This window comes from Nilaparvata lugens, chromosome 10, assembly GCF_014356525.2.
Source record: "Nilaparvata lugens isolate BPH chromosome 10, ASM1435652v1, whole genome shotgun sequence".
Taxonomy (NCBI): domain Eukaryota; kingdom Metazoa; phylum Arthropoda; class Insecta; order Hemiptera; family Delphacidae; genus Nilaparvata; species Nilaparvata lugens.
The window spans coordinates 41365490-41509668 of record NC_052513.1 but is presented as its reverse complement, the minus strand read 5'-3'; the positions used below and the strand labels follow the sequence as shown (position 1 = coordinate 41509668).

The 144179-nt window shown below is 34.1% G+C and overlaps 2 protein-coding genes across 2 annotated transcripts; one reads left to right on the top strand and one right to left on the bottom strand.

Moving 5' to 3' along the window:
* Positions 1 to 22761: 22761 nt before the first annotated feature.
* Positions 22762 to 142421, bottom strand: LOC111051410 (transducin beta-like protein 2). Its single transcript, XM_039436026.1, is given in 7 exon segments — positions 22762 to 23234; positions 129841 to 130032; positions 133907 to 134092; positions 138834 to 138981; positions 138983 to 139021; positions 141268 to 141488; positions 142418 to 142421. Coding segments are annotated over 7 exon segments (1014 nt in total). The 3' UTR covers positions 22762 to 23010.
* Positions 44675 to 91075, top strand: LOC120353378. The gene is made up of 3 exons (XM_039436880.1): positions 44675 to 46826; positions 69383 to 69466; positions 89256 to 91075. Exon 3 carries the CDS (start codon positions 89312 to 89314, stop codon positions 89879 to 89881), a length of 570 nt encoding a protein of 189 aa, XP_039292814.1. The 5' UTR covers positions 44675 to 46826; positions 69383 to 69466; positions 89256 to 89311; the 3' UTR covers positions 89882 to 91075.
* Positions 142422 to 144179: the final 1758 nt, after the last annotated feature.

Here is a 144179-nt window from a genome sequence, read left to right as displayed (position 1 = left end):
ATCTTGCCCTACCCACATAGTCTCAGTCTCCTCAAAATTCTCCTTCCAATCTGTTGTGACTTTCCTTTCAGTAGATTCAGACTTTCCTGTAAACTCAGGAGGGTTATACCTGCTAGATGAATAAAACAAGGACTCCTTGAAAAATTGTGACTGAATGTATATAGATCTTTTGTTCCAAACAGGTCATCTATTGCTTTGAAGATGGGATACGTAGATTCATAACGCCATATTTGATTCAATTTTGTGAAATCAAGAGAAACTATTATATCCAGGAAATCTGTCTCTTTTGAAGAAGTTGTGTTTGACAGCTCTAATAAGGTCTTCATCACCTCAGCTTCTGACCAAGTCATTGTTTGTTGAGGGATATACTTGAATAATTGCTCAGCAAGATTTTTCTCTGTCATATTGAAGTATAGTCTCATTTCCAGAACCATCATAGCAAACAACCTTGATTTTATCTTTTCTTCTCGCTCTTTGGAGTGCAGCCCAACCACAAACCAAGATTTAGGTATCTTCTTTGATTGTATAGTCTCTCTGATCCTCTTGCAATCAAGATCTTCAGTTTGTAATACTTGTAACAAAACTCTTCTCAACTCTTTTGCGTCCTTATGCTTATACCGTATTAGGTCAGGATGGTATACATTTATAACATCATTCCTGATTAGGGATAGGGATGACAAATCCTGATAGGGATTTGTCAGATAAGAGAATAGTAAAATCTGGAAAGTTATCAAACAACAATTCTTTTCCGAACACTATGTAACTCCATCCAACCAAATCTCTCCCAATGTCATATTCTGAGACGATAGTAGTCTCCTCTCAATGACCTTTCTCAACTTCGGGAAGCTTGACCTTTTATCTTCTGGAGGATCAAAACTACAGTGTGGCCATCTATTATGCTGTTGTATGAAGTTTAACACAAAGTTCTTGTTAAAAGCACCAGATACTTGTTTTACTATCTCTGAGTCTCTATCTAGGTTCTTCCTTGTTTCATTTTTGAAAGATGAACATCCTCCAATTTCATCGACTGTAGGATGCCCAAAGTGCCTGTAGCATCCGAAAATCTCAAACAAATGAGATGGCTCAACAGATTCATCTGACAGCATTTCTTTTATTTCTCATTCAATGCATCCATTATATTGGATAGAAATTTGCAGCTCATATCCAGAGGTTCATATCGATTCAACATCACTCCTGTGCATAAAGCCTCAAAATTTTCTGAAGGCACCCTTCACATCTTGGGTGCTGATGGAATGCTATGGGCCGGTCTTGGAATGAGTTCTGAGTGTAAAATACTCCTATTGAAATTTTAGTCATGGCAAGTAGTATGACTCCTTGGAAAAAGATATAATAGTTGTCCAACCCTTTTGCATACCTACCTAACAGGTCTGTAGAAAAATAGATACATGTTGATAGATTGGCCTGGATTGATGGTCTTCCTTCCTTTTTTGTCATAATATCTGAGAATCTATGGAACTGACTTCCTCTGTAAGTTGTTCCTGATATCAATGATACCATCTGAGGGCTGAGTTCTGTTCTTGCTTTAATGATGCATGACATCAGGTCTTTCAAGGTTCCTTCATCATCACAAACCCAATCCCTGTATCTTGATAGCTGTTGTACTGCTTTGATTGATCTATCAGTTTTAGGCATCTGTACTAAGGGGGTTGATTTTTTCTCTGAAGTACCAGATCCCCAGTAGGTCTATTCGGTCCTCTTTGCATCACAGCAGAATCTTGAATATTTGATTGACGATCTGGTTTCACAAGGCTGTAGACGATCTTCTCTCTGCTATTATCATCTTGTGAGCAGGTGTTGCCTGTACATCTTGAAAGGTTGAATTGCTCTTCTGGGTGAGGAGTGGTCACTCCGACAACATTCCTTCCCCAAGATTTTGTTCTTATATTATTAGCCAGGCTAGTGGTGCAGGAAAACTCTCTTTTTGCTATATCTAAGGGCTTACTTTCCATATCTCTTAGTTGGAGATATCTGCCATAATAACCAGACTTCAGATTCTTATAGATACTTATCAACTTCTTTATTTTCATGATCTCAGATCCTGCAATGTTTTGATACATATCTCTTGCTTCGTATCCTGATACCATATCCTTCATTGTCCTCATATCTGTAAATGTAGATAAAAAAACTCCATTTCACTCCTTCCGGGGACAATCTAAAGATTTCTCCCAAAACTCTGGGTGAGCATGGCTTAATTTTTTCGAGATACTCTATTAGTTCTTTTAATGTCTTGTCATCATAGGTGTCAAACATTATCCTTATAACTTTGTTTTTTGTGATGGACTGGAGTGAATTCACCAACACTCTCTTCATTGTATTTGATGTTGACCCTTCGATAATCCAATTAATGCTCAAAGGATCTTGGACCAGCATCTGGAAGTCAATTGTCTTCTTTATATCCTTACCAGAACAGACATAGATTTGAATGTCTCCTGCTATATCTATATGCTCTGAACATTTCTTCAACCATAACAACTGACTGGTGAGGGGGTCTGGATGGCCCCCAAATAAGTATTCTAAATAGTTTATTGTCTGGTATCCCCCAAAATCTGTAGGAAGCATCAATAAGAATAGCTTGAATTCTTTAGATAAGGTTGTATTCTGTTCCAGAAAGGCTTTGCTGAAATCTTTTTTTAATATTGTTCCATGATAGTACTCATGATCCAGTAGCTGCAAAGTTTCAACTGAAGCAATATAGTATGGAATTATTGGGTCAAATCCCTTCATAGTTGCAGTCTGACATGCAGAGTAGAGAGAAGAAACTCTATTATCTATTGTAGGGATTGCATCGCTAACCTCTTGATATGTTCTGCTTATCTTTTTGAGGACACTACTTGTAAATGCTCTGTTTATCACTAGCTCTTTTCCATAATTCAAATGATACAGGCTGACTCAGCTCTCCTGAATCTTTATCTCCATTCCCAATCCACGCATGATATCTGACAAGATGGTCATATAATCAGATATTTGATTTTCAATGTGATTGGCATAAGTAGAAATAATATAGTCGGACCTTGACATTTTCTCTTTTTTAGGAAGGCTCAATGATAGCACCTGATTGTCTCCTTGACCTATGATTTTACTTGATATGCTGGTTTTATGCTCTGCAACCTTCAATGCTGCGATGGTAACAGCAGTCCACCCTTTTTGTCTTAGACCTTCACAGCCTCCATCTTGCCCTACCCACATAGTCTCAGTCTCCTCAAAATTCTCCTTCCAATCTGTTGTGACTTTCCTTTCAGTAGATTCAGACTTTCCTGTAAACTCAGGAGGGTTATACCTGCTAGATGAATAAAACAAGGACTCCTTGAAAAATATGTGACTGAATGTATATAGATCTTTTGTTCCAAACAGGTCATCTATTGCTTTGAAGATGGGATACGTAGATTCATTACGCCATATTTGATTCAATTTTGTGAAATCAAGAGAAACTATTATATCCAGGAAATCTGTCTCTTTTGAAGAAGTTGTGTTTGACAGCTCTAATAAGGTCTTCATCACCTCAGCTTCTGACCAAGTCATTGTTTGTTGAGGGATATACTTGAATAATTGCTCAGCAAGATTTTTCTCTGTCATATTGAAGTATAGTCTCATTTCCAGAACCATCATAGCAAACAACCTTGATTTTATCTTTTCTTCTCGCTCTTTGGAGTGCAGCCCAACCACAAACCAAGATTTAGGTATCTTCTTTGATTGTATAGTCTCTCTGATCCTCTTGCAATCAAGATCTTCAGTTTGTAATACTTGTAACAAAACTCTTCTCAACTCTTTTGCATCCTTATGCTTATACCGTATTAGGTCAGGATGGTATACATTTATAACATCATTCCTGATTAGGGATAGGGATGACAAATCCTGATAGGGATTTGTCAGATAAGAGAATAGTAAAATCTGGAAAGTTATCAAACAACAATTCTTTTCCGAACACTATGTAACTCCATCCAACCAAATCTCTCCCAATGTCATATTCTGAGGACGATAGTAGTCTCCTCTCAATGACCTTTCTCAACTTCGGGAAGCTTGACCTTTTATCTTCTGGAGGATCAAAACTACAGTGTGGCCATCTATTATGCTGTTGTATGAAGTTTAACACAAAGTTCTTGTTAAAAGCACCAGATACTTGTTTTACTATCTCTGAGTCTCTATCTAGGTTCTTCCTTGTTTCATTTTTGAAAGATGAACATCCTCCAATTTCATCGACTGTAGGATGCCCAAAGTGCCTGTAGCATCCGAAAATCTCAAACAAATGAGATGGCTCAACAGATTCATCTGACAGCATTTCTTTTATTTCTCATTCAATGCATCCATTATATTGGATAGAAATTTGCAGCTCATATCCAGAGGTTCATATCGATTCAACATCACTCCTGTGCATAAAGCCTCAAAATTTTCTGAAGGCACCCTTCACATCTTGGGTGCTGATGGAATGCTATGGGCCGGTCTTGGAATGAGTTCTGAGTGTAAAATACTCCTATTGAAATTTTAGTCATGGCAAGTAGTATGACTCCTTGGAAAAAGATATAATAGTTGTCCAACCCTTTTGCATACCTACCTAACAGGTCTGTAGAAAAATAGATACATGTTGATAGATTGGCCTGGATTGATGGTCTTCCTTCCTTTTTTGTCATAATATCTGAGAATCTATGGAACTGACTTCCTCTGTAAGTTGTTCCTGATATCAATGATACCATCTGAGGGCTGAGTTCTGTTCTTGCTTTAATGATGCATGACATCAGGTCTTTCAAGGTTCCTTCATCATCACAAACCCAATCCCTGTATCTTGATAGCTGTTGTACTGCTTTGATTGATCTATCAGTTTTAGGCATCTGTACTAAGGGGGTTGATTTTTTCTCTGAAGTACCAGATCCCCAGTAGGGTCTATTCGGTCCTCTTTGCATCACAGCAGAATCTTGAATATTTGATTGACGATCTGGTTTCACAAGGCTGTAGACGATCTTCTCTCTGCTATTATCATCTTGTGAGCAGGTGTTGCCTGTACATCTTGAAAGGTTGAATTGCTCTTCTGGGTGAGGAGTGGTCACTCCGACAACATTCCTTCCCCAAGATTTTGTTCTTATATTATTAGCCAGGCTAGTGCTGCAGGAAAACTCTCTTTTTGCTATATCTAAGGGCTTACTTTCCATATCTCTTAGTTGGAGATATCTGCCATAATAACCAGACTTCAGATTCTTATAGATACTTATCAACTTCTTTATTTTCATGATCTCAGATCATGCAATGTTTTGATACATATCTCTTGCTTCGTATCCTGATACCATATCCTTCATTGTCCTCATATCTGTAAATGTAGATAAAAAAACTCCATTTCACTCCTTCCGGGGACAATCTAAAGATTTCTCCCAAAACTCTGGGTGAGCATGGCTTAATTTTTTCGAGATACTCTATTAGTTCTTTTAACGTCTTGTCATCATAGGTGTCAAACATTATCCTTATAACTTTGTTTTTTGTGATGGACTGGAGTGAATTCACCAACACTCTCTTCATTGTATTTGATGTTGACCCTTCGATAATCCAATTAATGCTCAAAGGATCTTGGACCAGCATCTGGAAGTCAATTGTCTTCTTTATATCCTTACCAGAACAGACATAGATTTGAATGTCTCCTGCTATATCTATATGCTCTGAACATTTCTTCAACCATAACAACTGACTGGTGAGGGGGTCTGGATGGCCCCCAATAAGTATTCTAAGTAGTTTATTGTCTGGTATCCCCCAAAATCTTTAGGAAGCATCAATAAGAATAGCTTGAATTCTTTAGATAAGGTTGTATTCTGTTCCAGAAAGGCTTTGCTGAAATCTTTTTTTAATATTGTTCCATGATAGTACTCATGATCCAGTAGCTGCAAAGTTTCAACTGAAGCAATATAGTATGGAATTATTGGGTCAAATCCCTTCATAGTTGCAGTCTGACATGCAGAGTAGAGAGAAGAAACTCTATTATCTATTGTAGGGATTGCATCGCTAACCTCTTGATATGTTCTGCTTATCTTTTTGAGGACACTACTTGTAAATGCTCTGTTTATCACTAGCTCTTTTCCATAATTCAAATGATACAGGCTGACTCAGCTCTCCTGAATCTTTATCTCCATTCCCAATCCACGCATGATATCTGACAAGATGGTCATATAATCAGATATTTGATTTTCAATGTGATTGGCATAAGTAGAAATAATATAGTCGGACCTTGATTTTTTCTCTGAAGTACCAGATCCCCAGTAGGGTCTATTCGGTCCTCTTTGCATCACAGCAGAATCTTGAATATTTGATTGACGATCTGGTTTCACAAGGCTGTAGACGATCTTCTCTCTGCTATTATCATCTTGTGAGCAGGTGTTGCCTGTACATCTTGAAAGGTTGAATTGCTCTTCTGGGTGAGGAGTGGTCACTCCGACAACATTCCTTCCCCAAGATTTTGTTCTTATATTATTAGCCAGGCTAGTGGTGCAGGAAAACTCTCTTTTTGCTATATCTAAGGGCTTACTTTCCATATCTCTTAGTTGGAGATATCTGCCATAATAACCAGACTTCAGATTCTTATAGATACTTATCAACTTCTTTATTTTCATGATCTCAGATCCTGCAATGTTTTGATACATATCTCTTGCTTCGTATCCTGATACCATATCCTTCATTGTCCTCATATCTGTAAATGTAGATAAAAAAACTCCATTTCACTCCTTCCGGGGACAATCTAAAGATTTCTCCCAAAACTCTGGGTGAGCATGGCTTAATTTTTTCGAGATACTCTATTAGTTCTTTTAACGTCTTGTCATCATAGGTGTCAAACATTATCCTTATAACTTTGTTTTTTGTGATGGACTGGAGTGAATTCACCAACACTCTCTTCATTGTATTTGATGTTGACCCTTCGATAATCCAATTAATGCTCAAAGGATCTTGGACCAGCATCTGGAAGTCAATTGTCTTCTTTATATCCTTACCAGAACAGACATAGATTTGAATGTCTCCTGCTATATCTATATGCTCTGAACATTTCTTCAACCATAACAACTGACTGGTGAGGGGGTCTGGATGGCCCCCAATAAGTATTCTAAGTAGTTTATTGTCTGGTATCCCCCAAAATCTTTAGGAAGCATCAATAAGAATAGCTTGAATTCTTTAGATAAGGTTGTATTCTGTTCCAGAAAGGCTTTGCTGAAATCTTTTTTTAATATTGTTCCATGATAGTACTCATGATCCAGTAGCTGCAAAGTTTCAACTGAAGCAATATAGTATGGAATTATTGGGTCAAATCCCTTCATAGTTGCAGTCTGACATGCAGAGTAGAGAGAAGAAACTCTATTATCTATTGTAGGGATTGCATCGCTAACCTCTTGATATGTTCTGCTTATCTTTTTGAGGACACTACTTGTAAATGCTCTGTTTATCACTAGCTCTTTTCCATAATTCAAATGATACAGGCTGACTCAGCTCTCCTGAATCTTTATCTCCATTCCCAATCCACGCATGATATCTGACAAGATGGTCATATAATCAGATATTTGATTTTCAATGTGATTGGCATAAGTAGAAATAATATAGTCGGACCTTGACATTTTCTCTTTTTTAGGAAGGCTCAATGATAGCACCTGATTGTCTCCTTGACCCATGATTTTACTTGATATGCTGGTTTTATGCTCCGCAACCTTCAATGCTGCGATGGTAACAGCAGTCCACCCTTTTTGTCTTAGACCTTCACAGCCTCCATCTTGCCCTACCCACATAGTCTCAGTCTCCTCAAAATTCTCCTTCCAATCTGTTGTGACTTTCCTTTCAGTAGATTCAGACTTTCCTGTAAACTCAGGAGGGTTATACCTGCTAGATGAATAAAACAAAGACTCCTTGAAAAATTTGTGACTGAATGTAGATCTTTTGTTCCAAACAGGTCATCTATTGCTTTGAAGATAGGATACATAGATTCATAACGCCATATTTGATTCAATTTTCTGAAATCAAGAGAAACTATTATATCCAGGAAATCTGTCTCTTTTGAAGAAGTTGTGTTTGACAGCTCTAATAAGGTCTTCATCACCTCAGCTTCTGACCAAGTCATTGTTTGTTGAGGGATATACTTGAATAATTGCTCAGCAAGATTTTTCTCTGTCATATTGAAGTATAGTCTCATTTCCAGAACCATCATAGCAAACAACCTTGATTTTATCTTTTCTTCTCGCTCTTTGGAGTGCAGCCCAACCACAAACCAAGATTTAGGTATCTTCTTTGATTGTATAGTCTCTCTGATCCTCTTGCAATCAAGATCTTCAGTTTGTAATACTTGTAACAAAACTCTTCTCAACTCTTTTGCGTCCTTATGCTTATACCGTATTAGGTCAGGATGGTATACATTTATAACATCATTCCTGATTAGGGATAGGGATGACAAATCCTGATAGGGATTTGTCAGATAAGAGAATAGTAAAATCTGGAAAGTCATCAAACAACAATTCTTTTCCGAACACTATGTAACTCCATCCAACCAAATCTCTCCCAATGTCATATTCTGAGAACGATAGTAGTCTCCTCTCAATGACCTTTCTCAACTTCGGGAAGCTTGACCTTTTATCTTCTGGAGGATCAAAACTACAGTGTGGCCATCTATTATGCTGTTGTATGAAGTTTAACACAAAGTTCTTGTTAAAAGCACCAGATACTTGTTTTACTATCTCTGAGTCTCTATCTAGGTTCTTCCTTGTTTCATTTTTGAAAGATGAACATCCTCCAATTTCATCGACTGTAGGATGCCCAAAGTGCCTGTAGCATCCGAAAATCTCAAACAAATGAGATGGCTCAACAGATTCATCTGACAGCATTTCTTTTATTTTTTATTTCATTCGTTTTGCTTCATCATCAATGTCAAGTCATCCAAAAGTAGTACTTACTATAGGATCTATTAAATCCTTTGCAACCGAGAAATTTGTCATAGCACATTCCTTCCATCTATTGTCATCACCAATATATCCCTTGTAAAATTCCCTTAAGTCATCGTACTCTACTGAAAGTAATGTGTGGTATATTTTCTCAGATGAGATGCTCACAATAGGATTCGGGTTGTGAACTCTTGTATAATTGATGAATTCTTCACAGCTTAATCTTATCTCTTTCGGGCATGGCACCTTCTTGTCAGTTAAATATTGTACAAACAGATCCCTTACATCGGGTCTTATGGCAGTTTTTAGATGTAAATCTGGGATATATGGTTTTTTAATATCTTTTTATTTTGTATATCTTCTTCAAAATCGAAATTCATCTTTGGTCTTCACATCATTAAGTACGTGGACAGTTGTAGTCTGCAAGAAATACAACTTTTTAGGAAAATACATGATAAATGAATTGATAAACAACTGATGGCAATGGCCTCCTCTGAAAAAAGATTATTTCATGCTGCTGCAGAGCACTGTGAAAAAATACATGATATAAATAATAAAAGCCAATATTCTAATGGTGATTTCAGGTTGAATGGACATTCATAGATTGACCCTCTATTAGTATTCAAGCTCATTGTTAGACTTTATGACTCTTTTGTGCTAATTGACAACTAAGCAATTTATTTATTTATTTATTGATACAATTATTACGAATCATATTAATATAATCAGGAAAGAACAACAAGCATAGCCCAAAACTATACTGTTCCCAGATTTTGATAACATATAATAATATGTCCATGAAAATAGGTTATGTTCTTACTGTGGGAGGTTAAAGTTCAATTTCTGTCCAAAACTATATGAGCTGAAAATTTTAAATTTAGAATGATTAAAACAGAAAGTTATAGTCAAATATTGCACCTAATATCACAGCACATTACATAAATAAAGTTATTTCAAAAAAATTTTGAAGCTAAAAATACAGACAACTCTCAACTAAGCACAGCTGTTACATGTTCTTATCATACTGTCTCTTTCATATTATTTTAGGTCTTTAAAATGCCATTCATTCTCTTAATTTCATCCATTTTATGAATAGTTATAAATATTGATACGAGCCACCAAACGTGTTTATGATGATAAAATAATTCTTTAAAAATGTACCCAAGGCTTACCTCATTTTCTTCTTCGATTGGAAGTAGCTCATCAACACCACTGAGGTGCATTATAACTTCAATGGCATTCCCATCAACATTGGTTAGTGGTAACAAATTATTGGCAGCTTGAGTTTTGTCTTTATTTTCTTCTTCGGTAACTCTGTCTTTTTTATCACTGTTATCTGTCACTTTGAGGTTTTCATTTTCATTCAATGATACCACCATGAAAAGTGGTTCACCCTCCAATACCTCTATAATTGGAGGGCCTTCACTCTTCTGTAAAAAAGTTACTATTAATGATGAAAAACTGGAAGAGTTTGAGTGCAGTTTGCAACAGAGATTATCACTAAATAAGTTGAACAATAATGAATAACTTATCTTATCACATTCATAAAACTCTTCCCAAGGGCTTGAAAACATTAAGTGGATACTCAACCATCAACCAGGACTAGAACAAAGTGATACAAACTTGAAAAATAAAACAATAACATAACATTAGACCAGATATAAACCATTCTATATAATTGAATATCATCTCAAATCCATGGTTTATGTCACTGTAGATCCTACAGTTCTACAGTCAATAGATCCTATTATTATAAATTATATGCAAATGGAGAATAAAAATGACTTACCTGATTATCAGAGATCTCTGTTGTATTATAATTAGTCTCAGCATTTTCAACAGATTCTTCAACAGGAGCAAGTCGCTTTGCCAAGTTGCAAATGATTAATCCTCTTGATAATAATGGAGGCTCTGACATTTCAATGTATTAATTAATTTAAATAAAAGCACTAATTTAAGAGAGTTGATTTTTCAGAGATATCAATCTGGTCTGAGAAGTTTAAGAACATAACAATAAAAATAACCACTCTCAAAATCAGCTGTTTCTAAAGTCTTAAAAATCGAAGATTGATTCACAGCTGATGTACTGATAATAATACAATACATCATATGAATATAAATATATTCATTACTGGTAATTCATATGATATTATATAAACTATAATACAATAATCAATTATTTCAATATATCACAGAATTGGACAGTAATTATTAGTAATCTCTCATTTTTCTTTCAGTGGCCAAGTATCTGCTATTGGTACTAACGAAAACAGAAGCTAGATAACAGTAACTGAAGTAAACTTGGCTAAATAACAGTATCTACAACATAGATACTGTTTTCTTGCTTAAAACCTGCAGTTTCTGTAGTTTAGCTTCAAAGATCAAAGTTTTAGCAATAGTTACTGTGACATATGTCCATAATATCTAGGAAAGTATCACAGATACGTTTTTTTAACTTCGTTTTTTCAATTCCACATGGTCAGAAACATTAAAATCAATCCTAACCTGAAATTCCATATTTTTATCAGTTACTGACTTTATGCTTAGGAAGTCAGTACTGTGCTCTCATCAGTTGAACCACTTTTTTATTGATCTTGCAGTTGTGTATTTATTTGATCAAGTGCAGATTTAAATTGGCGTTAACACAAGCTGAATGATTTTGGAATACACATTTGTTTCATTCAAATCAAATACCTAATTATTATTACTAAAATCAATTTTTTGCATGTTTAGTATGGTACGGTGGTGATTCGTAGACAATAATCAATTATTCATAATATAGGAGTTTAAGATAAGATGAACACATACTATCAGTGGGGATCGATACTTGTTTGCCAATAAGGTGATTGTTGGGGGTTCAGCGCCCTCATGAAGGGCGCCAAGTAGGAGACGCCCACTAATGAGCACCTGCTTTCTCCTCAATTTGCCTCCTCTGGTCATCTGGGCTGGATTTGAAACAGGGACCTATGGATTTCACTTGTGCTGAAAGTCCTGGGTATTTGGCAGGCCTTCAGGTTTTCTTTATTCTTGCGGTTTGTTAGGATGTAATTCTTCAGCATGTCATAGGGTGTTTGTTGGGGGTTCAGCGCCCTCGTGAAGGGCGCCAAGTAGGAGACGCCCACCAATGAGCACCTGCTTTCTCCTCAATTTGCCTCCTCTGGTCATCTGGGCTGGATTTGAAACAGGGACCTATGGATTTCACTTGTGCTGAAAGTCCTGGGTATTTGGCAGGCCTTCAGGTTTTATTCTTGCGGTTTGTTAGGATGTAATTCTTCAGCATGGCGTAAGGTGTTTGTTGGGGGTTCAGCACCCTCGTGAAGGGCGCCAAGTAGGAGACGCTCACCAATGAGCACCTGCTTTCTCCTCAATTTGCCTCCTCTGGTCATCTGGGCTGGATTTGAAACAGGGACCTATGGATTTCATAGGTAAACGATAAACAATTCAAACTTATCTGTGTAGCATATCGCTCACCATATTTTATTTTTCACAAAATGTCACAATATACACAACTTTTTCTAATTTTCTAGGCCAAGAGAAGAAATCTAGTGAGCAGAATTTGCTAAAATTTAGTGGCGAATTCCTTAGTGTCGGTCTGAAATAATATTTTTCTAATATAAATTAATTTACAAATGTACATGATATAATATACACCATATACATTACTATAATATGTATCCTATCTAGGCACTCCTAGGTCACTGTTGCATGATAAAATACCCGCCAATAGTTGAAAATATGTTATATTCTTATAACCAGTTGACTACTGGTATTATTAGTTAGGCTAGGCACACACCAGTCAGTCAAGACAAGATAAGACATGATCAGACACGTTTAGTCACTTCACATAGTTGCTTATGAAGCAGCATACACCGATTAGTTATTGCAATTAGATTCACAAGCAGCTATGTGAAGTATTGTGACTAAACGTGTCTGATCATGTCTTGTCTTGTCTTGTCTTGTCTTGACTAACTGGTATGCGCCTAGCCTTAGTACTTCATCATTCAATGGGCCCCTGGTGTCCAGGTTTTGATTGATTTTCAATGAAAAATTGATGTTAATTTTTTATGATAAATTAATCAGGTTTTGATCCAGGGCTTAGGCTAGTTTCACATTCATTCGGTTCGTTTCGTTTTCGGCAAATTCCGATAAGTGTGAAACGGTAATTCGGTTTGAATTCGGTACCGAATAGAAACCGCATAGAACCGAACGCCCACTTGACACTAATAAATTCCATCAGGTTTCAATTCGTTGCTGGCGAGACTCTACTTTCACACACTTTCGGTTCGTTTCGTTTTCGATTCGTTTTCGGCAAATTCCGATAAGTGTGAAACGATGATTCGCTTTGAATTCGGTACCGAATAGCAACCGCATAGCACCGAACGCCCCCTCGACACGAATAGGTTTCATCATATTCGAATTCGTTGCTAGGGAAACGGGAAAAAACAAAGTCTTTTACACACGCTTGCCTTTTTTGTTTTTATTTTATACTGATATCATGATTATCTGTTTCAAAATTTTCCAAGTCAAAATCATAAGGTCAATTCATTTCTGTTAGTTCACAGGAACATTTCTTTCTCAATAAATAGTTTGCTAAAAAAATATGAAAGATATAAATTGAAACTCAGGGAGAGTTTTTATTCTTTTATTATTTTTTTTTATTTTTCCACGAATATTACATGATTTAATCAATGGAGAGAAGAGATGAAGTTTATATACCATGTATCAAAACAAGAACAAATTTTCAATTCAAAAAAATCATCTCTCTGAACATCAAAAATTAACAAAATTAAAAAGAAACTATTCAAATAATTCACAATTTTTAATTAATTTTAAAATTTTGTTGTTCAAGAAATAACATATCACAATTTAACAGAAGCTGTGAAAATCCAGACACGGCTGTGTTTGAGAAGGAAATACCTAATTGGAACCGTACGAACTAAAACCTGACATGTATGAAAGCCTCATTCGTTTTCGGTAACGAACCGAACCGAAAACGTACCGAACCGAATGAAACCGAAAGCGTGTGAAGCTAGCCTTACAGTTATAGTTTTAAACAGTTTCTTTATGAATAGATGACCTAAAACAGAGATTATCACATTCTGTCACATATTTTATAAAACCTGATGCTTTACACTATCCAAGGATATTTTTTATAATGTTTGATGATGTGTTGATGATGATGATGACCACTAGTTAACGGGATTCGAATCATGTTCTACAAAGGCTGTCATTACACATTCCACACCTAAAAAAAAACATCATTCTAACCAACAAAAATGATCTTTTTCAAAAATAATTTTTTTGATTATAGTAGAATTGGCCTCTGAAATTAAGTACATTGAATGAAAATTGAAATTTCAAGCATTTACTAGATCAAGGTTCATTTACAAAATAATAAGATATTATGGTATCATAAGTTGACGATTTTCTATTCTTGTTCAATAATGTTACAGTTTGCATATTTTGTATTTTGTCTTTTCATTTTATACAAAAACTTCAATTTTGGCTTGTGTTATGTTTTGTGCAAACTGTCAACTTTTTAGACCCGGTTGCACAAAAGCCAGTTAAATTTTAATTGTGATAAAATTTTACGAGAACCAATCAGTGAAGGTCATTTTTTGAAAAGAAGGCTTCTCTGATTGGTTGTCTTGAAATTAATCACGAGTAAAATTCAACTGGCTTTTGTGCAACCGGCACTTATAATTTTAAATTGTTTGTTATTATTATTATAGCATAGCTATTTTATGAAATAAATCTGTGATCAATGATGGTTGTCATCTTTTAGAGCTGTAAGCCAAATCTATTTGTTTCAAGTTTGTATGAATGTATCAAATTGTTTCTTCTTATTATTATATCATCGCTATTCTGTGATATAAATCTGTGATCAATGCTCTGTTGTAAAGCTGTAAGCCAAATCTATTTTTTATGAGTTTGTGTGAATGTAAAGAATGAAATAAAATCAATTTTTAAAATGTATTAATACATGAGATAAAAACATAGTTTTGTACACTACTTTATGTGGATAATATTAATATTTTTATGAATTGAAAGAAAAATATATTTTATTGTAATTAAACTGTTCATTCTTACTTATTGTTGTTGTTAATAAAATTACAGTATATATTTTTGAAATGTGATTTATTTTACTCTCCTGGTGTATATACTTTAGCAGCTTATTCCACCAATGAACCTACAAAAATAAAATACATTATAAATGCAAATAAACTACATTATCTACATCAAATGCTTATAACTCAAGAATACAAGTGAATTTCGCCAATGTGATGACACATAATTTTTCCTCTCGTCAAGTACCTACATGTAATAAAACACTCTCATTCCTGAGAGTTGAGAGATTTTAATTTTTCGTAAAATGAATTTTATTCATGAATTTCGTAAAAATGCAAATATCACAGATTTGGATGATATTCGGGCTATGGATAGAGGTTGACCTAACAAGTGTTGTGCTATAATATGAGACGTTTCGCTACAATACAGAGTGAGTTATTTGCTGAAACATGAAATCTCAGATCAGAAAAATCACTCATCTTCAAATGCTTAAAACTCAAGAATAGGATTGAATTTTTCCAATAAGATGGCATGTAATTGTTCCTCTCGTCAAATACTATCATTCCTGCCAAATTTGGCACCCCCAGCTACTATACAGGATGAGTTATGAAGCTGCAAACATAAAATTTTCAAATGGTCATATCTCCTACAGGAGATACAGGCTACTATACAGAGTGAGTCTCAGTGCAAGTTTTATCTAGGTGCAAATTTCAGCCAAATCTGAAATACTTTTTGTTCAAGTGTGTTTCACAATGGTTAGTCCATGATTTCCATCAATTTTTCAAATCGCTCAAACTTCGTGATCTTGTGGTCTTTGATGCGAGAAACACGAATCTGGAATCAGATTTGCAAAATTCCTCACCGTTCAGGACATATGACCATTTCAATATTCTATGTTTGCAGCTTTTTAACTCACCCTCACCCACTAACTCACCCAAGAGAGTACCTGAGGGTGCCAAAATTAAGCTTTATCTATGGTGCAAATATAAATCATGAGAAATTTGAATTTCCCGCTAATCATGAGAAATTTGAATTTCCCGCTAATCATGAGAAATTTGAATTTCCCGCTAATCATGAGAAATTTGAATTTCCCGCTAATCATGAGAAATTTGAATTTCCCGCTAATCATGAGAAATTTGAATTTCCCGCTCAAATGGTATAAATAATGTGAAATTTGAATTTCCCGCTCAAATAGTATAAATCATGAGAAATTTGAATTTCCCGCTAATCATAAGAAATTTGAATTTCCCGCTAATCATAAGAAATTTGAATTTCCCGCTAATCATAAGAAATTTGAATTTCCCGCTCAAATAGTAGCTCATTTGCATATTAGAAATGACCAGATTTCTACCAGGGCATCAGAAACATGCAAGAGGTACACAAACTAGATTAGTGTTGCGGGTTGCCTATGCTTGCATTGGAAGGCGTTGAAAAAACCCTGCTACCTCTTCAAGTGTTCTGAATCCCTGGTACAGAATTAAAAATCAACTAAAATACTACCAGGGCAACAGAAACATGCAAGAGGTACTGACTGATTTGAGCGGTAAATTCAAATTTCTCAGGATTTTTGTGACTACTGAGCTCATTTGTATTGGATGAGAATTAGAACAGCACAGCAGAAAAAAGCAACATTTTTCATGAATCCAAAAATTAATTAAAATCGCTAAAACTCTCAGCAATGATATAATTAATATTTGACGAGAGAAACAATATAATGTCATCACATTGGCGAAATTCCTTACTGTTCATTAGATATGGCCGTTTGAAAATTACCAAGTTCCAATCATTTTTTTGTGAAAAATGAAAATCGCTCAAACTTTGTGATCTTATGGTATTTGATGTGAGAAACACGAATCTGCAATCATATTTGCAAAATTCCTTACCGTTCAGGAGATATGACCAAATTTCAGCCAAATCTGAGATACTTTTTGTTTCAGTTTGTTTCACGTTGGTTAGTCCATGGCTTCCATCAATTTTTTGTGAAAAATGAAAATCGCTCCAACTTCGTTATCTTATGGTCTTTGATGTGACTTACACGAATCTGGAATCATATTTTGTAAATTCCTCACCATTCAGGAGATAAGAACAAATTTTAGCCAAATCTGTGATTTGTTTCTGTGTGTTTCACAAAAAAATTGTTAAAACCTTTGAACAAATTTTAGCCAAATCTGTGATTTGTTTCAGTGTGTTTCACAAAAAAATTGTTAAAACCTTGGACTAACCATCGTTCGTTTTGAAACAGTTAATGAAAAGTAGCTCAGATATATCTCCTGAACGTTCTCAACCTGTATAGCTGGGGGTGCCAAATTTGGCTACAACATTTCTGACGTCGAGCTTCATCTATGGTGCAAATTTCAGTCAAATATGAGATACTTTTCGTTTCAGTGTGTTTCACGATGGGTCATGGTTCATGGGTCCATGGTTTTTATCAACTTTTTGTGAAAAATAAAAATCGTTCAAACTTTGTGATCTTATGGTCTTTGATGCGAGAAACACGAATCTGGAATCAGATTTGCAAAATTCCTTACCGTTCAGAAGATATGACCATTTGAAAATGTTATGTTTGCAGCTTCATAACTCACCCTGAATAGCTGGGGGTGCCAAATTTGGCTCCGACATTTCTCAGGTCAAGCTTTATCTATGGTGCAAATTTCAGCCAAATCTGAAATTTGTTGTTGGTTATCCATCTTATTAATTTAATAGTAATAAATCTGAGATACTTATTGTTTCAGTGTGTTTCACAATGGTTGAAATTTCTGAGATACTTTTTTTACTGTTTCAAAACGCACGATGGATTCCATGATAAATGTTAATCTCCCAGATTTGCTTGATGTTCGGGCTATGGATGAAGGACCATTGTTGGACTATATTCGGGCTATTGTTGACCCAACACGTGTTGTGCTATAATATGAGACGTTTCACTACAATACAGAGTGAGTAATCACTGAAACATATAATGTTTTCTCCACTCACAGATCAGAGAAATCACTCATCTTCAAATGCAACACCACTATAAAGTTAAGACCTGCTTCTCATATTGTTACAATGTTAAGGCTCCAGGGTTGCGTCACACTGAAAGATTCTGATCATTGATATAAAAAATTAATAAAATAAAAAATCTGGTGTGGCGCACTCACACAACTTTCCTTGCCGTTATGAAAATTGATCACCTGACGCTAGTGTTCCCGCGCATCTCAAATCTACTATTCAAAGATTTGAGCCAGCTGGTGACAGGGCAATAACACATGAGGTCTGCTATCTCTTCATAGTGAATGATTTAATAGAATCAACAATAATTTGCAATTGAATAATCACATTTTCTCGAATTTAAAGCTTATTTTCAATTTTAGGTGAAAATGTTACTGAACATTAATTGTAGAGATTTTCATGCTGAATCTAATCCACTTGATTTTTTTTGTTTCAATTGTATCTGAAGCCTGATAATTGGGAATCTATCTGCATTGATGGGGCGAAGCTCCTGGCTTGTGGCAGTTGATAGAGCTTATCGATGACCTAGTTTAGGTTTTAGGTATGAATTTGATCAAAATCGTTGGAGCCGTTTCCGAGAAAATCACGAAAAACCCTGTTTTTGACAACATTTTCGCCATTTTAGCCGCCATCTTGAATTGCATCAGATCGAAATTGTTCGTGTCGGATACTTATATCGTAAGGACCTTAAGTTCCAAATTTCAAGTCATTCCGCTAATTGGAAGATGAGATATCGTGTACACAGACGCACATACACTCATACACACACACACACACACACACACACACACACACACACACACACACACACACACATACAGACCAATACCCAAAAACCAGTTTTTTGGACTCAGGGGACCTTGAAACGTATAGAAATTTAGAAATTGGGGTGCCTTAATTTTTTTCGGAAAGCAATACTTTCCTTACCTATAGGGCAAGGAAAGTAAAAATTAATAAAATAAAAAATTATTAAATAGTGGATGGAAACAAAAACTTGAAGGTAAAACACATACATTACATTGTTATGAAACGTTTAATCAGTCTTCACATTCAAGTTGACATGAAAGATTACACATAATAATAATAATTAATTTTACATTTCGAATTCACACAGTTTATTGGAAGATTCCAGGAGTTTTGTTGAGTCGTTGTCATGAGAGGAAAATAATTATGAAATTATAGTTCAATCTATTTAATAAAAATCATAGCTGTAGGCCCTTTTCAATGGAATACCCAAATATTATTGAGCGAAAATCCAAATTATGTATGGTTGAACATTTCAAATTAATCAATTGATAAATTCATAGCTGTAGACCCAATTATCAATGCTAACTATTATTAAACGATAATTCAAAGTTCAATGCTGTAAACCAACTCAAAGACTTCCACTATTGCAAATATTGATAATAGCAAATATAAATATAACAGGGTCAACAGCTAGATGGAAGTTTGGGGTGGTTTACATCAATGTACCTAGAATAAATTTTAGGTACCTTGGTTTACATCATTTTCATCAATTAAGGTTATGTATCATGTATCAATTGCATGTACAAGAAATAATGAACTACTAGATTATTGCAGATGAATTTGAATTGATGTATATCAATTGCATTTGAATAATTTCAATTTTCATCAATGGTACCTATTGCACCTTGAGACTTGAACTTGAAGATTTTATAGTTTTATAAAGAACTCTGAAGCATGTTTTAACCCCAAATTTAAAGACCTAAAAAATGTTAAATGAAAACATCGTACATCTTGAAAATTTATCTTTCCATCAACGTTAGTAGACAGTTGACTATATACTACCCGATCAAAAACATCGAACATTTTGAAAATTGTATATTTCCATCAACGTTGTAAACAGTTGCAGCCAGACCTGATAACAGCGCTTGTAGGTGATAGTATTTATTATAACTATTGCCAATTTATAATGACCTGCCATCAACAACTAAGATACACAAATACTACCAGGGCTGCAGAAACATGGGAGAGGTACCGATCTCTTCACTCAGTACCTCCTCCATATTTCTGTTGCCCATGTCAGCAACATTAATAATCTCCAATGCATGAACATTAATATCAAATTAACTCAAAATTTTCAATACCTACTTTAGAACCATCAGTATTCCACATAAATGCTAAGAAATAAAACTTACACACCGTCTTTCACTCAAAACGTAACAACTATTTCAACAATCCAATAATAATTAATCATATGACTATTTTCCCATACCATTAAAAATCAAAAAATTACTAAACAATAAGTCACTAATGCAAAAGTAAAGAATTAAATAAGCAGATAAAACTCAAGACTTTCTAATGCTTACTTTTATGAAATCAATATTCTACACAAAATATGAATGCTGAGAACTAAAATGTACGTACAATTGTATTTTTCTCAAAATACTAACAATCATTTCAACAAGCCTATAATTTAATTATTAAAATCATTAGCATTGAAAATATAAAAAAAAGCTTGGACACCTCCTGAGTAATTGGAATTATATTTATTAATAATTGAATAAAATGAGAACTGTTCTCTTCTAGGACTAAATTAAGGCTTGACGGTGTTATATTGCTCCAGCCAGGACAAACTGCATTGATAATGGTGTAATAACCGAAACCGGTATTTCTACTGTTTATTTATTTATTGATATGTTGATATAATTACAAATCATATGAATATGATCGGGATAGAACAGGCATAGCCCAAAACTATTCTGTTCCCAAATTTTGATAAATAATAAAATGTCCGAAAACTGTTAATAAACTCTGTGGCTTTGACAATTCTTTAGTATTTTTATTTAATAAGAATTATTACCACAATATCAACTTCACAATTATAGTGAGGTCCATGTTATAATGGCAGTGGAGAAAAATAGGGGAACAACGTTGCCAATCCTCTGTCTTTCACTGCCAACTCACAAGGAATCTTATGTTGGCAGTGCACAATAGTATTACAGTGATGTTATTACTGCACTTAAGTAACAATCAATATTATTTATATTGTATTGTGAAAATATGTATTTGTAATTTTTTGCAATAAATTCAATTCAATTCTGTCTTGTTAATGCCTTCTATAGACGGTAACAGATACAGGTTTATTGATGTAATATTTGTTGACATTATTTATATTTTTTTCTTTTAATAGATTAAACTACTATATATTTATTTTTTTTATTTTATCTTGTTTAACTAGGAGAGCTATTAACTGTTCATTCTCGTTCAAAATAATCAATTATATTCTATTGAGCTATAAATTATCTTTTATAATAATTCCATAATGAATTTACATAATTAAGATGGAATATTTTGTTAATTATTTATTATTAATTGTAGATTGTTGAAAGACGATCTGGCAACAGAGCAAAGCGAGAAAGAGATAGTGCTATCCGCTTTGTTGAATGATAGACAAGGATAGCAATTCCGTAGCTATAGTTTGTGTAAAATAAGTTGAGACTTGGCCCTCCATCCCAAGAAATTACAGGGTTGCCAAATCGTGTAAAATTGCAACTTTCTCAAATTTCCAATTCCACGTCAGAATTGGATGTAGAATATTATCATTCCCGATATCCTAGTAGTACTAGAAAAGTTTAAGGATAGAAGGATCAAAAGGAAATTCAACTTTTATGATAAAATTGGAAACATCGCGAAAATTTGTTCTTCTTTTGAATATCACTTCTCTCAGAATCATGGGGCGTCGTAATGCGTAATAATTTTGTATCAAATTAATGGGGAGAAAATGTCTCCTCCTCTCTATTGGTGTCTGGATAATTTTTATCCTACATATAGTTATTTTTTAACTAATGTTTATGTTCGTCAATGTCGAGACATTTCGAGCATAAAACATGATTCTTTGGACATGCTATAAACTTTTTTGTTTCAAAAGATAAGAAGGTGGTGAAAGCGAGAAAGTTTCTCAGAATAATTGAAATTATTTTTCCTATTGTCAATCGTACTAGGAACAACGTATTTTGGCCTCTCAGGAGTTTCAAAGTCAAGGACAGCGGCTGAATGGTGTGCCACCATAGGCTATCAATAGCTGGGATCAACAAAAACAAAATACAGAACGATTGAAAAATTCAGCAACTACAAGCCACATGATTATAAAATAGTGAAAAAGACAACCTCGCCTCGAATAATCCAAGCAGTGTTTCATGACAGCCTTTCTAGAGGCAATCAGCTGCTTACGTTTGAAATAATTCAGTCAAATATCTTGTAAATTTCCAGCTTTCAGCATACAATTTGGTACACAATGCATACCATGCAGCCGCTCTCCGAACTTTAAAATTCCTTGGAGACCAAAATACGATCTTCCGACAACTTTTGACAATTGAAAAAATAATTTCAATTATTTCTGAGAAACTTTCTCGCTTTCACCACCCACTTATCTTTTGAAACTAAAAAGTTTATAGCATGTCGAAAAAATCATGTTTTATGCTCGAAATGTCTCGACATTGACGAACATGAACATTAGTTAAAAAATAACTATATGTAGGATAAAAATTATCCAGACACCAATAGAAAGGACACATTCTCCCCGTTAATTTGATATAAAACTATTACGCATTACGACGCCCCATGGTTCTGAGAGAAGTGATATTCAAAAAAAAAAAAAAAAAAAATTTTCGCAATGTTTCCAATTTTATCATAGAAGTTAAATTTCCTTTTAATCATTCAAACCTGAACCTTTTCTAGCACTACTAGGATATCAGGGATGATATTCTACATCCAATTCTGACGTTGAATTTGAAATTTGAGAAAGTCGCAATTTTACACGAATTGGCAACCATGTAGTTTCTTCGGATGGAGGGCCAAGTCACAACTTATTTTACACAAACTATAATAATCAAACACCGCCATTATAACGTGGACCTCACTATAGGTACACAGAAAGTACATTTAATTTCTTGATATTAATTTCTTTACTTTTCTATCCATTTATTACAATCCATAAACTTATAAATACTCATTTTATTTCTTGATGTATAACAGTGCAGAGTTCTGGCTGGAGCAATGAAAGCATAGAAACGGCACTCAGCCTTCAGGGCTTCTCCCCTAGATTTGCAAGAAACTGTTCAGCCTCCTTGATAATGATTTGCAGTCTTTCTTTAGTGGCTGCGGAATTCGCTGACGACTGCAGTTTCTGCTTGGCAGTTGCAATGGCGGTGCGACGACCTGTTACGTTGTGGAAAACTCTCACGTGTTTTTCGCCCGATGTCAGCAGCAATTCGCTCGCCGCGTCGAACATCACCGAATGGATCGGTCCTGAAACAATAGAAAATAGTTTATTGTTGAAAACATTGAATAAAATGTCAAACAACTCCAAAATAACATCAACTATTACAAAATATCCAGTGGAGGAATAACAATACATTGAGGTACAGTAAAGTGATTTTTTTCAGACGAGGACAGCTCTACGATTGACTGATTGGGTTGGCGTATCGAGAATCAGTCAATCGGAGAACTTCCTGTCATGTCGTGCCGTGCCGAGTCGTCTAGAAAAACGCCTCGTGTGTCCATGGCTTAATATGCCTACATAGAATTGAAAATTTCCCAAATATTAATTATTCAAAGTACAAGATACAAGCAGTCTACAGTACAGTATATTAAGAGGATAATAATTTATATTTAACAACAACAATGGAAGGGTCTCAGTATGTCAAGATTTCAGTTCATCAGAGTACCTATTTAGACCATTTCTTCAGTTCAATTGCCTCGTCAAACATCACCGAATGGATCAAAACTGAAACAACCAGTCATTTCTCTATCTACAACAAACATCTTCACATTTTTCCAAACAACTTCGTATCATTTCAATCATTAAGGCCCGCCGCAAAGTAGACCCACGCTAATCCACGAAAAGCAACCCACGCCGTGGGATGTTTTGTAAACCATTGCTAGGCTTCTCCAGACATCTGTGTAATACATGCAATGAATAATCCACTTGTCAGCTGATTGATTATGAATGATTCTATAGCAATGGTTTACAAGACATCCCATGGCGTGGGTTGCTTTTCGTGGATTAGCGAGGGTCTACTTTGCGGCGGGCCTAACGGTTGGAGAATAACTGTTCAATTAGTTAACTTCCCCGGCTGGAGAACTCACTCGCGAACTATTATTACACTGATTTTGAACCCGAAACTTGTAATTTCAGATCTGTGATCTCCAATGATATCATAAAAAAGGACAAAGGAGTGATAGTCCCTGAACGACATAAAAAAGGAATCAATTTTTCACGAAGAAATTAGTTCTGAACTTCTCTCATGTATCCAAATAACATATTAAAAAATAAGAACTACAATAGAAATTGCAAGCACCAATGTATATAGTGACTGGACTATGAGCCAATTTCATTGGCCAACAAACACGATCTATATAGCTGCGTACAATTCGCGCTTCCAACCCGCACCGAGCACGCTCCTCCCTCGTACCACCCTCGTACCACCATCGAACCACAGTCGCTCCGCCCACGCACCCATCATGAACGTTACGGAAGATGTTAGATCTTCTCGCGTTTCCCGGTCGAACCATTGTTGCTCGCCGGTCGATCATCAATCGCTCTGCTGGAGTGATTTTCGGTTGCGGAGCAGAGCGAAAGTCTGTAGGCACCTTATAATGGTTCAGAGAATATGTGTGTTGAAAGTACGAATTTGAATGATGAAAGCATTTGAAAATTATCGTCGAACAAACAAACGGACATCGACTCGATCCTCTAGTCAATAATAAAATAATTATTAGGAACTCGTTACGTTCATTCAATTAGCCGAAACCAGTGGTTTCTTTTGAAAATAATAAAATGTGGACATGACTTATTTCAATAAGACTTATCCCACGTATTTCATCCTCAACTTGAGGAGTATTATTTTACTTCTTATAAAAATATATAATGAAAGGGTATTCTTACTTATAAGAAGGCTTATTTTCATTTGAGAAGTAGGAGATATATATTGGGATTCATCCACTACAGGCATCTAATCCTAACAAATTTATCATTTAATAATGTCTGACTGCACAAAATGATCTGCACTTTCATAAATTGCGACGATCTCGCCATTCAAATTTATCATTTTTCTGGATCAAGAGCAATATTAATTTAGAACAAGTTCAAGAGTAGAGATCAGAGGGGTCACTAGGTTAACAACAACCGGCCCAACTAAAAAGCACAACTTTGCTGTTTACACTAACTTCGCACCATGACCATAACCGGTTGAATATCTTCTGTCTACCACTGCCATTTACATTATAACAAATGACAAAAACCAGTTCGTTCCTGGCCATCTTAGCACGCATAAGGTCCAAATGAATATTCAATTTGATTGGATCATCATCTCTCTTTGATCAAGATTATCTTCGGTCCAGTGAAATATTTGAAACACTTTTCTATTAGTTGATCTAGTTCAAATATTCAACATTTCTCAGGAGAGAAAATCCTAGAAGGCAATCATTGCATAGAATACAACATAATTACGAGAGCTCCAGAGGTATAGCCTAGGTCGTATTTGCACGAATTGAAATTACTCTAATAGCACTAAAGATTGTTTTCACAAAGTTATAGGTAGATACAAAATGATCTAACTGATAGATAGCCTGATTTATAGCCTCAAAGATAGCGATTTTTCGACACAGAACGTTCGAGAAAGATGTTCCTATAGTCCGAGAGATATTACTTTTTACACGGCTCTTTCTCGAAGACAGAAAGGTTCGATGCTCTTTCCTTCACTAATCACTCTCTCTCTCTACCTAACAGCATTCTCCCTACTTTTGTGTCAGCATCCAATTGTGCGCAGTATGCTTACTCCTCTGTCCATGCTACAAACTGTGCAAGGAGAAATCAGTTTCTCCTCTTCATGTTAAAAGTAATATCTCTCGGACTATAGTCGCAAGTATGATATAGGAAGAAATTCTATGTTGAATTGATCCAATAAGGTATAATTCATTGATTCATGGAATACTACAAATTACTCGAAATGTAAGAGAATATGCTTTAAACACATTAGAATGTCATTCATGGACAAAGACAAATCTGGAAGTTGTCCTGAATCTCAACATCAGAACAGTTGATACTGATTGAGTTACTGTATCTCTTATAAGAGTTGATTCAAAACTTTTCAAAACATAGTGCCGGTTTTACAAAAGCCGATTAAATTTTAACCATGATTAATTTCACGAGAATCAATCAGAGAAGATTATTTCAAAAAATAGGCTTCTCTGATTGGTTCTCATGAAACTAATCACGATCAAAACTTAACCGGGTTTTGTGCAACAGGGCCTTAATGTAGCAAAGAGCTAACAGACAAAATCAAGATGATTCATGGATTAAGACAAAAACTGAGACTGCTCCAGGATTCTAGAACAGTCAATAGGATACTTACTATTTATTATTGACCGAGCGAAGTGAGGTCTAAGATCCAAGTCGACGGTTTCGCATTTCTCTTAATGTTTAAATGTTGATATGTTGCGCATTTACGGCGAAACGCGGTAATAGATTTTCATGAAATTTGACAGGTATGCTCCTTTTTTAATTGCGCGTCGACGTATATACAAGGTTTTTGGAAATTTTGCATTTCAAGGATAATATGAAAGGAAAAAGGAGCCTCCTTCATACGCCAATATTAGAGTAAAAAAATCAGACTATAGAATTATTCATCATAAATCAGCTGACAAGTGATTACACAGATGCGAGGAGAAGCCAGTCTATTGCTGTATTTCCATAAGGTCTATAGTTTCAATCAGGTACTTGTGGACGAGAATACTGCGTGAGGTCTACTGTTCACAGAACTACTAGTAAGACTTGGCGAAAAATTAGAAACCAACAGCAAAGACGAAGACTATAGCCCTATATCGAATAGCTAACAGAGAAAGCCAAGATTTCATGTCGTGTTTATCAGTGTAGAAATATTGACAACGTCAATAACAATTTAACATAATGAATTTATTTAGAAAGCGTTGATATAGTTAGTATTAGATAGAATCTGTAACTGATATGCAATAAAATCAGAACCAAATAATATGAGCTACACATTCAATATAGCATGTCACAACTTATATCAAACTAAATTTAAACTCCTCTACGGCATGGGTTTGACTAAACAAGCATAGAGCTAGAACCCTCTCGTTAATCAAGATTAAAAATCCTAATTTTATTCAAGTATTTTATTGTTCAACATTGTGTTCCTGACCAAGGATCGCAGTTAAAAATCTGAATTACAAATCACGAGAGCGTTGTCTATTTAGTCTAATGTTCCACTCACGTCACGGAAATGAATAATAAATTAGAATGTTCAACAATGTAAGACAAGGTAGCGAGTGAGCTTTCAATGAGCAATCACCACTATATTGATGGACATTGTTCTTCTATTAGATATAATTTGGTCAATGAATTCATTACACCTGCTCTATTTATTGTATAGTTTTACATATTCATAGTAGCAGTAAACACCCTCTATAATCAGTTCTAATTACTCATTATTTATTTATTAACTACCTACAACCATAGAGAAATGCTATCACTTTCTAATAAAAATGGTCTATTTTTGCGATCTAATAATGAAACTAAAACAATTATCTGATAATGCATCTAAGAAATAGAGACCAAGTTGTTCCAGAAAGTCTGGGATAAGATCAAAAGATTAAATCCATGTAGACTACTTAGAATATTCTACAATGTATCCTAGGTATTCTAAAAGAACAAATGAATTCACTATTCTGTAATACAATGTACAATATCTCTACTATTTTAGGTACATTGGAGAGAATGCTTGTTCTGAACAAAGATTAATAAACATCTGAATGAAACCAGTTTAAAAGCTCCAAAGCAACGGCAACTAACATTGGATTCATACACTTTTAAAGACATCTTCTATCTATCTATATAAATAAAAGCGAAAAGGCACTCACTCACTGACTAACTGACTGACTCACTCACTCACTCGCAGAACTAAAAATCTACCTGGCCAAAAACGTTCAAATTTGGTAGGTATGTTCAGTTGGTCCTTTAGAGGCGCACTAAGAAATCTTTTGGCGATATTTTAACTCTAAGGGTGGTTTTTAAGGGTTTAAAGTTTGTCTTTTAGCATGTATATTCTTCTTATTCCAATATCTTGAAATTATAATATTGAAATGTCCATACCATATTATGTTAATATAGAACTATAATCTAGAGAGAGTACCTCTTCGAAACAGTTGTTCTGGTAACTAAATTAATAATTTTGGCATTAAGTTGAGTTGACTTTGTTAGGTTGGCACCAAGTTGAAGATTGAAATGCATTTATCGCGGAAAAATTGATTGGTCACTGCTACTTCAATCAGAGCTATTCCTGGGATATTATATTACTAGCCGTCAGGCTCGCTTCGCTTGCCATATCCGTTTAGCCAGACGTTTAGTATGGACCCCCGACTGGATCGTCCTAGCATTGATAAAAATGCTCAAATGAAAAATGTAGGCGAGCGAAGCGAGATCTCATTCTTGGACGATCCAGTCGGGGTCCAGGGGCGGAGCCCCCTGGCTAGACGGATATGGCGAGCGAAGCAAGCCTGACGGCTAGTAATTTATAATTATTCTTCATATGTTGGGTTGTCTCTATGGGTTTTATGCTCCAGAATTCGTGTTCTGGCTATATGCTTTTCGGCCTAACCTAAGGTAAATGACCTAGAAGCGGGAGACATGATGGTCAGGGTGTAATCTGTAGATTTTTGTCTAAGGTGTTTTTCGAAATCCAAGGGCTGGTATGTTTCCATGTTTGACAAGCTAACGAATGGATTTGATAATATAATGGAATGGATATTGAAATCAATAATCACATTCTGATCCACAGTTGGCTATTCTGTATCCTTTCAACTCATTCATTGAAACAACTTGATATATCACTTCGTTTGTTACACCATTATTAATCTCTCATAAATTCTCAGTTTACTGTAGTGCGATTTACGTTAGAAAGTCAGTGAAAATTAAGATTGAGCACTGAAGGAATGAAGGCTAGACATGACCATATTTGGAGGATTTGGGAGTTTCTAGCCTCGGCCAATGGCAGTAGAGCTCAACGTTCATTGGTCAACAGATATTGACAAATCGTAGGGCTTCAACCACACTATATTCTGCTGCTCATGTTTAAGCTTTCAGTTTAATAGATACTGATAATTGTGCTACAACCGAACCTGGTATCTGGAATTATTTTGATAAATTAGTGGTTTCGATAATATCATGTTGTTTACATTCAATATTGATACATAAATATTGTATAAAGAATATTTAGTATATAATACTCTAGACCGTGTATTCCAAATTAAGGTTTGAAGCAATTTTGGGCGAATCTTCTTCTTAGGGTGCCTGTCCGTTACGAACGTTGGCGATCATTCTGGTTATTATTACTTTGTTGGTTGCGCTCCGGAACAATTGAATAGAGGTCTTTCCGAACCATGCTCTGAGGTTGGCCAACCAGGAACCAACCATTTGGGCGGATGCCTGTTGTTTTTACCTGCATTGTATCTATTGTCTATGTATAAATGAAATGAAATAAATAAAAGAAATACAGTACATGAGTAGAGATGAAAAGAGAGGTAGAAAAATTAAATCGAAACATAGCCTATCATCATCGGTACATGTTAAGATATAATTTATGATTTTTCATCACTTTAAAAAAATCAACTAATACTCTACCATCTTGAAGATTGATTCTATTCCTGATTCTTGATTGTTTCAAGGTGTGTATCTCAGTAGTCATCTGATGTTCAATTTCATTGAAAGAAATTTCTGTTTATATGTTTGTATTTCACCGGAAATGGCTCTAACGATTCTCACGAAATTCAGAACATAGTAGGTTTATGATATAAAGATTCGATTGCACTAGGTCTCATCCCTGGAAAAACTCGCTGAAGGACATTAAAACGATAATTCATCCTTGGAAGAATAGATTTCGTCGTCTGTCGATAACAGAAGATGCTGTGTCTGTGTGGGAGATCAGCTGTGTAATCATTCAAACAGCTCGCGAGAAATATTATCTAGAAATTTTAATAGACTATCGAAATAATCTGATTTGTTGACATAACATGGTTTATCACTCTAAATTGGAATATATCATAATATTCAAAGTTAATCATTATTTTACAGTGATTAGTGAGTGTTATTTTGTTATTCAATTTGGTTTGTAAACAATCTCAATTAGAACTTTTCTGTTTTTAAATATTTTGACTGAAAATTGGACCTGGATTCAAGTGTATGAAACATAACCTACTTTTTGGACCATTTATAGTGTATAAATCAAAATTCGGGGAAGGAACAGTTTTGGGCTGTGCCTGTTTGTCCTTCCCAAATCATTTTGAAAAATTGTGCTCTGTTTATCAATAAATAAATAACGAGCGAAGCTCGGTGCCCCGATATTTTACTTTTCATCAGATAACCTTTTCATTCGTATTGTATCTCATAAACATAATATACAACTATCACTCGAGTTATAAACGTTATAAACACAATTGGTATCATTTTCACCATCTATTATGATTTATCGAATTGTATTTTGGTGTATCATACAGTTCAACGCAATCTTTAACATTTTATTCGTAGGCTGCAAAGCATATCTTCTTGTAATCTGCAATAATAATCTAGGTTGAAAAGTATCACAATTGCAAATGAGTAGGCGATTAAAAATGAAACACTCAACTTTTTATGTTCAGCTCATATCCAAAAGTTTCACAAGTATGTGGGAAGTTGTTTATGCCGGATACTTAGAGATTGAAACATGTTGCTAAGCTGGTCTAATTATCATTGCAAAAAGAATAGCCAGAGCTTCTTCAAGTTACACGGAACTTTCAAAGTATTTTCAGTGGTCTCCCACTCAGTTGAATACAATTTTTAGGCGTTTATGATATTAATTTTTTTTCAGCTACAATATTGAACTGTTATTTCAAATTCAGTAAACAAGACATTCACTTCTGTATACACGAACATCGGTTTTTGTTTGTACGATATTTTGCCGTCCTTATAAATTCTATTAGATTAAACAGATGATTTCAAACAGATGATGTTTGTCAAGCCCCGTTTAATCTGATAGAATTCCTAAGGACAGTAAAATAGCGTACGAACAAAAATCGATGTGTATATAACAGGCTTAAAGCCAATAAATTTCAGTAATTTGTAAAACTGTTGTAATCTTTCTACATGATCATCTATATATATAAAAGCGAAATGGCACTCACTCACTCACTGACTGACTGACTGACTCACTCACTCACTCGCAAAACTAAAAATCTACCGGACCAAAAACGTTCAAATTTGGTAGGTATGTTCAGTTGGCCCTTTAGAGGCGCACTAAGAAATCTTTTGGCAATATTTCAACTCTAAGGGTGGTTATTAAGGGTTTAAAGTTCGTCTTTTAGCATGTTTATTCTTCTTCTCCCAATCTCTTAATTATAATTGAAATTTCCATATCATATATCATATGTTACTATAGAACTATAATCTAGATAGAGTACCTCTTCGAAACAGTTGTTAACTGGCAACTAAATTAATAATTTTGTCAGGTTGGCATTAAGTTGAATTGACTTTGTTAGGTTGGCACCAAGTTGAAGATTTCAATGCATTTATCGCTGAAAAATTGATTGGGCACTGCTACTTCAATCCTGGGAATATTATATTACTAGCCGTCAGGCTCGCTTCGCTCGCCATATCCGTTTAGCCAGACGTTTAGTCTGGACCCCCGACTGGATTGTCCTAACATATGATAAAAATGCTCAAATGAAAAATGCAGGCGAGCGAAGCGAGCCTGCTGATCTCATTCTTGGACGATCCAGTCGGGGTCCAGGGGGCGGAGCCCCCTTGCTAGACGGATATGGCGAGCGAAGCGAGCCTGACGGCTAGTAATCAATAAGCTTGTATCATAAATGAAGCAAGTACACCAATTTCTCGTTATGCTTTATTTAAAAAAATATCACGACATTCATTTTCATACTATAATATTTATGGTTAATATTCAACCTATAAATTTTATACTATATCATCTCGTATTTGTCTTTGATATTCCAATGATGAATGAATTATAATCAACAATTAGAATCCTATAAATATTGATCCTGTTTTAGAGCCTTCTCTTATCCAAATTTCAATATCATAGATGTAAATGTTATACTGTGATGTCTCCTATTTGTCTTTAATATTCCATAATGATAGAATGAATTATAACGAGAATTTAGAATTCCATACATTTTAAAATCCTGTTTTAGAGTCTTATTTTATCATAACTCCATTATCATAGATTATTGTTTCGTGATACATTCGGAACTGCGATGTATTATCACACTATCTTGATGTTTTAGAGACTTATGCTAACACTACGTTTAACGCTGAACCACGTTTACTTGTAGATATGGTTGCATTCATCATAATATTATGTGTTTCATACAAGGTTTAAACGAACAGCTGACATTTCTCCGTTTAATCTGCATACGGGCCTTAAACAACAAAATGCAGTCAACTATGAGTTAATGGATTATGAATCGAATTTTGTCTATGAAAAATGTTATTTGTTAATGAATCAATTACGAATTATGTAGTTGTTTAAAAAATGTAAATAGTGTGTCCATAATATTATATAAATTGTGTTTGATTGACAAATCCTTCGTTATTGAAAACTCATGTGGGAATCAGTTCAATAAGGCGAGAACTCCTGAAATTCAATGTTCCCAAGCAAAGGTACCGACTCTCAGTGAAATATCCGGTGAGAAATACACGAAATTCCTTTTTCGTGCATCCTGTCGTTACCTCCTCCGATCCTTCCAACTTTCTTTCTCATCCTGACCTTTCTCTACGAATTTCCTAAACTTGGAAACTTTTGTAACCAAAAAACGAGTCCTATAGTGAGGTCCACGTTATAATGGCAGTGGTGAAAGATAGGAGAACAACTTTGTCCAATCCTCTGTCTTGTCAATGCCTTCTACATGCGGTAGAAATATAGGAGAACAATGTTTCTAATGCCTTCTGTAGGCGGTAGCTGAAACAGGTTCATTGATGTAATATCAACTGTTCATTCTCGTTTAAAATAATCATTATATTTTATTGAGCAAGAAATTATATTTTTCAATAATTTCATAATTAAGATGATATATTTTATTAATTATAATAGGTTGATCGTTATAGTAACAGAACAGAGTCCTTACTGTTCAGCCTAAAATCTGCTAGAGACAACAAGAATGTTAAATTTTTAGGCTTAATACACCTGAATTCTAAGCTGAGCTGGGATACTCATACAATGGACCTCTGTAAACGTTTATCTAGAGTGACATATTTACTTGGCAAGTTGAAATATTGTACCAGCTTTGATTTGGTCATCAATGCCTATTATGCATTTTTTCATGTTCATTTGTTGTATGGAATTCTGATCTGGGGTAATGCTCCTGGTGCTAAAGATGTATTACTATGGCAAAAGAAGGCTCTGAGAAGAATGATTGGCATCCCATCCACTGAGTCTTGTAGGGATCATTTTGTAAGACTAGGAATACTCACTGTACCGTGTCTATTCATTCTTAATTGTTTGCTTTTTGCGAAAGGTAATCTCGATAAATTAATGCAAAGAAGCGATATTCATAGTCACATCACAAGAAATAGGTATCAGCTGCAGGTAACGCAGGCTAGATTGACTAAGACTCAAATTAACTTTGATTATATGAGTATAAAATTATTTAATAAGTTACCATTAGATGCTAGAAAATAATGTTAGTTTTGGAAAATTTAAAACTATAATGTACAAGTTCCTGAAATTCAAACCACTATATTCACTCCAAGAATGGCATGATTTGAGTATGGAGAGCCTTTCTTTTTTATGATTTATTCCAATGTTTAAATATATTCATAGGCTATATCTATTTATGTATAGAACTCATTTTTTATTGTGATGTGTGACTTAAGTTTATTGTGATGTGTGTTCCGACTTCTGTGAAACGCTTTATTTTGTATTTGTCTGTGAGACTGTTGTATGTTTTATGTTTCCTGATGACTATGTCTATTGCACTATGTATTTAATGACAATAAAGAATTCTATTCTGATTGATTATTAATTCTACATTGTTGAAAAAGGATCTGGCAACAGAGCAAATACAATTGCTAATCAAACACTGCCATTATAACGTGGAGCTCACTATAGAATGTGGCTACTTTTTTAATGGCTATTCTAGTTTTAAGCAATAACTCTTAGCTTAATTTATAACTCAAATTCATTTCGAACGTTTCAGAACTTGATGGAAATGTAAAGCTGCGTTTACACCATAGTTATTAACAAAATGTGTAATTTCTCCATCCTTATAGATTCTATTAAATTGAACATAACTTATCATACACATGATGAGCATATGTGTTTGTCAAGTTCCTTTCAATCTAATAGAATCTATAAGGACGAAAAAATAAACATTTTGTTAATAACTTTGGTGTAAACGCAGCTTTAGATGATGGTGAGGTGTATATTGATGGAGAATTAACTCGCAAACAAATTAAACTTCATAATCCATTGTAACAATACTTGAACATTGGCACTTGAAACTGAGAAGCGATTTTACGATTTAAAGTGTCTTATCTGAAAAATCGAACGGTAAATTATTTGAATATTCTACAAACTACCGTATTAGACCACCAAGAATAGAGCAAAAAACCGTGAAAGAATAAGTGTTTTTTTATGACTATACATTAACTTTCACCTAAACTTATTTGTGGACTTCCTGTGTTGTATTGGATAGTCTGACAATAGATTGTATGTAGGTTTCTCGAAAATAATCATTAATGGAAGACTGGGTGGTATCTGGTATATAGCCTACCATTATCAATATGGTGCATAGTATACTATAGTATATCCTTGACGGTATACTATACTAAAATGAAAGTTACACCTTCCACCATTCAACTTTTGTTTAGGCCCACCGCAAATCTAAAATCAAAGTTAAATTTCTTACTATTCAAGTTTGGTTGAGGCCGACTGCAAATTCTGAATCACATTCTCACGGATATAATAATTTATTGTTGACCGAATCTAAATAGAATCCAGAAAGAATGGTTCGATTAATTCCTCCATCTTCAATTCGGCGTGGTCCATTCAGAGTCCGATTGATTTCTCATATCCTACCTCACCTTCCTCTTTTCCTACTTCTTCTTGTTATCTTCATCTTCTTCATATTCCTCTTCTCCTCAGTTTCTCCTTCTTATTCCCATACTTCACCTTCTCTCCTCTTCTTCATATTCTTGTTCTTCTTCTCTTTATCTCTTGTTCTTTTACTTCCTCTTCATCTCCTCCTTCTTTTCCTCCTGTCGTATTTTTCTTCTTCATCTTCTTGTTTTTCTTCTTCTTCTTCTTCTTCTTCTTCTTCTTCTTCTTCTCCTTCTTATTCTTCTCCTTCCTCCTCCTCTTCTTCATCTTCTTCTTCTTCTTCTCCAACCTGTCATCTTTTTTTTTCTTCTTTTCCTCCTGTTATCTTCTTTTTTCTTCTTCTCCTCCTGTCATCTTCTTCGTCTTCTTTGTCTTCTTCTTCTTCTTCTTCTTCTTCTCCTTCTTCTTCTTCTTCTCCTTCTTCTTCTCCTTCTTCTTCTCCTTCCTCCTCCTCTTCTTCATCTTCTTCTTCTTCTTCTTCTCCAACCTGTCATCTTCTTTTTTCTTCTTTTCCTCTTGTTATCTTCTTTTTTCTTCTTCTCCTGTCATCTTCTTCGTCTTCTTTGTCTTCTTCTTCTTCTTCTTCTTCTTCTTCTTCTTCTCTTCTTCTCCTCTTCTTCTTCTCCTTCCTCCTCCTCTTCTTCATCATCTTCTTCTTCTTCTTCTCCAACCTGTCATCTTTTTTTTCTTCTTTTCCTCCTGTTATCTTCTTTTTTTCTTCTTCTCCTCCTGTCATCTTCTTCGTCTTCTTTGTCTTCTTCTTCTTCTTTTTCTCTTCTTCTTCCACTACTCCTATCGTCTTCTTCAGGCTATTTTTCCTCCGCAGTTTTCTTGTTATAAACTTCTTTCTCTCTCCCATCCACTGCGCTTCTATCTTTTTTCTACCCTCTTCCTATCATACATTCTTCTTTGTTTCATCTCTTTCTATCTCTGTTACATCTTATTCCAATCATACATTCTTATTTTTATCATTCATTCTTCTTCGTTTATTTTCTGTGCAGTGAATTTCGTCTTCTCCAACTCATCATCCTATCATACATTCTTCTTTGTTTCATCTCTTTTTATCTCTGTTACATCTTATTCCAATCATACATTCTTATTTTTATCATTCATTCTTCTTCGTTTATTTACTGTCCAATGAATTTCGTCTACTCCAACTTATCACATCATTCTGTACTCTTTCTCATCCCATTCTCACCTATTGCATTGCAATACACTGTTTTGAAACAGGTTTGATTTTCTAATCTACCCGCAGACAATCTATAAGATGCCCAAGTTCATTACTTCCATTTCATGAGCCTACCTATATTTCCGGTTCTTGAACCATCCGTTCACCACCGGTGTATTATCGGAATAAATCACAGGACCACTAACTTTCTTCCAAGGTGTTACCCTTGTCACTTCATTCTAATGGCCAGAATTTGACCCACAAATAAACTCTCCACTTCATCTTCGGCTGGCAAAAATATCGATTAATAAATCCAGTATCTCTAAAACACAGCTCTAGTTCAACACGATAAATCTTGGAAGCAAAAAACCAATTCAACAATATAATATAAGCGAAAAACCAATACCAATTCAGTCTTGTTAAGTGTTAACGGTCACAAACTTGTAGACACTTATTTCGGTTGAAATGATTTGTGGGAGCACCTTTTTTATCTGGAATAGGAACCTCTTTCTCTGGCCGGTAGTCCACATTTCTCAAAGAAATGACAGGTTGCATTCGTTCCAATTGATTAACTCATTAAAATTTCTTGAAGTTGATTAAAACATTAACCAGTTTTATCACCTATTTGAAATTGTCTTTCTTGTACAGTGAGGTCCACGTTATAATGACAGTATTTGATCAACTTTGGCTTTGCTATCCTTGTCTATCATTCAACAAAAACGGTGGTACTATACTTTTCTAGGTCCACAACGATGACAATTATGTTTTTGACAGTGTAGAAATATTATTAGTTTATGCAGAGAATCGGCATCGCTATTCTTCTATCTTTATTCACTGCCATTATAACGTGGAACACACTATAGTATATTTTACTCTATAGAGAGGTCCACGTTATAATTGTTAGAATTTGATTTGCATTGGTTTTGCTATCCTTGTCCACTATCTGCTTTGTCGAGTGATATAGAGAAGGATAGCAACTCAAATGTTTATCAAATATTATCATTATAACCCTCACTATAGGCGAATTTGATAAAAGGATGATACGAAGATGATACAAAGATGATATGAAGATGATACGGAGATTATACAAAGATTATACAAAGATGATACGAAGATGATGCAAAGATATACGAAGATTATACAAAGATGATACGAAGATGATGCAAAGATATACGAAGATTATACAAAGATGATACGAAGATGATGCAAGGATAATAGACAAGGAAAACAACACCGATGTTAATCAAATACCGCTATTATAACGTGGACTTCACGACAAATTTTTCTTTAAAATAAACCTATTGGTATATTTTCTCTACGTTTCTATCTTGGATCTGCCAACTGTTAATTGTATATTCCGGAGGAAGCTATTAGCAATGAGAAAATGGAGGTGTAGTCAATATGCTTCCTATCTGTGTGTGAAATGCTTGATTACAAGACGCAAAGCAATAAAATTGAACAGTAGATCTAATTAAAACAGCCGGTACGATTCATTACATTTCACTTTCATTCAGACTCCAATGAAAGAGAAGACTTCTCCTTATAAGTGAATAGTGCAGTGACTCCAGTAGAATGGGTACTGAGCCGCAAGTAGTCTATACGTCTGTAGTGAGGTCCACGTTATAAAGGCAGTATTTGATCAACATTGGTGTTGCTATCCTAGTCTATCATTCGACAAAGCAGATAGCGCTTTTCTTTTCTATCTCAGCAACGTTGCCAGGTCGTTTTTCAACAATGTAGAACCCATGAATCTATATACGATTCAATCGTACAGTTTCATATATAAGATTGAATATTTTGATAGTTCATCATATTCCAACATAGTCCACAAACGATTTGACAACGTTGCGGAGTTGGAAAAGGATCGATCAATCCGCTTTTTCTCATGACAAAGCAAACTAATGTTAATCAGATGCTGTCTTTGAAACTCTCAAACCCGGCTGCTCAAAGGCCTATTAAATTTTAATCGTGATTAAATGCCACCTGAATCGATAGAAGCACTATTTCAGAAACAGCCTTCTCTGATTGGTTCTCGTGACATTTAATCATGATTAAAATTCAACAGGCTCTAGTGCAACCGGGCTGAAGTATCCTAATTGACCGAGCGAAGTGAGGTCTAAGATTCAAGTCGACGGTTTGGCATTTCTATTAATGTTTAAATGTTTGAATGTTTAAATGTTTATATGTTGCGCATTTACGAAGAAACGCGGTAATAGATTTCCATGAATGTTCCTTTTTTAATTGCGCGTCGACGTATATACAAGGTTTTTGGAAATTTTGCATTTCAAGATAATATAAAAGGAAAAAGGAGCCTTCTTCATACGCAAATATTAGAGTAAAAATCAGACTATAGAATTATTCATAATAAATCAGCTGACAAGTGATTACACAGATGTGTGGAGAAGCCAGTCTATTTCTGTATTTCCGTAAGGTCTATAGTTTCAATCAGGTACTTGTGGATGTGAATACTGCGTGAGGTCTACTGTTCACAGAACTACTAGTATTCAAGGCTCCCCTCTTGTGTCTCCTATGATTAACTTGAGAATCTCACTTCGATCTGAACCTTAACTTTGAAATAGTCAATTGAAAACCGATTCTAACCATTTGAAATGGAAGAATTATTTGAGAGAAAGAGAGAGAGAGAGAAGTAAGTTTTGATAGTACTTGGATAAAAAAGAGTGCTGACCCCAAACTTTGAAAGTTCCCTATTTAAATCTCCTCTGATTAACTTCGTATCTCAACTCTGAAATACAGTAGTAAATTGAAACCAATTCGAAACCATTCACAATATTTCAGAACCATTTGAGAGACAAAGAATCGCATTTCAAGTAGTACATGGTTAATGAAGAGAGAAATAAGATGAAGAATTCCAGATTAAGAAAGTAAAACCAGAAGTGGGAGAGAGGTCGTGAAGTCAAGAGCTCCAAGATCAAGAAACAAGATTACGGCAAGCTGGTTTCAACATTTCAGACCGCAAGAAATTCCGATAAAGGATGTAGAGTAAGAACGGGCAAGAAATAGAAATAGCGGAACAGAGGTGGTCATCACGATACAAGTTATCATGTCATGACCCTAGGATGGTATATAGTATAAAGGATAGTTTAGTATAGATAGTATGGATATAGTATATACTATAACTATTTACTAGCCTTGGTCATGAACCAACCGAATTGACCTTTCAACTCCTCTTACCACTCTTCCATCTCTCTCACTTTCTCACACACTCTATCTATCTTTCCCTTTCTCTCAATCTCTCTCTCTCACACTCTATCTATCTCTCCCTTTCTCTCTCTCACACACTCTATGCATCTCTCCCTTTCTCTCACTCTCTCTCTTAACTCTTCTATCTCACCTCACAATGAATCGAAATCCATCTCATATATAAATTACCATTCGAATAAGATTTATTAGACGATTACATCGCCTGGAGACACATAATTTCAATTTGAATATAGGATTACAGTACTGATAAATTCGAAAGTGATACAACTATCACAAATAAAATATAGCATGAGAAGATATCACATGGTAGGCTATAGGTTGTTTATGTTCCAAATTTCAAGCCGATTCTTTGTTAAATCAAGTCAATTATTGTCGACTACTATCTATTTTTACTGTTTTGTTGGGGTGAGAGTGTAAGAACGGCACAGTATGAGAAACTACCAGCGTCACATAGCTTCACGAAAAACAACAACTAGGACTATCGGCTTGAGTTAACAGTGGAAATTGGAACTAGGGATGTCAATCCCGGGACTGATTTCCAATCCCGATATTTCGGGATTATCCAATATCAATCCCGGGATCCCGGGACTGATCCCGGGATTGGAAAAAATCAGTTTCATGCATTTTAAACCAATTGTTCCTCCTCAATTACATGTTCAGTAACAGTGTGTGTAGATAAAAAAGGGCTCATTATAGAGGGAGAGGATATTATTTAAATGAAACATCACTTAGGAAACATATTAAAATTAAACATTCTATTCCTATAAATGTTTTCAAATTAGGAGTAACTTTTTTCAAAAGCTGCACCACTACTAAATGAAATCTTGTCGAGCCAATTGTATCACTTCAACTAGCTATTCTACTTATGATAGAGAAAGAGAAGATAATTATATGATGAATCATTAGACAGATAAGAGAGTTGATAGATGGCGACCTCACCATTCTAAACAAATGCCCTCGACTAGAGTCGAGTCTCTTCTTGACCTGAGTCACATGTGAGTTGAGCCTTAGAACAATAAATTAGTCATACAAAACTCATATTCACCACTGTAGATGAATCTATATTGAATTGTTTTTGGAAAAATACTATTCACAATTTCAGGTTTTCTAATCCCGGAAATCCCGGGATTGACGCTGAGAAATCCCGGGATTGTTAGGTAACAAAAATGGACCGGGATCCCGGGATTCGGGATCCCGGGATCCCAGGATTGACATCCATAATTGGAACATAAACGTCCTATACCATGGGTTATCTACTTATGCTATCTTTTCTCTAAGCCACTTGTTCAAGTTTCTTTCGCTTCACATAGTTGAGGATTTAGGTGGATCCATCAAGAAATAGAATCTATGAAAACTATTGAAACTTGTGTCTTCTTTGATAAAACCATGCACCTGTTCAAAAGATTCGCAAATATTATTGGATCATTGAAAAAAATATTTCTTGGCGAATGAAATTGGATTGATTATTCTGAACAAGAATGATCAATTAATATTACGAGTTAACAATTAATATAACTTGTACATCAGATATAACGGAGTCAGCTATCCTCTGTAGAAGGCAGTGGCGAGGCAGAGAATCGGCAACGTTTTTCTCTCCATAAGGTGAACCTCACTATCTATCCAGACTCACAATAATATTATAATTCACTTGAAAGCAATTCCTCAATACACCAATTAAATACATTCCTAACCATCCTTCAAACCATTAACGTTCTAAATCCTTTCCAGATTCTAATCACCTTACTAAAGAATTACTTTAATTACTGTAGAATTGGGCCGGCCACTCAGCACACTACAATATATCACTAGACTGCACACTATTTAGCAATTAAAAAACTACTATTTTTTCGACTACTATTTACTCAGTAGACTACTACATTCAGCACACTACATAATCGTTTGAGTTGAAAGATAACGCCGATAGAAAAAGGGAACATCAAACCAAGAACCGCGGTTAAGAAGTAATGAAACCGTGAATCATCAAAAACGATTTTAAATGCTTTCATCGCTGATATGAAATGCACGCCACGTGATAACAACTTTGCCTCTTTCTTCTTCTTCTTCTTCCTCTTCTTCTTCATCAGCATCTTTTTCTTCTTCTTCTTCTTATCCTTTTACTCCTGTCGTCTTCTTCTTCTTCTTCTTCTTCTTCTTCTTCTTCTTCTTCTTCTTCTTCTTCTTCTTCTTCTTATTCTGCTCTCTTTCTCTTTCTCCATTGCTATCAGCTAGTCCCATTTTCTTCCTTCTGCATTCTGTTTCTTTTTTTTCACCGCTTGCGTTTTATCGATTAGTAGGAGGCGGAGCGCGTGTTGATGTAAAATAAATTAGCAATGATAAGGAAGTAGAAAGAGAGAGAGGAGTTGAATGGAGAAACAAAGAGGGAAATAAAGAGAGAACGAGGAGACGTATGGATGAAAGAAGTGGAAGCTTTCGATTATCACAGCTGGAGTCCAAGTACCGGAAACGGAACTAGAAGGAAACAAGTGAATGGATTGAAAATTGCTTTACAGGTAGAACTGCTCTGTATCTTGCAATACAAATTCAGAAGGATATGAGTTGATACGGAAGATAAGAGAAAAAAGAGGTTGATAATTTGATTTGAGGTGATACCTAGATTGAGATGAGTACTTTTCAAATTATATGATACGCAATTTTTTTATATTTTCTATCAACCAGGGAGTGAGCTTCCAAGATGAAACCATAGAGAAGCAATAGCATAAGTAGATATCCCATGGTATAGGACATTTATGTCGCAACTTTTACTGTTATCTCAAGCGAATAGTCCACGTAGTTCTTTCATGTAAAGCTTTATGACGCTGGTAGTTTCTCATATTGTGCCGTTCATACACTCTTACCCGGTCAAAACGGTAAAAATCGACAGTAATCGGCTTGAGAAAATAGTAAAAGTTGTGACATAAACGCCCTATACCATGGGATATCTATTTATGCTGTTGTTTCTCTATGATTCAGGGGACACTCAAGGGGGTTTATTCTACTCACGCTATTGTTTCTCTATGCCTGAATTTAATTTTTAGTTCTATGATGCACTCTCATCAGTATAGACGGTTAGTTATGGGATCACAAATCGATGAATCAATCAAAACTCAGAGGAATGGATCCCAAATCAATGAATTAGGGGGGGGGGGGAGCGAGCATCAAACAGTACCGCTACTTGCAATGCAAACCCAGAAGAATATGGGTTAATCAGAAAGATAAGAGAAAAGATAAAGGTTAATAAATTGATTTGATAACTAGATTGGGATGAGTAGTCTACTTTTCGAAGATTGTCTCCTATAATATTAAACATTTTCTTTGATTCTCAATCAACCATAGCTTCCAAGATAGAACTAGACTCTTTAGATTATATGCGATGAAAAATAAGCCGAAGAGAATGTCTCAGTTTAGAGGGAAAATATTAAATAAATTTATAAAATCTGTCGACTTTGGCCAAATTCAAAGGAGTACTGTATATTCAATTTGAAGCATTTCAAAAAGCTTAAGCTGAACCTGTGGATGGAATTATTAATACGTTTCTAGTTCAGTTTACATCTTTGTAAATAATGCATTTATAATTTTTATTAATGTTTGTAGTTAAAATTATTTTTATTTAAAAATTTGTGATATTCACAAGTTCTATTAATTATTTGTTAATAATGCATTTAGTCGTCTTTAAATGTATCCTTATCATTGAATACAATTCTGAAGACAATAACATGAATATGAAATCGATGCAGCAGAGGCTGATTAAGTCCATGTCTCAAAAACCAAGGAGCTCTCTGATTGGTCAATGCGTTAACTAGTCACCATTTTACCTTCACAGCTCTCCACCAATAGGAAGCAAGCAGCTTGAGAATGTCACATGCAAGTCATTGTCCAATGAGACAGCCTGTTGAATTTGGGGCGTGGCTTACATTATCATAGTTCACTCCCATATATTGAGTTATATCCCATGTTTCTTGGGTTAGTTCTGCCTTTCTCCACTAGAATAATTTTTCTCTAGAATTCTTGTGGACAGAAATCCTAAAGTTAACACAGTATATTATTCTTTTAAATGATCAAAATAATTATGAAGTTACATCGTAATATGGTGTTGAAGCAATCATGAACTATTGCTCTAATCTTGAAATATGTAATTTTCAAGTTGTGAGTCACTTTCGTTGGCCAACGGACTACATCTGTATATAACGGTTCAGAGAATATGTTGTGCTGCAAATTTGTAGTTGATTGATGAAACCATTCAAAAGATATCGTCGAATAAGGAGAAGAAGAAGAAGAAATTTTTTTTATTTCACTTGCTCATAACAACAAAAAAAGTTTTACATATCAACTTAAAAAAAATGTAGTAGTTTAAATAAATTTACACTGCATAATATCAGAAAATACATAGAATTATAACCACGTACAGTAAAATAAAATTTTGATCTTTTTGCAATCAGCCTAACTAAGTAAAATATTAGAAACAAATGATGATTAAACAAACAAACAAACCCACAAACGGTCAACGATTCGAGCCTCAAGTCATCAATAAGTACTCGCTACTCTATTTATTTATTTATTTCATGTTACAAACCAAATACATTTCAAATAAAAACAATAAACATTTTTCTCCATGCATGGGCAAAATGCCTGTGTGCAGGAAAGAGTAGCAATATGAATAGTACATAAGTTCACATAATGACAGACATGAAATATAGTGAAATCAAGTATTGAACTGTTAAGGTGCGTACAGATATACGCTCCGCGAACATAAGCAATTCACTTTTAATCAGCTGATGCCAAGCTTTTTATATCTGTATCTTACCGTTTTTGTAAAAATACAGATATAGTCAGCTGATTAAAAGTGTATTGCTCATGTTCGCGGCGCGTATATCTGTACGCACCTTTATACTCTCGTTCTATTATCTGAGAACCAATACTATTCGATGCATTGAAACAGGATAAATGAAATTAAGTACGTTATCCTGAACTAAATCACAAAAACAATTATCCTATTAATTGAGAAAGGTACTTGATCATTTTTAGAGTATTTCAATAATTTCAGTAGCCCTAAAGAGAGAAAAGTAAGTAGTCACATTTATAAATTGATTGAACTACTGTAAATAGATTGCAACACGAGCTTCCTGTCTACATCGCCCGCCAGTGTATCACATACTCAGCTGTAGGTTTTGAATGCGCCCCAGGTGAGCTGAGTAGGAAGGAGATTAGAAGGAGGATACTCAGTGGAAACTGCCTAGAAGCCGGCGTTTAGCCTCCGAATAGTTGGGAGAGCGCGAGGAAGGAGACAGGAAGAAAGCTAGAGGAAGGTGAGAAGGAGAAGGATGAAGGAGAGGACGGGAAGGAGTGGAAGGAGAAGAGAGATGGGAAAGAAAAAGTTGTGGAAGGACAGTGGAATCACCACGCGACTGAAAGACCGTCAGTGTTAAGAGTGGCTCAGAACGTGTTCGTTGGCCTCAGTTTTTAGTCAGTCAAGTTCCTAGACTCGCGCCGGTAACCAGGTCACCTTAATAGTGTACTTTACAACTGTCTCCACTAAGTTTCGGACTTAGCCTAGATGTTGGTGCTTCACTTGTCGTAAGTTTCGGACTTCACCTTGGTGCTTCACTTGACATAAGTTTCGGACTTAGCCTGGATGTAGGTGCTTCATTTGTCGTAAATTTCGGACTTGGAAATTGGTGTTTCATTCGAGATTGGTGTGAAAATTAACCAGGACTTGGTACTTCACTTGATAACGCGCAACAAATTCCCAGGACTTTGTGCTTCATTTAGAGCTTAGTACATCACAAGGTCCTGAAGACTTAATCTACAAATTTGTGCTTCGTTTACAACACTTCAACTAACGGACTTGATATTCTACTACAAATTTCTCAGGACTTGGTGCTTCACTAAGAGCTTAATACACACAATGTTCTCAATATTCAGCGTAAAAATTTGTGCTTCATTCACAACTTGAACAAGCGGATTTGATAATCTACAACACATTTATCAGAAAATCACTTGAAGCTTAGTACTTCACGAGATTCTCAAGACTTAATCTACAAATTTGTACTCCATTTACAACACTTTAACTAGCGGACTTGATAATCTACAACAAATTCCTCAAGATTTGGTGCTTCACTTGGAGCTTAGTACATCAAGAAGACTTACCCTAGAAATCGGTGCTTTATTTACAGCTTCGTCCACCACGGAACAACCAGGACTTAGCTGAGAAATCGGTGCTTAACCACGACTTTCATAACCAAATTTATTACTTCCATTCAAAAGTAGTGCACTTACTATCACAGTCTTGAACAGGAAATCTCGGTGATTCATTTACGAGGTTTACAAAGTGAGAGGTGAAGCGAATTGAAGTAAGTCGGAGTGAGTGACTATAGTGATCTTTGACTATAGTGATTCAGAACTTGACAGTTACAGTCTCAAACCTTGTAGACATCTTAAAGGTTGAGAAGAATATTGCAATTTTATCTAACATCCCTACAAAAACTGAGTGCTTCGACAAGATTTCTGGATACTCGTGAACGATACTCGAAGATGTGTAGATCGCTCTCGTTGATCTGAGGATCAGATTTGAAGGTTTTTACTGTATTCAACATCAGAACTTGGGACGCCAATCTTGTTTTAGATATTAGTGTTTATAGAACAACAATTCTATAATAAATTCAATCTATATAATTGGATTGGAGGACGTCAATTATTATTTTTTGGATATTGGTGTATATAGAAGGATACTTGATCTTATTAAGAATTGAACAATTCTTCAGGAACTCCATTTTTGTTATTTCTAATACTGTGAGAGCCTCCAAGAAGCTCATTCATGGTGGAATCTGGAACAGTATCGGTTGGTGACTGATAAGAGCTTGTCGAGAAGGAGCTATAACTACAAGGAACTATATAGTTATAATCATGACTTGATTGACAATTCTTGAAACCTACTCACCAATTTTACAACCCTGAATCATTGATAGTAACTGACGTGAATTCTACACTAAAAACCACGTTTTGAATAATTGGAAAATAGACTAAACAAAAATTATTTTGAAGACAATTATTTAGACTTTTCTAATTATTTGAGATAAATTCTTATGGATCCGAGGATAATTAAAGCCCCCATTCCTCACACCATGCTAAACAAGGAAAACTGTGGATTACTCATCAACATAATCGAAAATTTCCAAATAAAATTGTATGAGTGACATCCGAACCATTCTGGTTGACAATATGTGTACAGATAAGTGTTACAGTGTGGGAGTGCAATAATTATAAACAATTTTGAAGCTGACAAGGATTGATACCACGATGATACTGCGTTATTTAGGCCTATTCTGCTGCTTGTGTTTTTCTACAAAACAAGTGAGTCAAATTTTATTTTTTTATTAGGTATAAGATTATCATCTATAGTATTTACGAAATGATTCATACATCTTGAAACAAGTGATCCAAATGTAATATTCTTATTAGATAAAAATATTTATTTATTTGTTTATTTATTTATTATTGATCATTTATTTATTCATTATTTATTTATTATTTTTATTTATTTATTTATTTTTTATTTATTTATTTATTTATTCACAATGCAAATGACACTAATGTAATAACATTGAAAGATGAAATAATAAGGTAGTTCTTGTGCTATTTTTCTTCCAAATTTATAAGTGACAAAGTCCAAAATGAGGTTAGGTTTAACGTGTACAATTTTTGAAGGTGAGGTGTACAATTTTTATAAAATTTTAATCCAAAATAAACATTAAAACTATAAATTTTGAATTTAGATGGCTTGAATTAATAAATAATTAGAAATATTCCACTCAATTGCCACTAAAAACAATATAAAAACTTTAAAATATTTAAAGCGAAGTGATTTTATTGTTATTAGATATACGATTATTATCTATTCTTAGATGATTCATCTATAATCTTAACCTTCATTAATATTCATATTCTCTTAGATGTCTCGAAATGCCTGGCAGCGTCTATGAAAAATTTCTGCTAGTATAATTCTGAAACGATAATTGTATTTAACTGTTGTTAAATTACTCAAAGGCATAATAAAGTTCATTTGCATATTTTCATTTTCATTTCCATGCATGTGCTATAAAATTTATAGTCCTATTTCGAGCTATGTGTAACCTTATCTAAATTTGGGTGAGGAATAGCACAAGGTTACCTTATTTTTTCTCTCCTTATCATTTTGATGATGTACAATGTATGAAAAAATAAAGAATCAGTTTCATACTCATCTATTTCACTATCCATGACGAACTTGACGATACTTCGTCAAAAATAGTTCAAAACGGATAATCAATTTCAGTTTCACGAAAGCAGGAATCTGACAAAAACCTAATTTTCTCATTATCTGAAGTCTTCTGGAGTATTCAAGATATAATAATATTGTAGTAATGACAGATCTGTATGTGTTTTAGATCTGAACCTACGAATGTTTTTGCTAAGGATGATGACAATAATAAATAATGATTCGAATACTTCATAGAAGTTTATCAGGAAGCGAAAAAGTACAGGTTGATAGATAAAATAGATTAAATTTGTAGCGTGAATATTGATGTCGTGGAACTTTTCCATAATTGAAGAGACTAGAAATGTTGTCAAAAATCCACTTTATTCAAATAAAAATTAATATTTTATAGAAGCATGCTTTCGTGTAAGCTCACACATCATCAGCTGTAAGTTACAGTGTAACTTTAAAGGTGCGTACAGATTTACGCGCCGCGAACATGAGCAATTCACTTTTAATTAGCTGATGCCAGCAAGCTTTTTATAACTGTATCTTACCGTTCCTGTAAAAATACAGATATAGTCAGCTGATTAAAAGTGAATTGCTCATGTTCGCGGCGCGTAAATCTGTACGCACCTTGAGTGATGTGTGAGCACATTTGAAATATTAATTTTTATTTAAATAGAGTGGTTTTTTGACAACATTTCTAGTCTCTTCAATTAGCCCCACAGAACATGTAAGTGTCACTAAAACGGAGTTTAATTTCACAATATGGAATGAATATTCAAGAAGAATCAGAGAGAAATCATAGAAGTTTGAAAGTCTCTAAAATTAAAATCTCAAGTGTTGAACCTTGCTAAGTGTTCTTCACCAAGTATTCTAGATTTATTGAACTGTGAGTTACCTAGAGGAAAGTATATAACCAATCTAGATTCGAGAACAAAACAATACAGAGTGTCATCTGTGGAATGACTAATGAAGAGTGAAAAAGAAGTTTCACCTTCGCCCAAGGCAACTGAATAAATTGGCGGTTTTATCATCGTGGTTGTTCATGTCAATATGATATTGGTTATTAATGTTATCAGGGCGATTCATAAGAACAGTTGCTACATCAAATGTATTAAATTTAACCTTGTATTAAATTTAAAATTAACTACATTAATATTAAATTTTAATATTGAAGACTAGCAAGTAGTCCACAAAACTTGGTTTGATTGTAATCGTTTTAAAAGAATATCTGAAATCATGAGTCTTTGTTCATTGTAAACTTTTAGAAGACTTTCCAATATAAGTTCAACTCAACAATTCTTATCCATCTCATCTCATCATCTTCAATACATGGATTAGGTTTATTAATTAACCTGTTCCGGTACTCATCTCTTTCTTAGCCTCACTACATCTCTTATCACCTCATCTACACACAATTCTTATTCAGTGATTGGCATTCTCTGCATACGATCTCAACTAAGCTGTTCAATGATAGTTGCAATCCGACAATAATTGAAATACCAATTAGCAACAATTTGAAATTTGTAGTTGGAAAAAGATGTCCTTTAGACTTTCAAACCATTCTATATGTCCCTGCAGGGGCGCCATTTAGGGGGGGCAGGGGGGCCTAGGCCCCCCCCATTGATCAGATGAATAATGAAAATGCAGGTCTATCTACACGAATTCTTAGAATCTCATACTGATTTAATACTTTTTTCTAACAGCAGTAGTATAATTCCTTCTACAGTATCAACAATGTAGCAAAATTGCCTCGAAAGTATGGGTATGGAGTAATAAAGAATATATTTTTCTCTGTGGTATACTTGAAGCTTAAATATAGAATGGGTACAATTATTGATGAGGGCACAATAAGTGAGTTATTGTATTAATTTCAACGTGAGAATTAACAAGTTGCAAGATGTCACAGTGAAAGCAAAAGAAAGGGCACAATCAGACAATCAAAAATGTAGGTACAGAGTTGGTCAGAATTATGGAAACAGCTTAATGTTTCCTTAGCTTTCCAACTGAAAGTTATTTTCCAATTAGAATATGATCCTCAATGAAATTCTTGAAATTGTCATTGTAAAAGTAAAATTTATCCTTTTCCATGATTTTTAAGAAATCTGTTTCAGTGTATTCCTACTTTAGGGCCTCTCTGTAGGCCTATATTTCTAATAATTACTTCATGATTCATACTAATAATGTAGGCCTATATGCTTCTATTGATACTTCAACCACATTTGTATAAAACTGGAGAAAATGAAGCATATAATAACATCTTCGAATGTAACATTTATGGGGAAACCCAGGACCCTCCATCCTTTGGGCGTATTCCTTCCCCCCCCTCATACCTCTTGGTTTTTGCCCCCCCCCCTAGTGGTTTGGTGAAATGGCGCCAATGTGTCATTGAGATAATGATCTTTATTATGCGGTCTCTAGTCATTATCACTGAGAGGAATCACTTGAAAATTGTAGATGGAAAAAGATATCCTTCAGTCTTTTAAACTATTTTATATAGGCCCTTGCGGTAATGAGCCTTTATTGTGCGGTCACTAGCCATTATTTTTGAGAGGACATTGGAATAACCTCACTATTTGATCAATCTGTTATAGGTAGTGAGTGAATATGAGGAGGCTTCAGAATGGGATAGAGAAAAGGCTTTAACCACAAGTATAGTAATAGAACAGACAAGAGTACCTACTTCTTACACGTAGTATGAAATAACCTTACTATTTGATCAATCTGTTAATAGTGAATGAATATAAGGAGGCTTCAGAATGGGATAGAGAATAGGCTTTAACCACAAGTAGAGTAAAAGCACAGACAAGAGTACCTACTTTTTGTGTAGTTGAGAAGTTGATATTGTGGTAATTATTCATATTGAATGAAAAAGACTAAGAAATTGTCAAAAAACCACTGATTTATTGATAATTAGAAAGACCGGTTTCGGTTATTACACCATTGTCAATCTCTGATAAACTGTTTCTAGTACCTACTTCTTACACGTAGTTCCACTAGTGTATAGTTGTAATATAGAATTGCCTGTGGTAATCTGATGTGTTTCTTATAATGTTTCTAATGATGTCCCTCCAGTCAGCCATGAATCAAACCTTGAGATACCCTTGGTGTCCCTCTCATTAAAATTTATTCTATTCTATTCTAAAGGTAGAGAGGATCGCGCTATCTGCTTTCTCAATTGATAGACAGCTAAAAAATGTGACCGGTGTGGTCACGAAACCAAGGTCCAGTACCAAATAAAAATGTGTAGAATTTGACAACATATGAGTGTTTTTATTTCATGATAGACAAGACTTTGTCGAATGATAGGCTGTACAGCAAGCAGTCCCATTTCAATGAGAAATAAAGGTTATTGAATGGGGTTTAGATTGAATTTATTTTTTTATGTAAATTACAAAGCATGCCGACTGGCTAATGCACAAGTTCACAATAAATGACAATATAACTAATTATAAAATCAGAGCTACTTGAGAGTTTCGTTCAAGAGCTAACTAATTAATTACCTTAACAATCTTTTATTTGAATTATATATTATATTGCCAAAAAACACAATTTTCAAAATGTTGCTAATTGGTATTTAAGTTATTGTCGAATTGCTGCCCTTATTAAAAAAGTTTAGTTGAGATCGTAAACAGAAAATGTCAATCACTGAATAAGAATTGTGTGTAGATGAGGTGATAAGAGATGTAGGGAGGCCAAGAAAGAGATGAGTACCGGAACAGGTTAATTGATAAACCTAATCCATGTAGTGAAGATTATGATGAGATGAATAAGAATTGTTGAGTTGAACTTATATTGGAAAGATTCTAATGAAAATGAGCAAAGTCTCATGATTTCAGATGTTTTTTTAAAATGATTATAATCAAACCAAGTTTTGTGGACTACCTGCTAGTCTTCAATACTAGTAGTTCTGTGAACAGTGGACCTCGCGCTCAGTAAATTACATTGAACTGTTGTTTTCTCAAAAATTAATAAATAATTTATCAATTTAAAATGTCTAGAAAAAATCCTAAATAAATATAGAGCTTTCTGTCCTATAGTACCGTAACGTGTCGTCCCGGAATGTGAGTGTGAGCGCTGTTATCAGGTCTGGCTGCAACTGTCTACAACGTTGATGGAAAGATACAATAATTTTCAAGATGTTCGATGTTTTTGAACGAGTAGTATTATAGTCAACTGTCTAATAACGTTGATGGAAAGATAAATTTTCAAGATGTTCGATGTTTTTGAACTGGTAGTATTATAGTTCACTAGACAGCTGATTTATGATGAATAATAGTCTGATTTTTACGGTAATATTGGCGTATGAAGGAGGCTCCTTTTTCCTTTTATATTATCCTTGAAATGCAAAATTTCCAAAAACCTTGTATATACGTCGACACGCAATTTAAAAAGGAACATACCTGTCAAATTTCATGAAAATCTATCACCGCGTTTCGCCGTAAATGCGCAACTTGAAAATATATAAACATTTATAAACATTTGAACATTCAAACATTAAGAGAAATGCCAAACCGTCGACTTGAATCTTAGACCTCACTTCGCTCGGTCAATTATTTCACAAATTCACAATAAATGACATTATAACTAATTATAAACTTCAGAGCTACTTGAGAGTTTCGTCAATTAACTAATCAATTAACTTCAAAATCGATTATTTGAATTTGAACTGAGTTTATTGCCAAAAAACACATACAAATACTTCTACAATACAATCACTATAGTATGCAATATACAATTACCTACAATTAGACATTTATTGTAAATTCCACAACAATAATTATCAATCTGTTGTTGGTTATCCATCTTGTTTCCACTATAATTATCACTATTAAATTTTATAAAACTTTTAAGTGAAAAAGCACTCACATTATTTGATGTGGCGACGTCCGTTTCGTCTTGAAAATGTGCAATACCAGCACGAAACGGACGTCGCCACATCAAATAATGTGAGTGCTTTTTCACTTAAAAGTTTTATAAAATTTAATAGTGATAATAATTATCAATGTAATATTCGGCACTGCCAACATAAGTATTTGGTATTTTAATCATTCTGAATTCAAAATTTCCAGCTCATATATATTTTTGGACAGTACTTTGAACTTCAACTTTCCTCATAGCATAAATTTGTGTTTTATTGGACGAGGTGAACATAACCTTAATTTTGACATTATTTTTCAACAAAATTTGGAATAAGAGACGTTTCGGACGTTGGTCTGTGTTTCTATCCAATTAAGTGAATTGTAATATCTAGAATAAATAAATAAATAATAAGATTCCTTGTGTATTGACAAAAAACTATGAATTATTAATGGGAGGGAATAAATACGGAACGCAATTTGAATTCCGATGATACAATATTATAATGCAACTACATAAATCGGTTGTGTTTCAACAAATATTAGACTGAGTCATTTTGTCAATATTGTAGAACCGTTCCATAATTAAATAAAAACACACATATATTGTCAAATTCTACACAGTTTTATTCGGTACACGACTATGGTTTCGTGACCACACAGCTCACATCTTCAAAGTTGACTGTCAACTTGAAAAAGTGACCTGTAATACGGTCACGAAACTATGGTCATGTACCGAATAACATTTTGACAACATATGTGTAGAATTTGACAACATTTTTGTCAAATTTGACAACATATGTGTGTTTTTGTTTAATTATGGTACGGTTCTACAATATTTATTTATTTATACGTGGATACAATAACAAATCATATAAATATGATTGGGAAGGAACAACAGGCTTGGCCCAAAACTATTCCATTCCCAAATTTTGATTACATGTCCAAAAAATAGGTTATGTTTCTTCTGTAAGAAGTTCAAGCTCAACTTTCGTCCAAAAATAAATATTAGATGCAAATTTTAAATTTAGAAAAATTAAAACACCAAATTATAGTTAAATATTACACTTAATTATCACTGCACATTGTATTAATTATATCACTGCATATTGACAATGACTCAGTCGAATACTTGTTGAAACACCACCGATTTATGTAGTTGCATTACAATGTTGTATCATCGGAATATATATGTGTTTTTATTCAATTTCAACAAATAATTGTTGATGATTTACTTGTTTTCACGTGGTTTAGTTAAAAATGATTCTGAACTCAAAACCAGGCACAATATAACTTCAACAAAGACCTCACTCTAGAGAGATACATAGAAATCGCTGAGAAATTGTTCATTAATTCATGAATTAATGAAGTCATTGCAATGGGAAGCAATGTTGATTAACTAGATTTTACATTAAGTTGAGTGGAAAATTCCTCCTGCTGAACCAAGGACGAAGAAAAGGATAATGAAGAATTCAAAGAAGATCCCATTCTAGGTACGGACATAGAAATCGCTGAGAAATTGTTCATTAATTCATGAATTAATGAAGTCATTGCAATTGGAAACAATGTTGATTAACCAGATTTTACATAAAGTTGAGTGGAAAATTCCTCCTGCTGAACAAGGACGAAGAAAATGATAAAGAAGAATTTAAAGAAGATTTCATTCTAGGTACAGACATAGAAACCGTTGTCCCTACCCTGTAATTAGTTAGAAACCGATTCTCTAACAGTCTAACTGTAGCATCTCCCGGCAATATCTCCAGCCGCACTGAGAGACAAGAAAAAATACTTCATTACTCTCCCAACCCAACTCAATACTCTCCAAAGTTTTCTACGACCACAGAGTTGTAGGAAGTAGAGGAGAGGCGTTATATTTCAGTTCACTTTCCAAACACTTTTCCCTATCAAATATCTCACCAGCAACCGCTCGCTACAACTAATTACTCAAATTACACTGTTTGCATTTCGGAGCTCTTCCTGACTTCGGTCTGTTATAATTGTTCTGTAATACTAGGTTTTCCTTGTCAGGTATTACAAAATTGCAAATGTATACTGTATTAGTTTAGTTATTACCAATATCGAACTTGACTGACAAGTGTTACAAGATTGGTAGTGTAACAGAGTATTTTGCAAAAATGCTGTCAACAAATAAATATTATTTTGTAGATGATGGTTTCTTGATCCATTCCGAGCTGCGATGTATTAACACACTTGTTTCTATGTATTTCACACGACATGCAGTCAAATATTTAAGTAAATAATCAAAATCTTTTATTTACTGACTGTAGTACTTTCGATCGTCTCGCGACTGTCAATATTGACTGTCGAAAATGATCGCAAGACGATCGAAAATACTACAGTCAGTAAGTAAAAGATTTTGATTATTTACTTTAATATTTGACTGCATGTCGTGTGAAATACATAGAAAAAATGTGTTATTATTTTGTAGAATTTTGTAATTGTTTCTCAAATCCTGACCTCAGCTTTAAATCCTCAATTACTAGTATTGTTAATTATTTAGACATGATATTAGTCATGATTTAGTTAACACATAGGTAACATCTATATGGCAGTGGTTCCTAACCGTCCATGCATAATGTCCCACCAAATATTTATTTTTCGCGCAATTAATCATATTCACAAGATATTATACCCGATATAAACAAGCCCGATGTATACTCTAGCCCGACATATACAAACCTAGAGACTCGCTTTAGTGGTTTAGTGGTATTGTATTCACTTAAAATATTTCGCAGCTATATTTTAGTTCTCGAGAGCTCCAGAAACTATATGGTACCTTAAAGCCAGTTACACACACATAGATTTTTGTTCGTACGATATTTTGCCGTCCTTATGAAATGAAATGAAATGAAAAAATTCTTTATTAGGCGGAGTTAGGACTTTTAAGTCCTCTCTACCACTCAACCTCAAATTAATGAACGTTAATGAATATTAACGTTCCTGAATATTCCTTATGAATATTCTATTAGATTAAAAAGAACTTGACAAACATCATCAGTTTGAAATCATCTGTTTAATCTAATAGAATTTATGAGGACACGGCAAAAAATCGGCAATACTTCCAACTTCCATGTATCATGAGTTATATGCATTCATTCCATTCATGAGTTATATGCCTCCAACTTCCATATATTTTTGTTCATTAACACCTCACATCAACTAAATATTTCTCGTGTCATTAAATTAAATATCTAATTTGTTTCAATTAAATAGATTCCATCCTCCACATCATTGATATTCCAATGGGGCTTGCATGCTGTGAATTTTCTACATGCCATTCCTCCTTCACACCTGGTCTACTAGCCAACGAAGCTTCGTGCTGATGCTTACGGCCTTTTATTACATATGTTTGGCGTGATCGTAGCAATAATATGCAGTGCAATAAACATTTATGTTGTGGAAGAGAAGTTCTACACAGTAATGGCTCTATAATTCTTTCTCACTTTGTTCAACAACCGAAAAACAGGATATTTCTGTTACTGTATAATCAGTTTGTTTGTAAATATTTTTATCCTGAATCCGGCTCTTCATTGTAATTTCATTGGTCATTCTTTGTGGTCAAATTAATATCACTGTAGTCAGAGATATTGTAGGTAGTTTTTTTTTCATTGCGGATGATACCCACACGAGCTTTCTGCTTGTGCATGAGTAATGGAAAATGCTAGGGCCATTTGATAAGATGATCAAACGTCCATGCCTATCGGCGGGATGCGAACCCATAACCACGTAGCGCTAGCAGACTTGCAACGCCGTCGTCTTGGATGTTCTGGCCGATAGATTAAGTTCAAACTTTAACTGAGGTTGCTGCCTTGAACATTGAAACCTGGGTTTTGTGAAAATAGATCATTTATTGGAAGACTCTGAGAAATATCATTCCATTTTATCTCACCAAAGTATTGATTTAAATCTATCCTTTCTTATGGGATGAGGAAAATAAAAAATCTGGTGTGGCGCACTCACACAACTTTCCTTGCCGTTATGAAAATTGATCACCTGACGCTAGTGTTCACGGGCATCACAAGTCAAAGATCTGAGCCTGCTGGTGACAGGACAATACCGCTGGAGACACAAGAAGTCTGCTATCTCTTCATAGTGAATGATTCAATAGAATCAACAGTTTGCAATTGGATAATCACATTTTCTCGAATTTCGAGCTTATTTTCAATTTTAGGTGAAAATGTTACAGAACATTAATTGTAGAGATTTTCATGCTCAATCTTTTCCTTTTAATTTTATTAGTTCAAAATGTATCTGAAGCCTGATAATTGAGAATCTAAATTAAAACTTTGCATAGATGGGGCGGAACTCCTGAAATTTCTACGGATATAGGACTTGTAGCAGTTGATTTTTTTTGATCCGCAAGTACACTATCAGCATGTTAATTTCTCAATCAGAGGGAAATCAGACACCTAATTTCTAAAAAAAATATTTGCTGTGGAGACGTTTACTTATCCTGGCGTCTATTAAAACTTGCCAGTTTTATTCAAGTTTCATTCTACTGATCTTTGATGTTGATTTCTCTACTACAAGATGGACTGAGTTACTTTGATTAATTTTGAACTGAACTGCAATAGAGCTTATCAATGACTATTTTATGTATACATTTGATCAAAATCGTTGGAGCCGTTTTCGAGAAAATCGCGAAAACCCCTGTTTTTGACAACATTTTCGCCATTTTAGCTGCCATCTTGAATTGCATTTGATCGAAATTATTCGTGTCGAATCCTTATATCCTGAGGACCTTAAATTCCAAATTTCAAGTCATTCCATTAATTAGGAGATGAGATATCGTGTACACAGACACACATACACTCATACACACACACACACACACACACACACACAACACACACACACACACACAACACAACACACACACACACCACACACACACACACACACCAACACACACACACACACACACACACACACACACACACACACACACACACACACACACACACCACACACACCACACACACACCACACACACACCACACACACACCACACACACACACACACACACACACACACACACACACACACACACCACACACACACACACACACACACACACACACACACCACACACACACACACACACACACACACACCACACACACACACACACACACACACACACACACACACACACACACACAACACACACACACACACACACGCACGCATACAGACCAATACCCAAAAACCACTTTTTTGGACTCAGGGGACCTTGAAACGTATAGAAATTCAGAGATTGGGGTACCTTAATTTTTTCGGAAAGCAATACTTTCCTTACCTATGGTAATAGGGCAAGGAAAGTAATAATGGATAAAAAAATTAAGTTTCGCACACGAGAACACATCAGGGATCTCGTGATTACTCAATAGTCAATATGTTGACATCTAGACATCAGGAGAATCAGTTTCATAATTAGTAGAATGTAATAAGCTTCTTCTTCTTCTAATATGAAATGGATAGTTGAGAACATATTCGATTATTTTAGGTCTCTTCACACCTAGCGTAGCGTAGCTAAAAATAAGTCTTCGGAAGACGCAGCCAACGTATTTCCCAATTTTAGCCAATCTGTCTATTTCACACATCCTAGCTTTGATTTAACGATGGGTGACAGGGAGGCCAGGACTTCAGAAGACATATTCCAGCTACGCTACGCTAAATGTGAAGAGGTCTTCAGAGTATGACATCTCAAATATCCAGTTGAGAATTGAACACTGATCAATGTCCGGTTGACAGATTTAAACATTGAAAATTGACAAAAAACCTTGTAGACCAGTCTGTCAACGTTTTCACGTAGTTTGTACTCAACGAAATTGGACATTGACGATCAACTTCAACGAAAAAAGTTGTAGAATTTGGGAAGGTGCTCCAGTGAATCCATGAATCAACTAGTTTACTGTGTCAGTCGATAGTCGATAATAAAAACCCACAACCTTCCAAGTCGATCGCGGTACGAAAAAGACGTGTGAGCTTATATGCATCGATGTTGAAGTGAAAGAAAGGTAGAAAGACCTCAGTTTCCTAATTAGTTCCGGTACACAACACACCTGGAGACGACTCTGAACAGAAATTTGACAATCGGAAAAATTTGTCCCGCATTCTGACTTTTATATCAAGGTCAATATTTGAATTCTTTCGAGCTTCAACTCGTAAAAGGACTTCTTTTTCGATACAGCATCCACTTCGACTTTTCAAGAGCCGGTTCCTCCGTCAAGTTGATTCCAATTGTGGCACACTGAATGTAGGAGGAAAAGAGATGGAAAAATTGTCGAATACAGTTGAAAGGAGAGAGAGGGAGGATGAAATCGCATTCTAAGAGCCATCAGACAGGATCTTCTTTCAGTTGTTTTTTGAAAATACACGCAGAGGTCAAGTAGGCACACGCGCGCTATGGGGGAAATTGCCGTCATATGCCCACATATTAATGTGAAATCTCAATGAAAGTGGACGATAAATTCTGCAGTTACATGAACATTGACGGTAAAATTTTGAAGACTGGAGAGATGAGATGTTTTAGCACCCGAATCGTGTTGTTGTTGAAATTTTCACCGAAACGAAGTAACAACCTTTTTTGTTCTAGATTTATTGTATGTAATTTAATTCATTATTGTTTTGGCTTGATAGAACTAGGGCCTGTTCCATAAAAGTTACAAGTCCTGTAATACAGGAGAATCACCATTCCAATTACATGCTCAATATAGCCGATAAAATCAGCTGTTCCTGTATTACAGGACTTCTAAATTTTTATGGAACAGGCCCCAGATTTATTGTTTCTTCTTTATACTCTATTTATTCATGCAACAAGTATTATTTATTTATTTATTTTTACATTCAATAAAAATACACACATCAAATACATAATAAGAAAAGGATCAACAGGCCTTCAGAACATCATCAAAAATGATAGGGAGAGAAAAAATAAGATCAATATAGTCCAAAATGGGGTTAAGTCTTGTAGTTGTTCTCTTCACAAACTTTTCAGTTCTCAATTATTTCCAAAGAGTCGATTTTTAAATTTGGATGCTTCAAAACCAAACATTGGAGAAAAATTTCACATTATTGATTTGATATGAAGTAAAGTTAAGAAACGATTAATAAGAACCGAACTGAATGTAGAGTCTTTATTGCAAATATTGAAGAAAAGTAGGGAAGACTGGTCCAGACATCTACTTCGTATGCCAGCAAATAGACTTCCAATTCAAGCTTGGCACTACAAACCCGATGGGAGAAGAGGCGTCGGACGACCGATGAAGAAATGGATGCCGGAGCAGGCCAACAGAGCCTAATCCTTGAATGACGATGATGATGATGATGATGATGATGATGATGATGATGATGATGATGATAATGAAGTAAAATGTTACTATTGATTTCAGTGTTGAACTTTTTTCAATGTGAAGAGCAAAATTATGGAAACTCAAGACAAGTTGAAGATAAGAGAAGAATGATTGAAATCAGAAGTGAATCAATTCTTGCAAGTTGAATTGAAGTTAGTGGAATATTATAAATAGAAGTGATTGCTACAGAAGTTTTTAAGAAGTCTCCAAATCGTTGGGAAATCTGACTGTTTTCTGTTCAATCAGGATCGATACTTTTAACTTGGCTATAGCACAGTATTCTGTGGCCATAGTGATGATATGAATCCATATATTGATGGAGAAAAGAGTTTCAAAAGCCGACTGAATTAGCGATATAATAAACACTCGCATTGTATGCAAATCATATTTGTGGAAGACTATCAAGTATCTCATTTATCATTCCAATCTTGGTACCAGTACTGATTCAAATTCAATAGAATAACAATGGATGCTTACACTTTCATGAAGATGTGCTATCATTATCTATCTGCTAATCAATAATTCAAAAAAAAGGATCAGACCAGTATTGAAAGAGCGTTCTGAATTGATTCGTACGTAGTATACTTATAATTGAACAATTTCGATACTTTCTCCGTCAAATTGTTGGGTACACATTGTGAATTTTATTCTGCATATCCTAGCTCGCACCTACTCGATAATCTTCTTATATAAATAATTGAACCTTCTCATATTCTCATATTTAATAATACCAAATTACTAACATACGTTTCTTTGCCAAGTTTCTTCAGGAATAAGTTCAATCAACTGTATCACTAGCTTTCTTTTCAGATAACACAATTATCTCGAAACAATATTTGGTTTAAAGTGTAGCTTTTAATTATTGAATAATTGAACCTTCTCATATTTAATAATACCAAATTACTAACATACGTTTCTTTGCCAAGTTTCTTCAGGAATAAGTTCAATCAACTGTATCACTAGCTTTCTTTTCAGATAACACAATAATCTCAAAACAATATTTGGTTTAAAGTGTAGCTTTTGTGTATTAACTAAACTAGTTGTTCTGTGAACAGTAGACCTCGCGCTCAGTAAGTTACATTGACCTGTTGTTATGTTTTCTCAAAAATTGATAAATAATTTATCAATTTAAAATCTCTAAAAAAATCCTAAATAAACATAGAGCTTTCTGTCCTATCGTACCGTGACGTGTCGTCCCGGAATGTGAGTGTGAGCGCTGTTATCAGGCTGCAACTGTCTACAACGTTGATGGAAAGATACATTTTCAAGATGTTCGATGTTTTTGAACGGGTAGTATTAAGGTGCGTACAGATTTACATCATGTGCGAACATGATCAATTCACTTTTTATCAGATGATGCCAAGTTTTTATATCTATATCTTATACCGTTTCTGTGAAAATACAGATATAGTCAGCTGATTAAAAGTGAATTGCTCATGTTCGCGGCGCGTATATCTGTACGCACCTTTATAGTCGACTGTCTACTATTGTTGATGGAAGGATACATTTTCAAGATGTTCGATGTTTTTGAACGGGTAGTATTATAGTCCACTAGACACCTGTTTCATGATGAATAATAATTCTAAAGTCTGATTTTTACGGTAATATTGGCGTTCAAAGGAGACTCCTTTTCCTTTTGTATTATCCTTAAAATGCAAAATTTCAAAAAACCGAATGTATACGTCGACGCGAAATTCAAAAAGGAACATACCTGACAAATTTCCTGAAAATCTATTGCTGCGTTTCGCTGTAAATGCGGAACAAAAATATAAACATAAAGAGAAATGCAAAACCGTCGACTTGAATCTTAGACCTCACTTCGCTCGGTCAATCATATTTCATAGATATTCCAAAATCTTCGATGCTAATGATTAGCGGATTACCTATGGAATGAAATGAAATGAAATGAAAAAATTCTTTATTAGGCGGAGTTAGGAATCAGTCAAATGAATCTTCTTTTTGAATGGGGGGAAAATGTGCGAAGAGTATAGACTAAGTAAGTTTATGTGCATCTCAAGTTTATCTAAATATGTTGTGTTGATTAAGCGATTCTTCAGAATTTGCGACCTTTGTTATGAATCGTAAGTGATAGAGTATTTTACTTTCATATAGGTCCTACATACCTTCAGAGTTGAATGGAATGAAGATATCTCCAATTGAACATAAGTTGACCAAAAGACATGGAAGTCTGTACATAAAAATCATACAGAATTTGAATGAATCGACTTGCTACTTGACAAGCCGCCAAAAATGTTTTCATCTCGAGATTATCTAAATATGTGTTAATCAAGAGATTCTTCTAAATTTGCCGACATTTGTTCTGATTCGTAAGTGATGGAGTCCAAAAAATCCTACACAATCAAGTTTGAATGAATCGACTTGGTACTTCGCTCACCGCTAAAACACTTGACATTTGAAGATTCTCCAATTAAGTATGTGACAGAAAGTATGTCGAAAGCAATTAAGTCTCTTCCGTTAGTGCCTAGTCTAGCAATGTCAGGTGTGTGACTATATATAAGTATGTGACAAGTGCATACATATACAGATAACGCGTTGGACGCGTGTCTGAGATGCGTATTAACAAAAATATATATCATATTCGTATAAATAGGTATATACAGGAAAAACAGTGAACGATTACGTGTCAATCAGGGGAAATAGAAAGCTTCCCATTCATAGAATGGATCTTAACGTCGTCAGTTCAACGAAAGTGAACGCGTCGGAGAAAAAAGATCCTTACCAATAGAAACACTCTCTGTTTCTTTGGGACTACCCAGTAAATCGAGTGTATTCTCACTTTCATCATATTGTGTTATAGTACAGAGTTTTGGAGACAATTACTGTACAAAGTATCAGAGTTGATATATAGCATATATTAGCTATAATATATAGCATATATATATATTATAGCATATTATAGCAGAGTTGATATAGCATATAGTATATGATATTATAGCCTACTGATATTGAGATAAATAACTGAGTTTTTAATGTACGGTAATTTTATAAAACAGATTATTTGAGGTATTTAATGTACAGGGAATCAGAGATGTATACAATATAATACAGATACATTAATGAGCTTTTAAGATGCGGCAGTTCTATAATACAATACAGAGTTTTTGAGATAATTAATGATTCGACTTAGTGACTGTTGATGTTGTAGAACCGTTCTATAATGAAATAAAATGTCACATATATTGTCAAATTATATTGTAGAATTAGACAATATATTGTCAAATAATATTGTAGAATCTGACAATATATGTGAGTTTTTATTTCAGTAAAAACTGTAGGATTTGACAATATATGTAAGTTTTTATTTCATTATGGAACGTTTCTACAACATCGACAGTGACTCGGTCACTGTAAAAACTGTAGAATTTGACAATATATGTGAGTTTTTATTTCATTTCAAATAATTATGAACAGAGAATTTAAGATATACGATACTAGTAGTTCTGTGAACAGTAGACCTCACGCAGTATTCTCATCCACAAGTACCAGATTGAAACTATAGACCTTATGGAAACACAGCAATAGACTGGCTTCTCCACACATCTGTATAATCACTTGACAGCTGACTTATGATGAATAATTTATTCTATAGTCTGATTTTTACTCTAATATTGGCGTATGAAGGAGGCTCCTTTTCCTTTTATATTATCCTTGAAATGCAAAATTTCCAAAAACCTTGTATATACGTCGACGCGCAATTAAAAAAGGAACATACCTGTCAAATTTCATGAAATTCTATTACCGCGTTTCGCCATAAACATATAAACATTTAAACATTCAAACATTAAGAGAAATGCCAAACCGTCGACTTGAATCTTAGACCTCACTTCGCTCGGTCAATAATAAATATATTGTGATATAAAACAGAGTTTTTTTGACAGAATAGTACAATTACTTTAGAGAGAATTAGATATGTACGATATATTTAATATTCTGTATAATACGGAAGGTTTTGAAGAAGATAACTGTACATAAAAACAGAGTTCTAAGAGAATGTAGTTCATAGATTTAGCTATTATATGTAGAAGATATAGTTTCATAATCAATTTACATAATAAAGATGACAAATTTATCAATATTAATTCAACATAGTAAAAAGACGAACTGTCAACAGAGCAAAGCGAGAAAGAGATAGCGCTATCCGCTTTGTTGAATGAAAGACAAGGATAGCAATACCATTGCTAATCAAACAAGATGGACCTCACTATAGAGTTTACCTGAGTTAACAAGTGGTTTCGTAAATATAAAGTCATTCCCATCTATAATTTATTTATTTATTTATTTATATTTTTCACAAAGAAGCACTGATTGGGAGAGAAAAAACTAAGGATACTCCTTGTACTATTTCTCTCCCAAATTTAGATAACATGTCCAAAATAATGAAGCAAGATTGTTTAAAAATCCAAAAACCATCCTAGAAGACATTAAACTCCTCCGCTTCGAACTCTGTCGATTCCAAAGTAACACAGCAGTGTGTCATACAAGGTGAAATAGTTAATTTCGTCGCAGAGTTTCCAGAGAATGATATAACATTATCGTAAGCCCGGATTTTCCATAGTAGACGTTCGATTATGTCCGCTTTGGAGATGAAGGTGTGGTTTGAAACGAGGCTGCCTTGCCTGCCTGCTAGGAGCGGAGGAGTTTCCCTAGACCAGCTTTCACTATGTATTGCCAATATAATTTGCAAATGATAGTGAGTGCGTGGCTTACATCATTACAATGAGTCATTGAACTATACAATAATAGGAATAACCGAATGATTTGATCCAATACTCTGCAATACCTGTAAAAACCAACGGGAGTGGGTCGAATTGTAATCTTCTTGTACGAGTAAGTGGACTTTTGTGTTTGCATGGATTATTCTTCTTCGATTGAAATATGTATCTGAAAACTTATCTTACTATTTTTTTGTATATCTGACTATTTTTCTTAATGCACTACATGGGTTATTCATATCTATATATAAAAGCGATATGGCAAACACTCACTGACTGACTGACTCACTCACTCACTCGCAGAACTAAAAATCTACCGGACCAAAAACGTTCAAATTTGGTAGGTATGTTCAGTTGGCCCTTTAGAGGCGCACTAAGAAATCTTTTGGCAATATTTTAACTCTAAGGGTGGTTTTTCAGGGTTTAAAGTTTGTCTTTTAGCATGTATATTCTTCTTCTCCCAATCTCTTAATTATAATTGAAATTTCCATATCATATGTTACTATAGAACTATAATCTAGATAGAGTACCTCTTCGAAATAGTTGTTAACTGGTAACTAAATTAATAATTTTGTCAGGTTGGCATTAAGTTGAGTTGGCTTTGTTAGGTTGGCACCAAGTTGAAGATTGAAATGCATTTATCGCGGAAAAATTGATTGGGCACTGCTACTCCAATCAGAGCTATTCCTGGTGTAACCGAACTGGCGGGTAGATCTGGTAGCGGGCCCAACCAGTTCGGACATAAACTTAAACCTAGTTGGGAGGTCGGCCCAGTCCTGCCTATACGACCCTGGAAGAGGCCCTCTGAGTTCAAGTGTGTTGAAATCTCAACCCCAATGGGAAAGAGGCACAAACTCCTCCAGGAGACGCAGACCACAGCAGAACTGTTCGACTCTCCCTCTTATCTATTTAACATGCCTTAACTAAGTGAGAACAAGGCGACTGGAGAAACAACGACTGTTGAAATGAAATAGATTTAATTTACGAAATAAATTGAATAGATCAATATTATGTATCCCTCACTAGTTCGCAAGAATGTCCAATTAGTTGTTAACGTTGAAACATAAAATTCTTCTCAACTCACATTAAATTCGAATTTTAATACTACACCAAATTAATACCTTAGACATCGGCTTAAAAAGTAACATAGGTACACACATTTAAATACTCTCTACATCATAAAATATGCAACTGTCGTCAGGATAATTGTTAACAAAATTATAACTGTCTTCTCGTTAATGGTACAATTGAATAAAATGGACAAATTTATTATAAGTGTTCCTCAATAGTAGGCGAGAGTATCCAATTAGCTGTTAACGTTGGAATATAAAAACCCTTCGCCACTCTCGTCCAAATCAAATTCTAATAAAACACTAACATTTCAATTAAATAACATTCAGAGTAATTATCAACTTGGTCAATTAAATAATATTAAATAATAATAGCACAGTACAACCTATCTCTTACTCCAGCCGCCAAATAGACTAAGATAAAAGTGATTCTCGACAATTTCAAAGGGAAGGTTCGGTCAAATATTAATCAATTATAGTGGCTAGAATAGATTCACTCACCCGTGATAATAATTCCGAGGGTCACTTTCATTAGGATCCAAAACCGCATCTTGGCTTCTGGATTCAGGTTAGAGTCACACGAATAAGTTCCACAAAATATATCAGAAAACTACAGGCGAACTTTATCGTTCATACTTCAGGAATAAGTTCAACAAATTAGCCTATAACGAAAAACTGTAACCAATCCTTATTGTCCGTATCGCTCGAATAATTTCAACAATATTATAACGAAACACAAAGAAAGATTCTATCGTTCATATCTCACGAATTGTTCAACATAACACAACGAGTACAACGAATTAATTCGACATCAACTAAACACTAAAGACACATTTTATCGCTCGTAGCACGCGAATAATTACAACAAATATAACGAATCAATTGAACTTGATTTTTATCGTTCGAATCACAAAATAAATTATATATAAAAATAAATATATAATATTTATTTATTAATATAACAAAATAAATATATAACAATTAAAACTTATTTCACCGCAGTGCGTCTCGCGTTCGAGAGTAACCGTTCGCTCAGGAGTCCATCGCTGACTGACTCGAGGGCTGTCCATGGACATTACCCTAGCCTAAAACGCTTGGGAAACTCACCTTTTTCTCACGGCAGAGAAAGAGTGAGAGCTCAAAATTGGATGGAGAAAGAGATAGTTCCTCGTGGAAAACTGTCACCAGATTGCAGTTTTTTCTCCACGAGGCAGAAGAATACGCTGTACTGTGCACAATTTTTATATTCTAAAACGCAATAATCTATTTCTCACACTAGAGAAAATTGAAATACCCTTACGTCTAGAAAAAAATGAACATTAGAAAATTCAGTCCGATCACGCCATCGAGTCCAAAGTTCAATGATTTTAGATTGGCGTATCATGAGAAATAAAAAAAATTAAATTAATTCACCTCCTCTCAATAATTCTACCCATTTACACTGGGAATATTATATCACTAGCCGTCAGGCTCGCTTCGCTCGCCATATCCGTTTAGCCAGACGTTTAGTCTGGACCCCCGACTGGATCGTCCTAACATATGATAAAAACGCTCAAATGAAAAATGCAGGCGAACGAAGCGAGCCTGCTGATCTCATTTTTGGACGATCCAGTCGGGGGTCCAGGGGCGGAGCCCCCTGGCTAGAAGAATATGGCGAGCGAAGCGAGCCTGACGGCTAGTATTCTAATGTTCATCACACTGATGAATAACTAACATGAATAACTCTTACATGATAATGTTCTGAAAGTTGGATATCCTCCAATCACTGTTTCGGTATTTCAACCAGGCCTACTATACTTGAGGTTCATTTGATACTGAACTCAAGACCGAACACTAGATTAAGCTTGATGAGTACTTGATACGGTAAATTATGATGAGTCAATGACTTAATGAAACATTTCAATACATTAAAGTTTCAAGACAAAAGATTCAGGTCGTTCAAAATTCGAGTCGTAATTACGAAGATGTGTATCAATTTCAGCTTAAATGATAATCAACTTTAGAGGATTTAGAAGATTAGAAGGAAATAAATTATCATTCTATTATTGTTAATGAAGGAAAGGAAGATTAACCTCAATAAATGAGATTCAGGTACAATGTTCTCCTTAATTTGGAAAGAAGGATTCCCTTGAAAATTCTCAACAACCACCCTATATAGGAAAAAGAGATATAGGAAGACCTAGGAAAAGATGGCTATAAAATATAAAAGATGAATAACTGATTTAATGATTATTGTAATTTTAGATTACCGTACTGTAATAGATGGATATACAATATTATACTGTTGTGAGTCGGAACAGGCAATAGCCTAAACCTTGAATGAAGGAAGAAGAAGAAGAAGAAGAAGAAGAAGAAGAAGAAGAAGAAGAATTTGGAAAGATGACAAGATAAATATCAAATATGATTCTGTGACATCAAATGTAAACAAACTCCATTGTATTATTGATATTTTGTATTATTTATTTTTAATACATTTTACATTGGGAAAAGGATAGATGAATTTCTAAAAGAATTCTGAATGACGGAGCGAAAATTATCTTCAAAGGACTCAAAGTACAAGATTTCAAAATGATGATCTTGAACATCGCGAAAAATGTGATTGGTAATATCCTGTCCAGGATTCAAACTTTAATAGCGCACTCCATGAAAAACCTCTCAAAGATTGGAACCTTTCTATTTTATTTGCATTGGTTGATGAGTTCCTTTCCAATTGTGCTCTGAATCAGTTGGTCACCCTGACGACAATACAGTGAGTAATTACTATTTAGGAGCAGGACAATAATTATAGGAATCATAAGTTTCTCAGACAAGTTTCCCCGCAATAAAAACTGAGTTTGTTCTGACACGCAAGTGGGCTGTCTTCTCTTACTCATTCTCTCATCACTCTCTCTTCTCTCTCTATCTATCACCCACTCACTCCTTTTCTTTCATTCACAGTATGTCAATCTCACTCTCTATCTCTCTCTCGTACTTCGTTTTTTCCTTTTGAAAGTGAAATTACAACCATAGGCTTCTGTAGGAGAGGAGAGAAATAGCTAGCAATACACGGAGTAAACCAACAATCAAAAAATATTGTATGGCACATTCGAAAAGCGTTGTTTAGTAGTTAGTAGACTGAGAAGCAAACTTTCATAAAGCTCACAGAACATAATGATTAGTTAGAACCTTGTATGATACTCAAGGTTACAACTTTTCACTTCGTGACACCCCCCAATTTTGAAATGGAGAGTAGCGTATAAAGGATTTTGGTTTTTCCGATGATCTATAATGTAATAAAGGGGAGAATTGGCTTAAGTACGGGATAGGAGATACACGAATGACGCATCACCACGTCTGAACTACTGGACTGATTAACTTGAAATTTTTCATATAGATTCTTAATTTAACGAGTATGGTTATAGACCTATTTTAAATTCTTCAAGATTTCATTTTTCAGTTCTCTTGGGACTACGGTTATAATCACGGTTAAAATTCAACAGGCTTCTGTACAACCGGCACCAACAAGACTGATACTTAGGCGTGACATGAATTGAGTCATTAACCATTTCAAGTGTTATTTTGATCCTCAACTAGAGCAGTCAGCTCCTTGTTTTAAAATGTCAATTAAATATTTTTATTTCTTTTTCAGGAGTTGGAGAGGCACTTTTCGTACCGGAAGAGGTACCATCTCTAGTCTCGTTCATTTATAATAACATACCACCTATAGCCAAAGGTAAGCTCAAATTTGCTCAAGTTCATAAGATTATTATTTGTTGACAATATTCAGAAGTATGGCCATATACCTATTAATTTATATTCTTCTTCACAATGTTTAAAAAGGAGTGTACTACCTAGTTTTTATAACTACTATCGTAGAGAAAAGATACCACTATGCTACCTTTTCTCGATAATGAAGTCCACGTTATAAAGCAATGTAAATCTCGTAAATGAATTTCAGCTGAAGATAAAACCATAGAGAAACAATAGCGTAAGTAGATCTCCCATGGTATAGGGCGTTTATGTCGCAACTTATACTGTTTTGTAATCTCAAGCCCATTACTGTTGATTATTGTCGAATTTTACTGTTTTGTTGGGGTGAGAGTGTATGAACGGCACAATATGAGAGACTACCAGTGTCACACAGCTTCACGGTAAAGAATTACTTGAACTATCGGCTTGAGATAACAGTAAAAGTTGCGACATAAACGCCCTATTCCATGGGATATCTACTTAAGCTATTGTTTCTCTATGATAAAACCAAGCTAGAGTCATAAACTGTAAGGGAGAATATTTTTTATTATTCATTCTGCCACTTTTGTGGAAACGTATTGAAGTTTTGGAGGCATGAAACGATTGTGAAGCATGCTATCTAAAAAGAAAATCTACGTTTAAAAGATCATGTAAAAATGGATATTTAAAGGAATATTAAGATAGACCTCCAAACCAGATTAGTAGCCGTGATCATCTGAGTATCTTGGAAATAGTTAGGAAACTCACACAAATTAGGAGTCAGGAATACATTGAGTGTATTCCAACATATGATTCTGAAACTTTCATGTATGTCCGACGGATTACACATTAGGAGTCAGGAATACATTGAGTGTTGGAAGGAATACATTGAGTGTATTCCAACATAGGATTCTGAAACTTTCATGTATGTCCGACGGATTACACATTAGTAGTCAGGAATACATTGAGTGTTGGAAGGAATACATTGACATTGAGCGTTGGAAGGAATACATTGAGTGTATTCCAACATAGGATTCTGAAACTTCCATATATGTCCGATGGATTTATTTTTTCTAGGCCCTACAACGGTACAGCCGAAAACTAAGCAACCTAGACTCACCACTCCAATTGTCAAAAGATTTGGAGGGGGAAGCTCCAAGAGAAAAATACCCCATGCTGCCGGTAAAGATGGGGTTTTGGAAATTAAACCCAACCCTCATTTTATTAGCACACGTCAAAAATATTTCACTTTGAATAAGAGGGTGTGAACTGACAGGTGATGCAGATGTACTGAACATTCGCAAAGAATGCACTGAACATATTTTTATTACCTCTTGTGAAGCACTTCTTCGACAAAAATTTTAAATGAATTTCCACTATTCCTAAAGAAATCACATTATTCCACAAAATATTCTACACAAAACGTCTCCCTTCCATTGAGATTGACCCACTAAGCACAAAATGCACTACAAATATTTGGTGCCTGTATTTTGTAAAATAGTATTCCTTACTATTGGGAAAATACTCAATTGGCGTACGTGACTCCTTCGTAACTACTCATCAAGGAATTCATTTTGTTGAAACATTCTTATGATCTAAATAACATGGTCATTTTCTGTATGATATGAAACTATTTCTGCAGTCAACATACAATATAAGGAGTGTAAAAATCCAGTAAGTTCATATTGAATGAAAAAGACTAAGAAATTGTCAATAAACCACTGATTTATTGATAATTAGAAAGACCGGTTTCGGTTATTACACCATTGTCAATCTCTGATAAACTAAAACTAAATACAAGAGCAGCAGAATTTATACTAGTAGGCGAGTACTGCTATTGGTCGAGGGCATGAACGCCTGCCATTGGCCTAGCTAGACAGTCTCCTCCCCCTCAACGGTGTGACAAAATGGCGGCTTAAGCAACAGAATCGCCATGATAATAAAATTTATTTTTAGTACAAAATAAGAACCAAGAAAACAAGTGTGAAAGATAATAAAACAAATATGTAAATGGAAAAACTATTGACTAATGTATGCTTACAATTTTATGATAAAACTAAATTCGTAGTGTTGTACTGGTTGAAATGAATCTGGTCATTTAAACTATACTGGGAATTTTCCTTAATTACTCTTGTTATTTCTAAAGCATCTAGAATATTCAAAGATTTGCCTTTGTTATTTTATAGGCACAGTACTCGCCTACTAGTATAAATTCTGCTGCTCTTGTATTTAGTTTTAGTTTATCAGAGATTGACAATGGTGTAATAACCGAAACCGGTCTTTCTAATTATCAATAAATCAGTGGTTTTTTGACAATTTCTTAGTCTTTTTCATTCAATATGAATAATTACCACAATAACAACTTCTCAACTACACAAAAAGCCAGTAAGTTCATCTTTCTATGTTGTTGTGGAATGGCATTCAAATAGTATATTCTTCCATTCTTCTTCATAATATTATCCATTTGATTTTTCCATTTACAACGCATCTCTTCATTGGTTGTTGTCTAAAGGTTCTCATATTTGGAATACTGGGTGGTGTCTTGTCTCGGCCAATGGCAGTAGAGCTCAACCTCTATTGGTCAACAGCTAATGGCCAATCGTAAAGCTTTACCCACACTATATATTCTTCTGCTCAATGTTCAAGCTTTCAGTTCACTGGAGATTGATAATGGTGTAACAAAAGAAACTTGTATCTCAAATTGTTTTCATAAATAAATTAGTGGCTTAAACAATATCAAGTCGTATTGATTCAAGATTGTTTATCGGGTCCAGCTATTGAGCAATAACAGAAATTGAATATTTTGAAGAGGATAAAAAACATGGATAACATTTCATGAGTAGCTTCCAAACAAATTTTAATTTTTCTGCTCAAAATTTTCAAGTTTATTTCAATATTATTGAAACTTTCGGATTGTTTAGTGTTATTTCCGGCTCTTATCAACCCTTCGAAATTCAAAATTCATCAGTCATATCTCGAATACGTATTCTCTGAGTGTTAATCTTTGGTGAAAACAGAAATTTTAAACTTAACCTCACTTTGGACTATTTATGTGCCAAAATCAAGGAATTGAGGAAGTTTTGGGCAATTGCCTGTTTCTCTTTCCAAATATCGTGTTTGTGACTGTTCTAATAAATAAATAAATAAATAAATTAAAAAGAAATTCATGATTGGCATGAATATTCCACGATATACTCACAAAGTTTATCGTATTTTTTCTTAATTACCATTTAACGAAAATACATTTTAAATGCTGTAAATCACCCCAAAGACTTCTGCTACTGCAAATATTGGCAACAGCGTGAACAGCTAGTTTTAAATTCGATGAGCGCTACTATTCAATAAACAGTAATTTCCATCTGTATTTTTTTCTTCATATGAGATGAAAATAGAATTAAGGATGCTCGAGAAAGCGTCAGAATGGGCCAAAAATCTAACTATTCTAATGATGTGAAATAGAATAGTTGTGACAGGTTTGAAGTACAACACTGTATTATCCAGAGAGAAAATTCTGAAGATTACTTTGAGAAGAAATCAAGAGGTATTGCTCAATCCCATCTAGCCCACTGTATATTTTGTTACAGTACGGAAAAATAGTCCAGAGTTAATTTAAAAGTTTACTTTGTGAAGAAATCGATAGGTATGACTATCATTTCCCCTACTGTATATTGTTACAGTAGTAAGCAATCGAGTTTAATCTACTTATATTAAATATCATTAGCAGAGCTGATTAAGCTTCTATAAGTAAACTGATCCACAGAGCTTTTTCCAGACTCTGTTTATCCAAATAAGTTCCTGAACAAGAAGTTGTTACATGATAGCTATTGATACTATAGTTACTATATTCACTTGATATAGTAACAACTGTAATTGATTCGATCCAATTTAGAAAAGACTTTCCCTATAATTTATAACTCAATCAACTGACTTAACGGAGGCAAGCATTCTCCCAAACCGGTTTTCAAGATTATGTTATTCAATTAAAATACTATATATAATAATTAGAAACCAATAATAAGCTGACCGAGAGAAAATACAAATTTTGTTGAAGATTTTCAAACATGTACTCAACGAATTCAATACATCAGATAGAGATTTCCAGCGGTATTATTAACTCAGACGAAAGTTTTTTATTTAAATTGAATCAGATGAGGAAATCAGATCAAATATAATAAATAATATTATCATTATTTGTATCACGTTCTACAAGCTATTTGAAAGAAATAAATGCATTCTAGGGAGATTGAAATAATAAGAAGAGATTTCACCTTTAGGAGGAAACCAAAAGATGTCCCAAATAATATTTGAGAGCTTGATGAGGAGGAATTATTGGAATATATCAATAAATTGAATATTGATTGATTTGAGAATTGAAATGAAAGTTGAATGAAAGCCGAATCAGTCCAAAATTATATTGAATTAATATTGATTTACATTCACGCTCAAGATGCTCTCTCGATAGGCGATATCATATTCCAGAAATAATTTGTTTCAATAAATAATATGCTACAATATTACTTTTACTTTAATCCGTATTGCCTTCTCTTTTATTATTGGAATAAATAATTATTGAAGTTTGCATGTTATCATTATTTTCAATATATCTACATTTACTTTATTTTAATCCGAATTAGGTACAAAATAATAGAAGTTCTATTTGATACATCAGGGTGGATACTTTCTCTTTCATGTGAAACTTCAGTAGAGTAGATGATTGAATTTTTGTTAATCAATACCAATCGGCATATAAATAATCAAGACATGTCAAAACTTATATTTATCTGATTCAGAGAAAGTTGGAAAAATATCATTCAGAGAAATCGGAAAGCTATTGAATTTCAGTTAACAAGAGATCTACGTTTCAAAATTATCAACTCCGTTTCAATATAAAACGGACACACTAGAAAGCGAAAATTCATTCCCTTTCAAGTTTTAATGAGATGTACCTGATAAAATGAATTAAAATACTAATCATATTGAATAATGTCACAAATACTAATTTATTAAAACAATAGGCTTTTCCCATGTGAGGAACCTTCTTCAAGTTTTGTATATGTATATTATTGTTTGTACTTTCTAAGAAGAAGAATAAAGATAATTTCAATTTCAATAATTTGAAATTCTATTTGTGGTTCCTACACCATTATCAATCTCTAGTAAACTGAAAGCTTCAACACTGAGCAGTAGAATATAATATAGTCTGGATGAAGCCCTACGATTGGCCGTTAGCTGTTGACCAATGAACGTTGAACTCGACTCTCATTGGCCGAGGCTGGACACACCAAGATATTTCAAATGGTCATGGTAACCGATAAACATCACAAATGAATAGAAACTCAGTAACTAAGGAAACCAAATGGATAATAAATGAGAGAGAATTTGAGAATATACAAGTACTAGCCGTCAGGCTCGCTTCGCTCGCCATATCCGTCTAGCCCCCTGGCACAGTATACATACAGTACGGAAACTTGGCTTTACCCTGACGCCAAAATCCGCCATCTTGTTAGGAAGCGCCGCATTGTAATAGTATTGATGGTAGGTTCGGATCACTTCAATGATCCGGATCAATTGATCTTGTTCACTGCCACGAGCCAATCAGAAGACCAAGATTGGAACTTCCCAAGGTCACGTGACGTGTTTAGTATTGGGGTCATGTAAAAAGCATTGGTTAGATAGGCGATTTATTACAAGTTTCCATTCTGTATATTCTGTGCCCCTGGACCCCCGACTGGATCGTCCAAGAATGAGATCAGCAGGCTCGCTTCGCTCGCCTGCATTTTTCATTTGGGCATTTTTATCATATGTTAGAGCAATCCAGTCGGGGGTCCAGACTAAACGTCTGGCTAAACGAATATGGCGAGCGAAGCGAGCCTGACGGCTAGTAATATAATATTCCCAGGATTGAAGTAGCAGTGCCCAATCAATTTTTCCGCGATAAAATGCATTTAAATCTTCAACTTGGTGTCAACCTAATATAGTCAACTCAACTTAATGCCAACCTGACAAAATTATTAATTTAGTTGCCACTTAACAACTGTTTCGAAGAGGTACTCTATCTAGATTATAGTTCTATAGTAACATATGATATGGAAATTTCAATTATAATTAAGAGATTGGGAGAAGAAGAATATACATGCTAAAAGACGAACTTTAAACCCTTAAAAACAACCCTTAGAGTTAAAATATTGCCAAAAGATTTCTTAGTGCGCCTCTAAAGGGCCAACTGAACATACCTACCAAATTTGAACGTTTTTGGTCCGGTAGATTTTTAGTTATGCGAGTGAGTGAGTGAGTGAGTGAGTGAGTGAGTCAGTCAGTCAGTCAGTGAGTGAGTGCCATTTCGCTTTTATATATATAGATGAAACCAATAAACACGGAAATAAAATACTACAACAAAAACAAACATAGAAAACTGATATTGATTTGTTTCTTGTAGTTCTTGAATCTCTGTGTTCACAAGTCTCGTGTTACAAGTCTAAATTTCAACCGTGGTTGATTTTATTATAACCAATCACAGAAGGCCTTTTTGATAAGACGGATTCTGTGATTGGTTCTTGCGGAATTAATCACGATTAAAATTTAACCGGCACATATTCTTTCATTCTTACTCATATATCATCCATTTAGTATTGTTAGTTAGATAGGCTATAAGTTTTACTTCCTTTGTTGTTCAACGGTTCTCATGACCATATTTGGAATACTGGGGCATGTCTAGTCTCTCTAGACCAATGACAGTCGAGCTCCACCCCCATTAATAATTTCTCTGGATGTTGGACGACACATCCAGAGGAGTTTATTCATAAATTCATACATTACATATTTTTTTCATATATTTTCAATAATATAACAATATTCAGTGTTTACAAAAATGATACCTTACTATATAATATATGTGTCGAGGTTATCATCAAATTAATACTAATTTATGCTACAACAGATAATACAAAAATTCCAAAAAAAGTCGACAACTAACGGCCAATCGCAGAGCTTCACTCACACTACATATTCTACTGCTAAGTGTTCAAGCTTCCAGTTTACTAGGGATTGATAATGCTGTAAAAACTGAAACTAGTATCTCAGATTGCTTTGATAAAACAGTAATTTCGACAATATCCAGTCAATACGGATATCTACCTTAACAACAATACAGAAAGACAGTATTTACTTAATCAAGTTTCAACTTATTTAAATTTCTAGTACCAACAGTGAGGTCCACGTTATAATGGCAGGGGTGAAAGATAGGAGAACAACGTTGCCGATCCTCTGTCTTGTCGATGCCTTCCATATACGGTAGCTGATACAGGTTTATTGATGTAATATCAACTGTTCATTCTCGTTTAAAATAATCAATTATATTTTATCAAGCCATAAATAATATTTTTCATAATGAATTATCATAATAAGATAAAATATGTTGTTAATTATATTTTCTACATTGTTAAAAGACGATCAGGCAACAGAGCAAAGCGAGAAAGAGATAGCATTATCCGCTTTGTTGGATGATAGACAAGGATAGCAATACCATTGCTAATCAAACACTGCCATTATAACGTGGACCTCACTGTTGTGAGATACAGGCTACCTGATACTCTTATTGATTCCATATTCATAAATTTGGGCCCTCAATCTCTTTCTAATACGACCTCTCTAAGGAATAAAAATTGCCGACTTGAAATCCTTTCCTAACAATATTGCAATATTTTGAACGAGTTTTAGAGACTGGTGGTTTTAAAATCATCCAGGAAAACCGTTAATAAGTGAGAAAGTTGATTACGAATAAATTACTTGCAGCTATAATTAGTGGACAGCCAGTTTCCATAATCAAGGAAGATTGCCACGAAAGTGTGAATTTGTTTAATTTATCTTGATAAAATTAGCGGTTGCAAGCAGTAAACTCTATTTCCTCACTGAGTTGCAAGTCGTCCAATAGAATTTTACTACATTACACCTCAATTTTTATGAATCCGGAAATTAATTTTACAAATTGACTCATTGAGTTCTTGCAATAGAATTATCAATATTTAGATACTGTGATACAGATTTAGTATAATATGATACTGTATCTTTCACAATGTATCTAATGTATCTTTTTACAATGATACTGTATCTTTTAACATTACAATTGTGTTGTGTGTGATGTGATACTTTTCCATATTTATTTATTCAATTTAGCGTATGGCAGATACACAACAAATATATAGCTCATGAGTCTCAAATGCTTAGATATACACTGTATATTTTCAAATTCTTTGAGATGTTGTGTAGTTTTTGGTCAGAAGAACATAAGTTTGTCTGACCGCCATTATTTGCAAGTCCATTTAGCGTTACCCAATGTGCACCATGGAGGCGAACTAGCGTTACACACATTAAAGTCAAAAATCTGATTGCTGGAACATTTTTGAGGTTGAAGGAGGTTAAAACTCAATTTTAAATTTTCACAAAAAAAATCATTTTCAAATCATCTTCACCATTACAAATGTTCAAAATTGCTTCAAATTGTAATTTATCACATAAAAACAATCCAAATATAGAATATATGTTTGAAAATTGCACCAAAAAAACGTTTTCCATAATGAAAACATTATGATACTGTATCTTTTCACGTGATACTGTATGTTTCCACAATGATACTATATCTTTTCACAATGATACTGTATCTTTTCACTGTCATACGGTATATTTCCACTGTGATACTGTATCTTTCTAACCCTCATGATACTCAAACTTTCATGATACTTCATCTCTTCACGTGATACTGTATCTCTTCACATGGTACTGTATCTTTCCACAATGATACTGTATCTTTTCACTGTCATACGGTATATTTCCACTGTGATACTGTATCTTTCTAACTCTCATGATACTCAAACTTTCAAGATACTTCATCTCTTCACGTGATACTGTATCTCTTCACATGGTACTGTATCTTTTCACAATGATACTGTATCTTTTCACGGTGATACTGTAACTCCACTGTGACACTTGCTACAAGTTTAAAAGAGTCTAATTATGAACGAAAACATTATGATACTGTATCTTTTCACGTGATACTGTACCTTTTCACGTGATACTGTATCTTTTCACAATGATACTGTTTCTTTTCACGGTGATATAATCACTCCACTTTGACACTTGCTACAAAAGTGTAAAAGAGTCTAATTATGAACGAAAATAATGTAGGATGAATTTATCACCAAAAGTGGGTCAATTGTAATGAGATGTCATTTTTAATCCGGATTTAAAATTCAGCTTTAATCAAAGGATTTATTGTTCTTGAGACCTCGAGAGCAGAGATACAAATTACTATCCGGTCTGAATATTATTCGCAACTCAGACAAGAGAAAACTTGATTATCAAGGAAATTGAGTTGAACCTGGACGTTATCAAGCTTGACTTAATTTATTCCTTTACTGGATCATCAAGAGATTTCCAACAACTTGAATAAAAGAAGATCAATAGTTGATCCTGGTGATTATCAGGCTTGATTTTATTTATTCCTTCACTGAATCATCATTATTTGGACTGAAGAAATTTCCAATACAAAGACAAAAACGTGTTAATAACGATCTGGAAACGTTGCGGAGCTAGAAAAGAATAGTGCTATCTGCTTTATCAAATGATAGACAAGGATAGTCAAATGTGAATCAAATGCTGCCATTAAAACGTGGACCTCATTATAGATTCTAGTCCACATGTAGTTAAAGTATAAATAATACGATTGTAAATAAATTCATACAATTTGATAAATCAATACAAGAGTACATTGGTTCATCGAAATAACTAAATATTAATTAAATGCTGTCATTAAAACGTGAACCTCATTATAGATTCAAGTCCACATGTAGTTTAAGTACAAAAGATTGTAAATTAATTCATACAATTCAATAAATTAATACAAGAGTACATTGGTTCATCGAAACACCTAAACAAATTCTAGAAAACCTTCAGAACTTCAGAAGATTTTATTCTCAGTCACTGTTAATAAGCCGAAACTTCTTCCTAGTTCTAGCCAGATTCAACTTTCCTTAAAAAACGTTTCCACCTGTTATAAAACTTTCGGACACATATCGATAAACAATAATCGCAAAAGGCTAAAGAGTAGGCTGCCTATCGAAGAGAAGACAATAATTATCTTATTAAAGCTTATCGAAAAAAGCCGTGGGCCATAGTGAAAGCATGAGCCGGCACTCTTCCGCATCATCAGTAAGCGAGTAGACGCCAAACAAACTTATAATTAAATGTCGAAATTGGACAGAAAATCTGTAGTGGCGTAAGAAAATTGCCTCGTGTTTTCTAGGATATATAAGTGGGATTAACGTTGAACTGTCAGCAATCATTCACATTCAGCTAATGAGAATCACAATATAATATAGAATGCCAACCTGATGATCAAAGTCTTTTGAAGACGGTTGCCTAGCAACTATGTTCTTCTGCTTCTTAAATGAATATTCAAGCGGGAAGCATCACACCAGTATAAATTGGAGATTCACGTGATTGTATTTCATTAATTTTTCCGAAAAAAATTAAGGTACCCAAATTTCTAAATTTCTATACGTTTCAAGTTCCCCTGAGTCTAAAAAAGTGGTTTTGTGTTGGGTACTGTATGTGTTAGGTCTGTATGTGAGTGTGTGTGTGTGTGTGTGTGTGTGTGTGTGTGTGTGTGTGTGTGTGTATGAGTGTATGTGCGTCTGTGTACACGATATCTCATCTCCCAATCAACGGAATGACTTGAAATTTGGAACTTAAGGTCCTTCCCCTATAAGGATCCGACACGAACAATTTCGAACAAATCCAATTCAAGATGGCGGCTAAAATGGCGAAAATGTTGTCAAAAACAGGGTTTTTCGCGATTTTCTCGAAAACGGCTCCTCCAACGATTTTGATCAAATTTATACCTAAAATAGTCATTGATAAGCTCTATCAACTGCCACAACTCCCATATCTGTAAAACTTCCAGGAGCTCCACCCCATCTATGCAAAGTTTGATTTTAGATTCTCAATTATCAGGCTTCAGATACAATTTAAACAATAAAGATGGAGCATGAGAATCTCTACAATTAATGTTCAGTAAAATTTTCACATGAAATTTAAAATAAGCTCGAAATTGGAGAAAATGTGATTATCCAATTATTGCAAACTGTTGGCAACTGTTGATTCTATTAAATGATTCACTATGAAGAGATAGCAGACCTCGTGTGTCTCCAGCGTTATTGCCCTGTCACCAGCTGGCTCAAATCTTTGAATAGTAGACTTAAGATGCGCGGGAACACTAGCGTCAGGTGATCAATTTTCATAATGGCAAGGAAGTTGTGTGAGTGTACCACACCAGATTTTTTTGGTTTGCTATCTTTGTCTATCATCACACAAAGCAAAACGCTCTAACCTCCTTAAAAATGTTTGTAGACTATTGATAAATATAGTGAACTACCAAGATTTCAATATCAATAATATAGTGACGTGTTGTCATAGACTGATGCTCAAGTTGAAATGGACTGATAGAATTACTAATGAGGAAGTATTTCAGAGGGTTGAGGAAAAGCGATCGCTTTTGCGTATTTTAAAGGACAGACGGCAATCTTGACTTCGCCATCTAATTAGATACAATGAATTCACGCTAAGAATGGGGAGTATAATAATTGGACAAAGGGCTCGTGGAAGGCCCCGGCTACAATATCTGAAGCAAGATACCATAAGATCTTAGGGATCCAGAGCTACATCCAACTGAAAAGTACAGCTCTGAATAGAAAACGATGGGAAGCTGCCTACCAATCGAATGATTGAAGCTAGAGAAGAAGAATATATTGATAGTTTGGAATTCAAATTGAGAAGAATTTCACAAACGTGATAAGAAAATAATGAGTCAGATTGGATTTTACCACTATTTTTGACGGAAACCGTGACCAGTCAAGGTTAACGCCTGTCATTGGTCGAGACAAGCCCCTCCCCAATTAGCGGTTCATACAAATGTTGCATTAGTCAAATCATGACTAATTATGTTTAGAAAAAGTAAATATGAGGAGTCCAGTTACAAAGTTTAAATAAGGTAAGGTTAATGTAATCAGGTAACTAGTAGTTCTGTGGAAAGTAGACCTCACGCAGTATTCTCATCCAAAAGTACCTAATTGAAACTATAGACCTTATGGAAATACAGCAATAGACTGGCTTCTCCACACAGCTGTGTAATCACTTGTCAGCTGATTTATGATGAATAATTCTATAGTCTAATATTGGCGTATGAAGGAGGCTCCTTTTTTCCTTTTATATTATCCTTGAAATGCAAAATTTCCAAAAAACCTAGTATATACGTCGAAGCGCAATTGAAAACATACCTGTCAAATTTCATGGAAATCTATTACAGCGTTTCGCCGTAAATGCGCAACATATAAACATAGAGAAATGCCAAACCGTCGACTTCGCTCGGTCAACAATTTGAAATTGAGACAGACTTAGTTTCAAATTCCAAAAAAGGAGCTGAACTTTCATCATTCTAAAATCAAAATTATTCTTTTTCACTCAGCCATTGGATTATCCCATATTTAATTGTAGCCTGTCAGATCAAACCTGTCAGATCAAGAACACTGAATCTCGAAATTAAGAAATCTTTCTATCAGGAGAGACATTTCCAGCCTCAGGCCACAGAAACGAAAGACGTTTTCATACTTTGTGCTTAGGCCCTAGCTAGTTTACGATAGTTTCTTCATAGGCTCCTAACGATGCAAAAACTCATTTCCACTCCTAATTCAAATCTCACCTCTAGATCTCATCTCAAACAATCCTTCAAAATACATCCAACACTTCTCTCTACACTTCAAAATAGTTTATTTCAATTTGATTACACCATAAGCTTTCTCTATGATGAGAGCTGGTGGAAATTACTTAGCTGTCAAGCTGTCAAAAAACTTGATGGACAAACAGTGATTTGAGAAAGAGTATTTCATGAATTTTGTCAATGAAATGATCGAGTAATTGTAGGTCCTAAAGTCTTGGATTTTTATCAGTGAAATAATCGAGTAGTATTTGTGAAATCTTCAATTTTTGTCAATTAAATAATCTAGTAATTACTATGATGTCTCGAATTTTTGTTGATGGAATAATCGATCAATCATTCTGAAGTCTTCAATTTTTGTCAATGGAATAATAATCGAGTTATCATTTTCAAGTCTTGAATTTTTGTCAGTGAAATGGTCAAGTAATATTTGTGAAGTCTTCAATTTTTGCAATTGAATAATCTAGTAATTATTTTGATGTCTTGAATGTTTGTTGATTGAATAATCAATTATTATTAGTTTGTAGATCAATAATTGATCTATGATCAATAATTATTATTATTAACTATTTCATATACTAGATTATTTCATGGAAAATGTTATGTCCTCTGTAAGATCACCGTTTGTTGATTTATGAAATCTTTAAATCAAAATAATTTTAACACTAAATCGTCGGCTTGTAGACTGATATAATTGTGAAAAATCTGGAATATTTACTAACTGACTGAAGCATGTTTTCTGAATCACAGAGGATTCATTGTCAACAGGCAAGAATTCAAATTAAATACTGCACTACTCCATTGACAAAAAATTCTGTAATTAATAATAATAATAATTATTCTGTAGTCTTAAATTTTTGTCAATGGAATAAACCAGTAATCGTTTTCAAGTCTTCATTTTTTGTCAATGGAGTAGTGCAGTAGTTAATTTGAATTTTTGACATTCTTGACTGTTGACAATGAATCCTCTATGATTCGAAAACATGCTCCAGTCAGTTAGTAAATATTACCGAAAACATGCTCCAGTCAGTTAGTAAATATTACAGATTCTTCACAATTATATCAGTCTGCAAGTCGAAATTTAGTGTTACTACTATTTTGATTTGAAGATTTCATAAATCAAGCTGCCATGCACTGAATCAACAAACGGTGATTTTACAGAGAAGATAGCATTTTCCATGTATTAATCTAGTATATGCAATTGAATTGAATTGAAATCTCTTTATTCATATAACATACATTGTATTGCCTTTTTTTCTTTAGGGCTACTTTTAATATAAATAAAAATATAAATCTTAGTACACTTTAAAATTATTTTGTCACATGTTTCGGACATTAATACCATTTTCAAGTCTTCAATATAATTACTAGTAGTTCTATGAACAGTAGACCTCACGCAGTATTCTCATCCACAAGTACCTGATTGAAACTATAGACCTTATGGAAATACATCAATAGACTGGCTTCTCCACACATCTGTGTAATCACTTGTCAGCTGATTTATGATGAATAATTCTATATTCTGATTTCTACTCTGATATTGGCGTATGAAGGAGGCTCCTTTTTCCTTTTATATTATTCTTGAAATGCAAAATTTCCAAAAACCTTGTATATTCGTCGACGCGCAATTTAAAAAGGAACATACCTGTCAAATTTCATGAAAATCTATTACCGCGTTTCGCCGTAAATGCGCAACTTATGAACATTTAAACATTAAAAGAAATGCCAAACCGTCGACTTGAATCTTAGACCTCATTTCGCTCGGTCAATTATTTCCTACTGCTCAATGTTTAAGCTTTCAACCTACTAGAGATTGATTATGGTGTAGGAACCACAAATAGCCTCCCAAATTATTGTCTCAATAAATTAGTGCGCAGCATATAAACATATAAACATTAAGAGAAATGCGAAACCGTCGACTTGAATCTTAGATCTCACTTCGCTCGGTCAAAAAGGTACTGAGATTTATATTTTTATTTATAACATACATTGTACATAGATTAGTACCAACTGTGATAACAGTATCACTCCGATATGCCTCTCACAACATCTGCCTCTCTTATAAGGAATCACATAAAATTGTCATGCATCAATCTCTCCCAAAAACTTATGACACGGACAGTAATTTGATGTGAAACCTTGAAATATCCCAAAGAACTGAATCATAAAACTGAACTGAGGCGAAGAGAAAGCTCTCAGGATTTCAGTTCTATGAAAATGAGCTGGAAGTGAAGGTATTTTGTTCCATATTACACTGGTGAAAGGTTTTTGATGAACGAATGAGTTAAGCCCTCTACCATATGTCATCCTTGGATCGATAGATACAGGTTCAATCATTTTGAACCGATGAGAGGTACTTAGGTACCATATGCACATAAAAGTTCAATCTTATTAGACCGAGATACTTGGGTACAATATGCATCGTCTACAGTTAATCCGAGATTGATCAGCTATTCGTGAGAACTTGGAATGAATCACATTATAATAAATGCGACCTTATCTTCTTATTTAAACCTAGATTAGTGTCAAATGTGTTCAATCATTTTGTGAGATATTAAAGGCACATATGTCTCATCTAATTTTAAACGGAGATTGACCAACTGTTGGTTTAAACCCGGAATGAAACCCATTATAATAAATGCAAACTTATCTTCATGTAAACGAAGATTAGCGTCAAACAAGCTCAATCATTCTATGAAGTACTAAAGGCACCATATGCTCCATCCACGTTTAAACGGAGATGGTGCAAAAGTGCAAAGCCAAGCTGATAGAGTAAGATAACAGCAACCTATATTTTTTTTATTACTGACCCCGGGGTGTAAAAGTGAATAATTGGAGCATACTATATAGTAGTGAGGTCCACGTTATAATGGCAGTATTGTTGCTATCCTTGTTTATAATCTTTTTGTATTATTTTCGTACATCTTTGTATCATCTTTATATCATCCTTGTATCATCTTCCTATAGTAAGGTCCACGTAATAATGGCAGTATTTGATTAACATTGGTGTTGCTATCCTTGTCTATAATTCGACAAAGCAGATAGCACTCTCCCTTTCTAGCTCTGCAACGTTCCCAGATAGTTTCTCAACAATGTAGAAATATAATAAATTAACAAGTTAATAAAATTTTAATTAACAAGATATCCAATCTCAATTATCTCTATCATCTTCGTATCAAAGCAGATATTATCATTCGACAAAGCAGATAGCACTATCTCTTTCTAGCTCTGCAACGTTCCTAGATCGTTTCTCAACAATGTAGAAATATAATTAATTAACAAGATATCCAGTATCGTCGTCGTCGTCTTCCTACAAGGATTAGGCAAATTGCCTGTTCCGACTTCAAACTCACCATCACATCCATCTTTTACGGGGTCTGCCCACACTTCTCCTCCCAACCGGGTTATACAACATGACTGCCCTGGGAATCCTGTCGCTCTCCATCCTTTCAACATGCTCTTTCCAGTTTTGCCGATTTTCTTCAATCTTCTGCCATATGGAGATTATGTTGAGCTCGCTTCTTATATCAACATTATGAAGCCTATCTTCCCTTGTGCACCCTTTTACTGCTCTTAAAAACCTCATTTCGGCAGCCTGTAACCTACTCCATTCTTTCTTCCTAGGTATCCAAGATTCAGAGCCATATAAGAGCGTTGGAATAGCCATAACCTTATGGAATTTAAGTTTTGTTTCTCTCTTGGCTCTGTTTCTCAAAGTCCTATTTAGTATCAATTATAATAATTCATTATTTACTCATTCATTGGAACATATATTTCCTTGACGAATAAAATATAGTTTATTATTTCAAACAAGAACGAACAGTTAATATTACATCAGATATACCGGTATCAGCTATCCTCTATAGAAGGTAGTGGCTAGACAGAGAATCGGCAACACTGTTCTCCCATCTTTCTTCTCCTCTGCCATTATATCGTGGACCTCACTATTATACGAAGATGATACAAAGATGTACGAAAATGATACAAAAAGATTATAGACAAGGATAGCAACACCAACGTTTATCAAATACTGCCATTATAACGTGAACCTCACTATATTATTTTCATCACTGACCTAGGATTGAAAAAGTAAATGATTGTAGGCAGAAAATCGGCAACGCTGTCTCCTATCTTTCTCCACTGCCATTATAACGTGTGCCTCTATATATTATTTCCATCACTGACCTCGGGGTGAAAAAGTAAATAATTGGAGCATCAGAGAGGAGGAAGTACGGTAATTGCATATTGAAGGAGGTTAGGAAAGGATAGCGCTATCTGCTTTGTCGAATGATAGACAAGGATAGCAGCACGGCTTATCAATCTACTATCCCTTTTGGAATACATGAGAAGCAAAGGCTTGAGATGCATGGATGGACGACTTTCTTGGCTCTAATCTACCTGAGCAGCTTCATTATACAATAAGATGGAGGTTAGGCCAGTGACAGGCAAAGTACCCCGAGGTAATGAACTCGTTAGTGATGATAAAACGCTCCGTAACAGATCACCGGAGAGACTTTCATCTCTGGACAATTATTGAGGATGGAAAATTGTGATATGAGAGTTTCAATGAGAGAGAAGAATGATTCTTCTAAGTTGTATACATTACTGAGCTACAAACATTTTAGCTTAAATCCTCTTAATTTTATTGAACCTTAAATCTGGAAGTTTTCATGGAGGAAACAGGAAAGTGGAGAAGCCATCGTCTCTATTGCGTGCACCGCAAGGGTTTAATCAACAACTAGACAAACTTAAAACTTGACCTACTGGATTCTTGAAGAATTAAAAATAGGCCCATATAACTGTCCTCGGTGAATTAAGAATCAATATGTAAAGTTAATCAGTTCAGTAGTTCAGACGTGATGATGCGTCATTCGTGTAAGCAAATTCTTTCCTTCATTATACAGCGATAGTAGGCTAGGTTCGATAAAATTTGCTCATTAGTCTCATGACTAGATAGCAATAGTAAATGAAAAAAATAAAAAAAATTATACAGCGGACTCCGGTTACGTCTCCGGTTAGAGCGCGAATCCGGTTATAGTGCTCTTGCAAGACAGGACCGGCCAATATCCCGGATAATTATGTGTATTTTGGCTACTTTTATAACGTGGTGTATCTCCGGATATAGCGCTGTTTCCACATAATGTCCCATAGCTTTATTGTTGCTCTCAGTGAGTGAAATTCTACAAAATAGACTATTATTAAACAATTCATCAGTGACTGGACAGAAGTGCTATTTATGGAATAGTTAAGAGCCTCTCCCACCTCTCGGAATTCCCTATTATAACCAGCTTGTATGGTGTCAATCACCCCTACTCTTTCCCTCTCTGTTACTGTAAGGTACTGAAAAGACTTTTTGAACTGGACATTGTCAGTAGACTGACAGTGGTGTTCATGATTTTGAAGCATATTATGAGGTGGAAGAGGTATTTTTGAAGCCTCACTCTTTCACAGGCTTTCAAACAAGTGAAACGAATGATTTATTTTCATGAGTGTAGGAGAGAATGAGAGTGATGACATGATACTGTCAAATTTGTATGAGATTTCAAGTAGCATAGACAGAAAATTCCTAATTATAGAAAAGTTCAAAAACTATCAATGAATATCTTAGGAATTAAGATCATAAAATATTTATCAAAAATGCCTTCAAAGTGTTCAGTATATAGAATAAGAATGGCATAGTAATTTGAATAGTTGTTTAGTGCTTAATTGTCTTATAACCCATTTCCACTGTTGATAAAATGACAACACTGGTTATAGCGCTGCTCCGGCTATAGCGCTCAGAACCGGATGGCCACCTCAACCGCGTTGTAACCGGAGTCTACTGTATTATAGACAATGTTGCAATTGCATATTTGTACAATAAATTCATATTTGTCGATCAAAATTCTAAATATTCATCAATCTAAAATAAGAATCTCGGTGAGAAATTTGTTTTCCTCAAGCTCAAAAACCGGTAGAGATGATACCTAATTATTGAAGGAATTTAAGAGTCAAGTCTTGAATTGAATCCACGGCTTTGTACATCACTTAATTCGCCAAATGAAGCGATTTTTTGACAAATGTGCTTTATCATCGACTAAACTGTGTTTAAGATATTTATTCCAATAATTTAGGGGAATACACCTGTGCCCCACCCCCTCCAACACAGGCTAATGATAAGTTTGCAATTACGAATCAATTGAATTGATACAAATTCAACTCTAAACTCATTTAAACAAAGCACAAAGTATTATAATTTGCATGAATTTGATGAATATATTCTTTCCTAAGAGCTCTTCAATGAGGTAGATGTGTAATGAAGAATCGCTTGATTGATATAAAACAATATCAATAATTTATTTCATATGTACTGCATAGATTTCAATTATTCATATCATCTGAATGTACAGCAACTCCACAGCAATATTACATATTCACAATATTTATAATCACTATTGGTGTTATGTGATGTCCACTTCTTGTTTTTATTGTAATGTACAAATTTCTTTCACATTTCTTTCTATTAATGACTACAGTACTCTCGAAATACAGCGTTAACGATATTCTATTAATTCATTTCAAATTGTACAATGATTCTGTTTCAATTTACTTTCAATATATGATGATTTATCAATGAGTGTTACCTCTCTCTATGAGATCTATACTGTTAACTCTACATAATTTATCAATATGTTCTTCATGTTCAGCAGAAGTTTTAGAGCATCTATCAATGTAAGCTACATTGGTAAATGTAGGCAATCCCTCATAATTCATAGGTTGAGAAACCCCTCGGAATAGTATACTACTATGATGAATGAATGAAATATATTCAAGATAAAGTTCGTGAATAATTTACTAGTTCTTCCACTCATTCATTCATCCATTTACTACAGCAACAAAACAGTACGACAGTACTTCAGTAACAAACTAATTTATGCATTCCAAACTACGTGATTAATTCACTTGTTCATTCATTCATTTACTACAGTCCTATAACATAACATAACACTACAGATTTCTACTACAATTTCATTCATAAATTTTACAGGTCACGACTCCAGGATAGGCTTGGGCTTCCGGGTAGGACCCAACGCCGATTTCCAAATGGTCTTCGAGCTGGGACCACAAAAGGAGACCCAACCGCTAGTCAAGGTCACCGGATTCACGGACGACTCGGAGGAGACTCGCAAGCGACACATCCCCAAATCCCTGCAGTACTACGCTCCGGCTCCACACGCTGCTCAAGTCTCGGACGACGAGCCGATGCAAGTACAACACTCGGGCACACCGAAGGGGTGGCTGTCCGCTTGGAAGAACGCCTTCAGCGGGGGCGGGAAGAGTGTTTTCAGTGGGGGCGGGAACTTCTTCAACGGGGGCGGGAAGAGTGTGTTGAGTGGAGGGAAAAGTTCCTTCAACGGGGGCGGAACCGCCTTCGGGAAGAATGGAGGCGGAAAGAGTCTCAACTCCCTCAGGAGATCTGAGAAGAAATGGGAGTTGGAAACCAACGAACTAAGGTACCCAGGTTATCTACCTGGTGGTTATTTCTCTAAGAGCTACCATAGACATCAACCTCTAGCAGAATCCTTGCAGAGGTTCAATGGATACCCGGGTAAAATGAACCATGCCACTGTCAACCATTTGCGGCAGCTCTATAAGGAACAACCCATGAAGTAGTATTGTGGTCACAGATGATGAAGGGAAATTTTTTGAAATAATTACAGAGGAAAAAGGGAAATTATGTGAGGCTAGTGGTGGTCACAGAGGGAAAAGGGAAATTGTGTAAGACTAGTGGTAGTCTTACAGAGACGATAGAAAACTGGGGATAGAAAGAGCATGATTAGTTTGAGGGAGGTCAGTCATATGTTATAATGGTTGCCTAAACAGAGGGAAAAGGGAAATTGTATGAGACTAGTAATGGTCACAGAGGAAAAAGGGAAATTATATGAGGCTAGTGGTGGTCACAGAGGGGAAAATGGAAATTGTGTGAGGCTAGTGGTGGTCACAGAGGAAAAGGGAAATTTTATGAGACTAGTGGTGGTCACAGAGGGAAAAGGGAAATTGTATGAGACTAGTGGTGGTCACAGAGGGAAAAGGGAAATTGTATGAGACTGACTTGTGGTGGTCACAGAGGAAGAAGGGAAATTGTATGAGACTGACTAGTGGTGGTCACAGAGGAAGAAGGGAAATTATTTGAGGCTAGTGGTGGTCACAGACGAAAAGGGAAATTTTGTGGAACTAGTGGTGATTACAGACAAAAAAGGGAAACTTCATGAAGGGAAAGGAAGACAAAAATGGAAGAGGTGAGGTGAAACTCCAAAAAAGAGGAAAGGTGAACAAATACATAAGTATTTAAGATCAACTTTCAAAAAGGGAAATGGGTGAAAAGAAGCTTTAAAAAGTGAAAAGGGAGAGATAAAAAGGGAAGTACAGTAGCTGTAAGCGATAGACTTCATTCTAAGAAAGTTAAAAGGGGTATCTTTGGAAGCAGAAGTGAGGATGTAAGGATAGGTACTTTTTAAGGTATTTTTGTAAGGAGATATTCTTTTGAGAAAGGGACATTTGTAAGGGAAGATATCCTTCAAGAATGTGTGATGGGGAAACTTATGTTGAGACATTTTTGTGAGTAGATATCCTTTTCAAGAGAGTGTGAGGAGGTATTTTTGTTATGAGGAGGTATTTTTGAGAGAGAGTGTGAAGATGAATCATTGTGAGGTTCTCAATAATTGAACCAGCAGAGATTCATGCTTCTATTAAATGTTGCCTTCAAAGTCAGAATTTGATCTAGAATTTAATGTAGTTTACATTGATCTTGTGAGTTACAAGAGATCAGAGATCAAACTATAATAGACCTTTGTACAATCGTTCAGAGACTGTTGCACATTTGCTGAAAGAAATAACTGAAATACATAACTCTGAGAAAGACTGTGTCAAGTATTGTATTGTATTGGTTGGAAAAGCTGTATTTTATCAGTTATTATTGAAATATTAATGAGGTGAAAATGATTTTTTTTCAGTGTAATTGAACAGAAAGGCACAAAAACAAACTTTCATGATCACTTGTAAACTATACACAGATTTAATAATCACTAATTATTTTGTGCAATGTTTTAGTTTAGGATTAGGACTATGACATTCTGCTTACTAGAGATAAATAACAATAGTCTGACAATCTTTAACTCATATTCCATTCTTACAGAGCCAAAGATTTATAAGAATAATCGATCATTGCAATATTGAAAACTATATTCATAGTCAAAGAAGTTTTGAAAATCTTTATTTTTGAGGAATTTTTACTTGTTCACACATCGAAAGACTAAGGAACCCATAGTTGAAGCAAATTCAAGGAGTTTCAAGTTTCAGAGAAGTTATTTCAATAGAGATGTTAATGAAACGTTGCACGCAATATTATATTATTTTCAATAACCTTTTTCAAAATAGTGTTGGAATTAAAGATAATTTGTTCCATATATTTTCTACTAAAATATTCACAGGGTATCCTACGTGGACAAAGTAATGAAATTATCAGTGAATAGTAAATGATAATAATCTCTCATGTAGAAACTATTGAAATTTTCAATTAATTTATTATCAGCTCAAATGTTTTGATGCTCAACTAATTTCGTATAAAAAATCAAAATAGAATATTTATGAATGAATGATAGAGTCTGATTATTGATTTTGGCTCTAGAACTGATGTATTATACATAATATGAATATTGTAATCGATATAATATAAAAATACAATCAGTAAATATTAAGATTCACAAAGTGCCGGTTGCACAAAAGCCGTTTAACCGTGATTATCTCCACGAGAACCAATCAGAGAAGTCGTCTTATCAAAAAGGCCTTCTCTGATTGGTTCTCGTGAAATTAACCACGGTAAAATTTAACCGACTTTTGTGCAACCGGGCCCAAGTATTTTGTACATTTGAAAAATTATTTAATGTGTATATAACGCACGAATAAATGAAAACATAGATGAATATTCTTGTGCACTTTTTATTAAAACCTCTTCTGACTCAATTACTTACTAAATTATGAAAGAGAATTACTTATTTCAAATCTAGATAGTTCACTATTTCAATGTAGCCTATTAATGCATGGAAGTACGGAATAGATCAAACCATCGTCTCAATAATTGAAGAGATATTACAACAATAGAGATTATAATCTCTAATTTATAATTATATAATTATAAACCATAATTTATAATTATATGATTATAATTTATGAACCCGAAATTAATATGAAGCAGAATTAATAGCCTACATTCTTCTTACTGCAGTGGAATATTCGATGAACTCAAAACTGGAGGTAAAAATCATGTTTTTGGACTCAGGGGACCTTGAAACGTATAGAAAACTTGAAATTAGGGTACTTTTATTTTTTGGGAAGAAATACTCTTCTTACCTATGGAAATAGGGCGAGGAAAGTAAAAAGGTATAATTTATTGAGTTGTTTCAACAGTTGAAAGAAAATAATAATAATAATAATAATAATAATAATAATAATAATATAATAATAATAATAATAATAATAATAATTTATTTCTCGTAAAAAGAAAAATCACAATTACAATTTCAAATGAAAACATATAACATAACAGTATGAAGAAACATTTCAATTTTCAATGAAATTATATAACAAAATAATCATACAATTGCTTCCTTATCAGAGAAATTAGGTACTCCCGAGGATTCCTTTATGGGAGTTACCAGCAAATAGTTTTGGTCATTTAGAAAATGAAATGTCAACTCAAAAATTGTGGAAAGGAAGATAGATTTAATTCAAACACCAATAAAATGATCAACCTCTGAAAGGGAATAAAGAGAAGGAGCGTACACTGTAATATTCACTTAGGGCCAGACCACATTAGGAATTTTTTCAGTCGGCACAAGTGGATAGGAAATTCTCTCGAGACGTCAACCCAATCAGACAATCGGAAATATTCATGTCCTGCTGTGCCGACTGGAAAAATTCCTCATGTGGTCTCACCCTTATGCTCTAATAATTCTAGATAACTTGTGAAATACATAATCTTGTATGGTGATTCGTAGGCAATGGCCTGGTTGCATAAAAGCCGGTTAAATTTAAACCGTGATTAATTCCACGATAACCAATCAGAGAAGGTTCTTTTGAAAAGACGGCTTCTGTGATTGGTTCTTGTGGAATTAATCACTGTAAGTCTATCTTGTATGTAGAATCTATTATCTAGTATGGCATTACTTATCTCTTTTCTGTATAGGGCTACTTGTAATATAGAAATAAAGAAAATAAAAATCTCAGTACCCTTTTTTTATAAGATCAAAATAAGAATCTTCCAGTAGTATTTATTTATTTACTTCATATCACTTGAAAATGGCATAAATGTCCGAAACATGTTGTGATAAAATTTTTTTAAAAAGGGTACTGAGATTTTTATTTTCTTTATATCTATGGCATTACTTATATGGTGAATTGAATATCACTTGGGAGATTTTTCAGATATTCTTTCCAGTCGAGGATAACGTGCAGCCTTCAAGAAAAAGGTTAACGGTTAATTATACATCACTTGACAGATTAAGATATTTGTTTCTTTCAAGGATAACATTTATCCTGGGAGGAAAAACCAATGATGAATTGTATATCACTTGTATATTTTTGGATTTCAGTTTCGTTTAAGGATACAAACAAGGCTCATCCTCAAAGAAAAAACCTATGGTAAATTGTATATCACTTGTGAGATCTTTTGAAGAGTTTAGTTTCGATTGAAAATACAACCAAGGTTAACGTTAATCCTCGAAGAAAAAACCTATGGTGGATTGTATATCACTTGACATATTCGGATTTCAGTTTTGTTCAAGGATACAAACAGGGCTAACTTTTTTCATTGACTAAAAAACCTATAGAGGATTGTGTATCACTTGGCATATTTGGATTTCAGTTTTGTCCAGGGATACAAACGAGGCTAACGTTTATTCTAGAAGAAAAAACTAATGATGAATAGTAAATCACTTATCATATTTTTAAATTTTCTTTTCGTTCGAGGATACAAACAATGCTAACGTTTATCATCCTCGACGAAAAAAGCCTATGGTGGATTGTATATCACTTGGCATATTCGGATTTCAGTTTTGTTCAAGGATACAAACAAGGATAACGTTCATCCTGGGAGGAAAGAATCTCTGAAACGGAATTAACTCAAGTGAATAACACTTGGCTAAAGAGGTGCCCATAATGAAAGTGAAGAAAGTGGAAAAGGAACCGATAACTGTGTCTTCAAAACTTGAATTTGACTCGATTTATAAATACCCAAGAAATTCGCCGAAGAAGATACTGGTTCAGCAGCATCACCCTGACACCATTCTGTCTTTCTCTCCTTCCTCTCTCTCTCTCTCTCTCTCTCTTACTCTCTCATTCACCCATATTCACATATATTTTTCTCTCACCCACATTCGCTCTCACATCCTCTTTGTCTATTCGTTTCCCTGTCTTCCTCTCATTCGCTCTCTATCTTCCTCTATCACTCTCTCATCCACCCATATTAGCTTCTCGTATTTCTCTCTCACTCTTTCATTCCTCACCCATATTCACTCTCACATCCTCTTTGTCTATTCGTTCCCTACTTAGAGTTATCTTTGAGTTTAGCACAGTGCAGAGTTGAAGCAGACCGGTTGGTGAAGGATAAAGAAAGCTTTTTGATAAAAGACGCCATGATTAGATAGAGCACTTGCGGTAGCATGGAAGCTATTAGTAAGCGAGGCAAAGTGTTCACATGAACATCTCTCACTGCTCTCTCTCTTTCTTTCCCGCTCTCTGAAGAATTGAATTGGAGAGAATTGAATTGTGTGATTTTCTGCCTCTGTTGGGTTTTGAGTTGTGTGGCAGAGAGAATCTCAATCAATCTCTTTCCCTTTATATCTCTATCTCTCTGTCTTTCTAGCTCTCCCTCACACACAAGGGTTACGACAGGAAGAGAGAGAATAGAATAGAATGACTTTTTATGTATGTTGACGTGGCGAAGTTTTGACAATATTGTCTACTCTGCCACTTAACCACGTCGTTAGCAATCAATATAATACGAAATATGCAGAGATAACAAAAAAATTGAAGCAAGAAATGACAATAAAATGTAATAAATATGAGAGATCAATATTGAATGATAAAAGTCTTTTAAAAAATAAGTGTTTTTCAATAAACTCAATCACTTCTCTGCTGAAAGTAGAAGCAAAAAATAAATTGAAACGAAATAATAGACAAGCTACTGAAGAGAATTAATACAGTAAGAATTGGAATCAACGATGAAATTTGTTTATTTATGAATAGTGGATATGGATATGAGGAAAAAGAACCTGTGTAGGCCTAACAGTATTCAATACCTGGGAAAGAGAATAAAGAACAGTGGGGAAAATCCGATAGCAAAGAGAGATTGATTGATTGATTGAGTACTTTATTTATGTAGATTACAATATAAACTGGCTTATACACTTATATACAATAGCTTACAATACAGTAAAATTATAGATGAATTTACATAATATAGACTAAGAAAATAATTATTGAACTGTATATGATATGAAAAAGTAATTTGTAATATAATAACTATAGATAATTATATTGTTATGCATCTACATAAATTGCCGGAGCTTTGGACATATCAATGTCCATTCTTCGGAAAGAATATTAAAAATATCCTCCCCACTAACTCTCTACCAAAAGAGAGAGAGAGAGAGAACTTTAGAGTCCTAACTCAAACTTTGATTAAAGCAATCAATCCAAAATTAAAATCAATCATCATCTCTTTCTGTCTTCCAATCACCTTTTGATTGAGTATTCATATTATTCAGATTTTTTCAGTTTGCAGTTTTCAGCTTCTTCTGTTTCAACTTTAGAGGTGGAGAAGTATCATGCACAGAAGAAGGGAACTGCCAGAGCAATCAATAAAGAACTTATATTGAAATATTTGGGAAAATAAATGCTAATGTCAAAAATTATATCATATAATATATGTTCAATCAGCGGAGAATAATTCATGAAAACAATAGGATCATAATTATGAATCATACAAGTTTCACTCTAAACTAGGTTTACATGTAGCTCAGGTTGCATTGGGCTCAACTCAGACTTACGCGACACAGGTTGAGAAGAGACTCGACGTGTTTTCAAATGGTGACAGTCGTGGAGACTAGAATCGACTGGTCTGAGTGTCACCATTTGGAAACACATGCTCTCGACTAGAGTCGAGTCTCTTCTCGACCTGAGTCGCGTAAGTGTGAGTCGAGCCTTTGGAAACACATGCTCTCGACTAGAGTCGAGTCTCTTCTCGACCTGAGTCGCGTAAGTGTAAGTTAAAACGGAGATAGATCATATCTAAAACGGAGATAGATAAACCCGGAACACATAGGAATGAATGCGACCATATCTACAAGTAATCGTGGTTTAGCATTCAACGTAGATTGTGCATATGACACAGTTAGTGCCGGTTACACAACAGACGGTTAAATTTTAACCAAGATTCCACGAGAACCAATCAGAGAAGCCGTCTCTTCAAAGACTCATCTCTGATTGGTTCTCGTGAAATTAATCACGATTAAAATTTAACCGGTTAAAGCCGTCTCTTCAAAGACTCATCTCTGATTGGTTCTTGTGAGATTAATCACGGTTAAAATTTAACCGGTTGTTGTGCAACCGGGCCTTGATGTGTTAAACAAGGTTTAAACCAACAACTGATTACTCATCGTTTTAACTGAGATGATGGGACGGTGAGCCAGAACTCCCTAGGAGGTCCGAAATATTATTTTCCTACAGTTACGTTGAAAAGTGGCCATTGCTGCACTGATTACAGAACGCGAAGAATCACTTTTCCGCTCTAGTGCGGGAAAAATTTTTCTGCACTCCAGATTTGCAACATGGCAACGCAAAATACTTAGTAGGTTATATGGAGCAACAGTGCAGCAAAATCAAAATGAAGTTGGTAACAGTGACTGCTGTGGCTGCTATAGTGAGCAGAGGTGCAACCAAGCACAACGCGCTAATTATTACTAATATATATTATAACCAAGGACAACATTTTTATTCAATTTGACAATAAATTAAGGTTTTTATCAATAATAAAATTACACAGAAAAACATTTGATGCATTTCAGGCAATTTTACCCATAATAACCCACTTTTCATATTCAATGGTAACTGTAGGAAAAACATAATGTGAAATACGTGCGCAAAGTTCCTCTGCTGCACTCAAGAAACCATTCCGCCCTCGCCTACGGCTCGGGCGTAAACGTTTCTTTCGATGCAGCAAACTGTCACTTTGCGCACTAGTTGCACAAATAACTATTTTTGAAGCTCTATCATGTACGATCATTTCGATGTACTTTAGTAAAACAGTAAAATACCTCCCACATAGTTTACATCCCTTCTATTTTTCTTCTATAGTGAGGTCTACGTTATAATGACAGTGGATAAAGATAGAAGAATAGCGATGCCGATTCTCTGCATTAATTCATCATATTTCTACACTGTCAAAAACATAATTGGCAGCGTTGTGAACCTAGAAAAGGATAGTACCACCGGCCTTGTTGAATGATAGACAAGGATAGCAAAACCAAAGTTGATCAAATACTGTCATTATAACGTGGACCTCACTATAGTGTTAAATTCTTGACACTTTGTTTAAACAACATTTTTCCACCACATATTTCACCACCTATTTAGCACACTCATATGAAGTTTAATAGCTTTCACTCATCTCTCTCCGATTATAATCATTTTGATAAAGAGAAAGTGAGTGCTTATACACTGGTTGACATTCTCATTGGGCAGGTATTGCACTAGTAATAGAGAATTCGTTTTTAAACCTATACCGGAAGACAACAATATCAATACAGAGAGGTCCACGTTGAAATGGCAGTTAAGAAAGATAGGATAACAGCGCTGCCGATTCTCTGCCTTGCCACTCACTGCCAATGGAGGATATAGCTGAGATCCATGTTATAATGACAGTGGACAAAGATAGGTAATGATAAAGATAGAAAATAGGTCATAGATAGCTGTGTTGCCGATTCTCTGCCTTGCCAGATAGATGCGTTGCCAATTCTCTGCCTTGCCACTGCCTTCCATAGAGGATAGCTGATACCGGTATATCTGATGTAATATTAACTGTTCATTCTTGTTTCAAATAATCAATCATATTTTATTCGTTACGAAAACATATTTTTCAATGATTTAATAATTGAAAATGAATATTTTGTTAATTAATTATGTTTGTACGTTGTTGAAAACGATCTGGCAACGTTGAGGAGCTAGAAAAGGATAACGTAATATTAACTGTTCATTCTCGTTTGAAATAATCAATTATATTTTATTAAGCAAGAAATTATATTTTTCAATAATTTCATAATGAATTTTCATAATTATGTCAATTAGTTATTAATTCTGCCTTGTTAAAAGACGATCTGGCAACAGAGCAAAGCGAGAAAGAGATAGCGCTATCTGCTTTGTTGAATGATAGACAAGGATAGCAACACCAATGTTAATCAAATACTGCCATTATAACGTGGACCTCTCTATAGCAGATAATATCTCGAGGCATTCGATTCTCGAAGGACCATGAGAAAATACTATTCATTCGATAAAGGATAAAGGTCGATAAGGTCCGACAATATATTATTGCTAATTGGATAATGAGCAGCTATCAAGACATGTGATGTCAAATTCTTCGGCCAAAACGAATTAAGAGAAATGAAAGGACTAGCAGAATTTCTTGGATGTGAATGTGGTTGATTATTTATTGTCAGATATTCTAGCTGGAACGACAATCAATTGTAGTTAATATTTATAGTAGTCAGTTGTAGGCTTGTAGTTAACAGTTGTAGTTGACATTTAGTATTCAGTTGTAGTTACCAGGTGTAGTTGACAGTTGTATTTATCAGTTGAAGTTAACAGTTGGTAGTTAGCATTTAGAAGTCAGTTATAGTTAATAGATGTGGTTGACAGTTGTATTTATCAGTTGTAGTCTTAGACCAGTTATAAAATAGACACGCTGGGAAGTCTAGACTCTGAAGCTAACATCTACTGCCATATCACCATATCGTGACGTCAGCATCGGATAGAAAACTTTTCTGCAGAGTTTGTTTACATTATTTTCTATCCGATGCTGACGTCACGATATGGTGATATGGCAGTAGATGTTGGCATCATCGACTTTCAGTATGAATGGGCCGTGTCTATTCTATAACTGGTCTAAGGTTGTAGTTAACAGATGTAGTTGACAGTCGTATTTATCAGTTGAAGTTAACAGATGTAGTTGACAGTTGTATTTATCAGTTGTAGTTAACAGTTGAACAGTTAACAGTCAGTTATATAGTTATCCATCTAAGGCTGCTAGGAGAGCCTTGAAAGTTAAAAGAACTGTTGCATAGAGAAAAATCTGATTCACTTGATATAGCCTAATAAGTTTGAAGATTTAATTAAGGTACGTACAGACTTATGCGCCACGAACACTCGTATCCCACTTACCATCAGCTGATGCTATGCTTATTATATCTGTTTCTAAACAAAAACAGTAAGATACAGATATAATAAGCATAACACATAAGCTGATGACAAGTGAAATTCGCGTGTTCGTGACACATAAGTTTGTACGCACTTTGATAATCTGAGGGTGATGCGTGATGCCCATATAAGCTCTTAGGCTTGTGCGTGGGTAATGAGTGAGAGGGATTATGATGATGAGAGATGAACGACTACTTAGTCGGGACCGACGGCTTATCGTCTCCTCCGAAAGACGGAGACAATCACATCATAAAACTAGGTTACCCAGTTTATTTTTCAGTTACAGATTCTGAATAGTCTCAGGTCTCAGCAATAGTCACAATGAGATTACAGACAAATATATATGTTGTTAAATCTTGGTGAATTTATGCTGTAAATGGTATTAAATCATGACATCAAGATCATGAAAATATCTCCAATGTTGTAAATGGTAAATCAAGATCATGAGAATCAAGATCATCAAGAGAATCAAGATCATGTTGTAAATCAAGATCATGAGAAGATCTCCACTGGATCTATTTCAAGAACTAAAACTGAACAGATTGTTTATACCACGGAGTAGAGGACACAAGTATTCTTCTTTTTCCTGTGCTTATACTTTGTAGCACCGACATTACATGGATTGAGAAATTGTCATTACTTCCTACAATTTAAACCAGACAAATAATCCTGGAGAGGCCCTCTTCATGCAATTATCCCACAGTTGATTATTACCAGTATGGAGCAATCAGTCAACTCTACACTACGAGAATTCAGTAAGCTCCATAAAACTCTATGCATAGCCTAGAATCCAGTGGGAGCCACAAGATAAAAAAAGCTTGAACAAATTCTACGCTTGCGAATTGAAAAGAACAAAGCAATGTGAGAAAGTGAGGTAGCAATATTCCACGTTTTACTGTTTGAAATGAGTTAGAAGCAACAATAATAACCCAGTATAATGATAATGAAGGGAATGAGGATTTTAGAGCTTAGCAAAAGAAAAGAACAGAAAATAATCCTTGGATTACGCTTCAGAATTGGACCAGAGATGAAAAGGTAGAGGAATACTGCCGTGAGAAAGTATCCCAAGATAATTACCTACTATCGTATATCTATATCAACAGTAAGTGTACGAGAATACGATCACAAACATATATACATAATGCTATCGTATATAATATGACAAACATACACATATATACAATGCTTTGTTCACGTTTTTTCACCAGCTTTCAGCACGATATCGGAATTGGCAGGTTATTTCGAATAGCCCAGAGCTTTTTTATTGCTGAAGATGAGGATGTAACCTTCACGATCAGCAAAGATTATACTCTTTTTTCTCTTCCTATTATCTGAATTTGAGGTGAATATTAGAAGATAAGGTACAGATTCTTGTACAATTACTACCGAGCCTCACAGTGAACTTACAGAGATTTGTTTCGCATGACTCTGGATTTGTGAATTATTAAATTTGAAATACTGGTCAGGCCTACAAATTCATGAATGGTCACTTCTATACCTTGAGCTCGAAGCAGTTTGTTTTGCATGACTCTAGAATTTGTGAATTATTGAATTTGAAATACCAGTTAGGCCTACAGATTCATGGATGGTTACTAATGAATCTCTTACAGTGATTTGTTTTGCATGACTCCAGAATTTGTGAATTATTGAATTTGAAATACTGGGTAGGCCTACAGATTCATGAATGGTTACTATACTATATGCCTCGAACTTGAAGTAATTTGTTTCGCATGACTCTAGAATTTGAGAGGGATTTTGCGTTTCTTCAAGAAGCTTAATTGGCTAAATTATTGTAACGAATCATAGACAGTGATTCAAGTGAATTAATTCATTCATTATAAATTGCATTTCATCTTCCTATCGTTCAAAAACTATTATCTAGTTCATAACTTGTGGCATTGATTGATTAGTACCTAGTTATGATGTGATAGAGATCTAGAAAGAACGGGTATCAGGGCAATATCTACTATTACTTCGTAATAGTAGGTATTGATTAGGGCCCTGTTTCATAAAACTTATGTCACATAATACAGGAGGATCACCATTCCAATTACATGCTCAATATAGCCGATAAAAACAGCTGTTCGTGTATCACAGGATTTCTAAGTTTTTATGAAACAGGGGCCAGGTCGTATTCCGCAGATTTGTGTTAATTGAAGTCAATATCATACAATTCAAGATAATTCAAGTTGCATTCGACCTTCATATCGTTCAATTATTATTCTTCATACACTATCATGATTAATAAAATATATAGCATTGAGACAATATTAGATGAAACACGAAGAGAAAGAAAGAAATATACTTTATTTCGCCAAAATACAACATCATTAGCAAATATTTCCAATTAATAATACTGAAAAGAGCAGTCATACCATGGAGAAACAATAGCATAAACGCAATAGATAAATAATAGCATAAACAATAACACTTTCGCTATTGTTTCTCTATGGTAATACTGAATGTGGAGAACGCCTCTCCTTGGAATACTCTTGGATTGACAAATACATTCGACCAATCACAAGCGAGCAGTCACTCCAATCCTATTTTCGTGTCGACCAATGAGATGTCAGATTGGAGTTCACAGCTACAAAATGGTGAAAACTTTGCTGTGATTGGTAGAAGAGTTGTGATGCAGTCTAACTGATTACTAAAAGTTGTGACGTTTAATATGATTTCTTGAGAACCATTTAATATTATAAATCCCGGTTGCTCGTACGTCTATCAAATTTGATCGTGATTAAAATCCAAGAGGAGCGGAAGGCATTTTCAATCAGCGATAAACAGACGTTCTGAATCAAGATCTGAATCCAATTTCTCAGTTTTTTTCATACCCAGATTTTTGAAAGAATTCTAGTTCGTAAAGAAAATTGCAATCAAGGATTCACAACAAAACAGAACCAATCAATATACAGTCATCAATAGTTCATCGAATGGAGAGCCTTCAATAACTTAAAGTTTGTAGATACTAAAGAAAATGGTGGAAAAGAATTTCACAAGACTGTATTATTCATTAGTTCAACATATTTTAGACTGTACTAATGATTAGATCAAAACATTTATTTCACAAGACTGTATTAAGGATTTCACAAGACTTTATGTATCAATCATTAGTTCAACATATTTTAGACTGTGCTAATAATTAGATCAAAACTTTTATTAAACATTTTCAATATGATTTATGAATGAAATAGATATAATTATTACTATCAGCCATAAGCAAAGAAAATTCACATACAACAGTAGCTAGTCACTTCATCAAAATTTTTTTAAACATTTCCAATACCATCTGAACGAGTTCAATCACTACCTCCGTAAACAAAGCCGTAGTGCATTCGTGTGACGTCAGCACAGGTAGGGCTCCTACACCAATAGAAACTCTAGCTGATATAGACCAGCTGAAATCAACGATTTTTTATTGGTGTACGAACCCTTCCTGTACTGACGTCACACGAATGCACAACGGCTTTGTTTACGGAGTTAGTGGTTCAATATCATTACAATCAGACATGACCAATGCAAAGCCTCATAAAACAGTAACTATTCACAACATCAAAAACATTTTTCAAACATTTCCAATAACATCTGAACGAATTCAAAATCCTATACTATTAAACGAGCAATTTCTGTTTATATTTCACTGGATCTCGAAAACGGTTCTAACGATTCTCACGAAATTCAGAACATAGTAGGTTTATAATATTATAAAAATTCGATTGCACTAGGTCTCATCCCTAAAAACTGAATGAAGGACAATTGTCTCATCCCTGGGAAAACTCGCTGAAGGACATAAAAAGGATTTATTAATCCTTGGAAAAACAGCTGATAGTTTCGTCGTCTGTTGATGATGGAAGTGATTGCATGTGTGTGGGACCGAGACAAAATTATGACTCAGCTGTTGAATTTCTGTAATCATTCAATCAGGTACTTGGTGCCAGTTGTACAAAAGCCGGTTAAATTTTAATCCTGAATAATTTCAGTAGAGCCAATCAGATAAGCTATCTTTTCAAAATTGTTAATCATTCTCTGATTTGGTTCACGTGAAATTAATCAGGATTAAAATTTAACATGCTTTTGTGAGAGAAATTTTTGCATTTCTCTGGGAATTAATCTCAATCCACTGTGATTAGATAGAAACTTACTGTATGAACTATAAATATATTATAATTTCTTCTTTCGTAATAAATTTTATATGCTTTTGTACTCCAGAGCGGAGCTCGTTGCCCCAATACTCATTACTATCAGCCATGTGCAATACAAAGCCTCATGAGACAGTATCTAACCAGTACATCAAAACATTTTTCAAACATTTCCAATAACGTCTAAAGAAGTTCAAAATCATTACTACAAGCCATAATCAATCCAAAGCCTCATAATACAGAAGCTAATCATCAATTCAAAACATATTTCAAACATTTCCAATAACCTCTAAAGAAGTTCAAAATCATTACTACAAGCCATAATCAATCCAAAGCCTCATACTACAGTAGCTAACCAGTACATCAAAACATATTTTAAACATTTCCAATAACGTCTGAATGAGTCCAAGTATAATAATTACTATCAGCCAAGAATGGAAGGACAAGAGCATAATGATTCAAGTTCAGCTCGACGCTCCGGTATGGTAATTGAATTGATGACCGATCCAAATCCATATGACAGCTAATCAGCCGCACCGATGGAGGCTGAGCAAGTTCAACTTTTTTCCTGTTCAACTTTCTTCTCAACTTTTCGAAGTGACTTTGTGACACTGGTAGTCATCTCTCATATTGTGCCATTCATACACTCTCGCCCCAACAAAACAGTCAAATTCGACAATAATCAACAGAAATCGGCTTGAGATAACAGTAAAAGTTGCAACATAAACACCCTTTACCATGGGATATCTACTTACGCTATTGTTTCTCTATGGTATTGTTCTCTGATGCACATTTATAGCTGGTTATTCAATGTTTCTCATGCTTTATGCAGTTTGTGATACTAGTTTGAAGCACAGAATAAACAAACTTGAGTATCCGTTATCTGTGGGTGAAGTCAACATCACAAACGCTTCTCCGAAACAAAGAAAATGAAGAATATAAAAGTCTCTATAATTTGTGTCTCAAGGTAGATAAAATACATTGCATTCTATTGTATTGTATTCAATCTACCTTCTCACATACGACTTTCTTTCAACCCAGATCCTCCAATCCCATAAACCACAACATTGTCAGGATTTCCTCACAAAATTACAACGGAATTCATGTCAGCCTATGAACTTTCAACAGAAGGTTAACAAAAATGGGAAACTGAAATCCGTTTTACTGTTACCGGCTTCAGAATAGCTAGTGAACATGCAAAAGTGCATAATAATGAACGGTATAGTGAACAAGGTTTCTGAAACTGCATGCGTATTTAATTACAGGGATAAGACACAGTTTTATGGGTGAATTATCGTTCAGCAGAGATTCAAGATGGCGATCGTATCACGATATCACGCGAACTCAATTTGCTTTCTACTGAAAAGCGGTAGCTGGCTATCCTAGTTTAGAGCTCTACTGAAGGTAGATCAACGTTGTAATGGCAGTATAATAACAAATAGTGAGTAGGTTTTTGATTTTGTATTAATTTTTTTTTAAATGAGTGTAATATTTCTAAAGTTTTTAATTCATTGTGATACATTCTGTGATTCATTTAGAGTTTAAAATCAACCTTCAAAATTTTAAATCATCATTCCTGAACCGAAAATCAAGTAACGAAGCAGTGTGTGATTACATAACCTTATCTTTTGGCCAACATTAACATTTTATCAAAATTTTTGGAGAGAAATAGTACAGGCTCAGCCTAGTTTTTTCTCCAATGTCATAATTATATTATGATTATAGTATTTTATACAATTAATGAATAAATAAATTAATGAATAAATAAATAAGTATTTGAACAACATTGGGGTTTCTATCCTTGACTATCATCTTCATATCATCCTTATATCATCTTCGAATCATCTTTCTATAGTGAGGTCCACGTTATAATGACAGTATTTGATCAACATTGGTGTTGCTATCCCTGTCTATCATACTTGTATCATCTTCGTATCATCCTTGATCATCTTTGTATCATCTTCGTACATCTTTGTATCATCTTTGAATCATATTCGTATCATCGTTGTATCATCTTCGAATCATCTTTCTATAGTGAGGTCCACATTATAATGGCAGTATTTGATCAACATTGGTGTTGCTATCCTTGTCTATCATACTTGTATCAGACAAACGCTTCTATAGTTGTTAATATCTGAATGATTTCAATACATTAGGTGTTTACAAGTTTGTGTTTCTTGAATAGTTCCAAATTTCTTAAATAACTCAATATTATTCGTTAAAAGTGGTAATTGAGAGGAATATTTCTAATTAATTTATCAATTTAAGCCATCTAAATTCAAAATTTATAAAATTAGTAGAATTGATGGTGATGTTGTGAAATCTCTCCATAATAAGAAAACAAAGATATTGTCAAATTTCACTAAAAATTTATTAAAAACTTTAAAACAGAACCATGGTTTCACGTAGTTAACCAACGCAGTACAGCTGATGATGCATTATACTGGCAGTATTTGATCAACATTGGTGTTGCTATCCTTGTCTATCATACTTGTATCAGACAAACGCTTCTATAGTTGTTAATATCTGAATGATTTCAATACATTAGGTGTTTACGAGTTTGTGTTTCTTGAATAGTTCCAAATTTCTTAAATAACTCAATATTATTCGTTAAAAGTGGTAATTGAGAGGAATATTTCTAATTAATTTATCAATTTAAGCCATCTAAATTCAAAATTTATAGTTTTAATGTTTATTTTGGACCAAAATTTTATAAAAATTGTACACGTGAAATTCTAACCTTATCTTGGACTTTGTCACCTTAAAATTTGGAAGAAAAATAGCACAGGGACTACCTTATTATTTTATCTTTCAGTGTTATTTGCATTGTAAATAAATAAATAAATAATAATAAATGAGCTAAGAAAAAAAATGTATCATCTTTGTATGATCCTTTATCAACTTTGAATCATATTTGTATCATCCTTGTATCATCTTCAGTGACGTCAACTTATAATCGCAGTATTTGGTCAACATTGGTGATGCTATCCTTGTCCATCATTCGACAAAGCAGTCATCGCTATCCTTTGCTAGCTCCACAATCGTTTTTCAACAATGTAGAAATACAATTAATTAACAAAATATTTCATCTCAATGATGAAAATTTATTATTTTATAATTGAAAAATGTATGCTCTTTACGAATAAAATATAACTGATTATTTTAAACAAGAATGAATAGTTGTTAATATTACATCGAATGTACTTTTATCAGCTATCATCTTTGGAAGGCATTGGCAAGGCAGAGAATAGGCAACGCTGTTCTCCTATCTTTCTCCACTGCCATTATAACGTGGACCTCACTATAACAAGCGGTAGCTGGCTATCCGATCGAGAGTTTCTCTTGTTTTGCGTTAATATGAATCGTCATTGTAAGTGCTGTCACCAATCGACTAATGTGTCAAACAGCTTTGACCATTCCCAAGCGAGAACGATGCAAGCAGTAGGCCTACACACCCCATTCTCGATTCTGATTGGTCGACGTACAATGTAGAAGCCATTTTGCGGGTCCTACTCCACAATATTTCAAATAATCTTCTTGCATTATTATGAAGAAGAAGAGGAAGGAGAGGAAGTTGTAGTGGAAGAAGAAGGGGAAGAGGAAGAGGAGAAGAAGAAGAGGAGGAAGAAGAAGGAAAACAAGAAGAAGAAAAAAGAAGAAGAAGAAAAAGAAGAAGTTCCTTCTTCTTCACCCATCCATCATATTTATTCATCTTTATTTTATGTTCGTATTATTATTATTAGTGTTGACATTATTCATTGTAATTTATTTTCTAGATCATTATTATTATAATTATTGGAGTTTTTGATACACATTCAATAATACACAAAACACAAATCATTTAAATGACCAACAGGCGACCCCCAAAACCGTTTCTTCCATGATGTTCTAAGACATTACTCAGCTTCATTTTATGTTAAAATTAGTGTTAACCTTATCTAAAGTTTGAAGACATCATTCATCTTCGGTTCATGTTTACGTCGGTGTTGGAATTATCTATTCTTGTATAATTTTTCAATAATCATTCTAGTTTACGTCAGTGTTGGAATTATCTATTATTGTATATATTTCAATAATCATTCTAGTTTACGTCAGTGTTGGAATTATCTATTGTCATATATTTCTCAATAATCATTCTAGTTTACGTCAGTGTTGGAATTATCTATTGTCATATATTTCTCAATAATCATTCTAGTTAACGTCATTGTTGGAATTATCAATTCGTGTATATTTTTTAATAATCATTCTAGTTAGGTCAGTGTTGAAATGATCTATTCTTGTATATTTTTTCAATAAGTCATTGTTGTTCATCATTCGACAACATTTATCATCGACCACAATGCAGCAATTTTTATCTATTCTTGTATGTTTTTTAATAAACATTCTAGTTAACGTCATTGTTGGAATTATCTATTCTTGCATATTTTTCAATAATCATTCTAGTTTACGTCAGTGTTGGAATTATCTATTCTTGTATATTTTTTCAATAAGTCATTGTTGTTCATCATTCGACAACATATCATCGACCACATTGCAGCAATTTATGCAATAACTACGCATTCTGCCATCTTTTATGGGGGGAAAAAGTACAGTAATTTCCTTCAGAAGAAAGTCAACAGAAATGATGCAGGCAACAAAATATGCAAATTTCAGACGTTACTCTTCCGAAGGACACTCTCTCTCAAAAGCTGCGCGGGGACCTTCAGCCGACAAGTCCTACATACATCGACTTGTTGACACAAACACACACACACATTCACACAAACAACAAACACACACACACAAACAACAAACACACACACACAAACATACACGAACACATATACAAATACAAGAGTGTTAGTATGCAGAATGTAAGTAAACGTATTCAAGACCGCTGCCAAGAAATCTTGAAGAAGTTGCTCAGGAAGATAAGGACAGGAAAATAATGAAAAAAGCGAACCAGCTGTTCTGCCCTAGTTATAGTGAGGTCCACGTTATAATGGCAGTATTTGATAAACATTGGTGTTGCTATCCTCGTCTGATCTTCTTATCATCTTCCTATACTGAGGTCCACGTTATAATGGCAGCATTTGATTAACAGTGGTGTTGCTATCCTTGTCTGATCCTTGTATCATTTTCGTATCATCTCTGTATCATGTTCGTATCATATTCATATCATCTTTGTATCATCTTCCTGTAGTGAGGTCCACGTTATAATGGCAGTATTTGATTAACACTGGTGTTGCTATCCTTGTCTGATCCTTGTATCATTTTCGTATCATCTTCGTATCATATTCATATCATCTGTCTATAGTGGGGTCCACATTATAATATTGCAGTATTTAATTAACATTGGTGTTGCTATCCTTGTCTATCATCTTTGTATCATCTTTCGCGATTTTCTCGAGAACGACTCCAACGATTTTGATAAAATGCATACCTAATATAGTCGTTGATAAGCTGTATCAACTGCCACAAGTCCCATATCTGTAAAAATTTCAGGAGCTCCGCCTCATCTATGCAAAGTTCGATTTTAGATTCTCAATTATCAGGCTTCAGATACGATTTGAATGGAAAATTACAAGTGAAAAAGATTGAGTATGAAAATCTCTACAATTAATTTCCAGTAACATTTTCACCTAAAATTGAAAATAAGCTCGAAATTCGAGAAAATGTGATTATTATTAAATTGCAAACTTTTGGCAACTGTTGATTCTATTAAATCATTCACTTTGAAGAGATAGCAGACCTCGTGTGTCTCCAGCGTTATTGTCCTGTAACCAGCTGGCTTGGATCTTAGAATAGTAGACTTGAGATGCGCGTGAACACTAGCGTCAGATGATCAATTTTCATAACGGCAAGGGAAGTTGTTAAGTGCGCCACACCAGATTTTCTTTTATGGAACCATAGAAAACTATAAACTGATGGACAGTTGTATTATCTTTTATATAATGTAACCATAGAAAACAATAAACTAATGGACAGTTGTATTATCTTTCATAGATCCATAGAAAACTATAAAACTTCTTTATAAACTTCTTTTATAGAATGTACCGGTAACTAGTAAGTGGTTCAGGAGTAGAATCAAATCAGATAATCAGCTCATTTCTATTCAATCTGGTGTTTGGAAAATATAATTCAATATTCAATTCAACAACCTAATTATTATTGAGGCATTAAGATGATGGATTCGTAAAAAAAAGCTATTAGTCCATTCACTGGAGTATTTAGTAGTGATTAATTTTGAATATGTAGGTAAGTACGTTCAATTATATACAAAATTAGCATACTAATTGCCCACTCAGTTCCTGCAATCACCCACTTTTTATAGTAATTATTCTCCCCATTAAGATTCAAAAATGAAGCACCTATTGGTTCCGCTTAGAAACAACATATATAAAACTGAAACAATTTTGAACATATTAAAATAGATCTTCAATGCTCTGAAGCGTTTTACTTATATGATAAGATCACATAAACTATTATTAGAATAATTTTCAGACATAATAAAATCAGACAGAACTATAACAAGTTATTTTGAATATATTGGAATAGATCTTCTATGATTTACGATAAGATCATAGATGGATTTTCACGCTACTTGAATTTCAAAATGATTTTTTTTTCAGTGGAAACTTTCCTTCATGGCTAGTTAATCATTTGGTGAATAGTTTTTCTAATCGCGAAATAATTTCAAGGTTTAATTGTCAGAGCTTTTCATGTATCATGAAGTTCAATAATTTGAGGTATAATTTTTTCTAGTAGACTTGGTTTTGATTGCTAGTTAGATTACAATGGAAAAGTGTACCTTACCTTATGATATTTATTTTATTTATTTATTTATTCGTGGATACAATATCACAAATCATATAAAATAATATGATTGGGTAGGAACAACAGGCTTGGCCCAAAACTATTCCATTCCCAAATTTTGATAATGTCAATAAAAATAGGTTATGTTTCTACTGTAAATAGTTCAAGCTCAATTTTCGTCCAAAAATAAATATGAGATGCAAATTTTAAATTTAGAATAATTAAAACACCAAACGAAAGTAAGATATTATACTTAATTATCACTGCACATTGAATTGATTATGTTATTTTATAAAATTTTGAAGCCATAAATACACACAAATTCATATCCGTGATACTAGTCAATATAGTTCATTAATTTTTACAGGGTTAGTTGATAGTCATATATATCTGGTCACTAGATAATGGGTTTAATCTATACCCATATACCGAAATATACATTATTGTACGGTATAATGGACTGTATCTCAAATGTTTACTAGATTTTAAATCAATGAATAACGACTCTAATAAAATTACGAATAAGATCTCAATCAGAATCCGTACACAGAACATAGGAAATAGCTGAATATATAGGGTATAAATAACCTAACCTAACCCCATAAACTAGAGTATACCATATACCCTATATTATACCCAAATCCAGTTGTGAATGGAGACTTCTCTTCTATAATGATTTTGGCACTCATGATTTGTGTTGGATTTAATTCGATAGAAAAATTAAATTTCTTGTTGAAGATATCAACTTCAAACGATACTGAAATCTCTATAATCCGGAAGAGGTGAGGGAGAGAATTTGAAAGTTTATAAAAAAGCGATTGGCAGTAGAAAAATTAAAAAGTTTTCTTTGAAAATGTTACTTGACAATGAATTTCTAATTTGAATTTTCACCAAAATTTCCTCTACTTTATTTCAATTATCTTCGAGTTCCAACTTAGGTTAGGATGCTACTCATTTTAACCAGAGACAATAATATAAGTATTTAACGGTATCTTTACATCTTATGAAAAAATATATAAATCTCAGTACCCTTTTAAATTATTTTGTCACAGCATGTTTCAGACATTAATGCCATTTTCAAGTGGCATTAAAATGACATTAATGTCTGAACCATTTTTCGAAAAAATAATTTAAAAGGGTACTGGGATTTATATTTTTATTTATAGACAATTAAAAGTAGCCCTAAAGAAAAAAAAATAAAATGGCGTATCTTTGCATCATGTTTCAACTTACATAAATAGATCATAGAATAGAATAGATCAGATATCTAGCATGAATAGATCTCATGAATGATCAATTACTAACAACTCATCTACTGATTTACCAAGCTACAAGTCTCTTTCATCTATGGCATAATAAATCTATTATAATATAATATAATATCTATCATATTAAGATAAAGGAAAGGATTGGCTTATACACGTACGGGATAGGGAATTCACGAATGACGCATCATCACGTCTAAACTACTCAACTGATTAACTTGAAATGTTGCATATAGATTCTTAATTTACCGAGGATGGTTATAGGCCTATTTTAAATTCTTCAAGATTTCAGTAGGTCAAGTTTCAAATTAGACCCTTGCGGAGCACGGGTTACCTGCTAGTTTGACAATAAATTTCAAATTTGAATTGAATTCCAAACAATTTCCTCTATTTTATTCCTATTATTGACGGAGCGAAGTGAGGTCTAAGATTCAAGACGACGGTTTGGCATTTACCTCAATGTTTAAATGTTTATATGTTGCGCATTTACGGTGAAACGCGGTAATAGATTTTCATGAAATTTGACAGGTATGTTCCTTTTTAAATTGCGCGTCGACGTATATACAAGGTTTTTGGAAATTTTGCATTTCTAGGATAATATAAAAGGAAAAAGGAGACTCCTTCATACGCCAATATCGGAGTAAAAATCAGACTCTAGAATTATTCATCATAAATCAGCTGTCTAGTGGACTATGATACTAGCCGTTCAAAAACATCGAACATCTTGAAAATTTATCTTCCCATAAACGTTAGTAGACAGTTGACTATAATACTACCCGTTCAAAAACATGGAACATCTTGAAAATGTATCTTTCCATCAACATTCAGATTCAGATTCCTTTATTCATGTGTTTAACAAAACATAATTCAACTTACGTTCCAGCGTTAAAAATAAATACCAGTAGCGGTAAAATGACATGGTGAATCATATTAAACTAATGAGTTCTACAATAATATTGAGCAAGAAAAGTGATGAAAAATGCAAAAGTTAAGGTACTACTGTAATGTTTTCACATGAAACGGTGAAGTTTGGACCTTAAGAAGACCATTCTCAACGTTAGTAGACAGTTGCAGCCAGACCTGATAACAGCGCTCACACTCACATTCCGGGACGACACGTCACGGTACGATAGGACAGAAAGCTCTATGTTTATTTAGGATTTTTCCCTGAAGCATAACAACAGGTCAATGTAGCTTACTGAGCGCGAGGTCCACTGTTCACAGAACTACTAGTCTTCTAGTTTCAACTTATAAGGCTACTCATTTTAACCATAGAGACAAATAATACAAGTATTCAACGGTATCTTAACTCTTTGTTTTTACTCACATAAATAGATCAAAAAATAAAATAGATGAAATAAATGACGAATCAGCACGTCTAAAGTACTCAACTGATCAACTTGAAATTTTAAAGGCCTATTTTAAATTCTTCAAGATTCTAGTAGGTCAAGTTTTCAGTTAGTCAAGTTTTTAATAAGACACTTGCGGAGGACGGGTTACCTGCTAGTAACATAATAAAATAGATCAAATAAAACTCACATAAAAGAATCATGAGTATTTGATTGATTGAGTACTTTATTTATGTAGATTACAATATATACTGGCTTATACACTTATATACAATAGCTTACAATACAGCAAAATTATAGATGAATTTACATAATATAGACTAAGAAAATAATTATTGAACTGTATATGATATGAAATAGCAATTTGTAATATAATAACTATAGATAATAATTATATTGTTATGCATCTACATAAATTGGCGGAGCTTTGGACATATCAATGTCCATTCTTCGGAAAGAATATTAAAAATATTCTCCCCACTAACTCTACCAAAAAAGTAATGAGCTATTACTAAAAACTACTGCACTGATTTACCAAGCTACAAGCCGTCTCTTTGAGATGTAATAAAACACATTATTCAAGTAGAAATTAAGAAAAGAATTATTTTTACTTCATTATTTTAAAGAATTATTAAATACTGGAAAGAACCAAACTTTCCAAGCAGTGTTTAGCTTACATAAATCTTTGGCAACTTTCATGGCGCATGCGTGTACTTTCACAAGATGGATGTGACATTGATTTAAGACAACACACCTGTTCAAACAATAACCACTAACTGCTAAAATGCATCACTTAAATTGCCACTAAGAAACAACCAAACAACCAAAAGCCTGATCAAACAATGAAGAAAATACTTAATCAAACAAGACAACATCACTCAGTAATAAACAGCTTTCCTTTTCTAAATAAACTTATTCCGTTACCAAATGTTCCTAAGTGCATCTTCCTCAATAATTGCTTCTTCTCCAAATATTGCATTGTAGAAGGCTATATTGTTGAAATTTGAACGAACACGAAATATATTCTTCTAACCTACCAAGCGGCGTTTATGAAATACATTTTATTTTATTTTATTATTTATTTACAATGAAAATAACACTAATGTAATAACATTGAAAGATAAAATAATAAGGTAGTCCTTGTGCTATTTTTCTTTCAAATTTATAGGTGACAAAGTCCAAGATAAGGTTAGAATTTTACGTGTACAATTTTTATAAAATGTTGGTCCAAATATTTAAAACTATAAATTGTGAATTTAGATGGCTTAAATTTATTTACATCCTATTTTGAGGCTATTTGAATAATTATTATTGAAGCTGCGTTCATCTACACAAATTACTCTAAAAGAGGAAGAATTATGTAGAAGAATTCGGGGGAGGATCAGTTTTGGGATGTCTCTGTTGATCCTCCACCAAATTATTTTGAAAAATAATTGTGTGTCAATGAATCAATAAAAGAATGAAGAATAAAGAATAAAGAAGAAGGGATTGCCTAATACAACTTAGATTAACACTCTCGTTACCTTATGTTTAAATTAAGAGAATAACGTTGACCTTAATGTATCACAGTTTTTGACATAAATGTCCTTTCCGTTGTACTGACAACCACTGTAGTTTTATTATTAATTAATTCAACAAACAACACACACTTTAAATCATACATATATTATAACAATATCAGTTTTTGTGATTTACTTTATGCAGCAAAACGGCTTTTTTATGGCATATATGTAGGCCTATATATGCTGAACACGTCAGTGACTGTGAGAATATTCACAACTGTATTGTCTTTTTCATTTACGGCTACTTTTGAATATAAATAAAAATAGAAATTTGAGTACCCTTTTAAAAATAGTTTACTCACAACATGTTTCGGCTATATGATGCCATTATCAAGTCAAACAATTTTAAAAAGTGTACTTGGATTTCTATTCTTAATTCTAAATTTATGTATGTTCATAACATATTCTTTATTGTGAATATTCAGGATAATTGGATTTTACAATTTATGAAAAAAAGGAAATTTTATTGTTGAATATTCATAATATTCAGAATAGTATATTTCGCACCTAGGGCCGAAAATGAGACTTTTCTGGCTCGAAATCGGTTTTCAAGTCCGAGGCCGTAGGCCGAGGACTAGAAAAGATTGAGAGCCGGAAAAACATTTTTGCCCATGGTGAGAACGTTATTTTTCGCCACACAGAAAAATAAACAATATATATATGAGAATAATTGTCTATTATAAGCACTTCCGAAAGCAAAAGTGGAAGGTCATAGCTCTAGCAAATCTGAGGTAATCTGAATATCAAGAAATTGTCCAAGTATTTTTATTTTTTATTCTGATTTGTCTAAATAACCTAAAAGAAAATGTTCAATTATGTAAGAGGTTGAGTTTATACTTTTTATTCTTCCAAATGACAATAAGATGATATTATTATAAATGTTTTAATTATTGAATGATAAACACAAATAATGAAAAGTTTTTGATCAGCTGTTTTAGTACACTTGAAATTTGGCCAATCTGAATGTCAACGGAAGTTTAGGTTAGAAGTTCTATCCTACTCTGAAAATCGAATTATTGAATAGTTTATAATATATATCTTATCTGTATTTTATTCATCCAAATAAAATGATAGTATATTATTACAGAATACTTTATTGAATTCTAGATGCATAAAATGATTCCGTTTATCCACCATGTTCCGTGATAAACGCTGTACTAGGAGGTTTGAGGTTAGATTCTATTATACTCTGAAAATTGAATTTGAATAGTTTATAATATCTCATTTGTATTTCATTCATCCAAATAAAATTATAGTATCTTATTGCAAAAACTTTATTCAATTCTAGAAGCATAAACTGATTCCGTTTCATAAACTATTTTGTAAACACGTACACATCAAATCAGAATCAGCTGACTTCAAGGTTATTTTACAGCCCTAGGGCCGTAAAAAATTTACCGGCCTGGTCAGAAAACAATCACTTTCGGCCTCCATATGACGCACGTAAACCAGCTCATTACATCCAAGTGGGGCGAAAAAATAGTTTACTCACAACATGTTTCGGCTATATGATGCCATTATCAAGTCAATTTTACAATTGACAATTTAACAATTTTAACAATTTTAAAAAGTGTACTTGGATTTCTATTTTTAATTATAAATTTATGTATGTTCATAAACATATTCTTTATTCAATATTCACAATAATTAAATTTTACAATTTATGAGAAAAAAGGAAATTTTATTGTTGAATATTCACAATATTCAGATAATAATTTTCTTGAGACACTCTCAATTTTACAATCTATGGAAAATAGGAAGGCAATTACAATAGAAGTTTTTTTAGAACGCCCTCACTAAAAATACAATATTTCAATTTATGTTCAATAAGAAGGTATTCATTCACTTTTCAACCTCAAAGTGTCAGAATGAAAGAGTGCAAAAACTGATTATCCTTAATTATATTATGAACTAGCCGTCAGGCTCGCTTCGCTCGCCATATCCGTCTAGCCAGGGGGCTCCGCCCCCTGGACCCCCGACTGGATCGTCCAAGAATGAGATCAGCAGGCTCGCTTCGCTCGCCTGCATTTTTTCATTTTTATCATATTATATTAGGACAATCCAGTCGGGGGTCCAGACTAAACGTCTGGCTAAACAGATATGGCGAGCGAAGCGAGCCTGACGGCTAGTAATATAATATAATATTCCCAGGATTGAAGTAGCAGTGCCCAATCAATTTTTCCGCGATAAATGCATTTAAATCTTCAACTTGGTGCCAACCTAACAAAATCAACTCAACTTAATGCCAACCTGACAAAATTATTAATTTAGTTGCCAGTTAACAACTGTTTCGAAGAGGTACTCTATCTAGATTATAGTTCTATAGTAACATATGATATGGAAATTTCAATTCTAATTAAGAGATTGGGAGAAGAAGAATATACATGCTAAAAGACGAACTTTAAACTCTTAAAAACAACCCTTAGAGTTGAAATATTGCCAAAAGATTTCTTAGTGCGCCTCTAAAGGGCCAACTGAACATACCTACCAAATTTGAACATTTTTGGTCCGGTAGATTTTTAGTTATGCGAGTGAGTGAGTGAGTGAGTGAGTGAGTCAGTCAGTCAGTGAGTGCCATTTCGCTTTTATATATATAGATGTGTTGAATAATAATTTCAATCTAATTTCATCGACCAATTTAGAAGCTAAATCAATGAGTCATACCTTCATAAACATTATCCTCATCAATTCTAATCAAAATAGAATAAGGTTGTCTAATTTTTTCTCCTTATCATTTTTGATGATGAACTTATTGTATGAATCAATAACGAAAAAAATAGCTTATTAGTCTCTAACAAGGAGCTATAATAACAATGAAAAACAATTCCCTACATTTTTTTTATATAATTAATCCTAAAAATATATTGAATATAATCTATTTTTATTTCATTTACCGTATGTATCTTATACTTATAGCCCAATATTTTTTATTGTAACACAACTAATCTTAAGAACTGCTCCCACACACGGACGTAATAGTCTATGTGGGTTCTAATATTCATTTTATAATTGTATTTGTGTTGTTAAAATTGTATGATACGTGAATAAAAAATAAATTGAATTGAAAAAAATGAATTAAATTGAATTGAATCATCCTTCCCATTCATAATGCACATTGCACAAGTCTAGGACACATAAGTGCATCACCCTCATCAGAACAGCCTGACCTTTAATAGAGACTGGAGTAGTTGTAACTGGGGGTGATTGATGAGAATTACAGTACTCAATAATCAACTAACAAAACACCAACATTACAACTTGTTAGAGAAATGTTCAGAAATAATTTGACTAACGTTGATGTATGGCTCCACTAACGACTATACTATATAGTGAGGTCCACGTTATAATGGCGGTGTTTGATTAGCGATGGTATTGCTATCCTTGTCTATCATTCAACAAAGCAGATAGCGCTATCTCTTTCTCGCTTTGCTCTGTTGCCAGATCATCTTTTAACAATATAGAATTGATAATTAATTAAGAAAATATGTCATCTTAATCATAAAAATTCATTAAAAAATTATTGAGAAATATAATTTCTTGCTTGATGAAATATAATTGATAAGGCTATTTTAAACAAGAATAAACAGTTATAATTACTTCAATAAACCTGTAACATCTACTATCATTGAAGGCATTGACAAGACAGAGGATCGGCAACGTTGTTCTCCTATCTTTCTCCACTGCCATTATAAGGTGACCCTCACATTAGACCTTAATACTCAATTCCATCACATGCTATAGTGAGGTCCACGTTATAATGGCAGTGGAGAAAGATAGGAGAGCAGCGTTGCCGATTATATGTCTTGACACTGCCTTCTATAGAGGATAGCCGATACCGGTACATAATGAAAATTTGATGTCATAATATCAACTGTTCTTTCTTGTTTAAAGTGATCAATAATTATATTTTATTACTCATCTATTTTACTATCCATGAAAATTTGTTTTTGAACTATTTTTGATGTCACAACAGTTTACAGATGGAAATAAATTGGAAGTTGCATATGTTCAAATGCTAATTAATGAATAATTATTATTAAACGAAATACCTAATTAAATGCTGTTAATCACCCCGAAGACTTCTGCAACTGCAAATATTGACAACAGGGTAAAAAGCTGGATGGAAATTCGATGAGCGCTACTATACAAAAATTATTTGTCAGCCCAGCAATCAGGAGGTATACTGTGTTCGATTCCCGGGCTGACAGATAGTTAAATGAAAAAGACTATGAAATTGTCAAAAAAATATGAAATTTCATTTAATATGAATAATTACCACAATATCAACTTCTCAACTACACAAAAAATGACTAATAATTTTTGTATAGTAGCGCTCATCGAATTTCCATCTAGCTGTTTACCCTGTTGTCAATATTTGCAGTTGCAGAAGTCTTCGGGGAGATTTACAGCATTTAATTGGGATTTTCGTTTAATAATAACTACAGTTTAATTTTTGAATAATATTTATTAAAAACTGGTTCTCACGTGTGGAGCGCTTTCGAATAATCAAATCCATTTTCAACACTCTATTTTCAATGATAAATAATAAATAAATAAATAAATAAATTGGCCTTTATTCAATTCACAATAATTACATTACAAATAAATCAGTTATAACATTTTATCGTAGGCATTTTTCTCCATGGCAAAGTGCCGTCTGGAGGATCAATAATCCATTTTCAACTCTATGTTGTCTGAAAATCCGAAAGCGCTTCACACTTGAGTACTAGTTTTTAATAGATAGGCTATTATTAAAAAATTAGACAGTAGTGTAGTCAAAAATAATTCAAATTATATGAAAAAATCATTTTTCAATGAATTAGTAATACATTTACATGATGGAGATCGAATAATCTGTTAATTGATTATATTCCTACATTGATATAAAACGAACTAGCAATGTTGCAGAGCTAGAAAACGACAGCGCTATCTGCTTTGTCGGATGATAGACAAGGATAGCAACACCAATGTTAATCATTAACTGCCATTATAACGTGGACCTCACTAGAGTACATTAGTATAAACACGGATGCGAGAAACAAATGTCAACGGTTTACGCATCAAAGTCAATGACTGCAGTTAACCAGTTAACGTCAACCTGTTCTAATAGTCGAGCAATTTGAAAAAAAACTGGTTGTGGAGAACGGATAATTGCGAACCACGTATCTATAAAATGGCGATATACCTATATCTAGATTCTAGATAATTGCGAACCACCTATCTATAAAATGGCGATATACCTATATCTAGAGATCCACTGCCTTCTCAATGAGTATTGATGGTAAGTAGGTGTCAGAAAACTACTAATGCAGGAAGAAGATTGAAAACCGCTTTTATTAACTAGGTTGAGAGTGCATAGTATTACATATGTGTAATAATTCCGACAGTATAATTGAGAATAAATTCAGATTTTCAGGGATACGAAGATTAGTTATCTTCATCATTGCAGAAGCTTACTAAACGGTGAATATACCGCATTCTATTTCAATCATTCAGGGAACGGTGAGGAATTTATCAAAAATTATTATAGCGGCATACTATCAATGCATTGAAATTGTTCATTTGAGTTTTGGACCATAGATTGCAAGTGTTATTTAAAGTTGTTTCAACTTAGGTAAGGAATCACCGTTCAAATCAGAATAAACCAGACATATTCGCTCGAATCCATCATGACTGCACAACCAGGAGCTCAGTGAACGTTGGTATTGTTATTCCTAGAGAATCCAAATTAATCAATACAGCAGATTACTTCTAAAACTCAAATATACTATACTCAAAACTCCCCCAAGACATTGAAGCACGGTCCATAGGTGTCTACAAACGCCACATTAAGGCTGTGCTAAGGCTACAAATAAACTTTTTACTCGTGATATTTTTCAAAGTTTTTTTATTTGTATATTTATTCATTTATTTATTTATTTACAATGCAAATGACACTAATGTAATAACATTGAAAGATAAAATAATAAGGTAGTGCTTGTGGTATTTTTCTTCCAATTTATAGATGACAAAACCAAGATAAGGTTAGAATTTCACGTGTACAATTTTTATAAAATTTTGGTCCAAAATAAACATTAAAACTATAAATTTTGAATTTAGATGGCTCAAGTTGATAATGATAAATTAATATCATCAAGCTATCAAAATGAAAAAGTTTTCTTAGGAAAACATTTTTTTCTGATCATTACTTTTTGTGATGTGAGCCCTAAAGTTTACATTTTTGGGACAGAACATTTCAAATTCGGTACGATATAAATCCATGAGATTTAGAGGATAAATTCTCCATGGTATTGTTGATCTAGTAAAATAAAAATTTTCTGAAAATATCAATTTTTGTAAAAGTTATTTAACTTACCAAAAATAGCTCAACTATTTTTTGGTTATTTTCAGTAAATTGAATAACTATCTTAAAAATTGATATTTTCAGAAAAAAATGTTTTACTGGATAAAAAATACCATGAGGAATCTATATTCTAAATCTCATGGATTTATCTCTTACCGAATTTGAAATGTTCTGTCCCAAAAATTTAAACTTTAGGCGCTCATATCTCAAAAAGTAATGATCAGAAAAAAATGTTTACCTGAGAAAACTTTCTCATTTTGATAGCTTGATGATATACAAAACAAAAACTTTGAAAAATATCACGAGTAGAAAGTTTATTTTTAGCCTTTGCACAGCCTTAATAGATGGTTATTGGAGGTTGGTAGGATAAGAGTTTTAGATCTTCTTAAATCAAACTATAGTCTACTTTTTGATAAGACTAGCCTCACAGCATGCAGAGACAGTTGGTCATTGTTCTGATCCGTTTCTCTTGTTCTTGACTTGACAGTGAGTTTTCTGCCTCTCATTCATTTTTCTCTCTCTTCTTCTTCTCAACATCATACTTCATTTTTCCATCTCTCATTTCAATCTTTTCCATAATTCAATATTCGCTTTCACATAATATATTGTCATGTTTGTCATTATGTTAATTTATGAACTATTCAGATTGCCACTCTTTCCTGCACACAGGCATTTTGCCCATGCATGGAAAAAAATGTTTATTATTTTAATTTGAAATGTATTAGGTTTGTAGCATGAAATAAATAAATAAATAAATAATAGATTACAGCAGTAAACAAATAAGAATGTTATTACATTAGTGTCATTTGCATTTTAAATAAATAAATAAATAAGACAAACTCAATATGTTCAAAATACAGATTAAATTATCAATACCATTCCACATAACATTTATTTCATAATATACACAAAAAATAAATAATTATAAACTATTCCAGCTTGGCAAAAAGTAAAAATCAAAATAATATTTTTAAAAACCCAGTATTTATAGTTAAATGTTAAAGTTTAAATATGAGAGAAGTGCCAAGCATTTTAGGAGATAGATTTAAAAAACAGACTAACTAATTGTCAAAAACTACAGATTTTTGGAAATCATTTGACAATTTCTTAGTCTTTTTATTTAATATTAATAATTACCACAATATCATCTTCTCAACAACACAAAAAATGGAGATAGATTTGCTGTTTACCAACTGAAAATCGTGATAATATAAGTTAAATGATTTCAGTGACTAAAGAAAAATTACTTGTTTCAAGTTCAAAAAATATTCTAATTTTGTCCATATTGAGGTGCGTACAGATATACGCTCCGCGAACATGAGCAATTCACTTTTAATCAGCTACCTATATCTGTATTTTTACGGAAGCGGTATAATATATAGATATAAAAGCTTGTCATCACTGATTAAAAGTGAATTGCTCATGTTCGCGGCGCGTAAATCTGTACGCACCTTCAGGGAGAACGTGAACCACAGAACCCGAAACGCTTTCTGTGTGTAGACGCCCTAAACATCAGGAAATACACGAATATCTGCTTAGTAAAACTATTGTTTTTAGAGAAGGATTCCAAACGTTTAAAACGAGCCCACACATCTCATAAATGAATACAGCTTTCACTACAGAAAATTATCGAATACTGTATCCGACACCAACATGTATCCCCAAAATAAGATTTGATGGAATGATTGATCTGTCCAGATTTAACGTTTTTATTCCCAAAAACCGAGGGCATGGAATGATTGATCTGGTCCAGACTTTCGGACATTTAATGGCATGAAACAGATAAGAACTCAAACTCAAGCAATAAAAACTTATTTGAATGTTGTACTCTCTGTTTTTACTCTTATTGACTATATTATTGACTATATCATCTCCATGATGCTGGAGAAGATGCGTGTCAGTGGCTCCAGAACGTTCTAAATTCTATTGGTATTTGAAATATTAAGTTTAAAATTATGTTTTTTTTCTAATTTTGGCCTATGTATGCATATGCATATATATATATTGACTATATTATATATTGGCAGACTGTTGAGATCTATTTATTTACCGTACGGTACTGAAGAATCTATCCTCTAAATCTCATGGATTTATCTCTTACCGAACTTGAAATGTTCTGTCCCAAAAATTTAAACTTTAGGCGCTCATATCTCAAAAAGTAATGATCAAAAAAATGTTTACCTGAGAAAACTTTCTCAGTTTGATAGCTTGATGATATACAAATCGAAAAACTTTGAAAAATATCACGAGTAGAAAGTTATTTCTAGCCTTTGCACAGCCTTAATAGATGGTTATTGGAGGTTGGTAGGACAAAAATGTTAGATTTTCTTAAATCAAACTATAATTTTTGATAACACTAGCCTCAATGCATGCAGAGACGGTTGGTCATTATTCTGATCCGTTTCTCTTGTTCTTGACTTGACAGTGAGTTTTCTGCCTCTCATTCATTTTTCTCTCTCTTTTTCTTCACATCAAACTTCATTTTTCCATCTCTCATTTCAATCTTTTCCATAATTCAATATTCGCTTTCACATAATATATTGTCATGTTTGTCATTATGTGAACTTATGAACTATTCAGATTGCCACTCTTTCCTGCACACAGGCATTTTGCCCATACATGGAAAAAAAATGTTTATTATTTTAATTTGAAATGTATTAGGTTTGTAGCATGAAATAAATAATAAATAAATAATAGATTACAGCAGTAAACAAATAAGAATGTTATTACATTAGTGTCATTTGCATTTTAAATATATAAATAAATAAGACAAACTCAATATGTTCAAAATACAGATTAAATTATCAATACCATTCCACATAACATTTATTTCATAATATACACAAAAAATAAATAATTATAAACTATTCCAGCTTGGCAAAAAGTAAAAATCAAAATAATATTTTTAAAAACCAGTATTTATAGTTGAATGTTCAAGTTTAAATATGAGAGAAGTGCCAAGCATTTTAGGAGATAGATTTAAAAAAACAGACTAACTAATTGTCAAAAACTACAGATTTTTGGAAATCATTTGACAATTTCTTAGTCTTTTTATTTAATATTAATAATTACCACAATATCATCTTCTCAACAACACAAAAAGTGGAGATAGATTTGCTGTTTACCAACTAAAAATCGTGATAATATAAGTTAAATGCTTTCAGTGACTGAAGGAGAATTACTTGTTATAAGTTTAAAAAATATTATAATTTTGTCCATATTAAGGTACGTACAGATATACGCTCCGCGAACATGAGCAATTCACTTTTAATCAGCTAACTATATCTGTATTTTTACGGAAACGGTATAATATAAAAAAAACGGTATATATAAAAAGCTTGTCATCAACTGATTAAAAGTGAATTGCTCATGTTCGCGGCGCGTAAATCTATACGCACCTTTAGGGAGAACGTGAACCGCAGAACCCGAAACGCTCTCTGTGTGTACACACCTTAAAAATCAGAATATAAACGAATATCTGCTTAGTGGAACTATTGTTTTTTAAGAGAAGAATTCCAAACGTTTAAAACGAGCCACACATCTCGTAAACGAATACAGCTTTCACTGTAGAAAATTATCGAAAACTGTATCCGACACCAACATGTATTCCCAGAATAAGATTTGATGGAATGATTGATCAGGTTCAGATTTAACGCTTTTATTCCCAAAAACCGAGGGCATGGAATGATTGATCTGGTCCAGACTTTAGGACATTTAATGGCATGAAACAGATAAGAATTCAATCTCAAGCAATAAAAACTTATTTGAATTTTGTACTCTCTGTTTTTACTCTTATTGACTATATTATATATTGTAGACTGTTGAGATCTCTTTATTTACCGTACGGTACTGTTGAATCTCATCTCTCAATAACCTTCCTATTACCCACGCACAAGCCTTGTAAATATGTGAACATCACCCTCAGCAATTTCGGCAAACCTTGATAGTGATGAAAATTTCTCTCAATAGCCTTCCTTTTACCCACGCACAAGCCTTGTAAATATGTGAACATCACCCTCAGCAATTTCGGCAAAACCTTGATAGTGGTGAAAATTTGTTTGACAATCAGTTATTCGAATAATTTGCGGGAAATTTGACAGATTTCTCCAAACTCCTACAGGTAAAGGATCGTAAAATGTGAAATGAATCATTTGAAGACAGAAGAATTATTCATCCAGTACAGTGAAGAAGAAGAAGAAGAAGAAGAAGAAGAAGAAGAAGAAGAAGAAGAAGAAGAAGAAGAAGAAGAAGAAGAAGAAGAAGAAGAAGAAGAAGAAGAAGAAGAAGAAGAAGAAGAAGAAGAAGAAGAAGAAGAAGAACTAGTGATACACATGAGACTATGTAATGGGACCTTTCACACTGAGCACGGTCGAACGAGTATGAATAGTCCCATTTGAACTTATGGGAATAATATTATCACTGAGCCGCACACGTTTACTGATACTGATATGTGCCATCCGTCAATCCGGGCGAGCGTAGCGTGCCTGCCTGCTATAGTGAGATTCACGTTAAAGAGTTAGCACCTGATTAACATTGGTTTGCTATCCTTGTCTGTCATTAGACAAAGCAGATAGCTCTATCATAGAGAAACAATAGCGTAAGTAGATATCCCATGGTATAGGGCGTTTATGTCGCAACTTTTACTGTTATCTCAAGCCGATTACTATCGATTATTGTCGATTTTTACTTTTTTTGACCGGGTAAGAGTGTATGAACGGCACAATATGAGAGACTACCAGCGTCATAAAGCTTCACGGGAAAGAACTAGGTGGACTATCGGCTTGAGATAACAGTAAAAGTTGCGACATAAACGCCCTATACCATGGGATATCTACTTATGCTATTGTTTCTCTATGGCTGTATCCATTTCTACATCTATCATTCTACATTCTATCCATTTCTACATTTCTACAGAATAAAACTAAACTAAACTGAACTAAACTAAACTAAACTAAACATCAGCACTGTTGCCAAATCGTTTGTTGACTATGAAGAAACATAATGAACTACAAGAGTAATTCATCTCAATACACGTATTTAAGTATTAAGTATTACAGTATTTAAGTATTACAGTATTTAAGTATTAAATATTAAGTATTACACGTATATAAGTATTTTAGTGATAGTAATGTGAAATATTTCTTCTATGTTTGGTTTTGAAGCATCTAAATTCAAAAACCTACTTTGTGAAAATAATTAAGGACTGGAAATTTGGTGAAGTGAACAACTACAAGACTTAACCTATTTCGGACTATGTGTAACCTTATCTAAATTTGGGAGAGGAATAGCACAAGTTTACCTCATTTTTTCTCTCCCTATCATTTTGCTGATGTACTTATTGTACGAATCAATGAAGAATAAAGTACTAGTTATTGATAACCATTATTTAAAATGTGTTGTTGGTTATCCATCTTGTTTCCACTATTATTATCACTATTAAATTTTATAAAACTTTAAAGTGAAAAAGCACTCACATTATTTGTTTAAGGTTATTAATAACCTTAAACACTTCAGTTCCTGTTTGGCTTGAAAATGTGCAATACCAGCACGAAACGGACGTCGCCACATCAAATAATGTGAGTGCTTTTTCACTTTAAAGTTTTATAAAATTTAATAGTGATTATTTAAAAAATTAGACTGTAGTGTCGTCAAAAATAGTCCAAAAACAATAAATCATTAAAAATCATGACAAAATATATTTTCTTGGTGAATAAAATTTTACTTGACAATGTCGATATTACAGTGTAATTTTTTTCCAATAATAGCTAATTATTTATTAATCAACATGTGAATCGTTTATTGTCAGAGCTCACACTCAATTGAAAATAAACGCCAAGTCCGAAAGCGCTCCTAATGGTGATTGATAGTTATTAGCTACTTTTTACAAATACCGGGTGACCCAGAATAACGGGAACTTTTAAAAACGCCATAAAACAATAGTGGGAAGGGCAAAAATAATTTTATTTAAACTAATGTGAAGTTCAAGACTTGCCATTTCAGAATTATTAATAGCATCTATCACTTTTTGACAATTATTACTTCCTTTGAATGGCTTCCTCCTGAACGAATCTGTGTTGACGATTCCTCATTGATCGCTGCAATATCTCATCTGGGATATTGTGGATTTCATTTTCAATTTGTTTTAATTTTTAATTAATTCAAAATAATTGATCAAATTGTGAGCGGAATCCCCACTGCACGGCAGTTAATGGCAACTGTGCCAGTGACTATTGTTTGGTAACCGTGTAATCTCACGATTAGGTTGCGTTTCAAGATTCAAGATTCAAGATTCAAGATTTTTATTCGCCATTAAGTACAGTACAAGTTTATCTTATACTAGCGTACAATAGGTCGTAGTCACTAATCTCATTAAGACTTATATTACAGTCGAGTCAAAAAGAATCAATTAAATGAGCATATTATTCAATAAGCTGTCAAATAGTCATAAACATTAAGTATGCAAGAAACATAATTAACATGTATGCATGTTGAAACATAAATTACAAACATAAAACATTTCCTGGTCCAATGGATCTGACCACCTGCGATTTTCTGTTTGTGGAGCTATCTCAAATCTAACGTTTTCACAACTTGACCAATAACTTTGGTTTAATCATAACAGACAATTCAAAATGAAATTAACAATATCCCAGCTAAAATGTTGCAACAATCGTTCAGGAATCTCAACACAGATTTAAAGAGTGTATTCGTGCAGGGGGAAGCCATCTTAATGAGGTAATATTGTCAAAAAGTGATAGATGTTATTAATAATACTGAAATAATCTTGAACTTTACATTAGTTTAAACAAATCATTTTTCCCTTCCCACTTTTGTTTTATGGCGTTTTTAAAAGTTCCCGTTATTCTGGGTCACCCGATATAAATAATAATGTCGAGTGACCTAGATGGCTCAGGTCTGGTGTCAGAGTTTTCAGGTCGCAATTGATCAATTTCAGGGCCTCTGACATGACCTAACAACTGCTTTTTAGGCAAAAATATTTACAAAAATTGAGACTGCTTTGGTGTCTCAAAAGTCCACTTGGTTTTCCTCAGTGGCGTCTAAACCATAAACTTGTCATTGCATTGGGTGAGAATTCGCGCCGAAGTATAGCAACACCAATGTTAATCAAATACTGCCATTATAACGTGGACCTCACTATAGTAGAGAAGTATATTTATTTATACATTGATAGATACAATATAATTCTCAACTATGGATGATTGGGAAAGGAACAACAGGCTCAAAGCCCAAAACTATTCCTTTCCCAAATTTAGATAGAAATTGTCCAAGAATAGGTTATGCAGTATCTATATATATGAAAGCGAAATGACACTCACTCACTCACTGTTTTGGTAGAGAGTTAGTGGGGAGGATATTTTTAATACTCTTTCCGAAGAATGGACATTGATATGTCCAAAGCTCCGCCAATTTATGTAGATGCATAACAATATGATTACTATCTATAGTTATTATATTACAAATTGCTTTTTCATATCATATACAGTTCAATATTTATTTTCTTAGTCTATATTATGTAAATTCATCTATAATTTTGCTGTATTGTAAGCTATTTTATATAAGTGTATAAGCCAGTATATATTGTAATCTACATAAATAAAGTACTGAATCAATCAATCAATCAATCGCAGAACTAGAAATCTACCGGACCAAAAACGTTCAAATTTGGTAGGTTTGTTCAGTTGGCCCTTTAGTGGCGCACTAAGAACGGATTTGGAAGAATTTCCAAAGATACGCCAAAAATCTGCGTTTTTTAGCTTTTTCTCAGCTTCATCGAGAACAAATGAACAGAAAATGTTCAATTTTAGTACAGAAGCTCAGCTAGGGTGTAATAATGTTGTGTTAGAAGGAATTTGCAATAACGTCAAAGATACGTCCAAAATCTGCGTCTTTCCACCGTTGTTTTTTTGCGCTTTCTAAGCTTTATCGAGAACAAATCAACAGAAAATGTTCAAATTTACTACAGAAGCTCAGCTGGGGTGTGATAATGTTGTGTTAGAAGGAATTTGAAATAATACCAAAGATACGCGCAAAATTAGCGGTTTTTTGCGTTTTGTCAGTTCTTTCATCAAGTAATAGGCAGAAAATGTTCAAATTTGGTACAGAGGTTCAGCTGGGGTCTAAAAATTTTGTGATGAGGTGACTTTAATATTTCATCAAAGATACGCCCAAAATCAGCGTTTTTCCCAACGTTTTTCTTCAGCTTTTCTGTGTTTTCTCAGTACTTTGACTTTCTGATGGAATGAAGCATGCTCAAATAAAAAAAACAGGCGAGCGAAGCGAGCCCGCTGATCTCATTTTTCAAATTCAAATTTTCAAATTCAAAATTTATTTATTCAAGTAAGTCACAACACATTCTGGTCTATACACGAATCTACAATAAATTACAGTACAACAGCTGATTATGCAACAAATTTCACATATTATGAAAACTTATTAATTACAATGAAGATTGAATGGAACATTACAATATTGATAATATAGTATTGTAATGTAACTAACTTTTGGACGATCCAGTCGGGGGGTTCAGGGGCGGAGCCCCCTGGCTAGACGGATATGGCGAGCGAAGCGAGCCTGACGGCTAGTACTATGATAAAACTATTAAAAATTACGATTTTTCAAGTTCCTACCTTGATAGATGTCTTCGATGACGGCGTCACATTCTCCAGTCAGCGCTGAGTACAGAGCGAGGGCATTCTTACATGCAATGGCCACCACTTCTCCGTTGGGGGAAAATGCTAGCTTTGCCTTTGAGTCGCCTTTGAACGCCTTACAGCTGCCTGTCAGGATCAGATGAGGGTCTTCCCCTTTCTCGAACTCAACTGCAAGATAAACCATAATAATATTAATTAATTGAGAATCAATCAATCAAAAATTCTTTATTAGTTCTTCAAAACAAAAAGTATACAAAAAAATCTGGTGTGGCGCACTCACACAACTTTCCTTGCCGTTATGAAAATTGATCACCTGACGCTAGTGTTCCCGCGCATCTCAAGTCTACTATTCAAAGATTTGAGCCAGCTGGTGACAAGGCAATAACGCTGGAGACACATGAGGTCTGCTATCTCTTCATAGTGAATCATTTAATAGAATCAACAGTTGCCAACAGTTTGAAATTGGATAATCACATTATCTCGAATTTCGAGCTTATTTTTAATTTTAGGTGAAAATGTTACTGAATATTAATTGTAGAGATTCTCATGCTCAATCTATTCCACTCGAAATTTTTTGTTTAGATTGTATCTGAAGCCTTGTAATTGAGAATCTGAAATCAAACTTTGCATAGATGGGGCGGAGCTTCTGAAATTTTTACAGATATGGTACTTGTGACAGTTGATAGAGCTTATCAATGACTACCTACTTTAGGTATAATTTGATCAAAATCGTTGGAGCCGTTTCCGAGAAAATCAAAAAACCTGTTTTTGACAACATTTTCGCCATTTTAGCCGCCATCTTGAATTGCATCAGATCGAAATTGTTCGTGTCAGATCCTTATAGTGATAGGACCTTAAGTTCCAAATTTCAAGTCATTCCGTTAATTGGGAGATGAGATATCGTGTACACAGACGCACATACACTCATACACACACACACACACACACACACACACACACACACACACACACACACACATACAGACCAATACCCAAAAACCAGTTTTTTGGACTCAGGGGACCTTGAAACGTATAGAAATTTATAAATTGGAGTACCTTAATTTTTTTCGGAAAGCAATACTTTCCTTACCTATGGTAATAGGGCAAGGAAAGTAAAAATTATTACTAAAGAAGAAATTATAATAACATTCATACAGAAATATGTTCTATCTAATCACAGTAAATTGAGATTAATTCCCAGAGGGAAGCAAAAATTTCCCTCACAAAGGCCCGGTTTCACAAAAGCCGGTAAAATTTCAATCCTGATTAACTTCACGTGAACCAAATCAGAGAAGACAATTTCAAAAAGATGGATCTACTGGAATTAATGAAGATTCAAAATAACCCGGCTTTTTTGCAACCGGCATTAAGTACCTGATTGAATGATTACAAAAGTTCAACAGCTGAGCCATAATTTTGACACAGTCCCACACACATGAACTCGCTCACTCACTTCCATCACCAACAGACGACGAAATAATTATTATCAGCAGTTTTTCCAAGGATGAATAATAATAATTATTATTCTTTTAATGTCCTTCAGCGAGTTTTCCCAGGGATGACACCTAGTGCAATCGAATCTTTATATTATAAACCTACTATGTTCTGAATGTCTCTATTTATTGATAAACAGAACACAATTCTCTAAAATTAACGTGTTTATATTTTACAGCTGGCTATACGTCAGCTTAGGAATTCCGGGGATGCGATATTTTGATTTTCCACAGAATCACTCGCTCACTTTTTACTATCCACAGACGACGAGAGTCTCAGCTGTTTCAGCCAAGGATGAATTATCTTTTTAATGTCGTTCAGTGAGTTTTCCCAAGGATGAGATCTAGTGCAATCGAGTCTTTATATTATAAACCTACTATGTTCTGAATTTCGTGAGAATCGTTAGAGCCGTTTTCGAGATACGGTGAAATACAAACATATAAACATCTCAACATCTAAACATATAAACAGAAGTTGCTCGTTTAATAGTATAGGATATAATATTATGCAGATATTGCAATTGCTAAGATGTTGATTAATACATTGTAATAATTGAACGAGCGTTAGCGAGTTATCACTTTTGACCTATTGAAGGCCAAAGTCGTTATCCGTCTGTTTCTATGTTCTACAATAACTTAAGAAAGAATTGATCAATCAGCTTCAAATTTTGAACACGTATTCTTCGAACTTTTTTACAGGTAAAATTCGTTGGACAACGAAATTGACTCATCCTTCAGGATATAAAAATAACATTAAATGTGCATAAGAAAAAATTGTTGTGATTCATCATTTAGGCCGGTTGCAGACGAACCACTATCCCATGTGGGATGTGGGACCGACATACCACAGACCAATACAACTAAAGGTGAGCGCACACATATCGAAGGACGCACACAGTCATCGAACGGACGGCACGCATCGGACGGATCGGACGATTAGATTTGATGCATTGTTTGCCGTCCGTCCGATGACGATCTGTGTGCGTCTACCTTAACACAGAGAGACTTTCACACTACATTCGAGAAAATGCTTATTAGTGCAACAGTTTTCAGATGTTTGTATTATACTCGGGTGATTTTATCAGATGTTTTTATCAAATTCGAGATACACTATCACAGCGACTGCGATTGTGGTACAGAAGCTAGGGGAAGCGTAGTGCTCAAACCAGTGGTACCACAATCGCAAGGAAAATAATCGCTACCACAGCGCGCAACGCCATTTGGAAGTATCAGTGCCACTGCCATGCCTGAAAATGCATTCCATATGCGCTGCGTTTGTGGTACCACACAAGGAAAATAGTAGCTCCCACATCCCACATTCGATAGTGGTTCGTCTGCAACCGGCCTTAGTCAGCTGAAGAGTTCATTTCTTGCAATTACAACAGTTTCCCCATTTCATTCATAACATTAGCTGAGGCTATTTGGAAGCTATCACACATACAGACCCCTTCATGCACTGAAACATGATTCCAGCTGGTTAATATACAACATAATTTGAAACTTTTACACCAACAAACTGATACGGGTTGATATAGTAAAGTGCGGTTTTCGCCGTTCATTTTCTCCTGGAACTCTGTATCGAAATCATGTATCATGAATCTGGATTCATATGAGGGACAAAGATTTTGAAGCGACAGAGTAATTTTTGATTTCAAATAGGAACCCAAATGAAACCTACTGTCAATATTATTCTTGTAGAAGAAATATTTACCTGTTTCCATAACTTTCACCAACTCTGTATAGGTTGCAGGTTTCAAAGATAACAATACAACAGTTTTCGAGTTCTCAAACCCAGGAGGTCACTAGTTAACCGAGAATTCAAACTGATGAGCGTTTAAATCTCCTGAAGTCTTTCTTAAGCCAAGTTTGAAAGTTTGATGTAGTTATAAATTGTTGAAAAGATTTCAATAGAGCAATTTGCAATATTCAATTCACACAATTTATAGGGTGGTCCACGTTATATTGACAGTGGAGAAAGATAGGATAACAGGCCGATTCTCTGCCTTGCCACTGCCTTCTTTAGAAGAAACCAGTGTAACTGATGTAACATCAACTGTTCATTCACCTTATTTAGTTTGACACATGTTAAATACGTTTTTGTATCCAAGACAAATAAAGTTCAGTTTTGGCTCTCATGTAGAGGACACATTATAAGAAAGTTTTATTGTAACCAACTATTCTATTTGGTAATTGTAATTTATCAAATATTCTCTGTATTTGATGTGGTAGTTTTAGCTTTTTGTGAAATAAAAATTTATTTATTTATTTGGGAGAGGAATAGCACAAGGTTACCTTATTTTTTTATCCCCATCATTTTGATAATGCAGCCTACTGGTTGTATGAATCAGGCTTTCAATCAGGCTTATTTTGGCATAAAGCTGTAAGCCACTATAATCTGTAATTTTTCTATTGATGTGAATGAATAATTAAACAAATATTGTATCAATTAGCATAGAAACCTCTTAATATTTTTACTGTTTCAGATTGGTTGCAAGATGCAAGAAGTCTTGCAAGATGCAAGAAGTCTTGCAAGATGCAAGAAGTCTTACTTTTGGTGTTGAAAACCTTCCACGTGCCATCTTTGGACACGGTGGCCATTTTGGATGAGTCACAGTTGAATCCAAAGTCATGAACCCCAGCGCTGTGGCCTTTCAACTCGAATGCTCGCGACACCTTGCTGAATTCCCCGGTCTTCTTGAAGATCACCTCCCACACTTTCACATCGGGAGCGAAACCTGTAAAATTCAAAAATTATAACGTTAATGTTGATTTTTAGCGAAAAATAAAATCATTTTCAAGAGTGAATTATCTGGATTGCTATTGAAAAAATCTGGAGTGGCGCACTCACACAACTGTCCTTGCCATTAAGAAAATTGATCACTGACGCTAGTGTTCCCGCGCATCTCAAGTCTACTATTCAAATATTTGAGCCAGCTGGTGACAGGGCAATAACGCTGGAGACACACATGAGGTCTGCTATCTCTTCATAGTGAATGATTTAATAGAATCAACAATAATTTGCTCACATTTTCTCGAATTTAAAGCTTATTTTCAATTTTAGGTGAAAATGTTACTGAACATTAATTGTAGAGATTTTCATGCTCAATCCACTCCACTTGATTTTTTTTGTTTCAATTGTATCTGAAGCCTGATAATTGGGAAGGGAATCTATCTGCATTGATGGGGCGGAGCTCCTGAAATTTTTACAGATATGGGACTTGTGGCAGTTGATAGAGCTTATCGATGACTATTTTAGGTATGAATTTGATCAAAATCGTTGTAGCCGTTTCCGAGAAAATCACGAAAAATCCTGTTTTTGACAACATTTTCGCCATTTTAGCCGCCATCTTGGATTGCATTTGATCGAAATTGTTCGTGTCGGATCCTTATAGTGAAAGGACCTTAAGTTCCAAATTCCAAGTTATTCCGTTAATTGGGAGATGAGATATCGTGTACACAGACGCACTTACACTCATAGACGCACATACACTCATACACACACACACACATACAGACCAATACCCAAACACCAGTTTTTTGGACTCAGGGGACCTTGAAACGTATAGAAATTTAGAAATTGGGGTACCTTAATTTTTTCGGAAAGCAATACTTTCCTTACCTATGGTAATAGGGCAAGGAAAGTAATAATCATTCATTTATTTGCATCAATGTTGATTTTTTAATGAATGAGAAATCATGGATGTGAAGAATCTACAGATTGAAATAAATTGGAATTTGCATTTGTTCAAATGCCAATTAATGAATAATTATTATTGAAAGAAAATCCCAACATTTTCTGCCCCAACGAAAAGCCAAGCGACTGCAAATATTGACAACAGGATAAACAGCTAAATGGAAATTCGATGAGCGCTACTATACAAAAATTATTTGTGAGCCCGGGGAATCGAACCCAGTATCTACTAAGTTGCCGGTCAGGAACACCATACTGGATAGCAGCGCTCATTTTATACAAAGCCATAGTGGCCAGCCAGTCTACAGATTGAATTAAAGTGAAAGTTGCATTTGTTCAAATCCTAATTAATGAATAATTAGGTATTATCATAGAGAAACAATAGCGTAAGTAGATATCCCATGGTATAGGGCGTTTATGTCGCAACTTTTACTGTTATCTCAAGTTGATAGTCAACGTAGTTCTTTCCTGTGAAGCTTTATGACACTGGTAGTCTCTCATATTGTGTCGTTCATACACTCTCACCCCAACAAAACAGTAAAATTCGACAATAATCGACAGTAATCGGCTTGAGATAACAGTAAAAGTTGCGACATAAACGCCCTATACCATGGGATATCTACTTACGCTATTGTTTCTCTATGTTATTATTAAACAAAAATCCCAATTGAATGCTGCATTTATTTTTCAGCATTTAATTGGGATTTTTGTTTAATAAAGATGTGGAGAATCTTGTATGATAAGAACATCAATCATTTTGATGAATGAAAAATCTTAATAATTACTTTAAAGTATGAATGTAAAATTTACACTGTGAACAGAGACATTGTGGAATTTCTCCATATTATGGTGGAATAAAAGAAATATTGTCAGTTCCACATAATTTATTTGAGCCAAACTTAAGTTACACTTGAGGTATCATCATCATCATCATCATCAGTAGTAGTCGTTTTTGGTTGCCTCAAATTCATCAATTTTCTCAGTCCAACAAAAAAAACTCCGATGATGATGATGATGCTTCAAGTGCATTGGAACTTCAGTTTGGCTCAAATTATGTCGAACTGACAGTATCGCTTTTATTTCGCCTTAAGTATGAACGTTCTCAGTAGTAAATAATAATATTAATAATAATAATATCGAGTGACCTGGCTGACTTAGGTCTGGAGTTTTCAGGTCACAACTGATCAATTTCAGGGCCTCTGACAGTAGTATATCATGAGGGTGGAATCAAGTACAAGAATCAGAGCAGTAGCCTACTATTGAATTTCATTTCAACATTATTGGGCTTACAGTGGCCTATCATTACTATTCAATTGTCACTGTCTACAAAACATGCTAAAAAACTTTAATAATGCTTATTGAGCTTATAAAAATCTTACAATTAAATTAGTCAAATCAATGAGTTTGACAATATCAAGTGATTTTCATTCAATATGGATATCTACCACAACATCACCTTCACAACTACACAGAGAGCTTATAAACCACATGATTTTTTTATAAGATAATTTATTCATTTATAAGGATATTGTGGGGATTGGATGCAAATGATTAATCAATTTTCCTGTATCCTTGAAAAATGTACATCAACTTGATAAATCAGCATAAAGGTTCCCAAAAATAAGAGCCTTATGCTATAAAAAAATGAGAAATAAGGACCTAGAATTGATCCTAAACATTTCTGCTTGGAAATAATAATAGAATAATGTTACAGTAAATATTTATGCGGATTAAGTATACTACATATTGAGCATAGTCTACTCACTATGAGAACCACAAACTTCGCTTGAACCACAAACTATGAGCAAACTTCGCTTGATCCACAAACTATGAGCAAACTTCGCTTGAACCACAAACTATGAGCTAACTTCGCTTGAACCACAAACTATGAGCAAACTTCGCTTGAACCACAAACTATGAGCTAACTTCGCTTGAACCACAAACTATGAGCAAACTTCGCTTGAACCACAAACTATGAGCAAACTTCGCTTGAACCACAAACTATGAGCAAACTTCGCTTGAACCACAAACTATGAGCTAACTTCGCTTGAACCACAAACTATGAGCAAACTTCGCTTGAACCACAAACTATGAGCAAACTTCGCTTGAACCACAAACTATGAGCAAACTTCGCTTGAACCACAAACTATGAGCTAACTTCGCTGAACCACAAACTATGAGCAAACTTCGCTTGAACCACAAACTATGAGCAAACTTCGCTTGAACCACAAACTATGAGCAAACTTCGCTTGAACCACAACTATGAGCTAACTTCGCTTGAACCACAAACTATGAGCAAACTTCGCTTGAACCACAAACTATGAGCAAACTTCGCTTGAACCACAAACTATGAGCAAACTTCACTTCTATGCAGTTTACATTATTTAGAGCTCTAAATTTTACTTTTAGTCAAATTTAGGCAACTGAGCATAAGAATTGTAATGCGTATAATGTGATTGACTTTTTCTGTGAGACATTTAGTGTAAAGAGAGGAACAAACCAAAAGAGTTTCAAATAATAATAGAAGCATTATTTTCAGTGAATTTACAAAGCAAGTAGTCCCTTAGAACACTGTGTCACTGCATGATGTTTTGTTTATAATATACAGAGTGAGTCATATATGTATGGGAACCCTTCAATAAATTGGGAACTGTTGTAGATATAACACTGTAACTTTTAGGATAAGGTTATTGGTCGAATACTCTACCTTTTGACGTACAACTGAATTTATTTCAACCCCTCATAACGGAGTGACTTAGGGGTTGTAACTTGAATATTTCTAATGTAAACACCCGTTGTGTGGCACATAATTTTGTCATATTTCTTGTATTGAAAAGGCCTTTAAAATGATGTACTACACAATGTACTACACATTCAAAATATTTCTTTAGTTCCAAACCCTCATTTCCTTAAAAACTAAGACTTCAATCATCCGCCATTTTGAAAACAAGTATCATAGAACATTTTTAACCCACAAAATGGGTGTTTACACTTCAAATATTCGAGTTACTACCCCTAAGTCACCCCCTTATGAGGGGTTGAAATTCAGTTGTACGTCTAAAGGTAGAGTATTCAACAAATAACTTATCCTGGAAGTTACAGTATTTTTTTTTTCATTTTGCATAGGCCAACTAAGGACCACAGTAATTCACCATTAAACATTATCCTAAACGCCATCATTATTATTATTATCTACGTTGGTTTCCCGCTTCAGTCTCCAATATTCTTTCATCCTCGCACACTGAGCGATTCGTCTTTCTAACGACCAAGTTTCAATTCTGGGTTCATCTGGGAAAACATTAACTTTAAGCTGATTCCGTAGCTCTGCTCTGATTAGTAAATCTGCCTCTGTTATATTTAATTTTTGCATATCCTTCTTAAGGTGCGTACAGACTGTCGTTCTGCTCCGCAACCGAACGTCACTCCAGCAGAGCGATTGATGATCGACCGGCGAGCAACAGTGGTTCGACCGGGGAACGCGAGAAGATCTAACATCTTCCGTAACGTTCATGATGGGTGCGTGGGCGGTGCGACTGTGGTTCGATGGTGGTACGAGGGCGGTACGAGGGAGGAGCGTGCTCGGTGCGGGTTGGAAGCACGAATATGTGTACGCAGCTTTAGACTCTATAAACTAGTTCAACTTGGATTTCCCACTTATTTTCTTGAATATTTTATTTTATTGTCTTACAGTATTATGTTTACAACAGTCTTCAATTTATTGAAGGGTTCCCATACATATGACTCACTCTCTATAGATGTTATTGTCTTTTATAATATTATTTTACCAGAGGCAGCCACAAATCTGCCACACGGCGACACCTGGGCTTTATTGGTGTTGATTAGATAAGTGTCGATTGTCTCCAGTACAGTCCCTTTCAGATCCCAGATGGTCAGCTGGTTGGAGGCAGAACAGCTCATCATGTACTTCCCCCGTCACCGAGATGCCTATCGATATCGTTTCATCCTCATGTATCTGAAAAATACAAATAAAGTCAATCTATAGTGAGGTCCACGTTATAATGACAGTATTTGATTAACATTGGTGTTGCTATCCTTGTCTCGTCTTTGTATCATCTTCCTATAGTAAGGTCCACGTTATAAAGACAGTATTTAATTAACATTGGTGTTGCTATCCTTGTCTATCATCCTTTCACCAAAATTTGATACAAAACTTCCAAACTTTGAATGAATACTACAAACCATGGGATATCTTCTATTTCTCTTTGGTATCACCATAAATGATACAGTATGCAGTTTTAATATTTAATTTCATATTTGTTGTATTTGTATGATTTGGCCATGAACAAGTTAAATGATCATCCATTATTTATACGGTATCACCACAAAATGATACAGTATCAACACAAATGATACAATATCATTTCAACTAGATACATAGCACCTAAATTTGATACAAAACTTCTAAACTTTGAATGAGTTCTACAAATCTTGGGATATCTTCTTATGCTATATTTTCACTTTGGTATCACCACAAAATGATACAGTATCACCACACATGGTACAGTATCAACACAATATGATTTAGTATCATCTCAATTTGATACACAGCACCAAAATTTGATACATAATCGAATTCTACAAACCATGGGATATCTTCTTCTGCTATCTTTTCTCTATGTTATCACCACAAAATGATATAGTATCAATCACCACAAATGGTATAGTAAAAACACAATATGATACAGTATCAACACAATATGATACAGTATTATCTCAACTCGATACACAACACCAGAATTTGATACAAAACTTCCAAACTTTGAATGAACTCTACAAACCATGGGATATCTTCTTATGCTATCTTTTCTCTTTGGTAACACCACAAAATGATACAGTATCACCACACATGGTACAGTATCAACACAGTATGATACAGTATCAACTCAATTTGATACACAGCACCAAAATTTGATACAAAATTGAATTCTACAAGCCATGGGATATCTTCTTATGCTATCTTTTCTCTTTGGTAACACCACAAAATGATACAGTATCACCACACATGGTAAAGTATCAACACAATATGATACAGTATCATTTTAGCTTGATACACAATAAACAAATTTGATACAAAACTTCCAAACTTTGAATGAATTCTACTATAGTGAGGTCCACGTTATAATGGTAGTGTATTAAGATAGGAGAACAGCGTTGTCGATTCTCTGTCTTGATTAATTATATTTCTGCATTGTCAAGAACAGATCTGGCATCGTTGCGGAGCTAGAAAAGGATAGTACGACCTTCTTTGTCGAATGTTAGACAAGGATAGCAACAAGTTAATCAAATACTGACATTATAACGTCGACCTCACTATAGCACTGGGATAATATATTCTTATGCTATATTTTCTCTTTGGTAACACCACAGAATGATACGGTATCATCACACATTGTACAGTTCCAACACAATATGATACAGTATCATCACACATATTACAGTATCAACACAGCATGATACAATATCATCTCAAATTGATACACAACACCAACATTTTATACAAAACTTCCAAACTTTGAATGAATTCTATAAACCATGGGATATCTTCTTAAGATATATTTTCTCAATTCTTGAACAAAAGGTGCCAGTTGCACAAAAGCGAATGTAATTTTAATTTTGATTAATTCTTTTTAAAACATTTTTAAAAAAGCCTTCTCCGATTAGTTCTCCTGAAATTAATCACGATTAAAATTTAACCGCCTTTTGTGCAAACCAGGCCTAGGACTATCGGTTTGAGTCAAGAGTGAAATTTGGAACATAAACGCCCTATATCTTCTTATGCTATCTTTTCTCTTTGGTATCCCCATGAATGATACAGTATCACAACAAAATGATACAGTATCACCACACATGGTACAGTATCAACGCAACATGTATCACAACAAAATGATACAGTATCACCACACATGGTACAGTATCAACGCAACATGTATCACAACAAAATGATACAGTATCACCACACATGGTACAGTATCAACGCAACATGTATCACAACAAAATGATACAGTATCACCACACATGATACAGTATCAACGCAACATGATACAGCATCATCTCGACTTGATACACAACACCAAAATTTGATACACAACTTCCAAACTTTCAATGAATTCTACAAACCAAGGGAAATCTTCTTATGTTATTTTTTATCTATCATTTTATTATGTTATAATCTTTTCTCTGATGTTATTATAGAGTTACCTTTGGGAACTTGATGCCAGAAGGACTACAGGTGATCCATGTATCAGTCTTGTTCACCTTATAGATCTCGATTTGATTTTCAGTAGCTCTGTTGATGATTAACGCCTTGGAGTTGGGAGCCCACTTTATCAGATTGGCGTGGTCCAGCTCTATGTTCTGTCTCAGATACTTGTGCTCTTTGCCTTTCCAGTCCTTGGTGTTCCAGATGAAAACAGCTCGATCTACAACAAACAGAATTTCAAAAATTAAATCACTCCATTAAATTAAATTGAATTTGTTGAAATGAATAATGTGACACATAGTATGTAAACTACATTTGGAATGTTGTATTTAAATTTAAATAAGAACAGTTTTGGGCAATGTACCTAGAATATATTCTAGGAAAATTGGTTTTGAGCACAAGCTCAATTGCACTTGTTCAAGTGATTGACAGCATTTGATTTGGAATTTATAACAAAACAATATGCAGTGGATGAATAGCCTAAGAGATTGGACTTTTTCAAATGGTTAACAGAATTGAATTTCAAATTTAGAACAAAACAATATACAGTAAATGAATAATGCATTGCACTTATAAAAGCGCTTCACTTATATGGGCTAATTTTGTACAAATTAATAAAAACTTGTAGTACGCTTTATTATTAAAAACTTTAAAATATTTCAACGACTATAGTTTCGACCATAACTTAGGTCATTTTCAACGTTGAACAAATTCAACTTTATTATTATTAAAAACTTTAAAATATTTCAACGACTATAGTTTCGACCATAACTTAGGTCATTTTCAACGTTGAACAAATTCAACTTTGAAAATGACCTAAGTTATGGTCGAAACTATAGTCGTTGAAATATTTGGTAAAGTTTTTAATAATAAAGGTTACTACAAGTTTTTATAAATATTAAAATTAAAATATTTGAAATCGTTGAAATATTTGGTAGAGTTTTTAATAATGAAGGGTACTACAAGTTTTTATTAATTTGCATTGCACTTGTATGACATCATTCAATTTGAAATTTAGAACCTAACAATATTGATAATGAGAATGACATAATACATGTATTCAAATGGTTGACAACGTGGATTGACTTTCGATAATTAATTTAATACATAATCATGATTGAATCAACACAATATAACAACAATACATACACATAATACAATCATATGAGCATTGAAAAATGTATAAAATATAAAACCCAATAATACAGTTTGTAATTAATGTTTGTGATAAAAGCAAGTATGTTAAAATAATGCTTAATAATGTTATGAGTGTTATAAAAGCTTATGTTACCAATGATTCTAATTGTTACAAATAATGGTTTGAAAATACGTTTATTTTTATTCCGTCTCATTTTCATGTAAATTATCCTCTGTTGCATAACTATACTTTTTCACTATTAAAATTAAATTTGAATTTTAAAAACACTCTGAGAGTAAATTCCTACAGTCTGATGATGACCCACAACAGGTCGAAACGATCGTCACTACCAAAGTAAGTGCATTTTTACTCCTCGAGTGTTTTTAAAATTCACGTTCAAATTATCCATTATTTATACTTCCAAACTCAATAATTGATATTCAGTAATTTTTTTATTGAAGTCTATCCAAATTGGATATGGATGTTTTCTATCCAGATTATAAACTAGTAGTTTATAATCGTAAACGTGTAGACCTCACGCAGTATTCTCATCCACAAGTACCTGATGTCAACTGTTTTAAATGTTAACAAAATCAGTTCACGTTTGAATTTGTATTCCATAATTTATTAATATTTATGTTGATTTAAACAATGAATAGATTTATGAATATTTCTATTCCAGAATTTATATAATATCCATCCAGTTCCGTGAAAGTCTTTCCATCTAATGAAAATTAATTTTTTTCAATCAAAAATATTATAATTTCTTCAGCATTATTTAGTTTATTTGATTATTTTTAATAACCTATTAAATTAGTTTTTTCGAATGTGAGAATATTAATACTGATGGACACGCATAATAATACCATGACTGCAAAACAAAATATTTAAACCAAAGACCTTAAAGCTGCGATTAGACCAAATTTATTAACAAAATGTTAATAACTCAATCCTTATAGATTATATTAGATTGAACATAACTTATCATACACATGATGAACATGTGTGTTTGTCAACTTGAGTTCAATCTAATAGAATCTATAAGGATTAAGTTATTAACATTTTGTTAATAACTTTGGTGTAAACCCAGCTTAAAGATGCATACCTCTTCAAGGTCTTTGATTGAAACTATAGACCTTATGGAAATACAGCAATAGACTGGCTTCTCCACACATCTGTGTAATCACTTGTCAGCTGATTCATGATGAATAATTCTATAGTCTGATTTTTACTCTAATATTGGCGTATGAAGGAGGCTCCTTTTCCTTTTATATTATCCTTGAAATGCAAAATTTCCAAAAACCGTGTATATACGTCGACACGCAATTAAAAAAGGAACATACCTGTCAAATTTCATGAAAATCTATTACCGCGTTTCGCCGTAAATGCGCAACATATACATATATAAACATTTAAACATTAAGAGAAATGCCAAACCGTCGACTTGAATCTTAGACCTCACTTCGTTCGGTCAATAAAATATCATAGATGATTAATCATTAAAGTGATAAAAACGTTCCATTATTATGAACAAGAATATGTGGAATGTCTAGACTAGGAAATTGAAATACTGTAAGATAATTTTGTAATCCATTACTGCAAAAAATCTTTCTACTATAAGTTGCCTACTAGTCTCAACTTTAGAATGAAAAATCTCACCCACTTCTAGCAAGATTCATGATTTCTCTTGATTATTCTCTTTTATACCGACATACAGTAATTAATATTGAATGAAACATAAGTTTTATACTTACAGACTCTGAAGCGATTTTG

What these genes read in the sequence shown, in the direction of transcription:
- LOC120353378 (XM_039436880.1), top strand. Translation starts at nt 89,312, where the DNA reads ATGGTCTTCGAGCTGGGACCACAAAAGGAGACCCAACCGCTAGTCAAG.